The sequence below is a fragment of the Vipera berus genome (assembly GCF_964194415.1).
Source record: "Vipera berus genome assembly, chromosome: 3".
NCBI classification, from domain to species: Eukaryota; Metazoa; Chordata; class Lepidosauria; order Squamata; family Viperidae; genus Vipera; species Vipera berus.
This window is the reverse complement of record NC_138204.1, coordinates 217,994,809-218,098,540: the sequence shown is the minus strand read 5'-3', so window position 1 is coordinate 218,098,540 and position 103,732 is coordinate 217,994,809. Positions and strand designations below refer to the sequence as shown.

At 59.3% G+C, this 103,732-nt stretch overlaps 1 protein-coding gene across 15 annotated transcripts; it reads right to left on the bottom strand.

Moving 5' to 3' along the window:
• Positions 1 to 23,189: 23,189 nt before the first annotated feature.
• Positions 23,190 to 102,757, bottom strand: PLEC (plectin). Of its 15 annotated transcripts, none has more exons than XM_081323094.1 (35): positions 102,563 to 102,757; positions 100,764 to 100,962; positions 52,193 to 52,254; positions 50,962 to 51,051; positions 49,330 to 49,407; positions 49,146 to 49,238; positions 48,277 to 48,443; positions 47,228 to 47,343; positions 47,034 to 47,140; positions 46,810 to 46,929; positions 46,490 to 46,585; positions 46,227 to 46,354; positions 45,746 to 45,839; positions 45,487 to 45,641; positions 44,878 to 45,178; positions 44,671 to 44,748; positions 44,325 to 44,486; positions 44,131 to 44,235; positions 43,857 to 43,952; positions 43,593 to 43,718; positions 43,348 to 43,500; positions 43,112 to 43,266; positions 42,791 to 42,917; positions 41,661 to 41,844; positions 41,309 to 41,466; positions 40,868 to 41,046; positions 39,386 to 39,524; positions 38,902 to 39,258; positions 38,260 to 38,343; positions 38,046 to 38,150; positions 37,583 to 37,681; positions 33,131 to 36,511; positions 24,958 to 31,916; positions 24,313 to 24,441; positions 23,190 to 24,023 (listed from the first exon to the last, which is right to left on the bottom strand). In XM_081323094.1, the coding sequence occupies exons 2-33, from the start codon at positions 100,954 to 100,956 to the stop codon at positions 25,581 to 25,583; spliced, it is 13,824 nt and encodes a 4,607-aa protein (XP_081179220.1). In that variant the 5' UTR covers positions 100,957 to 100,962; positions 102,563 to 102,757; the 3' UTR covers positions 23,190 to 24,023; positions 24,313 to 24,441; positions 24,958 to 25,580. The 15 variants fall into 15 exon arrangements, with proteins under 15 accessions (XP_081179220.1, XP_081179213.1, XP_081179212.1 ...); XM_081323087.1 differs by lacking the exons at positions 100,764 to 100,962; positions 102,563 to 102,757 and adding exons at positions 51,373 to 51,387; positions 82,017 to 82,234; XM_081323086.1 differs by lacking the exons at positions 100,764 to 100,962; positions 102,563 to 102,757 and adding exons at positions 51,373 to 51,387; positions 70,819 to 71,426.
• Between the last annotated feature and the right edge of the window lie 975 nt (positions 102,758 to 103,732).

Here is a 103,732-nt window from a genome sequence, read left to right as displayed (position 1 = left end):
GCCATCTCCAGGGACCCTGAGCCCCGCAAGCCAGAGGAGGGTTCAAGGGGGCAACCCAAAATGACAGGGTGGCCTGGGAGGAAGGTCTAGGCCTGTCAGAATGAACAACTCACCGCAGCCACCTCACCGTGGCCAACGCCACAATAGCTCGCTGTGGGTCAACTCACCATGGGACAATTGCATGAAGAGGTGGACGTGATAAATGTTATCTACCACTGTTTCTTCGACATTATTTCCATTGACAAAAATGGAAGATGGCTGTGGCAAGTTGTCCTAGACTGCGGCAGGTGGGGCCAAGGTGGGTGGTGAGACTGCACTGGTGGAGACGGCCCAAAGGCATTGTGCTGTCCCACCCCACCGGACCCCCAGAATCCCCAAGTCCACTGGCCCCGGCCTCCTGGGTCTTCTCCACCTCCATGGCTTATTGACCGAAAAGAGGGGCCAGGGCACTATCCCCCCCTTCTATAGGAATCCTGAAGAGACCTGTCCGCTGTGAGGAGAGCAGTGTCTCCTCAGAAGGCTTGGGTGTGGTAGCTGCAGGACCTTCAGCCCATCCCCCAGGCATTGCTCCTGCCCTGCGGGGTGGGGAGCTTCCCCAGGATAGCAGCTGCTTGGGGCACTACAAGGAGGGCACAGCTTCCTCGGGGGGGGGAAACGCCATGATGGGTCTCCTGGTCCAGCCCATACCTGCATGGCCACCAGCTTGGTCTGGATATCCTTTGGACCAGAGGCCGTGGAGTCTTCCAGGTCCAACACCATCTGCTGATTGTTGCCGAGAGCCCCAGCCAGCTCAGCCAGGCCAGGCCAAAACCGCCCAGCCAGGGCCAGGAGTTTCTGCAGGGAGGCCTCGCGGTCTTCCTCCAGTTGCCACAGCAGCTGCCACTGACTCCGCAGCTCCTGCATGCGCTCCTGCATGGCTGCAGCAGCAGGAAGAGGGGCTGAAGCCCGGGGGTGCAGGGATCCCACTTCTGTTGCCCGGGTCAACCAAGCCAGCCACTGGGCTCCTCAGACAAGCTGGGACCAACCACACGTCAGAGAGCTGCGTTTCCACGCCTCTCCGAGTCACAAGTGGCCCAGCTCCATCTCAGCCTAGCATGGGGTGTTGTGAGAATCCAGCCCAAGTGTGAACTGTGGGGTCCCCAAGGAGATGGTGGCCCAGGAATGCAGCCCCTTCCTTCCCCCAGGCTGTGCGCGGAGCATTCCTGGGGGCTCTCCGGCCAGAGGAAAACGCTCTCAGGCCACAGACTGGCCAGCTGGGTAGCCACGAATCCTCTGGGAGTGGGAGCCCCCCTGAAAAAGTCTGGCTAGGAGCATACCTGGGTGTGTGGTGGTCTGCAGGGTGGCTTGAAACTCTGCCCCCTGCCCACGGAGGGTCTCGAGGGCCATGCCCAGCTTTCCTAACTCCGCCAGCCGTAAGCTGTTCTCCCAGAGCTCCTCCTGGAGCCAGATGGGGTCTCCCCGCAGCTCAGGTGGGTGCCGTGTGTGGTCCCGCACCCGCTGCAAATTCCTGGCCACCAGCTCCAGCCGCTCAGACAGCTGCCAGGGAGCACAGGAGGGGCAGGGTCAGCCCAGAGGGGCTTTTCAGCCTGGGCATCTGGTAGGGAGAGGCAAGCAGGCAGGCAGGGAAGGAATGGGGCCACAACGAGGTGAGGGGTGCCCTGAAGGCAGCGGGCAGAAGCCAGCTCCTCTCAAGCAAGGAAGGAGCCCCCATCGCTCCCCCAACTGTGCACAGGCGGGCTGGTGGGGCATCCTTCCCCTCTGCAGCACAGCCACTGGAGGGTGGTGAGCCTGGCTTACTTGGCTGTATCGTGGGAGGGCCTTCCCCAGCACAGCTGTGGCCTGTTGGGCCCGCTCTCGGAGGCTGCCATACTGCTCCTCGGTTGCCTGCAACTTCTGCCAGAGCGGCGCTGCCTCCTGTGGACACTGCTCAGCCAGCCACGTGGTGATGCGGCGCAGCTTCCCCACCAGGGGCTTGTGCTCAACAATGGCCTCCCGCAGACCCTGCGCAGGACAGAGGCGGGAGCAGGTGTGGGTCACACAGGGGTCCTTGACCCCATCCGAAGACCCCCGCCCCTGCCCTCACCTCCAGCACTTCCTGTTGCTCCCGGAAGACGTCACAGTGGGTGGTGATGCTGGCGGGAGAGAAGGCTGCGACTGCCTGCCGGGCCTCCTTCAGCCACTGGCTGAGCTCTGCCTGGACCTCGGTGTGCTGAGCCAGGAGCAGCTGCCCTTGTGCCAGCTGCAGGACACAGGCCGGGCTCTGGCAGCCGAGGGACTCCGTGCCCTGCTGTGGAGCCCCCAGCAAGGGTTGGGAGGACACAAGGGACAAAGCAGGAGGGTGAGCCACGTGCCATGAGGAGAAATGGGCCACGTGCTCCCCTCCCCCAAGGCTGACCCCATAGCACCCGAGAGGCATAACAGAGAAGCTGGGCAGGTCAAAGGACATGGCACCCGTGCCCAGCCGGTCTTTGGCAAGAGCTGTGAAGTGGAGCGTTTAGTCTCGAGAAAGATGCCAGGGAGGGGGGCACCAGGAGGGGCACAGAAGAAGGCCACCCCCTCTCTGCTTTCCTCCAAAGTGCTGGGCCTGGAGCAAGCGAGGCAGCTGCCGGGTGCAAGGCAGGGAAAGCTTCCTAACGACAACAGTTTGAAGGCAGAAACAAGGACCCAGAGTAGCATTGGGTGGCCTCAAGTGGGGACTGGACTCGCATGGGTTCCTGTCCTGAGTGGGGGGGGGCTGGGGGCCCTTCAGTCAGCCTAACCAAGTCAGCAGTCACCCTGGCCAGGTGCTGGTGAACTTACACCTGTCTCCTCCCAGGTGTACCCAGAGACCCCAATTTGCTCCCAAGACCCCCAAAATGGCTGCGTTTCCTGGAAGCTTCAATGGCTGCCACAGCCAGAGGCTGAGGAATGCAGCAGCCACGCGTCAAGCAGAAAGCTTCTCTTGGACAGGATGCTCTGCCAGTTGGGCAAGGCTGTCACTCTGGGCACGCTCCTCCCACGTCCACCATCCCGACTTTGTCCCCCTCACCTGCAGCTGCTCCTGCACATCTGTGGGGCAGAGCAGTGGGTTGGCTGGCTCCACCGGCCTTTCTACCTGGCTCTGATGGTGAAGGGTCTCTGCAGAAAGGCCCTGGGGACACAGGGAAGGCGGATCAGGAGAGGGGGCCAGGTAGCCCCCCACCCTCTTTTGCGACAGGCTGCAAGGGTGTGCTGGTTCTCAGGGTGGGGCATGCGAAGACCAGCCGCCGCCTGGGAAGCCTTTTCTGTCCTGCCAGGATGCTGCCTGGCCTTGCGGTTCTTGCCTGTTGTGCCTGACTGGCCAGCTCCTAGACTGTGCCCGCTAAGCAGAGGCTTTGCCTTCTGCTCTACAGCCCTCCCCGCCCTTAAAGCCCAGCCAGCGGAGGCCCCACGCTGGACACACAAGCCGAGGGAGCGAAGACGCAGCTACTCTCCCTCCCGCCAAACACCTCCATCCTCGGGGGGGGGGGTGCATCTCCTGCCACGCTGGACCGACTAGAGGGCATCTGCTCCCCGCTCTTGGGAGGTCACACTCCCTCACCAACCTTCTGCTCCGCAAGCGCCAGGTGGATGGCCTTGACATTCAGGTACACCTGGCTCAGCTCCTCCACACTTGTGCTTGGCTTGGGCAAAGTGGCCGGCTCAGACCTCAGGAGGCAGAGCCCAAATCATCGGCCTCACCCGTGCACAGGACAGAAGACCCCGGAAGATGCCAGGGGCCCCACAGGCACCCACAGGGAGGCTGGGAAGCCCCTGGTCCGAGGCTGGCACACCAGAAAGGGGGCGGCTGGCAGTGGCAGCAGCAGCGGTAGCACCCGGTTTCAGCTCTCTTGCCCTTGCCAGTCTCCGCTCCAGGAACCGATCCTTCCTCTCCAGCAGACGGGTAGGGATTGGACAGACCCTTTGCCCTTCCCTGCCCAAAGCCTCCACTGGGCAAGGGGGGCTGGAAGAGGTTGGCTTCCCCCCCGCCGCCCTACCCTCCACCTACCTTCCCTCTGTCTGCAGGGGCCGGGGGGCAGGACCCTTCCCCTGCCTGGCTGCCTGGCAAGCACTGCTCCTTCTCTGGGGGCTGCAGCACGAGGCCCAGGTCCTCTTGGGCAGGGCCCAAATGGGAAGAGGCCTCCAAGGCCTGCTCCACTCGCTGCAGGGCGTCGCTACTCCTCTGGTCCACCAGCAGCAGCCTCAGCCGCAGGGAGTCCATCTTGCCCTGGACAAGCTGGCCTTCTTCTCCTGCAAAGCAGAGCCCCACCTCAGCCCAGCAAGGGCGGAACCAAGAGACGGCAGCTGCCCAGAACAGTCCAGCGCCCATGCTGGGAGCCTCCCAGCTCCATAGGCTGCTAAGCTGTGCAGCAACTCACGGCAGGCCAACCTGTCCAGACCTGGACTCTTGGGGTCAGAGATCCTCTTAGCCCGCCAGATTCTTATCCCACCTAGCATCAATCCTGGAAGCTCAGGGCAGAAGAAGAAGAAGGGATGGAGAAATGCTTTTTTGAAAATGGGACAGGGACAAGGTGCACTCAATGCACGTGCTATTTGAGTCGACTTTTTGGTTTAATGTGAACACAGGTTATTGCTACCATCTTGCTACTGACAGGTGTTGTGCTGGAACCTGAGGGGTGTGGTTGTTTGGGCATAGCTATGGAATCATTTAAGGTCCCCGAGCCAATTTAACAAAGACTTGGAAGTCAGCATAAACCCTAAGGACCTTGTCTCACAAACACCCAATCCTGCCCCGTCTTCTCTCCAGCTTCCGACTTCAAAGCCTTGGCAGCTAAAGTCAGAGGCTGCTAACTCGGTGGGAGGAGAGAGGCTGACACGGTTAAGACTTTCCCAAATCTTCATTGCCTTCCTCAACTCAGCAAATGTGATCAGCAGCTAGGCGCTAGAGGGCAGAGGCATATAAAGTTAAAAGGTTAAGAAAAGTTTTATTTTCTTTACCTTTTATGAGATTGCTTTAACCCTCGGCCCAAACAATGCCCAGGCTAAAGAAGTGTTAACTCTCCATAAAACCCAGTGAGAGAGGAGCTCTAACTTTCTGTCTCCACCCGCAATGCCTGTGACGTTGAGCCTCCAGGAGAACCGGAGCCCCAAAGAGGGATTTCCCCACATGCTCCACTCCCAGCCGACCCTAATGCAAGGAGCCCAGGAGGGCAAGTGGGACAGGAAGAGGCCCCTTCAGGGCAACCTCTTCCGTGGCTCTGCCCTGGACGGATCCCAGCTGCTGATTGTAAGCAGCAGCCCTGAAGCCTCACAAGCACTTTGCCTGCAGTGCCAAGAACCAATGGATCGCGGGAGCCGGACCAGGTCTGGCACCTCCGAGCGTGTGTGACCAGTGCCTTCTGGGTCTGGAGCTGCTTTGGACTCCTGGGGAGTGGCTCTGCTGCAAAGAGGAAACTGCAGGCGTTTCTGCAACTTCCCGTCCCTCCCTTATCCCACCACGTCGCTCAAGGTCCCTGGCGAGGGGGCTGAACTCAACCTCCTACAGGTGCCTGGTGCTGCCACTTGCCTGGCACCATCTGCAAGAGCCGCTGCCCACGTTGCAGAGCCTCTTCCAGTTCTGCTGACTTGGACTGAACTTCCTTGCGCAGAGCCTGGAGGAAAGCAAGTGCCCAGGTGACTCCAGAGGGCCTCGTGGCTCTTTCTGCTCCCTTATCAGAGAGCAGAGCCTCCCACTGCCCAGGGCTCTGCGTCCCCTCCTCCCGGGGATTTGGGCCTCCTTGAAGCTTTCCCTGCACCGTGCCTGAATCTGCTGGTGGGCCTCTTGGCTTTGGGCCAGGCTCCCATGGGCTCCCCAGAGTTGGGCCAGTTTCTGCTCCGTCAAGCTCAGCCAGTCTTGGAAAGCATCAAACGACTCCTGGAAGACGTTGGCAGCGGGGATGATCTGCTGCAGGGAGCTGTGCCTGTGGAAGAGGACGGGGAGATGGAAAAAGCAGGGAGGCCCAGCAGGAGCCCAGCAAGGAGGGCCTCCCTCCTGCCCTCCAGGACACTCGGAGCCACCGGGAGGGACGTGTGGGTAAGAGGAACCGGAGGGGGCCTCACAGAAAGGCCAGGTGGGGCCCCACCCCTAGGCGTCCTCCCTCTCCCTTCTCTTCCTTTGCCTTCCCTCACCAGGAAGGCCCTGAAGAGGCCCAGGGAACGGCCCCTTGGCAGCGAGGGGCGCAAATTCCCTGGCAGCCTCTTGAACCAGGCTGGGAGAAGAGCAAAGAGGCAGATTTCTGGGCTCTGAAGGCTTTCGCTCCTTGGGTGGAAGACGCACAACCCGGGCGATGTCAGGCAACCTCCCCCACCCCCCTTTGCCCCTAAGGCTTGCACAGGTCTCGCACAAGCACTCGTAGCAGAGACCGCCACAAATCTTGGGCTGCTCCGGAAAGTTCGGGGTTTATTTTCAGATGGAGCAAAACATGGCCTCCTGCCCTTTGGCTGTTCTATGGCCGGGGAATTATCAGCCTCCTGGATTCTGATGCCCTGTGTGGAATGGGGCAGTGTATGAACTGAGGGTGGGCAAAAAAAAAACAACCCGCCCTTGCAGGCCCTGTGCCTGTGCGCACGACTCACTGGGTTACAGGCCCAAAGTTATGTTTGCTGGTGCTTGCTGCGTGAAGCAGAAAAAGGCCCACCGAGTTAAGGTGCTTTGCAAGGCTGGACACTAAGACCAGCAAGTGAATAGTGGGGGGAGGGGGGCAAAGGAGCACCTCCTTTTCCTCCCTCCCCCCCAGACAGGGTTGGCTTCCTCTACCTGGCTTCGGCCTCCTGGACCAGGATCGCCCACTTCTCCTGAAGGCTGGCCGGGCCCCCGGGCTGCTCCTCTCCCTCGGCAACACTGGCAGGCTGGCAAAGGCGGCCTAGGTGGGGGGTGCGCTCCCCCAGCAGACGCAGCAAAAGCTGTTGGGAGCAGAGCAGCCGGTGAGCCTCTCAACCCGCAGCCATGCGCCCCTTCCCCTTCTTAAGAACCAGCCGGGACCGGTGGGCGCCACTCGGTCTTGCGTTCAATGGGAGCTTCTCTGACTTCATGCAGCTTCCCAGCCTTGCCCCTTTATCCCACACATCCGCCCCCCCTCAGCGACCTGGACCTTTGCCAGGCCCTTCCCTCGCAGGCAGATGATGGGCGCAGGGGCTGCAACCCAACCGGGCTGGTGAAGTTGGGCCCTCCTGGGCAGCCCTGAGGCCTGTGCTTAGAGCACCTGACCGCCCAGCAGTCAAGGGAGGGCAGACTGAGCCTCTTCCCAGCCCCACCTCCTTTCCTGGAGCTGCAGGAAAGCTCCCGTCCTGGAACGGCTTCTCAGTATTCCCCTCTCCGTGGCTCTTTACAACATAGATACAAATCATACCGAGTGCAGTATTTTTATAATAAAAGTACGTATCATTTCAAAATGGTAAAAGGCTTCCAAGCTCTGCCATGTCCCACTTCTGGGATCGTAGCTTGCAAGACCTGGGTCATCTGGGGAGAACAACGATGATGGTGATCCTACCCCTAACCTACCCCAAGGTGCAGCTCTTTCCAAAGCTCCAGGTGTGTAAGCTACCTCTCCCTGCTCACCTTTTGTTCCTGCAGCTGTGCCTTCACGACCTTGGCTTCCCCCGAAGGGGGTTTCTGGTGGCCCATGAGGTCCTCCACTTCCCTGACCCAGGCACCCAGCTTCTCTGCGCTCTCCGGGGTCAGCCCAGCGCTCTGCATGCCTCCTGCGAGGGCAGCTGCCTGCAGGGAGGAGAGGCCTCACTCAGCAGAGCTCCCCCAAAGGAGGCTTCCAGCATCTCTTCTTGGGATGCCGGTGTGTGTGTGTGTGTTGCACTGGTGCTGGCCGGCCTCTTACAATCCTTTTGATTCCCAGCAGCGTCCCCTAAGGGAAGGCGGCTTCTACTCCTCAGCCCCAGCTGCTCCAACCACTATCGGGTATTCTCCCCTCTCCGGGTTTGCCAGTGTGGGGACTGGGGCAAAGGTGGCCAACGAGGCCTTACCTGGGCAGGTTAAACTTGTCGTGTGAATGTGATCCCTGGCTCTTTGCAGAACACTTCAAAGTGGTTGGGGATGGTGTCTGGTTCTCCCATCAGAGCTGAGGGGCTGGTTGGAGCCCAAAAGCCACGCCGGGGTTATTTAGGGCTACCCTATCCTCTTCTGACCAGCCTGTGGTCCAAACATGGCCACGGACACGATTCCCACAAGTGCCACTGACGGTGAATGAGAGACCACTCCAGGGTCCTAACTCCGAAGCATGTGGCAGAAGGGGTGGAGGCACAGAGGCAGTAGTGGCTGGACCCCCACAATGCACCCAAGGGCTGACTACACACAGACACACACACACTTCCGAAGGCAGGACCAGCACCAAGGTGGACAGCAACCTCCTTCTGGCACCACCTTAGCTGTCCCCCAGGCCAGCCCCCCACCTGGCAGCCGTTGGCACAGCCAACCCTGTGGGAGGAAGAAGAGGCATCCTTCCACACAGGTTAGCAAGAGGCCCCTACTCAGCCCGGAAGGCTCCAGCCCCCTCCATGAAGCCTGACTCAGGGACATCCTGGCCCGCTTCTCTGCTCCCAGTTCAAACTCTCCCTCTGCTTTGGGGAGGGGGGGCTTTTGTGGCCCTCTTGCTGGAACGAGAGGGGGCAGGGCAGAAACTTGGCCAGGGGAGGGGGTCACCGTCAGCAGCCTGCCGGCCCCCATCTTCCCGGAAGGGAGAGCAGATCCCTGGGTCTTGGGGGTCCCTTGCCGGGGGCTTCTTGCCCTGCTTCAGAGGCCTCTCTGAGCGAATGAGCCCCTTAGCAGCCATGCCCACCCCAGCTGTGCAAGAGCCATCTTATCTCGGCCGCAAATGGGGAGGGGCGGGCACAGGACGTAGGCAAAGCACTGCCCCACAGCTTCCTGCCCAGTGCCAGGGCTCTGCACAGAAGGGGTGAAGTTGGGGGCACGGTGCCTATTGACCTGGGCCAGGGCTCCTCTGACGTCAGCCAGCACCTCTCGGCTCTCGGCTCCACCGGGGTACTCTGTCACCTCCACGATCTCGGTCACCACCGTCTCCGTCACCTCCGTCACCTCCGTCACCTCTCTGCTGGCGCTTGGCTTCCAGCCCCAGGCAGCCCCCGAGCTCTTGGGCGAGGTCCAGGGGGCCACGGCTCCCTCCCGCTGAGGTGGGATAGGGGCCACGTTCCAGCCATTCTCCAACACCCGTGGGCTGAGGCGAGCCTTCTCGGAGGGCCCGGCGCCGTCCTCCTCCTCCTCGTTGTTCCGGGTGGCCGAACAGGGCTCCTTCAGGACGTCTTCCTCTCTGGGGCTTTTCTCCCCCAGGCAGCTGGGCCTGCTGACGGAGTTGCCCATGGCCGGCCGGCCGGCCGGCAGGGGCCCGGCTGCCTCTCAAAGCCCCCTCTGAACCAGAGTAGCAGCAGCGGCGGCCGCTGCCGCCCCCAGCCTCTCAGCGGCGAAACCGGGCAGGCTGGAGGCCGGCCGAAGCTTCCCTCGCCCCAGCCCACGGGGGCTCATGGCTGCTGCACCAGGGCAGCGCCCCGCGCGGCTTTCGCCTTCTGCTTTTCTCCGGAGGCTTCGACCCTGCAGGCTGGGCGAAAGGAGTTCTAGCTGAGCGCCTGGCTGGGCCGGCACCCGCTTAGGAAAAGCCGACTTGGTTAACGGGAAGCCCGGAGCCGGCTCGGGCAGGGATGCCGCCGGCTCGCAGCGCGGTCCAGCGACCACGCGGCACGTCCGCACAATAGGCTGAGCCCCGCACCCCCCACCCGGCCGCCAGAAGCTGCGCCGCCCGACCCCGCTCCGCCGCGCCTCCTTGCCGAGCGACCGCGGCTTCCAGACCCTCCGCCCCACGAGCGGAGCGGGCGGCGTGAACGAGACAATCGGCCGCGCCTCCCCGCCCGGCCTCCCTCGCAGCACCGGCGGCCCCGCCCCGCCTGCCGCCACTTGCCGCGAACCGCGAACTTCCCGGGCGGCGGGCGGCGGGCGGCGCGAGGGCCCGGCCGGCGCTCGGCTTACCTTCCGGGCGATTTGCGGAGATCGCCCGGCGCCCCCACCGCCCGGCTCGGGGTTCGCGGCTCAGCTGCCCCGCCCGCTCCGCAGTCTCAGCGGCACTTCAGGGCATCCGGCGGCGAGCCGGGCGGTCCGAGAGAGCCCAGTCCGGAGGGGCAGCGGCGCAGACCCGACTTGCAGCGGCAGCCCCGCACCTTGGGCGAGACTCCGGGCCGGGGCCGCGCAGGCTCGGCAGCAGCAGGTGGCGCGAAGGAGGGGCGCCGGGGGCGGGGGACTCCCTGATTTCCCCCCCCCCCGCGACCGACCTCCGCGCACGAAGACCAACCGCCGCCTGCCCTGGGCGCCTGGCCGCTCCCGAGCTAACGCCCCAGGCCGTCGCTGGGGAAACACGACGGGGCGTCCAAGCACGCCGGCGGAGGCCGAGGGGGGCGCCGGGCGCCTGGGCCACCAAGGCCGCGGCCACGACGGCTCTCCCGGCAGCGCCACCTCCCCCGGCCCCGCCGAGGCCCCCGCCAGCCCCGGAGCCCGAGGCCGGCGGAGCTCCGCAGGTGCGCGCCCCACCCTCCCCAGCCCGTGAAGGTCCCGGAGCCGAAGCCAGGGAGCCGAGCCGCGGGTCGTCCCTTTCCCCTCGCCCGGCGGCGGCGACCGCGACGGCTCAGCAGCTCCTCTCGGGGACCTGCGGCAACCCGGAGCTCAGCCGCCGACGGCTGCTATCCTTTGCTCCCCGGGACAGGTGAGCCGGAGCGCCCCGAAGCCTCACTGGACGGAGTCGAGGCTTGTGGCGAGCGGGGCAGGCTCGTCTGAGTCCAGCTTTGCCACTCAGCACTGAGCGGGCTGGGCAGAAAGAGCCGGCTGGGCCGTCTGCTGTCACTGGCAGGGAGGGAGGGGGCATCGCCAACTCCCCACCCCCAAGAGAGGCCCTCAGAAGGCAACAGGTGGTTTGCAATCTGAAGACCCCTCTCTGGAAGATGCTCCCTGGAAAGCCCCCAGAAATCAGCAGACTCCCCCAAACATTGGGAGCCTCTCCTGCCACACCCAGCCAAGCCTGTCCTTTTCCTTTTGCTGAACCCCCACAAAATACACAACTGTCTGGGGATCTGGAAACATTTTTCCACTCCTTGAGAATTTAAGACAAGGGCCAGGAACCAGACACCCAGCCACGGACTCCCTGACGTGTCCCAGGACAATGCCCAAGTAGAGGTCCCCCAACCCCCAAACTCATTAAAAACATTGTACAGACACCCACAAGTGTCTGTACAGTAACACTGAACTGGATCTCTCTGGGGCCTGGAGGCGAAAGCGCTGGATAGAGGGTGGTGAGAACTGGGTATCTACTTTAATGAAGAGAAAGGTGAGGGGTGACATGATAGCAGTGTTCCAATATCTCAGGGGCTGCCCCAAAGAAGAGGGGGTCAAGCTATTCTCCAAAGCACCTGAAGGCAGGACAAGAAGCAACGGATGGAAACCAATCAAGGAGGGAAGCAACCTGGAACTAAGGAGAAACTTCTTGACAGCAAGGACAATTAACCAGTGGAACAGAAGTTGCCACCAGAAGTTGTGGGTGCTTCATTGATGGAGTTTTTCGAGAAGAGACTGGACAACTATTTGTCAGAAATGGTCTAGGGCAGGGGTAGGCAACCTTGGCTCTTTTATGACTCATGGACTTCAACTCCCAGAATTCCTCAGTCAGCATAGCTTATTCAGGAATTCTGGGAGTTGAAGTCCATGAGTCATAAAAGAGCCAAGGTTGCCTACCCCTGGTCTAGGGTTTCCTGCTTGGGCAGGGGGTTAGACTAGATGATCTCCAAGTTCCCTTATTCTGTAATTCTAGGGTGCTTTTGCCCACAAGCTAAAGCTGCCATGATCAGCAAAACCTCCCCTACGGCAAAGGCCTGAGCAGGGCAGAAGGAGAGGCTGGGCAAGGCCGTGGGCATAGCAGAGGCCTCCCGCAGCAGACAGAAAGTTTCCCTTGTGAAGATGGTGGTGGGTGACATGGAGGGAGCAGAGAAGCTGCTCTTGGCCCCACATTCTTCCACAGTTTCTCCCCAGATTCCCCAGCAACCTATAGGACGCCATGCTCAGAAAGAATGGCCTCAGGCACCGAATCTTCCCCAGGAGCCCCAAGAGTATTGCCCACCCTCTTTCTAAGATGCACGAACCAGGGGAGGGGGGGAAGAGTCCCCAAGCAAGGCAAGGAGAAGGTCAGGTTTCATGGCCTCTCTGCAGGCCGGGCTGCAGGAAAGGGCCACCCTAAAAGCAGCGCCATCTGCCTCTCAGGAAAACACCTGGCCCATCGCCTTGCCTGCGGTGCCCGTCTCCTTCTGGAGCTTCTGTGCTCTTGAGGATTCTTGTGTGTGATCTTCCTAGGGACCACTGTCCGCTCGCGTGCCCACCTTCTTGGGAGGATGGCATGAGTGACCCAGTCTGTGCAGTCTTGTCCTTCTCAGCTCCACACTTGCAGACGGACCCCCACCCACTCCAAAGCAGATTCTTACAACCAACCAGAACAGGAGGACAATTAGCCCAGCATGGGAACTGGACCCTGCAATAAGCCTGGATGTCTAATTTGCCCCCTCAGCTCCAGCCACAGCTCCACCATGGGCCCCAGCCAGGCCACGCGCATGATTGGAGGGGACCTCACGTGCCCTTCCTCTCACATCCTGTGTGCCTTCCTCTGCCAGCAAAGCCTCCCTGGATTCTGCACAGGACAAACAGCAAACTTTGAGCGCACAAAACAGTGTGGCCATTTCTGTCTGATGTCACGTGACCCTCTCGCACGGCTCTCCTGTTTGGTGTATCCGAGCTGGAATCTTGAGCTGCAGAACCACAACTTTTGGATCTCCAGAGATATCCCAGTTGTGATTAGTGTATGGAATGTGCATCGACAATAGTTCCAGGTTTTGTACAGGTGAAACTCGAAAAATTAGAATATCGTGCAAAAGTTCATTTATGTCAGTAATGCAACTTAAGAGGGGAAACTAATATATGAGATAGACTCATTACATGCAAAGCAAGATAGTTCAAGCCGTGGTTTGTCATAATTGTGATGATTATGGCGTACAGCTCATGAAAACCCCAAATCCACAATCTCAGAAAATTGGAATATTACATGCAATCAATAAAACAAGGAGTGTACATAGAACAATATCGGACCTCTGAAAAGTATAAGCATGCGTATGTACTCAGTACTTCGTTTGGGCCCCTTTTGCAGCAATTACTGCCTCAATGCAGCGTGGCATGGAAGCTATCAGCCTGTGGAAGTGCTGAGGTGTTATGGAAGACCAGGATGCTTCAATTGTGGCCTTCAGCTCTTCTGCATTGTTCGGTCTCATGTCTCTCATCTTTCTCTTGGCAATGCCCCATAGATTCTCTATGGGGTTCAGGTCAGGCGAGTTTGCTGGCCAATCAAGCACAGTAATCCCACGGTCATTGAACCAGGTTTTGGTGCTTTTGGCAGTGTGGGCAGGTGCCAAGTCCTGCTGGAAAATGAAGTTAGCATCCCCATAAAGCTTGTCTGCAGAAGGAAGCATGAAGTGCTCCAAAATCTCCTGGTAGACAGCTGCGTTGACCCTGGACTTAATGAAGCACAGTGGACCAACACCAGCAGATGACATGGCTCCCCAAATCAACACAGACTGTGGGAAATTCACACTGGACTTCAAGCATCTTGCAGTGTGTGCCTCTCCATTCTTCCTCCAGACTCTGGGTCCTTGGTTTCCAAATGAGATGCAAAAGTTGCTCTCATCAGAAAAGAGGACTTTGGACCACTGAGCAACAGACCAGGTCTGTTTTTCTTTAGCCCAGGTAAGATGCTTCTGACGCTGTTTGTTGTTCAGGAGTGGCTTGACAAGAGGAATACGACATTTGAAGCCCATGTCCAGGATCCATCTGTGTGTGGTGGCTCTTGATGCACTGACTCCAGCCTCAGTCCACTCCTTGTGAAAGTCCCCAACACTTTTGAATGGCCTTTTCCTGACAATCCTCTCCAGGCTGTGGTCATCCCTGCTGCTTGTGCACCTTTTTCTTCCATGCTTTTCCCTTCCACATAACTTTCTATTAATGTGCTTTGATACAGCACTTTGGGAACATCCAACTTCTTTTGCAATTACCTTTTGAGGTTTTCCCTCCTTATGGAGGGTGTCCGTGATGTTTTTCTGCACAACTGTCAGGTCAGCAGTCTTCCCCATGATTATGATTCCTACTGAACCAGACTGAGAGACCATTTAAAGGCTCAGGAACCCTTTGCAGGTGTTATGGCTTAATTAGCTGATTAGAGTGGGACACTTTGAGCCTAGAATATTGCACCTTTTCACAATATTCTAAGTTTCTGAGATTGTGGATTTGGGGTTTTCATGAGCTGTACGCCATAATCATCACAATTATGACAAACCACGGCTTGAACTATCTTGCTTTGCATGTCATGAGTCTATCTCATATATTAGTTTCCCCTTTTAAGTTGCATTACTGAAATAAATGAACTTTTGCACGATATTCTAATTTTTCGAGTTTCACCTGTATGTTTCTCTCCTGTGGGCAGAGAGCAGGCACTGAAGGGTATACATTGCAGTTGTGTAAAAAGAGAAAAATTCTATAAAACCATAGGTGATAACTTACAAGTTATTTTTGTGATTAGCAGCCCCAAATCTATAAGATACACCCAAATGTGTTCAGGAAGCAAAATCTTTGTTTTCACAACAAAACTTGTTGAGGGAAGGCAGGGAGCTGGGTGACATATTAGGGTGAGAGCAGTTAAATTCTAAGCATCACCGCAAATGCAGCCCCAGGGCAGGTGTGACCACACAGGCTGAGTGAGCCAGGGAGGGACCGTGTTCCATCGACTCATTGTTTACTCCCAGCAACCATATAGACAGATTATTTCCCCCATAATTCTTTGAGGTCTTCCAACGCAGCGCCATCTCCAGTGCAACTGCACCCTTCTCCCTGGCTGCCCACCATCCTGTCCTTCCACCTTTCCAGAGGTTGGAGCCTTTTAGAGAGAGAGAGAGAGAGGAGAGAGAGAGAGAGAGAGAGAGAGAGAGAGAGAGAGAGAGAGAGAGAGAGAGAGAGAGAGAGAGAGAGGCCTTCACACAGCGTATCCAGAATGAAGCCTGGTCCTTGGTTCCCCCAGTGGCTTGGTCTGAAGATCCATCCGTTTGTTTTCCTGGCTGTTCGCCCTCTTCTCAAGAGTCTTCTCCAGTGCCTTCAAATTATATTATGAGGCTGCTGCTTTGTCAGCGATAAGCGACTGGTTCAATTTAACACAAGCGAGATTATTAAATCTTGAGGGTTATGATTTGTTATTTGGATGGCATGCATATTTATTGTATGATAAGAAGGTGGATAATGTGTTTAAGATACATATCTTAAGGTATGCTCTGTTGCGAGTCTGGAAAAAGTATAGACATAAGTTAAATTATAAGATACCTATTTGGGCAATACTTAAACACGCAATAGAAAATATAAATGTGGGATTTAAACATGATGTGACTACATATAAGGAAATTTTAAGTTTTGAGAGGAATGTATGGCAATTAAAGTCATATAATATTTTAAAAGAAGAAAAGATACTACAAACTTGGTTTCAGTATGGGCAATTACAGGCTAGATGGAAAGAGGACCAGAAAACTGGTTTTTCAATGATTGATGAAAATTTGGTAAAGCAAATTAAAGATCAAGGTCAAGCACATATAAAAAGGATATATATTGCATTGATAGAAATTGATTCAGAGACGGAACTTGTTAAAGATTATATGATAAAGTGGGCTCAGAATTTTCAAGAAGTTATTACAATGGATATTTGGGAAAAGATCTGGGTGAGAAATGTAAAATTTACACAGGCCCAAAATTTAAGAGAGAATTTTTATAAAATGTTTTATAGGTGGCATTTAGATCCTAAAAAATTAGCAAGTATGTATCCGAACTGCCAGCCCAAATGTTGGAGGTGTGGTTGTGAGGATGCAACGTATTTTCATATATGGTGGACTTGTAAAAAGGTTAAAGCTTTTTGGATTAAAATTTGGTGGAATATGCAAAAAATATTTAAGAAAAGGATAAAGTTCTCTCCGCAACTGTTTTTATTAGGTATTATTACAGATACCACTGCTGTAGATACTAAGTTGATGTTGAATTTAATTACGGCAGCGAGACTTTTAGTAGCGCAATATTGGAAAAAGGAAGAACTGCCGACTATAGAAGAATTGACTTTAAAAGTTTCTAACTTGGCGGAGATGGCAAAGATTTCAGCGTATTTGAAAGATCAATCGCAACAGAGATACACTGTGGAGTGGAAGAGATGGGTAGATTATATTCAGAATAAATATGGGACTAAAAAGTTTCACTTAGCATTTGAATAAGTAGCGGATTTATATGATGTATAATTAGCTTGTAGTTATTTTATTAAGAGTTAAAGTGCGATAGAATTTAATATTTTATTGCTGTTTGCATATTTTAGATTATGTTTGTTTGTATTTCTATACCCTGTATTTAGCTCTGGGAAGTCGGGGTGAGGGGAGGGGAGGGGAGGGTTGGGGAGAGTTGGGGAGAGGGGAGGGGGAGGGGGGGTTGTATTCAAAAATGTATTGTAAAACTTTTCAATAAAAAAAAAGAGTCTTCTCCAGTGCCAAAGTACAAGAGCTCCAGCATCTTCTGGTCCAGCTTCTGCTTCCATGCAGGGTCACAGGGAAGGCCAGGGTTGTGTGGCTTTGATCTTTGTAGGAGCAGGCCTGCCATTTAGCAAGAGAGCAGTCCCATAAAGCAGGTTGGGTTGCTGTAATTGGGCCTGCGCAGCACCTGGAGACTTCTGGGGGAAAGGGCCAAAGAGAAGGCGAAGTTCCTGGCCAGAGCAGGGGACCGAGGTCCTTGGGGCATCTCACCTGCTCGGGAGCCGGGCAGCCTCTCTCCTGCGATACCCACCCAGCAACGTAGCGTCGACACAACCTTCCTTCCGCTCCCCACTTGGCCCACCCCTGAGAGAAAATTTATGAACTGGCTCCCAGATGGGACCATCCTGGGTTGCAGGACTTGAGCCAGGCCAGCTGGAAGCCTCTTCCTAACACCGGCCCTGACTGAACTACAAGAGAGCTCTGTGGAGCAGGGGCACCCCGGTTTTGCCCTGGGGGAGGAAGGAGGCCGGCCACCCTGCCGTGGGTTTCCTCTGGCCCCCTCCCGCTCCTCTTTCAGGAACCAGCGACCCCCCCTTTGAGGAGCTGAGACCACGGTGGACAACGGGGAGGTGCCCCAAGTATCAGCAGGGCAGGAGCTTCCGTGAGTAAAAGCAGCCCAAATCTTCTGTGCCAGATCAGAGTCCAGCAGGTGGGGGGCAGGTGGGCAGACAGCCACAGCCTCTTTTCCTCCAGGGTGGGATTTTGGCTCCGCACCTGCTCTTTTGCCCACCTTTACCTGCTCTGGCTGGGTCCCTCTGCAGGGCTGGCCACAGCGCCCAGCCTCCGCTTTGCCAACAGGCGTGGCTGGCTGGACCCAGCCCAGGATCACAGTCCCCATGTTCTGACAACGGCCTGCCTCTCTCCACTGCTCTTCCTGGTGCTCCCATTCAAAAAACAAGATTCCTCTTGGATCAGGAGCCCGGCTCTTTTCCCGGCCTGAGCAAGGGAAGCCAGGCATAGTCCGGCTGCGGGTCCTCCGGTCCAGTGATGGGCCTGTCCTCCAAAGCCTCTCCACAAAGCCTGGCCCGCTGGGCTTGCAAGGGCCGTGCCTGTTGACCGCTGATTTCAGGGATGTGGGGGGAGGCTCTCTGCCTCCACTGCCCAGTGCAGACTTCAGATAGGGGGGTGGACCACATGCACCAACATTGCAGCCAGCACGTGGCCAGTGTCAGATGGAGGAAGGGGGTGCGACTGGATTGCTGGAGGCAGGCCCGCTAGGCCCAGAGCATGGGCCAGGGAGAAGGCCTCTCTCCTGGAGGAGGCGGCATTTCAGAATGCGAGCCCTAGACTGTCAAGGTAGCCCCATGTTGGCTGGGGAATTCTGGGAGTGGAAGTCCATATTGCCACAGTAGTTGAGAAGCATTGCTCTAATCCAGCCCTCTGGCCAAGCAGGAAACACCCCCCCACACACACAAACGCAGAATGCCAGGTCAGAAGGGAGTAGATTGTCTCAGCCATCCTGGTTTGATGCTGCCTGACCAATTGCTTCATCAGAGATACTCCAGCCTCCCCATAGCACAACTGGGAACCACATCACTCCCTTTCCAATAAAACAACCTCACTGCATGCTGTCTGCTCCGTTTAAAACCACCCGCGTTGGAAAGAGAGCTCCAGTCCGTTTGTAGGAACCTGAAGAATCTCAGCTGGTGGGAATAATAAGACACTCGCTGGACTTTGCTCGGCTGGCAAATGTTTCTCTTCAGAGACAGCAGGACTGAAGCCAAATCCTGAAGGAAAACTTTTCAGCACTTTGACTGCTGTTGCTGTGTTTGTAAGAGGTTTTTTGCAGATCAGGAGTTGCACTCGTGTAATGGAATCCAATGGAGAAGGTGGCTGCCCCTAGTTTGCATTGCTGGTTCTGGTTGCATTCACACCTGGCCGCCTCTCTCATCACTGCACATGAGAATGAGCGAGCCAGCAAGAGGAAAACCTGCAGGGCGAGGCTGCAAACCCAGCACTGCTCTGGCTACCTCAGCCCTAGGAAACCTCCTCCTTTATGCGTCCTCCTTTGCAGCGCCCTCCATCGACCTCATTCCTTGGCAGCACTCAGTACCACATGGCCCATGTGCTCCAGCCACCTCCCTTGCTGAATAAACAGGTGTCATTTGGCCAGGCTTCCCTTAGACCGAGGAGGAAAGCATCTCCCCCTCCAGACAGATGGGTGGAAGAGTCCATGCCCTTGTCCCCCAAAGGTGTCTGTCTCTATTCCTCACCCCACTTTGCCACTTCTTGCTTCTGCCTCCTCCCCAGGCGAGAGGCCCGTCGAGAGCAGGCCCTCCCTGAGTAAGGAGCCCTTGCAGGCTGCCGAGAGGAACGGTCTTGGCATCTCTTGGATAAAATTGCTCAACTTCTCTTGGACCTGGACTCTTGGAGGTGATGGGGGACCTGGTGGCTCTTGAGGAGGCGGGCAGGGTCCTTGTGATGGCGAGCTCGGTCCCTCCTGGTTGCTTTAGGGCTCCTGGGAGGTGGCCTTGATCAGGTCTGAGTGAGGATTAAGAGCCCATCCTTGGATCCCGCAGTATTGGACAACGTTCGTCCAGCCTCCCACCCCGATCCCTTTTTAGGGAAGAGAGGGTGGCCGGCGCACGGCTCCAGAGGGCCCCGCATGAAGCCAGGTGGCCGGACCCTTCTCGATCAGGGTTCAGGCCAGGGCACAGCACTGACAGGGCGCTGACCGCTGGAGGGTTGGGGATGGAGAAAGGCTGAGCCTTCTGGCCCTCTCGGTGGCTTTCCATACCATCCACCCTGGCGTCCTTCTGGGCCAGTGTCGGGGTTAGCAGGGGGAGGCCCGGAGGTTCTCCTCCTTCCTCCATGATCAGCTCTGGTTAGGGGCTAGTAGGAGGGCAGGGCCGGGCCCCGGGGCCCTGCACCTCTCCTTTCCAACGCAAGACCCCTGGGAAAGCAGCTGTCCGGCGGGGCCTGGTATCATCATAGGCCATGAATTTATATTTATGAGTCCTTCGGGAGATAGGGCGGGATATAAATCCCATTAATAAATAAATAAAATAAAATGAATTCCACTTGTGCGTCTCCTCGCTGGCTGTACAGGGGATGCCCTGGCGGTGATGGCCGAGGGCCTGGCGGTTGTGAGGCTCTGGCTGGGGAGGAACTGGCTCCCACTCAGTCCTGGCAAGACAGAGTGGCTGTGGGATTTTATCCCCTCCCCGTCCAGGCCCTGGTGATGCTTCATCTTTGGCTCTGGGCGGGTGGCGCTTCCCTGGGCTGGGCTGATGCGCAATTTGGGGGGGGGGTCCTCCTGGACTCAGGGCTCCTGCTGAAAGGGCAGCCCTGGCTGGAGAGGCCTTTGCATCGATCTGTCTGGGGGGCCACTTGCGACCAGGAGGCCTTGCTCATGGTCACTCATGCCTTGGTCTCACACACACACACACATCTGGATTACTGTGATGATTTCCACATGGTGCTGCCCTTGAAGACCACCTGGCCGAGATTGTGGCAGCTCATGCATGGATGAATGCCCCTCATTTTGTCTTTTCAAAATCACCTTTGGGACCACCACGACCTGGGCGATGGAGAATCTCCCTAGATGCTCTCTGCAGACCGCTTCTCGCTCATCGCCCCTCTTCCTTGATGAGGGATGCCCCACAAGGTGGTTTCTGAGCCCCTCCCTGTACCCTCCTCTTTGACAGCCCGCAGGAGTTGCTTGGCAAATGGGGTGAGGGCCCTTTGTTTAACACCCCCCACCCGGGCTCCCCTTGGCCAGGCACAGGATGGCAGCGTGTGCGGATGAGATGTTTCAGCCTCAAAGCCCCTAGGAACTACAGTGGTGCTTCTAGGTTTCTGACCCCTTTTGGACTTTCAGCATTTCTACACAGGTACAAGGTAAAATAGAATAAACAGAAGCAAGTTAAACAAATAAATCAAAAAAATTATACTGGTTCATTTAGTGAGAAAAATTATCCAAAGCTACATAATTGTGTGTGGCAAAAATATCTGAACCTCCAGGATGATCAGTTCATTGGAAGGGCAAATTAGACTCAGATTTCCCATCAATGGGAAGCTAATCAGGTGTGAGTGTGGGAGTTCCTGCTTTATTAAACCAGCAGAATTCTTTAAATTCCGGGCGTTCCTATGAAAAGTCTGATCCTCAGGATGAAAATATGTGGGAGTGGCTCTAACAGGAGATTTCTGAGGACTTCCAAAAGCATTTGTTGATCACCAGGGTGGAAAATGTTACCAAACTATTTCCAAAGAGTTTGGACTTCACCAGCTTGCTGTCAGGCAGATCATGTGCAAATGAGCCAATTCAGCACCAAGTGGTCAACCAAGCCGAGTCACCCCAAGAGCAATCCTCCAGATCTCAAGAACCTGAGTAGCCTCTAAGCCACTCAAGGTCTCTCTTGCATTGAATTGAATAGAATAGAGCTGGAAGGGACCTTGGAGGTCTTCTAGTCCAGCCCCCACTCAAGCAGGAGAACTTATACCATCCTACAACTTCTGGTGGCAAGCTGTTCCACTGGTTAATTGTCCTCACTGTTAGGAACTTTCTCAGTTCCAGGTTGCTTCTCTCTTTGATCAGTTTCCATCCGTTGTTTCTCGTCCTGCCCTCTGGTGCTTTGGGGAATAGGTGGACCCCCTCCTCTTCTTTGTGGCAGCCCCTCAGACACTGGAACTCTGCTATCATGTCTCCCCTATTTCTTCTTTTCCTTAGACTAGTCAAACCCAACTCCTGCAGCCAATCTTCGTATGTTTTACTCTCCAGGCCTTGGGTCCTCTTAGTTGCATTGGCGAATGTCAACGTTCACGAGACCCCCTCAGGGGACCCCTGAACAAGAATGCAAACAGAAAGCCAATAGCCTCCCAGCAGAACACGGCTGCCCACGTGCAGTTTGTGAAAGACATCTGGATAAGCCAGAAAGGAGAATGTTCTGAGGACAGAGGAGATCAAAATAGGACCTTCTGGAGCTGGACCTGAATGAAGAGCGTGACCCTTGGCGGAGGGCGAACGCTGCACTCAGCACAAGGACCTCATCTGTCTGTGGTGGCATCTGCTCTGCAGTCTCTCTTGCCACAGCTACGAATTCTGGGTTGTGCCAGCAAATGCTGGGGTCTCTGTCCATGAACTGAAGGTCAAGAGAAACTGGGCCACACAGTCAGACAGTCACCCACAGCATCCAATTCACACAACCAAGGAATGAGGTTAACCCAACAGAAGTGTTGCGGGAGGGCGCCTGACGCAGCAAGGTCGCGCACGGAAGGCCACCAATGTCCCCGAGTGGAGGAGGGGGCTACGAGCCATCTGGTCTTCTTGAGATGGGTGGCATAAAATTTTAATAAATAAATGTTTTTGACATATTTAATTGGGTTCTCTTTATCTTAAGACTTGTGTAGGGAACGGTTCACATTTTAGGTCACCTTTATGCAGAAATATTGAAAATTCAAAAGGGTTGACAAACTTTTAAGCACCGCCGTATGCATTTCCCACTCCCAGCACTGGAGCCAGGAATCTGGACATTCCCTCTCCCAGGTTTTAAAAACACCCTTCTTTTTGTTTTGTTTCCAGAAGTTCAGCTTTCTCTGGGCAGAGCCCAACCGAGAGCATCCACCTCGCTGGGAAAGAGGGGGTGCTGCATTCGCACGCAGGGCTCCCGGGAAAGAGGGACGCCCTTCCTTTCCTAAGACTGGCTGGATGCCACAGAGGTCACTGAACTGTGGATCCTGGTTCTCTGGATGTCAGCCATGAACCCACAAGCTGAGTTTGCCTAGCTGTTTGCTAAACCACACCCTGACACACACACACACACACACACACACACACACAGAGAGAGAGAGAGAGGCAGGGAGGCACAGAAGCTAACAACAACCAGGATGCGGTCCTGCACTAAGTTGCCTAAACACATCCCCAGCCCAAAGCTGCTGCCGCTAGCAGTCGGGGCCTTTGGCCCTTGTGCAGGCGAGAGGCAACAAGAGCATTTCTCAGAGCACCTTCCAGCAACCTGCGAGACTCTCAGTGCCTGGTAGCTAATTAAGCCCCCCCCCCCCGTCAAAACTGTGGCAAGAGTCACCCCCTCCCCCTCCAGCCTCCTGCGAAGAGATTAGTGCCTCCTCACTTGTGCGCACAGCACACAGAAACGGCCCATTCATGCTCGTCCACCCGAAGCCTTTTTTCTTCCTTGGGGCTCCCCCTCCCCCCCTTGCTGCCACCAACAGAGGCTTCTGAAAAGCCTGAGAGCCGTAAAAGGGGGGCCGGGGAGGGGTCTCCAGAGGGCTGGGAACGGCAAGGCACAAAGAGGCCGGATCCTGCTTTTCCCAGCAGCAGCGAGACCCCCAGGCGACCCTTTCCTTAGGAAGCAGCGCTCAGAAAGCCTCTGACAGCAGCCAACGGGCCCTTTGCAAAGGGGAGGGCGGGGGGGGCGGGGGCCTAGGTGAGACCGTTCTGCCTGGAAGGAGTGCAAACACAGCCACAGTCCCAGGTCAGGTTGCAGGAACTGGTCCTTTGCGTGACTTTGAGTGTTTCACCCTGTGCTGCTGGCTCAGGGCCAAGAGAGGGCCAGGAAGTGGGAGGGGAAGAAACCACACAAAGCCGCCGGTTCATTAAATCGCCTTTACTGCTCTCCCAGCCGAGGGGCCATACTGCAGGTTTTTACAAACACTTTAAGCTATTTACAAGTCGGGTGTAGTGTTTTCCTGCCCCCACCCAATAGAGAGGAGTCTGAAGAGTCTAATCTAGAACAAGGTGAGCTCTGGGCACAGGCTGCCCAGCAGGCCACCGGGTGGGGGTGGGGGAAGGGTGAGGAGGAGAAATGGACAGGGGCTCCCCCAAGTAAACACAGCATGCAAAAACAAAACAGCAGCTGGCAATGAGGACGAGAGACAAATGCCAGGGATGGGATGGCTGGATCCAGACGCAAATAAGAAGCTGTTGGAAGGGGGGGGGCTGATGGGGCTGGGGGGAGGGGCTGCTGCAGGACTGCCTTTTCCACCTGAAGGGGGGACCGGGGTGGGGAGATGTCTGTGCATGGAAGGCCCTGGCACTCGGTGAAAAGGCTCCCTCTCGGTTGGCAACAGCTCCGCCTCGAGAGGGACCGCTGGCTGCAGAGACCGGCAACGGGGGCTCCCTGAGATGGGGGGCAGAGACAGGCAGGGGCTGCTCTCAGCACGGCTGCTGCGGCATTTCCGGGCCAGCCTCCTGCCGACAGCGCAAGGATGGCAGGCAGACCTGGCCAGGACAGTCCCGGGACTCCAGGGCGGAGATCCGCCCCACCCGAGGCACAGAGGAGCGGCTGGCTGGCTGGTGTTGGGCGGAGGGGCAGTCTCAGGGAGCTGCCCTCTCCTGGCCACTGCAAAGGGAGGTGGTGGGAGGCTCAACCCGGGGCAGGAGTTCCACGGTAGCCGGGAAGGAGTTGGGAGGACATCCAGCAACACTAAAACAAAGTCAAGAAAGAAACAGGATGGGATGAGACCAGAGGAACCACAAATGAGATGATGCTAGATCACATCAGGGCAGTGGGGATGAGCCTAACCCATGCTGCGGACCCCCACCCGGCTGCTGCCCTTTCCCGGGAGGGAGGAAGCACAGGCCAGAGCCTGGCAGGTGGTGGGACAGTTGGCCTCCTTCCTAGCCTCACGGCTTTCAGAGTTTCACCTCCAGCTCACCAGAAACAGAATAGGAGAGGGGGAGGAGCCCAGGAGGGGCCCTGGGGCCACAGTTACCTCTTGAGGAGCAGACTGATGCGGGTCTCCCAGGGAGCCGACGACGTTAGACTTGCTAGCTGCGGAGAACCAACCGAGGCGTTCTCGCAGGGACAAGGAGTCTTCTTTGGCGGGCCTAGAAGAAACTGTCTGAGAGAAAGAGCAGGCATTATGAATGAGCAGCCAGGTGAGGGGGAGCAAAATCCGGGGGGTGGGTGGGGTGTCACTAGCCTCTTTCTTGTCAAAAGACCCACCCCAGATCAATGCCACCATGGCAGAATGCCACACAGGAGCATACTGCCTCCTGAAAGTAGAGAGGGGGGCACAGCCCCACCTCCTGGAGATCTTACAGGTTGCAGGGACAGCACCCGAGATGTGGGTCTGAAGGCTGCCCCCCAAACCGTGCTCCCAACCACCCGCAAAGCCAGTCTGGACCAAGGCGCTTCCCGGCCAAGACAGCCAGCTGCATGCAGTGCCCCCCACCCTGCCAAGCTTCCCAGCAAGAGGGGACAGAGCGGAGCCCAGAGGAGGGCCAGGGTCTGCGGAGCCAGGGAGCACCAGAGGCAGCCAGGGAGGAGAGCCGGGAGAGGAGCGGCAGCGGTGGGCAGGCGGGGTCTTCCGAGGGGCAGCAGATTTGCAGCAGTGTAGCAGGACCCCTGCACTTACGGTCCGAGCGCAGAGTCGCCTGGGTGTGGAGGTCGGCCAGCAAGGAGGTTGGTGGAGCAGCACCCAGGAGAGTCCTGTGCCCATGACGGAAGGCCAGAGGAGAGGGCAGCCCAGAGGGAGCCGGGAGGGCAGATGTGCGGGAGATGCTCCCGTCGGCCGGTCCTTGTGGAGGCACAGACATTCTTTGCATAGGCAGGTGATCTGGAGGCACCGCAGAAAGGAGAAGTGAAGAGGAGGAGGGTGGCTGAAAGGGTTGGCGCCAAACAGTGGCAAGGGCCTGGCATGGTCGAGGGCTGGTTGGGAAGGAAAGGAGCAGGCTCCAGGGGGCATGAAGCGGCGTGGGGAGCACTGATGCGCCCGCATTCTCTATCTCTGTCTCTCTCAATATACAAATACTGTCAGAACCATCATATATATTAATATATTAGTGTAGTCTTTTTGGTTAAAGTTTAGGCACTGCTTTGGAAGGAAACTCTGTGTTTTAAAAAAGAGCAACAGTAGTAGTAATAAAAATATTGGCAGAATTAGCCAGTAGCTTGATCACATGCAGAGCGAAAGGAAGGCCATGTCATCTCGGCTTGGGAAGGAGGGGGGGAGGGGGGGAGAGGGGCAGGGAGGGCCCTTCAGGCCACAGGCAGCTGTTTTCCGGGCAGTTCAAGCGGGGGACAGTTTCCTTTCCACCCACAGCTCCCCTTTGGGTATGCCAGGGTGCCACGGAGGTCAGCTGCGTCTGCGCTGTCGCTGCTGCTGTCGCTGGGATCTGGTGCGTATCTGCGGCCATAACTTGATGAACTGTAGGAGGAGGAAGCGAAGGAGACGGAGAAGCCGGAGCCGGTGGCATCAAAACTTCCTCGCCTGGAGCCCGATCTGGAACCTGTTCGTGAACCTGGCCGGGAGCCAGAGGTGGAACCGGAGCCACTGACGTTGTAAGGACTGTAATAGCCTTTGCTGGATTGTGAGGAGGCTTCCAGGAGACGGAGGCCTGTCCCTTCTTCAATCATGCTCCTGTCCATGGCGTCCTTGTAGGAGATTTTCAGCTTGGTTTTGGGACAGGTCAAGTACTTGGAGTAAGTGTTGACGTCCCGAAGCTTCTGGGCAGTGCGTGCATCAACAGTGTTCTTCTGCAAGGCCTCATCGAGCGAGACCCGTCCAGGCACCTCTGGCTCAATCAGCCCACCGGTCAGGTACTGGACTTCCAGGAACCGCTGGCCGGCCTCATAGTACAGCCAGCCCTTCTTTAAGGCTTGGGCAGCAGACATTTTGGTCTTGGTTCTTGGATCCTCAAAGCCATAGAAAGCCTTTTGAGCCAGGTTGATTCTATCTACCATGATCTTGTCGACCAGGCTCTTATTAACAGCATCTGCGACGGGGAACTTCTCCCCTGAACTCGGGTCAATGATCCCACCTGTGCAGGCCTGGGCCTCCAGTAGCCTTTGGCCTGTAATGTTATCTACCAGGTTGCGGCGCATGGCTTCCGTAATGGACACTTTTTCCAGGGTATCTGTATCCAAGATGCCGGCAATCGGGCCAGTCTCCTCAGCGGGATCACTCCAAGAGGTCAGCTGGGGCCTTGCATGAGCAGGACTCGCCGAATAGGAAGAGGAGGAGCCCACAGAGGAAGATCTGGATCGGAATCCACTTACATTGCCAGACAACATGTCTGCAAACTCAGTAATGGACAAGGTCCCTGAGCGATACTGGTCCAGGGCAGACTGGTCTATCAGGCCTTTGGCCAGGGCCTCATCTATGTCATACTGCCGTCCTGACCTCCGGTCAATGATCATGGACTTGACCACCCCATCAGAGGAGGAGATAGTGATTTCCTCCCATTCACACTCTTGCTCAGAGAGTTCCAGGTAGGTCTGGTGGTCAATGAGGCCTTTGCGGTAGGCTTCATACACCGACATTTCCTTCCCAGTCTCTGGATCCACAATCACCACCCTGCGCTTGCGGACAGAGGATTTGGACGAGGTCTTCCTTTCCCGCTTCTTCTCTTTCAGGGGCAGGAGGCACAGCCCAGTCTCAGGGTCAGTGATGCACCTTTCCATCAGTTGCAAGTAAGTCAGGTTTTCTTCAGTGTTTGGGTCAAAGAATCCCTTGGTGTCATCACTTGGATCCAGGAGGATTTCATTCATTTCCTCGTCAAAAAGGCCTCTCTTGTACGCTACTTCCACTGGCAAGCGATGGCTCTCCTCGGGATCAATAATACCTCCTGTAGCAATTTGAGCTTCTAACAAACGGATCCCATGATCTTTCAGGATCAGCCCTTTCTTCATGGCTTGGAAAAGGGATATTATCTTGCCAGAGTAAGGGTCCTTATAACCTATCACTGCCCGCTCAGCTGAAAGCAACTTATCTTTGAACTCCGGGCCTACGATGCCCATACGCACCGCTTCCTCCACAGTCAGCTTGAGGCCTTTGATGGGGTCAATAACATACCCTGTGGCTGCCTGGGCCTCCAGCAGCTCAAAAGCCGTCCCTGGCCGGAGAATGCCTTTCTTCATGGCTTGATATACAGACAACCTTTCCTTGGTTGAGTCCATGTAGACTCCAGCAATACAGCTGGTGCCCTCTAAGAATTGCTGCAACTTTTTAGAGACCTCCTCCACTGAGGTTAGGCCTTCCTGGAGTCGCTGGGCAGTGGCTTCATCCATGACTTTTGATCGTACCAACTCATCCACTGTGATTTGCTTCCTCAGCCCCCTGAAAGTCAGCTTCCGAGTGTCACAGAGGGGTAGGAGAAGGCAGCCTGTATTCTCATCCTTCTTACATCGCTTGAGGATCTGAGCATAGCTGAGCTTTTCATCTGTGGAGGGGTCTATGTAGCTGCGGATCTCACTGGGCTCAGAAAGTCTGTCAAAGGTCTCCAGATTGAAGTAGCCACGTTGGTAGGCAATTTCTAAGGGCAAGTGAAAACCCAGGTACGGGTCTATAATTCCTCCTGTGGCCAGCTGGGCATCTAGCAATCTGAGGGCTTCTTCAGATGGAATGAGATCCTTCTTCATGGCCTGGAAGAGAGAGATTTTCTGCTCGCTGTAAGGATCTCGGTAGCCTGTCACAGCTCTTTCAGCAGACAGGAGTCGATCGTGCATTTCTGGTCCCACCACCCCTTTCCTCACTGCCTCATCTACTGTAAGTCTGTCGTTCTTCATAGGATCAATAATAAAGCCAGTGGCAGCCTGGGCTTCCAGCAAGGTTCGAGCAACTTCAGGGCTAATCAGTCCTTTTTTGAGGGCCTGGTAGACACTGACCTTCTGCTTGCTAGATGGAATGTAGATGCCAGCAATACAGCCAGTACCATAAAGATATTTCCAAGTGGTCTCTATCTCCAGAATCTCTTGGATGGTCTTGGAGCCCTGCTTCAGGGCACTGAATATCTCCAGAGAGATTATCCTGGCCTCGTAGAGATCTTCAGCGGTGATGCGGCGCCTAATGTAATCATAGGAGGTGAAGTCTTGCTGGCGGACGATCTCCGTTTTCTCTATAATCTCAATGATGATGATGATCATGCGTTCCTTTGTCAGGCTGCCTAAACGGAACTCTTCCATCAATTTTTTACGTTGCTCTTCAGGGAGGAGATTAGAATTCATAATTTCCCAGAGGGACATGGAGGAGCCAGCATGGTCTCCTACTGGAATGTCAATTTGTGTTTCTTCAAACATCTTCTTGGTTTCTGCCTCAGTGTATACTTGGGTTCTTTCCACCATCGCTGGCCGTTCAGGCTGCTTCAAAGGCAGGAGATAAAGGCCGGTCTCGGGGTCCTCAATGCATCTCCCTTTCAGCTGCAAGTAGGTAAGATTCTCCTGGGTGTTGGGGTCAATGAAGCCCTGGGTATCATCTGAGGGATCTGAGAGAGTTTGGTTGATTTCTTCATCAAAGTAGCCGCGCTTGTAGGCCACTTCCACAGGAACACGGTGGCTGTGCACGGGGTCTATAATGCCCCCGGTGGCAATCTGAGCCTCCAGCAGGCGGATGGCATGCTCGCGGACAATCAGCCCCTTTCTCATAGCCTCAAAGAGAGAGATGGTGTTCCCAGAATAAGGGTCTCTGTAGCCGGTGACGGCCTTCTCAGCAGAGAGCAGCTTTTCGTGAAGCTCTGGTCCCACATGGCCGGCTTTCACTGCTTCATTGACGTGCAACCTCTGGTTCCTTATTGGGTCCACTATAAACCCGGTGGCTGCCTGGGCCTCCAGGAGGACAGTTGCTGTGCTGGGCAGGAGCAGGTTCTTCCTCAGTGCCTGGTAGATGCTCAGCTTCTCCTTGGTTTCTTCCACATAGATCCCGGCAATGCAGTCACTCCCCTTCAGGTACCTCTTCACCGCATCCACTTCAGCAATGTCCTTCACTGCCTTCTTCCCTTCTCTGAGCTGCTCGTACTGCTGCCTGCTGAGGACCTTGGACTCAAGCAGTTCACTAGCAGGCACTGGTGCTCGCAGGCCACTGAAGGTCAATTTTTCTTGTTTTTTGGCCTCGCTCTCTTCAATAATTGTAATAATTATCTTAATGACCTTCTCAATGGTGACTTTGCCAGTCTTGAACTGCCGTATCAGCTCTCTCCTCTGCTCTTCAGTCAAATATTCTGAGTGGATCAGCTCCCAGACCGTCACTGTCTTGCCCTTTTGGCTGCCGGCAGGAACTTCAACTGTTGACTTATCAAAGGATTCTTTGACGGCACTATCTGAGTAGAGCTCCTCCTGATGACGCTGTATGGCCTCATCTGAAAGGCGGAGCAGGTGGAGGCCTGTCTGCTTATCCACCTGGCACCTCTTCAGCAGCTGAGCATAAGTGAGGTTTTCTTGAGCATTGGGGTCGTAGTACAGCTTGACATCGTCAGCCGGATCAGAGAAGGCCTTCTTCATTTCTTCACTGAAGTAGCCCTGTTTGCAGGCAACTTCAAGTGGGAGGCGATGGCTGTGCACGGGATCAATGATGCCTCCAGTGGCAAGCTGAGCATCTAACAGCCGGAGCCCGGTGTCCTTAGGAATGAGATCTTTCTTCAGTGCTTGGAAAACGGGGACTACCTGCCCTGTATAGGGATCCTTATAGCCGGTTACAGCCCTCTCTGCAGAGAGCAGCTTCTCATGAAGCTCAGGCCCCACCATTCCTGCTCGGACCGCTTCATCCACAGGAAGCTTCTCGTTTCTCACAGGATCAACGATATGCCCAGTTCCAGCCTGGGCCTCCAGAAGGATCAGGGCTGCCTCAGGTTTCAACAGGTTTCTTTTCATTGCATCTGCAAGAAGTAACTTTTGGCCTGTTGACTCTACCAAGATGCCCGCAATGGTGCCAGTACCTTCCAGGTACGTTTTTATGGCATCCATATTGGCGACCTCCTTCACCGTCTTCTTGCCTTGGTGCAGCTGATTGTAGAGTTCTTTGCTGAGGATTTTGCTCTCCAGCAACTCAGCTGCCGGCACTGCAGCCCGGAGGCCTTCAAAGCAGAGTTGGTTCTTCTTCTCACTCTCTTCAACAACAGTAATTATGATCTTAATTATCTTCTCCACCGTGATCTTCCCAGTCTTGTACTGACGCAGGAGCTCCCGCTTCTGCTCCTCAGTGAAATACTCGGAGTTGATGATCTCCCAGATGGTGACGGTCTTTCCCTGGAATCTGCCAAAGGGAGCAGAGACAGTGGCTTTCCTGAACATGTCCTTGGCCTCTTGATCCGTGTAGACCAGCTCCTGTCCTCTGGCTACTTTGTCTGTCAGTGGCAGGAAGATTAGCCCGGTCTCGGGGTCAGTCATGCACCTTTCCATCAGCTGCAGGTAAGTAAGGTTCTCCTGGGTATTGGGGTCAAAGAAGCCCTTGGTGTCATCTGTGGGGTCTGAGAGGACCTGTTGCATCTCCTGATCAAAATAGCCTCGCTTGAATGCAATGTCCACAGGTAGGCGGTGGCTATTGACAGGGTCGATGATGCCCCCGGTGGCAATCTGGGCCTCCAGAAGCCGAATCCCATGGTCTTTAACAATGAGGTCTTTGGTCATTGCCTGGAAGAGGGAGATCTTTTCACCTGTGTAGGGATCCTTGTATCCAGTCACCGCCCTCTCTGCAGACAGCAATTTATTGTGCAGCTCAGGCCCAACCACACCTTCCTTTACTGCCTCACTGACAGAGATCCTCTTGTTCCTCAAGGGGTCTATCATGAAGCCAGAGGCCGCCTGAGCTTCCAGCAGGATGAGGGCCGTGCCTGGACTGAGGATTTGCTGCTTCATGGCCTGGTAGATGCTCATTTTCTCATTGGTGGGCTTGATCAGGAGCCCCGCAATGCTACTGTTGCTGCCCTGCAGGTACTTCCTGATCTCCTCCATCTGGGACACCTCCTGCACGGACACTCTCCCGTGTACCAGATTCTCCCAGGTTTCTGGGCTCAGGATGCCAGCCTCTGCCAGCTTCTTGGCAGGTACCTTCTGTCGAATGCCATCAAATGCCAACTCAGGTTCGCCATTTTGAGAGACACCGTCGAGCACGTCTTGACCATTGGGCAGAGCTGTTACTGCAGACACGACTGACTCCTGGGGAAGCTCATCGGTCTGGATCATGATTTCTCGGGTCTGAGCCAGAGCAGCCTGTTGCTCCTCCTGCAGCTGCCTCAGTTTCTCCCGGAGCTTTTGGTTTTCCTCAGCCAGAAGCTTCTCCTGCTGCCGACGCTGCTTCTCCAACTGCTGGAGCTCCTCCTGCTTGCGACGGACACTCTTCTCCGCTTCTGCCTGCTTTTCCCGGGCATCCCTCAAGGTGGCTTCCAGCTGCTCCTTCTCCTGCTCCATCTGCTTCTGCTGACGTTCCTGCTCAGCCTTCAGGCTTTCAGCTTTCTTGAGCTCCTGCTGAAAGAGGCTCTCCAGCTTGGCCTTCTCCTCCTCCACAAATCTCTCCTTCTGAAGGAGGGTGTCCTTCTCGGACAGGAAGGTCTGCTGGAGCAACTGTGTCTCCTGGCGGAGCTGTTCCTTCTGAGCAGTCTGCATCTGGATTGAGAAGAAAACAAAGTGTATCAGCCAGATGTTAAAGAAGGAGAGAGCAAGGGGGGGTGTCATCTAAAAGGCAACTGTCAGTGGTTGCGTGTCCAACAGGCATCCTGTCGGGCCACCACAAAAGGAAAGAAGCCATCAGGGAGGAACGTCCTGTCATACCAACATCAAGGAATCAGGATGGGGCCCTTTTCGTTTCATTTTACGAAAGACTACCCTGTTCCTTCTGAACGGGCCTTGATGTCAGAGGGACCCTCCACTGACTGAGCACAAAAGGTACTTTCCCAGAGGAGAAAATTAGTGAAAGGGGGAGTGGGTTGGGCGACTTGTTCCCAAACCCATCGCCAATTCATAGAACCCCTTCAGTTTAAAGCCTCTGAACAAAAAATCCCTTTGAACAACCACCCTTACTTGGCCAGCTGCTGCCACCTGTGTGGAGTCACTCCACCACTTTTGCCCACCACTTGTGGCAGAGATCGTTGGAAGTCCTCCCCAAGGAACCCTCCAAAGGGGCCTCCCCAGACCAGTTCCCAAGAGGGCATCGCCTGTTGATGGGTCAACACTCCCCTCCCCCAGCTGCCTTCCTTGCCCACCCTCTTCTCAGCTGTCATTGCCAGTTCTGCCAAAATTCAGAGAGACTTTGACAGAAACAGCAAGAAGTAGTTGTTGGAATCAAGAGACTCCAGAATATCCTCTGTGGTTTGCACACTCTATTTCAACGGTACACAAAATCCATGTGCCTCATGTTCTCCTTTGCTTCCTTGATGCAAAGAGAATTCGCAGCTGAAATGATCAGCCGTCTTGGCTGTGGGACTACATAACCAGCCACTTCCTAACGTGCAACTTACCACATCAACCATCTAACAGGCAGAGGGCACTTGGTCATCAGGACAGACCTGCAACCAGCAGGGAATCTCTTCTGAACCCTGCCAGGGAAGCAAGAACACCTCCTCCCACTGAGGCCATTGGGAGAGACCAGTCGATGCTCACACAAAGACACAGCCTGCATCCTGCAGCAGGCCAGGCTCTTGGGGGTGGGGGGGGAGACCTGGTCCACTGCACTGCATCCAACCCGTGGAGTGGCACCTCTCTCTCCTGCGTGAGGCCACCTCGGGGGGGGGGGGCTGTGGACTAACCGTCTGACTGGGGCTGACGGGCATTGCTCAGCCTGGGGGTGGGGTGGGGCGGGGAGTCCCAACCAGAGCAGCTACCTCTTCTGCCTTCTGCTGCAGCAGCTGGGCTTCCCGCTTCAGCTTCTCTTTCTCCACCTCCAGCTCAGCAATAGCCTTCCTCAGCCTGCCGGCGTCTTGATCGCTTTGCTGCCTCTGGATCTCCAGGGTCTGCACCAGGGTCACCTTCTCTTGAGTAGACAGCTCCATCTGGTGCAGCTTCCCGCTGATCTCTTCGGCCTGCTTCCTAAAGCGCCTGGCCTCTTCCTCTGCCTTTGCCTGGGCCAGGCTCATCTCCGTAGCTTGCAGCTTCAGCCGCTCAGCCTCGGCAGTGATCTCCAGCTGCCGCTTGCGCTCGGCCTCCAGCGTCTTCTGGAAGCCCTCCGTCTCCTCCTCCAGCTGCAGCCGGATCTGCTCCTTGTCCTCCTGCAGCCTCCGGGCGTGCTCCTGAGCCAGGTCCTTCTGCTTCTGCAGCAGCTCAGCCTCGGCCTTCAACTGAGTGGCTTCCTGGACGGCCTGCATCTTCTCCCTCAGGATCTTTTCCGCCAGAGCCTGCTGCTGGGCCAGATCCTCCTCTGCCAACTTGCGCATGCGGGCAGCCTCCTGGGCTTCCACGCTCAGCCGGGCAGCTTCCTCGGCCACCTGCTTCATCTTCTCGGCTTCCTCGGTGAGGATCTTCTGCACGTTGTCCTTGTCCTTTATGATGAGCAACTTGTTCTCCTCCTCAATGCGGATTTTCAACTTGATCAGCTCCTCCATTTGGACCTTCACTTTGAACAGCTCCTCCTCCACTTGGACCTTCTGCTTCATGGCTTCCGTCACCTCCTCCTTCAGCCGCTGCTGCTCCTCCTCCAAGAGGCTCTTCTGATGGTCTGTCTCCTCCAGCCGCAGCTTGACCTTGGTCAGCTCCTGCTCCACCTGGGCCTTTTGCCGCAGCGTCTGCTCTGCAAACTTTTTGTGCTTCTCCATCTCCACGTCGGCCAGATGCTTCTGCTTGAGGGCTGCCTGTTCTGCCTGGGCTCGCCTGGCCGCCTCCAGCTCTGCCTCTTTGCGAAGCTTCTCTGCGTCCTCCTGGTCCCTGGCTTTGAGCTGGGCCTCCTCCTCAGCTCGCTGCTTCAGGCGCTCGGCCTCGTCCACCAGCTGCCGGGATAAGGTGGCCTCTTGCTCTGCCTTGAGGCGGGCAAACTCTGCTTCCTCTGCTGCTCTCTTGGCTCTTTCGGCCTCCTCCTTCAGCCTGTCCAGGATGGACTTCTCCTGTTGTCTGCTCTGCAGCAACTCCTGCTCCTTCTGGTGCACCACGGCCAGGTGAGCAGCCTCTTCAGCCAGGATCTTCTTCTGGGCCAGCTCCTGGGCCAGCAGGATCTGCTTCTCTGACTCGCTTTCTGCCAGCTCCTTCTGCCTCTTGGCCTCCTCCACCTTGGCCTTCAGGCGCTCCACCTCCTCCAGAGCGGCTTTGCGCTGCCTGGCGGCTTCCTGCTCAGCAGCCAGAGTCTTCTGGAGCTTCGCTTCAGCCTCTTTGCGGCGGTTCTCCTCTTCCAGGGCTGCCTGCCGCAGCTTCTCACCCTCTTGCTCTGCTAGCTCTTTGCTCCGCTGAATCTCCTCTGCATTCTGCCTGATTTTGGCGAGCTCCAGCTCCAGATCTGCCTTGCCCACAGAGGCTTTCTCAAAGTTGATCTTGAGGATGCGAATTTCCTCCTCAATGATGCGCCGCTGCTTCAAGGTTTCATTGACAACGGTCTTCTGCCTCTCCAGCTCGGTCTCGGATGACGTCTTCAGCTGCGTTATCTTCTCCTCGATGTCCTGCTTGTGCTGGGCTGCCTGCTCCTCCAGGACCCTCCGCTGATAAGCCTCGTCCTCCGCTAGCCGCCTCAGCCGCTCGTTCTCGGCCTCTTTCTCCTTCAGGGAAATTTCTGCTTCCGCCTTGAGGCGTGACGCCTCGTTGATGGCTGCCAGCTTCTCTTTGAGTATCCGCTCGGCTTCTGCTCGCTGCCGGGCAGCCTCCTCCTCAGCCAGCTGCCGCTGCCTCTTGGCTTCCTCGGAGAGAGCACGCAGGCGACCCGCCTCCTCGGCCAGCTCCCGCAACTTGGCGGCCTCGTCCTCCAAGATCTGCTTGGACTTCTCACTGGCGGAACGCGACTCCTCCTCGGTCCTGGCCTTGCTTTCCAGCAGGAGTTCCATTTCAGCCCGCAGTTTGGCCAGCTCCTCCTCCAGCTCCCTCCGCTTGTGGACAGCCTCGCCGACCTCGCTCTTGAGGCGGAAGAGCTCCTCTTCCAGCAGCAGCCGCTGCTGCTCCCCGTTCTCCATCTCCGACTTCAGGCGGATCAGCTCCTGCTCAGCCAGGAACTTCTGCTGGGCTGTGCCCTCGGCCAGTTTGCGCTGCTTTTCTAGCTCCTCCTCAGCCAGCTCCTTCTGGCGCAGGGCTGATTCCTCTGCCTTGCTCCGCTTCCGGGCCTCACGCTCGGCATCCTCCTTCTGCTTCTCTGCCTCCTCCTGGGCCAGGGACTTCTTGTGTGCTATCTCCTCCGCCTGCAGCCGCAGCCGGAGCGCCTCATTGGCCTTCTGCTGCCACTTCTCCAGCTCCCTCTCGGCCTCCTCCTTGGCCCGCTCGGCTTCCAGCTGCTGTGTCCTCAGGTGCTCGGCCTCCTCCTGGAGATATGTGAGGGTGACATGCTCCTGCTTCAGGGTCAGTTCCAGCTGGGCCGTCTTCTCGGCGAAGGAGAGGCGCCGGCTCTGCAGGTCTGCCTCAGCGCTCTTCTGGGCTGCCTCCCGTGCGACCTGGATCTGCCGTTCCTTCTCTAGCTCTGCCTGTTTCATCCGGCGCTCAGCTTCCTCAGCCTGCGCACGGAGCTGCTGCAGGTCCTCCAAGGCCTTCTGCTTCTCCCGCGCCGCTCGCTGCTCTGCCTGCACCTTCTCCTGCAGCTGCTCCTCCGCCTCCCACTTCTTCTGGGCCTCATCCTTGACCTGCCTGCGCAGGCGCTCGGCCTCCTCCTGGGCGGCTTTCTTCTGGCGCTCGGCTTCCTCCGCCCGGGCCCTCAGGGCCTGCAGTTCCCCTTCCGCCCCGGCCTTCTGCTTCTGCGTGGCCTCCAACTGCAAGCGGATGATGTGGATCTCCTCTTCCACTTTCCTGTGGCTGATCTCCACCTCCTCGATCAACTTCTGCTTGGCCACAATCTGCCTATCAGAGCTGAGCTTCATCTGCAGCAGCTCCTCCTGGATGTTATGCTTCTGCTGCTCAGCATCTATGGCTGCCATTTGCCGCCGGCTGACTTCCTCCTGCATGCGCTGCTGCAGGTCCCGGGCCTCCTCCTCGGCCTGAGCCTTGGCCTTGGCATGGGCCTCGGCCAGCTGCCTCTGCTTCTGCAGCTGGGCCTCCACCTCCGCCAAGCGCTTCCGTTCTGCCTCCTTCAGCTGCACTGCTGCTTTCTATGGGGAGGGGGCAGAGAGGAGGGGAGTGGGAGAGAGAGAAATATCACAAGAGCAGATGGGAGGGCCAGGCTTCGGGGTGGGGGCAAGGGGCTCTGGCATAGGGCAGCAGGCAATGAAGCAGGCACACCCACAGAAAAGATGGAAGCACCAACGGATGGGCACCAGAGACAAGCAAATCCAAGACCAAAAAAGGCACAAGAGCACACCTCCACCATGCGCAATGTGCTGCCACCACGCAGCAGAATGTCCAGCAGACCAGGAGTCCAAAAGCTTAGGGGTCGGGGGAGATCCAGCCTGGGGGCATGTGAGGGCAGCAAGAGCGACAGTGGGGATTGTGCTGTCTCACAAGGCTCCTCTCCCCACCCCACCCCCCATTCTCAGCACACAAGGCCAGCATTTGTCTTCCAAGCCCTTCCTAGGAGACTGTAGGGGAGGCAGGTGATTGTTCACACACATCCAGGCCAGGCAGCACACCAAGCGGGGGAGACCTTGCAAGCTAGCAAATCAAGGTGACCTCCCCCTTTGCCCCCTCCTCCCAGACCCTCCCCTCTCACCCAGCGGCTCCTCCTCTCCCTCCCTCAGCTGTGTGATCAGTGCAGGACCACTGCGGGGAGAATGCAAAGGCGGGAGAACATGCAGAGCGAAGGAGTACCTGGTACAAAAGCTGCTGCAGCCACCTCCTCTGGAGGTCAACCCTTCCTTAGAGCCCCACCAACACCAACCAAGCAAGCCCAGGAGGCAAAGAAGCTAGGCTTCCGAAGGGCAGAAACCAAGAGTTAGAAAGGGGAGGAGACCACAGCAAATCTGAGGAAAAGAGGGGCAGGGAGGGGAGCCCCAGAAGCAGCCCCAGACAGAGCAGGAGGAGGAGCAGGCATAGCAGTCAACCTGGGAAGCACAGCTTCTTCCTGCAGGGCGATGGTGCCCATGCATGAGGCTTCCGCGTGGGGCCACGAACTGCCCAGGGGAGGGACAGGGAAGAGGAACAGCCAATTGGGAGGGAGCAGCCACCCCCCCCCCAGCCCATCCAGAGACAGCCAAGCCATGCTGGGCCCACTCTGGATCCCTTACCTCTTCCTCCTCCAGCCGTCGAAGAGTCTCTGTAATGAACCTGATGTACTGGCTGGTCAGCGTGGTCAGCTCGCTATATTGCGTCCGCAGGTCAACATACTGCAAGGCCAAAGGGGGGGAAGGGGGCTCAGATCAGCTCCGATGGCCTGTTCCTCCCAAGCAAAGGAACACCTTCCGAAGCCTTGGGCCAAGTCCCCAGGCAGGGACACCTGGAAGGAGCGCAGCAGCTCAGGCGCCCCCACTCTCTGCAGCAGCCTCCTCTCAAGGGAGGCTGCCGCTGCCACCCCAGAGGCAAGACCCCCAGCTCTGACCAAGAGCGCCCAGCGGGGCCCTTCTCCCTACCGGGCACCTCTTCCTTCTCATCAGGCTAGAATGCCAGGAAAATGCCAGGTTCCTTCTAGAACCTCTGTCCCCACTCCTGGCGCCCTCCCCCCACCAGCCCCGCCCAGGGACAACCCCTCACCTCCTGGATGGTGCTGTCTGAGACAGACTGCACTTTAGGCTTCTTGGCAGGAGAAGAGACAGGCTCCACCTGGGCTTTGTATGTGACCAGCTGAAGTTCATAATCCTTGAAAAGGAAAGAGGGGTTGGCCTGCTGCTGGAGCCTCCAGAGCCCAGGCAGGGGACCCCAGCCTGCAAAGCCGTCCCCTCAAGCAGGCCCACCTCTCTCCACGTACCTTGATGGCATCAATATACTGCTTGGCCAGGCGGTGGCACTCCTCCACCTTCTCCCAGTTCTGCTCACACTCTTCCAGGAGTTTCTGGGGAAGGAGAGGGGGAAGGATAAGCGTGCCACCCCTCGCTCCCCCCCCCCCGGCAAGGTCAACAGCACAGGGAGGCCCCACAGCTGCAGAAGAGGCCCCCTTGGACGGAGATTCGAGTCTCGGAGGAAGTGGCAGCACCCACCCCAACACAGCACCCTCTCTCCCCCCAAATAGCCCCCGAGCACTGAGGAAGGGTCTCAGGAAAGCTCTGGGGCTGGAGACAAGGCAGAGAGGCTTCACACTATCGGCCAAAGGGGTCTTTGAACTGGAACTCTGCCAGTGTCCAAGGAAACCTGATGGTTGGAAAGGCCCATTTGCTCCCCCTTCTAAAATCAGTGGCCTGAATTTTTCAGCTGTATACAATTACTAACATCTCTTTGTGGGTTGCATTCAAGAGGCCCCTCCCTTTGCAAATGCAAGTCAAACCCAGGCCTGATCTCATGGGACCAACTACCCCAACCCTGGGGCCTCCTCTCAGCCTTGCCAGCCCTCCCGCTACTGGGCTTCAAGGGGCCTTGCCCCAGCCAGGCCCAGTCTCCCCTCGACCAGCCTTACCTTCTCTTGCAGCAGCTGCTCCCGCACCTGCTGGCTGCTGGTGATGGGCACGGCCTGGAGGGCCTCCTGGCGCTGGCGGGCATCCTGGATCCACTCCATCAGCCAGCTGTAGCTGTTGCGGTAGTAGCGCAGCTGCCGCCCCAGCTGGTCCAGTTCCCGCTGCCGCAGATCAATCTGGGCCAGGACAGCCTGCCAGCGGTCGAGGAGCTGCTGCACGCGATCCCGGTAGCGATCCAAGTCCAGATCCCTCTCGCTGTGGCCTCTCACCATCCTCTCATTCACTTCACTGGCCTTGGCCAGTTCCGCTTCCAGGGCACTAAAGACTGGCTGGTGCCCCTCGACCTGCCCACGCAGCCTCTGCAGGACAAAGACATAGGGAGGGTGGGTGGGGTCAGGGTCGTACAAGCCTTTCCCAGCCACAGCCCTCCCTGATCGGGAGGCCCAATGGTCTCTCCCCCTGACAGTTGTGGGTCTGGCCGATCACCTTGAGCTCTGCCTTGGTAGCCTCAACAACCTTGAGGTCAGATGGCACAGCCTGGACATCTTTGAGCTGCTCTTCGTAGCTCTGGACCAGCTGCTCAGCCCCTTGGGTGCTACGGATGACCAGGTGGATAGTCTTCAGCCTGCGGGAGAGGTGGATCAGCTCAAACACAGCAGCTGGACAAGGTTGTCCATTCAACACAATGAAATTCAGTGTAGAGAAAAATAAGATTTTATACTTAGGCAGGAAAAAACAAATGTACAGGTACAGCTTAGATGTAACCTGGTTCACTCGCAGTAACTGGGAGAGGGATCTCAGAGTCCTAGTGGACAATCACCTAAACATGAGCCAGGAGTGTGCGGTTCCTGCCAAAAAAGCCGACACAGTGCTAGGCTGCATTAACAGAGGAATAGAATCACGTGAAGCGTTAATACTGCTTTACAAGCCCTTGATAAGGCCACACTTGGAATCCTGCATCCAATTTTGGTCACCACATTATAAAAAAGATGTTGAGACTCTGGAAAGACTGCAGAGAAGAGCAACAAAGATGATTAGGGGACTGGAGGCTAAAACATATGAAGAACGGTTGCAGGAATTGGGTAGGGCCAGTCTAGAGAAAAGGACTAGGGGGGGACATGATAACAGTGTTCCAATATTTGAGGGGCTGCCACAAAGATTGGGGGGGTCAACCTATTTTCCAAAGCATTGGAAGGCATGACAAGAATCAATGGATGGAAACTAATCGAGTGAAGCAATCCAGAACTAAGGAGAAATTTCCTGACAGAACAATTAATCAGTGGAACAACTTGCCTCCAGAAGTTGGGGATGGTCTAACACACACAGACTAGACAGCCACTTGTCTGAAATGGTATAGGGTTCCCTGCTTGAGCAGGGGGTTGGACTTGAAGACCTCCAAGATCCCTCCCAACTCTGCTATTCTGTTATCTAGGGTGCAAGTTACACCGGGTATTTGGAAGTTGCTATAAACCGAAGTTCTCTAAGCAACATTTAGTCTCCAAAGTATCTACGAATTATCCCACATCATCTTTAAAACAGAGCAGGGAGCAGAAGCATAAAAATAGCCATTTAAAAATCTTCAAAAACTGAAAACAAAGTTAGCTGGATGTCAAAGGGATGTTTTAGACTCAGAAAGAGCATCTCTAGCCTGGAGGACTGCAAAGCCCCTTAGCTGTGTGACACACAAAGAGCTGAAGGGAACAAGCTGCTGACACAACGATCGCACTGAGCAGAGGGCTGGGGTGGCCAATGGAGTCACCCCACAAGGACATGAAAGCTGAGGGTGCCTCTGGAAAGCGAGGAGTTGGAGCAGATCGTCTCCAGGATGACCTGATTCCCCAGCTAGGATTTCGCTGCTGCTGAGTTTATAATAAGAACAAGGGTGGCCAAACCCAATGCCCGTCCTCCTCCCCACCCCCTCTGTCCCCACAGCCGGGCAGGATTGGGCCGGAGCTAGGAGCCACCTACTTCTCCAAGTAAATGCTGGAGAGGCTGTACACCTGGCCCATCTTCTGCAGCGTGATTTCCAGCTCCGTGCGCAGCAGTGGGGCCGAACCGGCCTGCTCTGGCTGAGCCAGGACCTGCTCTGTCTGGGCGCTCACTTTGCCCAAGCTCTTCTGGAGGTTTTCCAGCTCCAGGTGGATCTCCTGAGGGAGGGGAGGGGAGTCACATCAGGGACCCAGGCCAGGAAGCCCCGAGTACAGACCTCAACCCTTCTCCCAGGCAAGGGAGAATGTCCCTGTCCCGGTTCAAGATGGGAAGGTAGGAAGCACCTCGGTGGCCAGAGCACTGGAGCCTCTCCAGCACCTCTCCCGGGCAGTCGGGTCCTTCCCCCTCCCCAGAGGAGACCCCAGGAAAGACAATCAGCTTCTGCAGCTGTGCTGATCGCTGGGCAAAGGGAAGTCATACCTGCTGGTCGCTGATGCGCTGCGCACATTCCTTAACAGGATCTTGCTCAAGCGGAGAACGAATTTTGTGTATGGTGCGGGACTCGCAGCCTTCGAGCTGCAGGCGGATATCCTTCAGCTGGGAGATGAAGTTCCTGCACAGCGACTCCTCCTGTTCCCCTGCACCCCCCCAAACCGAGCCTGGGATTAATGGACACCGGCACTGCTCCTGGCTGCGGTCAGTCAAGAGGGAGCAGGGATGGGCTGCCAAGGCCACCCAGGGAGCCCCTCTAAGGGAGAGGCCCAGCCTGAAATCAAAGCACAGACCCCAGCTTTGCCAGGGGCCACAGCCTGCAAAGAGCCCTGGGCCTTACCTTTCTCCAGCCCGCGCAGCAGCAGCTCGTACTTCTGGGTGCAGACGGTGTAATCGCGCTCGGCCTGCAGCCGGTCGTCCGGATGGAAGTTCTGGGAGTCCTGGCTGTTGCGGAGGAACTCCTGGTAGTGGGTCTCCAGGATGCGCAGCGTCTGCCGGTAATCCTCAGGGGGCATCGTCCGAAACTGCAAACGACACGCCTTGTCGGGGGAGCCCAAGACAACCCCAGCCGAGCCAGCTGAGGCTGGCCCCTCAAGGGCAACCTCTGAGCCTTGGCTGACCAGCCCCAGGGCCCCAAAAGGGGGTAGGGCCGAAATTGAACACAGCCCTCTCTGCAAGGGGCACCCCGGGCAGAGCTATATCCTCCCTGACAGATGGCTGGCGCTGCCTGGCAGTCCCTCGGCCCGCACCAAGCAATGAAGCTCAGGGGGCTCCAAGAGCTGGCAAGGATGCAGCTGCTGACCTGCCTGGAATCCTGAGCTCTACCTGGCTGCTTCGGAGATGCCCGGATGGGGCAGTGCACAGCCCCCCTCCCCCCGCAGGCCCATGGGACTGAGGCAGCTGGACCCTCTCCACTAACTGTACTGCCCCCAGCGTGATTCAGGAGTGGGTCCTCTGTGTAAAGCTCTCGGCTAAATTCTCTATGCCCCCCTTGCCTACAACCCACCCACCCTTCAGACTGAGTGCCCACTCTTCCCCTCTCCTGAGAAGCGCATCCCCACCCAGACCCCTCAATCTGCACATGGCCTCGCTGGTGGGGGTTCCATTGGTTGGGGATTGGGGTGGCCCTGGGGTCCCAGCCTCTTGGAGGGGCTTCCGCTTCCTTGGACACTGCTTGGATCAATAGTTAGGAAGGGCCCCTCAGAAGGACCACAAACAATGATAAAGAACCCTCAGGGCCCCGCCAGGCTTTTACCTTCTTCCCAAGAGGGGGCATCATGACCTACTGCCAGTTGTCCCCCCCCCCCCGAGTGACTCCCGCCCGTCCTCTCCAGCCAGCCCAGGGAACCCCGACCCACTAGGGGCCAGGGCGAGTCCTGCAGACTGTTCCTGGGGGTCTGCTGCTGGACTGGGCTTGCCAGGAAAGCTGGCATTGGGGAGAGGGGGAGGGGGAGAGGATCTGGATCTTACAATGAGGAGGGACCAGGACTGGATCTGCTGGATCTCCCGCTGCAGGTACTGCCAGGAGAGCAGGCTCTTCATGTTGATGTGCAGTTGGTGCCAAGTGCCGAGCAGCTTCTGGTGCACCGTCTCCAACCTAAAGAGACACCGGGGGGGGGGGGGGCGAATCAGGGCGGAGTCTGCCTCTCTTCAGGCCAGGGAGGGGGCAAGAGCCTGGCTTGCAGCTTCCACCTGGCCCCAGAGCCGGGGACCCAGGGTGGGCGCGATGGCCTGCTGAAGAAGGTGGGGAGCCTTTACTGCTGGCCCGGGGTCCAGGTGAGGAGCACGTACCTCCCAACAGCCTCCAGGGCCTCCTTGTTGGGTGGGGGGATCAGGAAACAGATGGAGGGGGTGAGGGACTCCTTCCCGGCTGCGTTCAAAACCTTCCACTTGTAGGGCTGGGCGTTGCTCAGGAGGGTGCAGTGATCTCCCTTGTGCACAGTGATCTGCGGGTGGAAAGGGGGGGCAGCTCAGCAGATGCAGCCCAGAGGCAGCCCCGCCCCTGCCGTGCCTCCCTCCTCACTCACCTCTACTTGCTTGTAGTCGCAGACCGCCTGGAGGGGCAGCCGTCCCCTGAGAGGGGGGCTTGCACTGCGGGGCTTCAGCTGGACAATGGTCTTGGCCCGGTTGGCCAGCCCAGCCAGGTGACTCTGGTACTGCGTGAGATGGTCCTTCTCCTCCTGAAGGGGGGTGGGGGGCAGGAGGTAGCCAGGGTAAGTGAAAGGGAAAGGAGGCGGCTGGGTCCAGGGGAGGGGGCCACTCCCACCCTCACCAGGGAGTCCTGCAGCAGGTCCTCTAGGCGAGTGACGGTGATGGACCGGTCGCAGGTGAATTTCTTCTTCATCGTCTCCTGAGTCTTGCGCAGAAACTCCTCGGCTTCCTTCACGTCAGAAAAGAACTGGGGGGAGGGGGAGGGTGGTGATCGAGGCAGAGTCCTCTGGGCTTCTGTCACCTCCCCAGCGGAGCCAGAGTTCTGCTTTTCTGCTTGGAGGCTGCACACCTCCCCCACCCACCCCCGGCCTTCCTGAAGGACTACCTGGAAGTAGCTGCTGTTCTCCTTCAGGTGAGCCTCGATGCAGCAGCACAGTTGCAGCAGCCAGCTCCACTGGGTCTGCAGGGCCGCCTGGAAGGCCTGCAGGGAGCAACAGAGCAGAGTGGGTGGGGAAGCCAGCGGAGGGATGCCAGGGAGCCCCTCCCACACCCCGGAGTGCCCGCTTGGGGGGGCAGTGGGTAAAGGCTGGGAGCGGTCATCTGACAAGGGTTCCTCGTGATGCAGGCATGACCGCTGGTGCTTCCCCCACCCCGCCCACCTCCACGGTCTGCCTGGCTGGATGATCCTCCCGCAGCAGCCGGTCGCCTGTGCTCTGGATCTCCTTGACTCGCCGTTCCCGCTGCTCCAGGTCTCTCATCAGGCCCTAGAGAGTGGCAGAGCACAGATCCAGGGGTCAGCCGGGGCCTGGCAGCCGGGCTCCTCGCTCAGGGCCAGAGGGAGGGCGGCTTTTACCGAGTAGCTCTCCTTCTTCGCAGCCATGTTGCTGTTGCGCTCGCTCCAGTCGTAGTTCACCTCCTCCTCCTCCTTCTCATTCAGCCACATCAGCTCTTTGGTGGCTGCGGCCACAAAGGCCTGGAGGCTCTCAAGGTGCCGCAGCCGGGCCTTGGACAAGCTCTGCAAGACACAGGCCACAGCAGCTCAGCCCCACACGGAGAGGAACCCTGTCTGCCAGCGAAGGGACAGTGACCAGGGCAAAGAGTGTCGGGGCACCCGATGCCACTGCATCCCCAAGGGAGAGAAGCAAGGTCTCTGCCTGTGCCCCCTCTGCTGCCCGACCGTCCACCGGCCATCTGCTCACCAGCAGCTTCTCGTACTGCACGTCCAGCTTGCTGAGGTAGTCCCGGTATGAGGTCTGTGAACCAGGAGAGAGCTGGGCCTGTGGTGGGCAAAGGAGAACTATGAAGCTACCACCATACAGACATGGGAGCCTCCTCCTCCGACAAGCCCTGCTAGGAGGCTGGCATTCTCGGACCCCCAGGCCCGACATCCCCTGCCCCCTATCTACCTCGTCCGCCCGGGCTCGCTCAATCTTGGGGCGGAACTCCTCGATGGAGCGGTGAAGTCCGCGGTGGCTGCCAAGCTGCGACTCCACCGTGGGCAGGTCCACGCCCCACTCAGCTGCACTGAGGCGGGCCTGGTTCTCTTCCACCCAGGCCAGCAGATCCTGCAGGTAGCGCAGTGTGACATCATCCATATCTGGCCGCGGGCGCTGTGTGACTGGCACGGACACTTGGATTATCCCAGATTTCAGGCGCAAGTTGTACTCAGTGCGGATGGCCACAAGGCGCTCGTGCAAGCGGTAAACCCTGCAGGGGAGAAGGGAATGCTGTGCTATAGATGGGGGTCCCTGCAGGGGGGACAGCAGCCAGAGCTCCCCCTTCCAGGCCCAATGAGGGAGGCTGCAACTGCTCTTGCAGAGGTTGCAAATTGCAGTGGGCAGCTACCACCACCAGAGGGCAGTGCACACAACACGGGCTGGTCAGTGGGGGGCAGAGGCTCCATTCCAGGTGGGTCCTAAGCCCCTAGCGGTGTTAGCTCCTTGGCCCCAGCGCCGCTCTCCCATGCAAAGACTGGCCCCCGTGTGGGGAAAGGGCAAGGGAGGAGCGTTACTTACCTGCGATACATCTGCTCGCCTTGGGGGTGGCGCCCATCCTTAAGGGCTTGCACGTCGTTGAAGAGCAAGCGGATCATGGCCTCGGCCTTGTCCAGGTCCCGCTCAATCTCCGCTAAGTGCTGCGACGCCTTGCCTACATTCAGCAGCCGGATGTCCTGCAAGAAGGGAACCACAGAGCCTGAGCCTGGTGGAGCACCAGGCCTCGCCCCTCCCCGCTCCTGGGTCCAGAGGGTCCAGCTGGATCAGGGCGGCCGCTCACCGACTGCAGCAGGGTGTCCGCCTGGTTGAGCTGCTCCTCGCAGAGGCCGGACTCCATCTGCAGTTTGCTGACGATGCGCTGCAGCCGTTCCAACCTAGGAAGGCAGGAGGGGAGCGAGAGGGAAATGAGGGTGGGTCCTGGCCAATTCCCTGCTGGTGCCCTCCACCCACTGGGGCTCAGCTCTCGCCCCTCCAGTGCCAGGGGAGGGCAGCCTAGCTGTCCCAGGCTGCCTTGGCTCTCTCTGCCCGCTCACCCAGATGCTTCCTGAGGAGTACAGCGGGGGGGGGGGGGGAGGCGGGTGGTGAGTCACCAGCCGTGTGTTTCCCATTAGGGCTGGGCTGGGCTGCCTGTGGTTGGGAGGGAGCCGCTGTCCGCCTGCCTGCTGGGCTCCCTGCTCCCTTCCCAGGAAGTGCCCGGCTCCAGCCCCTGCGCCCCCACCCCCAGCTCCCCTCTAGGCGCTCTGCCAGGCACTTCGGCTTGCCTCTCAAACTCCGAGCGCAGAAGCTTCTCCCTCTCCAGGATGGCCACGTGCAGCCTGCCCCACTCCTTCTCCACGTCCAGTGGGTGGTAGCCGGGAGGGATCTTCAGTTGCCCGCTTTGCACAGCGCCCTAGTGGAGCCGGAAGCAGATGGGAGCTGCTGACGACGGGCCCGGGAAGGCCACCACGCCCTTTAGCAGGCTGGCATGCCGGAGGCCCAAGGCCTCAGGTCCTGCCAGGGAACCAAGGGGGCAATCTGGGCTTACCTCCAGAGACTGGAAGATCACTTTGGAGCGGCTCTTGTCAGCCTCTTTGGCAGGCAGCTCCATCTCCTTGAACTTCAGGAACTGGTGCCACAGGATCTGTGGGAGAGCAAGGTGGGAAATGGTGTGTGTGGGGGGGGCAGGGAGAGGCCCCAGAAGGACATTCCCATGCCTGTTCAGGGAGTCCTTTCACACCCCCCACTCCAAACCACGGGATGCCTCCCCAACCCAGAAAGGAGGACCAGCCTGCCCCCAAAAGAAGGCTGCACCCCAGCCAGAGAGGGAGATGGCCCAGGCAGGAGTTGACCCAGGTGGACTCTCACCTCGATCTCCTCGTAGCTGGCAGGGAACTTCCTCTCCTCAAAGGTCACCGTGTGGTGCTGGATCCACTGCAGAAGCAGGCTGACCACCCCATAGTATTCCTGCCAGCGCAGCTGCAGCTCCTAAGCGGTGCGCGTATGTGAGAAAAGGTGGTGAGCGTTGAGGTGATGCCCTGAGCCCCCAGACTAGCCAGGCCTCCCCTCTCCGTCCCCCCCACAAGGCTCACGTTGGCTTTGATCCCATCCTGCACGTCTGGCACTCGTGGCATGGCATCGTAGAGGGAGGACACGTAGGTGATGATGGACTTCTCATCCGGCTGAGGCACATCCACATCTGGGGAAGAGAGAGGGGGAAGGGAGTGTTGTGCTGCCCCTGCCAAAGGGGCCCCCACCCTGCCCACAGAGCAGTCCTTCCCGCTACCTTCCGGGTCCAGGAGGCGCGTCACGCTCAGGTCGCGTTCAGCCACCGAGAAGGCCTGCTCCAGGTTCTCCACATTGCTCTGGTGGTAGACCTTGTTCATGTCGATCAGCATCGGCCTGCAGAGGGGGGAGGCGGAGACTGCGGTCAGAGGCCCCCCCAGCTCAGCCCGAGAAGAGGGTCCCAACTCTGCGCCTGACCTTCCCCTGGGCTGGACGGGCCCTGAAGTTGGTTGTGCCCATCAATGGGGAATTCATCTACTGATCAATGGGGCGCTCAGCCTGGCCTGGCACCAGCTGTGGCCACACCAGCCTTTGTGCCCCCAGTGGCGCTTCCATCGGTGTGGCCTGGAAGAGGCCACCCTGGGCCTCAAGGCCCTGCTCTTAAAATAGGGAGCATAGAAATAGCTGGAGCGATCAGCTTCCCAGCAATACAAAAAGCCCAAGGTTCCAGTCCTCAAGGCATGCTGCAGTCGCCCTCAGGCTCTCGGCAATCTGAATGACTGCTTTCAAGCCTCCCCCCCAGTCTGTGCCTGGTGTGAAAAAATCCAGAGCACAGGAGCCAAATGCACCCGAATCCAACGCTCCTTTTTTAGGAGGGGTCCCAGGGTGAGTCCACCGCTTGGAGCAGACCCACTAGTGACCCACTGAGACTCTGGCTTCCCAGAAGCAACTTGCTGGTCAGCAAAGGGTCTGATCCTAAGGAACTCCCTCCTTCATGGGGCATCACTAGCTGCTCCTCCCTGACCGCTGAGGGTCCACCTGTTGCCCTCTGGTCCAGCTTCCCATCCTTGACTCGGGAGTGGCTGCTGGGTACCAGCAGGTGTGCCAGACCCCTCCCGTCTGTCAGCTGGGAGGGGGAGGGGCCAGGCCAGAAGGGCACCAGTCCATCCCTCCCCCACCTGTCAAGGAAGGTGGAGGCAATCCCTTTCTCCCTTGGTTGGGGCCTTCATCGAACATGCGCGGCTTCCTCCTTGGTGAAGCCCTGGAGCCCTTTCCATCAGGGCCCCTTCAAAGGGCCCCTGCCCCTCCGCCCCGTCCCCCCTCCCTTACTTGTGCCTGTGGATGATGGCGTTGAAGAGGCGGCCATCGCGCCAGCTGGAGGTGAAGTTGTCGCATCGCATGCCCTGGTACCCCTCCACCATGCGCTGCGACCAGAGCAGCAGCTTCTCTTTGGCCGTCATGTCCTCCGACTGGCCAGTCACCTGGATGTCCGAGATCTTGGGGGAAGGAGGGACACGGGACCACCTGAATCTGGGAGCCTGACTGAAGTTCCTGCCTCTCTGGGCTGCAGAGGCCTGGACCGCCCCTCTGCCTCTTCAGGGCTGCCATGTGCGGCTCAAGAGAGGGCTTGATCCTCTGTGCGGCCCCCGGTGCCCCCGACATGGCCCTGGCCCTCCACTGAGTGCCTTGGAGGGCACCTTGGCAGCCAGAAATGAGCTGCCCTCAGTAGCTGCCTCTGCCCAACACACAAGACGCAGCGGCAGATGCCCTCCTAAGCCAGACCCATCCCTACATCTGGGGAACGCCAAGGCCTGCGTGTCCCCCCCCAGGCCAAGCACTCAGTGGAAAATCTTGTGTCCTGAAGTGACTGATGGGTGAGTCACCCCACAAGCCACAGCATCCTGTTCTCTCCCAGCCACAGCCCACATTCCTACCCTCTCCTCCTCCTCCTCGCTTACTCCCCCAGCCTTCCCCCCCCCGCCCCCTCTGCCCCCATGAGGCTTCTGAGCAGCACCCTCCCTGCCCAGCCTCCGAAGGGGAGGGCTAAGCAACCCCTGCAGAGGGGGGGAGATCCAGCCTGCCTCTTAAAAGAATCTGGCCCGCAGGCGAGGGAGGGGCGGGAGAGAGGCCTTGCCCGCCAGAGCGAGCAGAGCAGAGCAGAGCAGAGCAGGGAGGAAAGCTGGGGGAGCCCGCCTCACCTGGAAGTGGAGGATGATGGTCCAGATGAGGCCCAGGGTCAGCTTGGGGTTGCCATCGGCGATGTCATCATTCCGGATGTTGACCAGTTTCACCTGTGGGAGCACGCACAGAGTTACAGCGACCGAAGGACCCCCACTGCCTTTGCACCCCTTCCTCTCCAGGCTCCTCACCCCGGGGGCTCACCTGCCGGTGCTTCAGGTAGTCCAAGGCGATCTGCACATTTTGCAGCTTGTGGAAGCGCATCCTTCCCTTCTCCCGGGGCTGTGGGCAAAGGAGGCTCAGCTAAGGGCCCTGGAGAGACCAGGGTGTGCGTGTCTCTTCCCTCCCACCCTCGCTGAAAGGGAGCTCAGGCAGGAGCCTGAGAAGCGCCAAGAAGGCCCAGCCTGGCGGAAGGAGCCAGGAAACAATGCACGGGAGAAAAGACCTTCACCCCCACCTCTACACCTGCCCCCCCAACAGCAGTCCCCGCCTAGCCGAAGCGTCCTCATCCTGGGGCTATCCTAAGTTTGGCCGCTGCAAGAGAAGCTGACAAAGCCACCCTTAGCACGATGCTGGATTCCCATCCGGAAAAAAGAGAGATCGCCAGCAGCCGGCCACACAGCCCCCTCCCTGCCTGCCTGCCACCCTGGATCCCCTCCACAACGCCCGAGGCTCCGGGCAAGGGCACAGCTGCACTACCAAAGGGCCCACTTCGTGGGGTCCCGCCTGTGATGCACCCCCTCCCGTCAGCAGCTAGGGGTCAAGCAAAGCTTTCGGAGGGCATGGACGGGACGCGGCTTCTGCGAAGCGAGGAGGCGGTGGACATCAGCCGGCCTCCTCCCCGGTGGGTGCTGAGAGAAGCAGCAGGGGTGCCATGCAGAACGGGGCGGGACCACTCACCAGGCGCAAATTCCGGATCACGTCGCGCTCTCTGGGCTGAGCAGCAGGTGACAGCCGAGCGAGAGGGAAGCAGAGGTCAGAATCCCAGCAAAGAGAAGAGACAGACAAACAGCACAGGGAGCAGCGGACAGACAACCCAGAGGAAGTGAGAGAAAAACAGAGTCCGGAGCAGCTCCTGCATTAGAGTGTAGGGCAGGCTCGGCCTGCCGTAGGGGGGGGGTGAGGAGGAGGAGGAGGAGGCAGCAGGGGGGTGCCGGAGGGAGGCAGCATCCCAGGTGCTTGCTCTAAGAACCACACTTGGGTGGCAGCAGTGTTCGTGCACCTCATGCCTTCGTCCTTCTTCCGAAAAGCCTCTCTCTTAACTCAGGAGGCCACCGCGATGGCGTTCAGCCCCCACAGATCTCCTCTGAGTGTCCCAAAGGCTGGCTGCCATTCCTCTTCCTGAACAGCACCGGTGGGAGCACAGCCTGTATCTGCAACAGCTGTGCCCGGGCAGGTGGCTGAGATGGAGGCGGTAGAGGAGACGTCCCTCTCCCGCTGCTTCTTTGGCCACAGCACAGCTGGGGCTGGGCTCCATTGGGCCTAGATGTCCAGCCCCCGGGGAACCCAGCGCCAAGATGGAGGTGCTGGCAGAAGAGGACAGGAGCAGCTCCCGCCCCAAAGCCTCCGGCCGGCCATGCAAGGGGGGAGCAAGAGGGAAGCTGCTGCTCAGACTCCCGGCTCAGGCCAGGCGACACACGGTGCAGGCAGCGTGCAGCCGGGGAGGAGGTGCAGAGCGACCCACAAGCAGGAGGCAAGGGCGGCAGACGCTGGTGGGGCAGTGGCACGACGTTGGGCCCCCCGGTGCAGAGGCTTGAGCTGCTTCCTCGGTAGCGTGGGCGGGAAGAGTGGCACTGCCCACCGAGCCCCGAGGAGCAGGCGCGGGAGGCCACGTACCAGAGTGTCCCCCGAGAGCACTTCCAGCAACGAGATCAGGTTGTGTCCATCTCGCAGGTCCTCGTAGAGGTCATTCACGTGGCGCTGGGCCTGTGGAAGCAAACAGGGACTAAGAGGGGTATGGTGGGAGTGGGCTTGCTAGGCATGCCAGTCTGGCAGCCACGCCCATGTCAGTTCAGGGAGGTAATTCCACCCTAGGAATGTCCAGGCCCTGCCCTCCATCTGGCTTTGGGGTTGCCTCCAAGAGGCTCACTCTTCACCCACACCCCAGATGGCCTCTACTTCGGGCCTGCCCAGCAGCCATCGCTAGAGGAAGAGGCTGCCAGATTCCTGGGCAAGGAAGGAAGGAAGGAAGGAAGGAAGGGAGGGAGGGAGGCAGTGGGTCGAAGCCCGGCCTGCCTTGGCACATACCTCTGCTCGCCAGTGCTGTTGCCAAGGCAGGAGAGAAGAAAGAAGGAAAGAGAGACGCATCAGGGAGAGACACAGAGAAAAGTCAGGATGGAGAAAAGCCCACAGGAAGCGTCTCACAAACGGGGATCCTGCAGCCCCCAGGCTTCCCCCACCACCCCCACTGGTGCCATTCCCAACTGCTGTGCCAGGGCAGCAGAGGGCAGGGCTCCCAAAGAGGAGGGAAGCAGCCCGCGTGGGACGGCTGCCCTCCTGGGCTCCTGCTGCCGCTCCTCAGGACCAGCCCCCTCCCTCAGCAGGAGCCCCCCCTCAGAAATCCCACCCCGCCTGCCGGCAGAGCTCCAGGGCCTTCAGCCCCAGCTCAGATCCATGATGTGGGGAACACAAGTCTCTGGGCCTCCAGAAACTGGGGCAAGAAAGAGGGTCTCCTAGGAAAGGAAAGGAAAGGAAAGGAAAAGGAAAGGAAAAGGAAAGGAAAGGAAAGGAAAGGAAAGGAAAGGAAAGGAAAGGAAAGGAAAGGAAAGGAAAGGAAAGGAAGGGAAGGGAAGGGAAGGGAAGGGAAGGGAAGGGAAGGGAAGGGAAGGGAAGATGGAAAAGGCACCAAGGCCAGCTATATCGTCATCGGGGCCAAAACGGATGGCAGATCCACCATGTGTGGGCCTCCCGCACACAGTCCGCCCCTCACAGCCCCACTCCTGGGAAAGCCCCCCAGAACTGGCATCCATTCTGCCCGGGTCAGATCCAGGCAGGCAGGTTGGCACTTGTCCTCCCAGAAACTGCCCTGAGACCACCCAGCTCCTCCCGGGGAAAGGGGGGGGCTTACCTTGAAGAGGTGCTTGTTGACCCATTTGGTGAAGGTTTTCTTCTGGACCCGGTCCCGCTCATCTGCAAGAGAGGATGGGGGGGGGGGTAAGCGGGGCCCATGGAAGCAGGGAGGAAGCCAGGCAAAGGGGAGCCGGGAGGATGGGAAGGAAACCCACACTAGAACTTCCAGCTCTCCAGAGGCTGGGCAGGGACAGGGGAAGACCCCCCAGTGGGCCCACACGCTCTTGCCCAACCCTCCCTGGCTCCTCTGGAGGTCTGGGCAAGGAAGGGATTCTGCCATATCCCAGCACAGCCCCCCACCACCACCACAGGGCTTGGCCAGCAAAGCTCTCCAAGGGGCCCAGCCAGACGCCTCCTGCACCAGCAGCAAGGAGAGGCCTTGTGGAATGGGGGGGAGGGGGGAGAGAACAGCTCCCCCTTGCAGAACTCCCCGAAGGGTCCTTGGGCTAACTGGGCTGTCAGTCCCTTTGCATTTGTCGCTGGCTGAATGTGGGCTATTTTTCTAGTCCCCAGGCAGCCCTGGGGTGACAAAGGAAGCTCAGCAGGACACCAGGTGCTCCCTCCTCCTCCTCCTCTCACCCCTCTGCCCCAGCCACCCTCTCTTGCTTGCAACAGGCTCTCTTGGCAGGACCTGGTGCTCCTTGGACCCCCATTTATCACCCTCTCCTTGCCTCCATTGATCCGCCCCTTCCCTCAACCCCCAGGCCTCTTGTGCAGTTTGGTTCTCAGCTGCTCTGAAGCGAGACTATTTTGTCCTGGTCGCTCACTTTGGCACACTGCACACCCCTGTAAAGTCACATCCTTCCCCAGTGCCACCCACACATCAGCGAATCCCCCCCCCCCGTCACGGCTCTGGACTTTCAACCTAGGCTTGCCTGACACATGGATCCCAGATCACACCCTGGACAAAAGCAGATCTTCCTCCCGACCCGTGATCACTTCTTTCCCGACATTCCTTGCAATAAAGCACACTCTACCCGCTTTCTTTCTGCCAGCATTCAAACATCTCAACACCTTTTCTCCCAACACCCTTTTGACAGGTTAATTTTCAGATTTGTCTCACGCAACCCAGACAACTTCGGCTGTGAACGGCACAGACTGTCAGCCAGCAACAGCATCCTCTGCCTGTGGCATTCGGGTCCCACCCCAAGGATGCCTCCATCCATCCTCCAGGATTCCCCTGTTCGGATCCCAACATTCCGGTTATTCTCAAGATGCTAGGCTTCCATCAAACCTTCCTCTGACCGCGTTCAGCCGCCATCCTCCAACTCCAGACTTCCCAGAGCATTTCCCACCTCGGCCCTGTTCACTAAACCAACAAGAACACCGTCCCTTTCTTTCTGCATTCCTTCCTTCCTCAGGGGGCGGCTGAGCAGGAAAAAAAGTGTGGACAAAAAAAACCCTTCCTGCAGACAAAGCCACCCAGCTATTCCCAGCTTCTGGGCTCTTCCCGTCAGAATCTGCCTGCTGGTGGGGGGCGCTCACCAGTCTCCACACACAGAGCCCGCACAGCCCCTCCAAAGCCAGACCATCCGTTTCTCCTCTATGTGCCATCTCCACCTGGAGCCTGAGCAGTTTTCAAAATTCTCAGAGCACCGATAACCTCCTTCTTTATCTATTTGCTTGGATGTTGGTTTCAACTCCACACTTTAATATATTCCTATCATTTCAGTGCAAACCCTAGAATTCTTTCCAGCACTCCCTCTTCGATTTTCACCCCAAGTAATGTTCTTATTTGTAATTCCACTCAGTCTGCTGAAGCCTCGTTTAGTCCTCTTCATTTAATCCCCAAATATTTAATTTTCCATTAGAACTGTTCTGCATTTTCTATGGCTCTTTTAATCATCCTCTTGCACATCTTCCCTCACTCACGAGGTCCCTTATTTCACCATTTGTCAAGCATCCTTTTTATATTTCCTGTTACTGCAACTCCTGCGCTTCTGTGGGCCTCTGTGACAATCCTGCTAAGTGTTTACAAAGCAAATTCTGCCTCTTCTTTTTTCATACCAGCGTTTCATTCGTTCTCTTGGGAGCTTTTCCAGCAGCACATTCACTTTTCTTCCACTTTCCCTTGCAATTCTTCTCACATCTTGGCCCAGGATCCACTCCAGACTTCCAATTCACACGCAACATCAGGTCTACTTGCAACATCCTACATCACACCGTGTCACGTATTCTGGTTCCATCATTCATAACACAGCCAGCCAGCCCCTAGGAGTTTCTCTGCTTCCGTCAGATCTGCTCACCTGTCCTGCTTCGACAGGTGTTATGGACAAGGGGTATGTGTGTTTTTCTTTCTTCGTTAATTCATTCCGGCCCTTTGCCACTTACACACACACACACACACACACACTCCCCCTTACGCTATAAAACGTAATCTTCAATAGCCCGCCCTCTCCCCAGATGGGCTCATCTCTGCTGCACATCATGGCTTTGGGCTACGGAGGCTCTCACACGACAGACAGAACAGACAGACGCTTTTTAGTTAGATAGACCAGGCCAAACTCCCCTTCCCTGTGGACGGGTCCATTTCCGGCCAGGATGCCACCAGGTTTTACTCAAGAGTAAATCAAGCACCCCCTCATTTTCCTAGCCAAGCCTCTTTTGCGAAGGGCCAAAGTCTTGTCTGCATCCCAACAGCAGCAGCCCAGGATCCTGGCAGAACAGCCTTTCCTCACAAAGGTGCTGGCGGCTGTGTGCCCGAGGCTTTGGTCGGCTTTATTTATTATGGGATGTTCTGGCTTGTAGAAAAAGAAACGCCCCTCAATCCACCCGGTGTCTGCATGCAAAGAATCATTACCGAAATGACTGGCAGGGAAGGCACAGGAGGGGGAGGGGGAGCCGGGGGGAAAGGAGGCGGGAAAGGAGTCAGGTCGGATCAGGCCCGCACAAGCGCCCACGAGCCTCCCCGCAGGCGCTGCTCCCCTGCCCCTCAAGCCTCCGCCTCCTGCCACAGCCATCCAAACCCCCCCAGGCCCCTTCGAGGCAGGCCGAGCCCCGGCTTCGCTGCGGCAGCAGCCCTTCCCCAGGTGGGGGGCAGGACGAGCGCCCAGGCCCTCCCCGGCGCAGCAGCCCCCGAAGAGACCTTCGGGAGGGGCGGCTTCCCTTCCTCCGGCAGCCGCCGCTCTGCCCCCTCCAGGAGGGTCCACGCGTCTCGGGGAAAAGACCCTCCGCCCGCCCGCCCGCCCGCGGGAACGCTGGGCAGCGCCCGAGCCGCTCCCTCCGCCCGGCCTCCGCTCCCCACTGCGGCCGCCCGGTCTCTCGCCCGCGGCGCGCACCAGGAAGTGGCCCGGCGGCAGAGCGGGGAGGCTCCGCGGCGCCCTCCTCGGGGTCGGGGCAGGAGGGCGGCACCCCGCCCAGCGGCAGCCGGGGAAGGGGACCTTCGAGCGGGCCCGAGGCGGCGGGCTGCCCAGGGCCAGCCGCGGCGTGGCTCCGCGGTGCCGGAGAGGCGGCAGGGGCCGTCACCGCGCCCGCCTGCCGCGTACCTTTCTTGCCCTCGGAGGCGCGCAGGACGGCCTTGTACAGGTTCTCCTCGGAGCTGCTGGGCTGGATCAGCCCCCCCGGGGAGGGCCCCTCGCCCCCCGCCCGGCTGCGCCCCCTCTGCCGCGACATGGGCGCTCCGGACGCCGCTGGGACCCCTCGCCGCCTCCCGACAGACAGACGCTCGCCGAACCCACGCGGGCGCTCCCGGCCAAGGCTGTGCTGCTACTGCCGCCGCCGCCGCCGCCGCCGAGCGGAACAAGGTTGGCGCAAGCAGGCCAGGGCGCTCGGCCCTCCCCCCGCGGAGCCGCTGGGGGCTGGGCTGGGCGGGACCTGGGCTTCCCCTGCCCCCCCCCCGCCTCTTCCTCAGGCAGGAAACCGCTCCTGGGCCACTTAACCGCTTCCCGGCCGGCCGGCGTCTCATGGATGAGAAACAAGAGGGAAAGACCCAGAGGGGTCTGAGGAAGGGGGGGGGAACAAGCCTCTGAGGCCCAGTGCTCTTCACCTCCCCTCCAAGGCGGGGGGGGGGGGAGCTCCTAGGCAATCCCAGAGAAGAGGGGGAGGGCACCTTTCCCCTGGCACAGCAAGCAGAGCCTTTCCCACAAAGGAGGTCTCCCCCTTGTGGCCCTCGTCTCCCTTCAGCTTGCCCACCTCTCAAAGTGGGTCTCGGGCCATCACCAGAGCTGCTCTCAGCAGCTGTTCCCCCCAGGGCAGCCAGAAAGGGGACAAGGTGCACGGCCCACCCCCTCACCCAGGCTACTTGATTCTGAGCAGCAACCAGAGGCCCATGAGATCAGCTGCTCTGGGGACTCCCCCCCCATGCCACAAGGGAGGTGCACCTAGCCCCCTTCAGGCTGGACATAGGCAGAGCCAGGGCCCAAAGGTAGAGCTGACAGGGCCCGACAGAAGAGACATGTTCTGGGAGCAAAGGTTGCCAACTCTCAGGGCTGCACATCCCCAGGCAGCACATTCCAGGCTGGCAGGGCCCGGACCCACCCAGCTCCACTGAGGCAGACCTGGGCCGGGCCCAGACACAGGAATGCGCTGCAACACAAGGGCTTCAAAGCCTCCCAGCAGCCCTCACTGCCACCGCCCATGCATCTGGGGTGCCAAAGCGCGTCAGAAAGGTGGGGCTGGGCGCTCATCCTGCCAGGGAAGGCGCCTGGGGCCAAACTCCCCACCCGCCTGAGTCACATCCCATGGAGGAAGCCAGTGGCTGCAGGGCACCACTCTCTGAAAGCGGGAGGGGAGGGGAGGGGAGAAAGGAAGGGCTCCCTCATTCTCCCCACCGCAGGAGCCAGGCAGAAGAGATGTACGGGCCATGCCTTGCTTTCCAGCTGGAGACAATCTTATCCTGGCCCTCTGCTCACCAAACAGCAGCCAAAGGGGCCCCACCTGACCACAAAATAGCTGCCATCGAGCTGCGGGGTGCGTCCCTTCCCACTAGGACCCAGCTCTTGATGCAAGGCAGCCCACAGCCCTGGGAGGAGGGGATCCCTCCAAATCTAACCTTCTGCACAGCAGCAAGGGGGGGAGGGGTTTTTCCAGAAACTAGAAGTCATGAACGTCAAAGGATCTCATGCTCTACATGAATCAGCGGTGCAGACGGTCTGATAAAAAAATCAAATGCAATTCACAGCAGGAGTTTTCTGAATCAGAGGAAATAACATTCCAGCCGACCCCACCCAAGGCAGGACGGAAGGGCTGCTGCTGCTGCTCTGCTCTTTGGTTCAAAGGTCCTCCTCTGCCCCTCAACCTCCCTCAAAACTGCAGTGATGGCCCTGAGTGACGTCACCAGGGAGGTGGGAAGCCCTCAGTGGCCGTCCAGGACTAACCTCTTCCCCCCCCCCCCTCGCAACTCAGTTGCTTCCCAAGCAAAGCCTGCAACATCCTCTCTTCTTAACCTGCCCCCTCCCAGCATCAAACTCATGGCACAGTTCCCAAAAAGGTCCCTGAGGGCCAGGGACAAGATATCCTGAGGGGTGGGCACAGTAGGGGTCCTTCAAGCCCCCCTCGCCTTGTGTAAGGCCAGATATATTGCACAAGCCCTTTCAGGATGCCCTCGGAGGGCAGGTGTGGGGGAAGGACAACAAGGCATTTGCTAAAGTATGCCGGTGTGAACACAGATGGCTTTAAAGCTCACAAAATAGGCCACCTCCGGAGGCGGCCCTGCCTAGGACACACAGCCGCCTTCCAACCAGGGGCTGAAGCCTGACCAAGCCAAGCCACGGCCCTCACCTGCAGCTCAAGCAGGAACCAGGGGAGTCCTGCAGGGCCCTCAGCTGGCGGGGGAGTTTGGCTCCTCTTCAAGAGTTGCTGATTTGTAAAGGTAGAAAGTTCTAGAGACTGTGGTGGTCTTCTGCCCTTTCTGGCCTAGAGAGCCATTTAATTCTGGTGAGCTACGCATAGTTCTGGCAATGTGAAACTTGGGTGAAGACTCAACAAGAAGATGGCGGTGAGGGCTGGGGGTTGTCTATTTTTTCTGGAACTAAGGATCCACTCAGCTGACAGACTTAACATTTCAACAGGTGAGACTGGCTGCTAGGACAGCCCAGCTGAATCTGGCCTCACGGTTCTCCTAGTGGTCATCCAGAGGGTCATCTGCCACCATTGGTTCCCTGCAGACTGAATTTGGAGGTGGGGTCTTCCAGATCAATAGCCCTTGGGAGAGTTGCCCTGCTTGACCGTACTCAATCCTTTTCAAGCCATCCAAGCTAAGGATCATCGCCCCACTTATGTCAGGTGCACAGAAGTGCCTTCTCATCTGGGGGGTTGCTACTGCTCTGCTGGAGGATGTGAGCTCAGGTGAGGAGGTCAAGGAAGAAGTGAAGCAGCCCATTCCAGCAGCAGAAGTGAAGCAGCCCATTCACTTGCTGGATTGGCACTGGAGCCAGTGACGCACCAACCCCGGCCTCTGTAGGCCCAGCAAATTCCCAGGGCTGCTCACTCACGCACGCTGATAGTCCTTTACTTAGAGCAGGGGTGTCAAACTCAATTTCATTGAGGGCCGCATCAGCATTGCGGTTGCCCTCAAGGGGCCGGGTGGGTATGGCCAGGGTGGGCATGGCCTACTGGGTGGGCGCGGCTAGAGTGCATATGGCCTACTGGGTGGGCGTGGCCAGCTCTACATCATTTGCATCAAGGGTGCCTATGGGGGCCTGGGCAGGAGTGGGACAGATCTGAGGGTCTCTGGCAGAAGGAGGGTCTCTGGGCCAGGGCCAAGGCAGTGGAGGCCATTCCCTCACTGTTTCCAGGATGGCTTCGCGGGCCACATGAAACCACTTCGTGGGCCGGATCCGGCCCCCGGGCCTTGTGTTTGACATGTCTGACTTAGAGGTTTAGCCTAAAGGGCAGGAGAGCAGACTCTGCAGGTCCTGAGGACAAGGGGGAGGCGCTGCATGACTGAGAAGACTCTTCAAAAGTGACCTGGAAGTATGTGGCTTTGTTGTATATTGCACACAATTTGCTTCTCCTCCGGATTGTCTGTTTAACTGTCTCAGACCGAGCCCGACCTGTCTGACCAGCCTCAAGTTCTCAAGGAAGGGCTTCCTCAAAAGAGTTCTCACTAACTGGAACAACCTGAGCCCAGTTGCCTGTGGTTGTGACCGATGCACAAGTTTTTTTTACATTCTAGCAGCCCGCCTAGCCAGGACAGGAACTTGACCCCCCACCCGAAAGTGTCCCTGCTGCCTTTTTCCAAGCTGAAGACTCCCCAATGTTCCAGCCTTTCCTTCTGATCTTTGCGGAGCATTTCCCCCATCGCATCCCTCCAGAAATCTGGCAAGCAGAACTTTCCAGAGGCTCCCTAATTGCCAGTTTCCAGGGCCTCCTCCCTGGGCAGGGCGCAGGCTGCCAAGAGGATGGAGGAACGGCCTGCCCCTCCTTCCTCCCTTTGCACGCTCTGCCCCCCTCCGTGGGGGTTCTGCCTGCAGCCTAGGAAGGGGGGCAGCTTCCCTGGCTCCCCCAACGGAAGCCTAGGCCCAACCGAGACGGAAAGAAACCGGAGAAGCCCAAGAGCTGCAGCCAGACTCTCTCCAGGGCAGGGATGAGGTGGCCCAGCAGACAAGGAGGGACGCCCCCCCCCCCCAGGCAAGCAACTGCCTCCAGCCCCGTGAAAGGGGAGTCCGTCCACCCGCACGCCCGCCTTGCCCACTTTTGGGGTGTGGCGACCGCGCCATCCCAGCTCTGTACGGTAATCGCCCGAGGAGAAGGGGCCGCTTCTGGCCTTCCTGGAGGGTGGGGGCGCTCGGGGTCCTCCAGCCTCAGCCGCCGCCCCCTCCCTCCCTGCTCCGCCAGGCCCCGCCCCTCGCTTCCGAGGCGGAGCTCCGCAAGAGACGCGCCGCCGGGCCGAGCCCCTCTCTGGCTGGCGACCGGCCAGAGCGAAGGGCGCGCGGGGAGAAGCGGCGCCTCCAGGAAGCCCGCGCCGGCTGCCTCGGCTGCAGGTCCGCCCGGCGGCCGCGACTCCCGGACGCGGCGGGGGCGAAGGAGGGCCGGGCAGGCCGTTGCTCCGGAGACGGAGGAGGGCCGGCCAGGCTCCGCCCCGCGGCCAGCCCGGCGCTCCCGCCAGCCCCGCGCCGCGCGCCTCGGCCACTCACCCAGGCAGCAGAGCCGGCTGCGCAGGAGGCCCCGCCGGTGTCGCTCGGGCGCGCTCAGCCACTCTGAGCCGCCCAGTAGCACCGCCCGCTTGTAGGCGAAATACGCGGCCGCCGAGGGCTCGGCCATCGCGCCCCCGCCGACGCCAGCCATGGCAACCCTCCCGCTGCCGCCGCCGCCGCCGCTTCCTGCCGCCCGTCAAGCGGCAGCAGGCAGCTCCGCCCCGCCGCCTTGCGCCCGCCCTCGGCCGCGCCCGCCCCCCCTCCCGGGCAGCCTGCGCGGGAGCCACGCGCCCCCTTCGGCCTTTCTGCGGGTGGCCCGTCGAGGCGCCTTTCAACGGGAAGCGCCGCTGTCTCGCCACGGGGGGAACTGCCTCGCAGCCCTCGACCCGCCGGCGGAGCGCTCCCGAGGAAAGCGGACAGGTCGACGGGCCGCCCCCGAGGCCCCGTCCCGTAATTGCGCGGAGCTCCAGGCGAAGCCGCGCCAGACTCGACAGCTGCCCCGGTGGGGAGAGCGAGCTCTCCGAGCCTTGGTTCGCTCCCACCCCGCCGCCGGTTCCTTCTGCTTGCAGGGTCGAGGGAAGCCGCCTTTCTGCTCCGGAGCCGGCAAGGGAAGCCGGCTCCAACAGCGACGGCTGCGTCCGCACGACAAGCCGAGACATGCATTTTACGCACCACAGGCGCTTGTGGAAAGCGCGCTTATCTGACACCTCAAAAAATGGGAACTGGCGAACGATTCAGCCACCGTAGTCCCGGGAATCCAACGCAGCCTCCGCCTGCAATTACCGGCTGGGCCGATAGAGGCGCTCTGACTGCAGGCCCCGTGAGTCGTAAGGGGCGGAGGGGGGGGAAAGCAACCCTGCCCTCCCCCAAGTCCAGGCGCAGCCGGGAGGGAAGCCCCATCCAATATCTGCTCCTGCAGCTGCTGGGCTGGTTCTCGAGGGAAGGCACAACTGAGGGGACCCACCCGGACCCAAGGCCACGTATAGGGCCACATCCTTGTGATGTGGCAAGTGGCTGGCTGGGCAGGAGATGCCTCTCTGGCATGGAAAGGGGGAGGCACTGAGCAGGTCCAGAGCAGTTGGCAGCCCTGTCTGGACACCAAGCTATAGGCCAGCTACACCGGGTCTTCTCCCTAGAGCTCTGGTGGCGCAATGGTTAGAGCGCAGTATTGCAGTCTAACTCTCTGCCCACAGCCTTAAGTTCGATCTTGATGGGGCTCAAGATTGACTCAGCCTTCCATCCTTCTGAAGATCGGTAAAATGAGGACCCAGATTGTTGGGGGCAAGATGCAAATAATACTTTGACATTGTAATCCCCCCCCCAAAAAAGTGCTGTAAAGTACTATGGGATGGTATACAAGTCCAAGGGCTACTGCTAGTGCAGTTGCTTCCTCCACACACGGCTGCCTCCCACGTGCCAGCCTGCACAGCAAAGATAAGGTGGGGGAGGGGAGCGAAGGCAGCTGTCACATCAGCCAAAGCCTTTGCTGCAGAGGGGTCCTTGGAGGCCGAACCCACAGCTGGGTGCCCCAGAGGCTCTTTGGCCCCAGCTTCCCCGAGCCTCTTCCTGACCCCGGCAGCCGGAGAAGTGAAGTTGCAGGCGTGAGCCCAGGGTGAGCTGAGAAACAAGGGAGCCGCTTGGCACCGCTTCCAGGAAGACCAGGGCTGCCGCCCTCAGGCTAGCCAGGGTGGGGAGTGGAGGGTGGGGTGGGGGGTGTTACTGAAGCAAGGGAAGAATGAGTTTGAGTGACTTCCTGACTGGTCTCCACCCCATCAGCCATCGATGGCTACCCAAGTGGGAAGCTGTGGGGTTAAGGACTGGGGTGGTGGTTGTGACCCACGGAAATAGGGGCAGCATTTTCAGAATATGCCAAGGGGTGCCCTTTTCTTGGAGATTCACAACAAGCTCTGGATTAGTTAGCCCCCCCCCAAACTTCGGCCTCCAGGGAAGGACAGAGTGACAGCCCAGAGGATCAGTCCCTGAAAGTGGCCAGTGGAACTGGCGTTTTCCATAAGCAGGAAGGGCGAACGCCCCGCACCCCCCTACGCCTGGCTGGGCTGAGGGCTCTGGGGTTGCCAATTCTCACTGCTGCCACTGGGGGCACCAGCATCCCCTCCCCCCACAAGCAGAGAATCTAGGTCTGCAGCAGACAGCAGAGCCACCATCCAGCATCAGCCCTCCTCCAGCAGGGGGCAGGAGTCCCCTCACACACCTGGGATTCAGGAGGTCCAGGCACCCACCAGGGTTTCTGTGCTGCATGGGGGGGGGAGAGGGGAGGGAGGGGAGAGTGCCCGGCCTTTTGCTGGGGTATTTTCAACTTCCCCCTACTTGCTGCAGATCTGGATCACCCAGGGTTCCACAAAGAAGCATTCCCCAGGGAGCATTCACTGCTCCAGACTAGGGTTTACTGTAATGTTCCCAGTGCATGACCGATGCTGGACCCTCCGCGGGCATCAGCTGCCCTGCTGCCCCAGACGTGCTTCCTGCCAGCCCTGAGCAGAGCCTCTTCCGCAGGCACACTGCTCAGTCCCGCTCCCTTTGGTTGCCCCCCTCCCCACAACAAGAGGCAGCAGAAAGTGGCCCTGCCATTTGGATCCTCCCTTGAAACCAGAACCGGGCTAAATGGTGCCCGGCTGCTTCCTGGACAGGGAACACTGCAGGGTGGGCTCTGGACAGTGAGACCTGTGGCATACAAATTTAACAATGAAGAATAAATACATTAAATAAACAAAACGACTGGGAGGGGAGCCGGGGGGAGGGGAGGCCGGGGCCTTGTGCTGAGGACAGAGGTGACCCCCATGCCCGTCAACCATCCGGACGTGCCCTGATGCCGCTGAGCAGGTGTGACCTTGGAATGCAGCAACCCAGCCACAGCCAGACTGGCAGAGCACCAGGGTCAGTAGCTGACGGAGCTCCTTTTCCTGGGAACAGGCAGGAGTCCAACCGGATTAGCAGGGTGAGGACAGAGAACTGAAATTAGCCAAGGCCCCCTTTGCTCTTTTCCCACCCCCAGGTCCCTTCTTCCCACAGAGCTGCTGGGAGGCAGCAAGCAGAGGGCTGCCGGCGCCCCTCTGCCTGAGCTCTGCTCCAGCCTAGGCCTCCGACCTTGCTGGGGGACTCTTGCTCTGAGGCAAGGAGGCGGTAATGGCAGCTGTAACCCGAGAAGTATCTCCAGCTGCCCCCTCCCCACCCCCAACAGAAAGAGGCTAGCGCAAAACAGACTGGGGCCAAAGGAGGCCAGGCCCTCCCTCTGGCTGGGGTGGGGGGAGACAGGGACAGGAGTGAGCTACCTTGGCTGGAAGGGGGGCTGCGGAAAGGACCCTCTGAGTAGGACCTAGGGGGCAAATGTGGTTGAGTGGGAGGACTCCAAGGGCAGGGAGAAGCCCACCCCTCCCCTGATGGGGCTTGTGCTGGGCAAGTAACCAGCAAGGGCATCTTTGTGGCTTGCACACTTCAGCAGAGGGAAACCAGAAGGACTCCCCACTTCCCTCCCTGCAGCCTTCTTCAGCGGCACCAGAGCCAGAGGCTTCCCCAGCGTCATTGCCACCGGCCGGCTGGCCACCGGCTGGGTGGGGCACGGCAGCGTCTCTCCTCAGGGGAAGCCCCAACAGCCTGAGGCTGGGTGGGCGGCAGTGATTCAGAGAAACCAGTGGTGATTCAGAGAAAGCAAGCTGAGAAACCGCAACTGCCAAGCAGCAGCAGGAAGCTCCCTGGGCATCACGGCCCAGAGCCACCAGGGAGCTTCAGCTGCCCCTCCAGGCTGCACTCAGTTCAGCCACGGATGATGGAGCCTCACTAGCTGAAGGGGGGGGGCTTGCAGCACTCTGCTAGATGACTGGATGCAAATTTCGGGAGGTGACAGGCTACCCTCTGCACACGCTCAGGAACCCAGCCCAGCCGTCAGCCAGCAACAGCCCTCAGCCGAAGCCATTCTGGGCTGTCTTGAGGCCCAGCCGGGAGGCGGAAGCAGCAGAGAGCCAAGGGAAGAAGCCGCAGGGCTAAACCTCGGGAGCAGCTAGTAGGGAAAGGGGTGGGGCTCCCAGCATTGGTTCCTGGGTACCAGGCGGCTGCCACCAAGCTGGGAGAGAGGCAGGACTCTCCCACAGCCCAAGCAATGCTCTTCTGCTGCTTCAGCTGAGCCCCCTGCCCCAAACCACTCCAACATCCCCCAGCCTCAGGCCACAAGCTGCCCTCCCTCCTGCGGCTGGTAAAAGTCACCTGCAGGAAGCGCTAACTGAGCTTGGCACGCTCCCTCACAGCCGGCAGCCAGCCCTGCGATGGGCCCTGGAGCTCCCAAGGCCCATTGGGCGCACAGAGCCTTCCCGGGAGGGCAGAGTCCCCTCCCTCTGCAGAGAGGGAAGAAACCGGCAAAGAAGTGGCTCCAGACCAGGCAAACCGTCTCATCTTGAAACTGGAGGCCGCTCTTGCTAATGTGAAGCCCCCCAGGAAGCAGAATTTGGGGGTGGGCTAAGATGGTGGCCTGATCCCCAGCCGCAACCTCTCTGGGGGACCATTCCAACTTCCAGGCAATGCAGATATAAAGGTGCAGCTCCTCCGCCCAGAACGGCAGCCGAACGTGGCTCCGGCGGGGGCTCTCAATGCTGCATTATGTAGAAAAGGTCACCGGCGCAAAGGGAGGCGGGAGGATCCCCGCCCTGAAATCGGGGAATCTTAATGCCTGGGAAGCTCAGCACTTGGCCAGGAAGGAGGTGGCTCTTTCTCACGCGCAAGGAGGGAGGGGGGCTGGGAAGGAGGAGACAAGGGCCTGCAGGCAGAAAGTCCACCATCCACTCGAATAAAAGTGGGGGCTGCCACGTCCACAGCCGGGCTGGCCTCTTGCTCAGCCCCACAAAGGGTGGCCTCTCAGCGGGGGAAGCGCAAGAGGGGCGCCCATCTCTACATAACAAATAACCAGGCGAAGCACGGACCATCCTGGCCGGCCGCGTCACTAACGCATTTGACCGGCATCGCGGGCTAACTCGCTGGCGGCCCCGCCCCGCCTTTGGCGAACCGAGCCGCGAATTTGGAGCGGCATCCTTGCCGGGAGACTCGAGCCGGGCCCGGGCGGGAGCTCCGTCCCGGCTTGGGTGGCCCTCGGGGAAGCGGGCGGCTAGAAAGCAGAGGAGGACCCCCCTCCCCGCGCTGTTCCCCCCCGCAGCTCCGGAGACAGCCGGCCGAGCGCGAAAGCCTCCGGCCAAGGTCAACGAGCGAGAGACTTCAGGTGCCTGGCGAAAAAGCTGAGCTGCTGGGAAGCCCCGGAGACGGGCAGGAGGCGGCGGGGACTGGACCCCACCTCCCCCGCCGTGAGAGTCTCCCCGAAAAGCTCCGGCCAAGGCAGGCGCGCCGCGCACGGGTGTCCCGCCGCCGCCCCCACGTGCCTGTGTTTGCTACCGCTGGGGGGAGGGAGGGAGGGAGGGAGGGAGGGAGCGCCCCGCCCTCCCGCCCGCCCGCCCCGCGGGGCCCCAGCGCCTCCGCTCCGCTGGCTCTCACCGTCGTCGGCCGCGGGGCCGGGGCTCCCTCCTCGCCGCCAGTACCAGACCAGCGCCAGCGTCAGCGCGTGGCCGGCCGCCACCAGCGACGGGAAGAGGCTGCCCCCTCCGGGATCCATGGCGGCCGTGGCCGGGCAGGAGGAGGCGCTCCGAGGACGCAGCCGCTGGGCCGAGTGCCGGGGCCGAGTGAGCAGCGGCCCCTCCCGGCCGCGGCGGCTACCTCCGCCTCCTCCCGGGCTGTCCGCAAGTCCGGCCCCCTCGGCCCGCCGCCCGCAATGCGGAGCCGTCCAGGCCCAGCCCGAAGCAGCGCACCTTCCCGCAGCCCGGAGCCCCACTGGCCGGCGGCGCTCAAGGTTACCCGCCCCGCGCGCGCTCCTGCGGCGGCCGAGCCTGGCACCCGCCTCCGCCGCCGGAGGTCCGGTGCCTTGGGGGGGGGGAGGCCCAAGGGCGCGGCGGGCTCAGCTGCGCCCACGCCACAGGGGTCGGGTAGCGGCCCAGTAGCACGGAGCCGACGGTCCCCAGCCGGCCTTCCCGGGAAGGGAGTCGTCGCCTACCGGGCACAATCTTCATGGGGAGGCCTCGTCCCGGAGAGCAGCCCCCCCGGCCTCAGCAGCAGCCTGCGGCACTAGCAGCCCCCGACTGAGGGTCCGAAGCGTCTCTCGGCCGAACCCCGCCTGCCCCCCCCCCGGCGCGATACCCCGTGGCAGGAGAGATGGACTATAAATAGCTGTTTCGTCGCCGCCGGGCCGCGGCCCAGCGCGTCACCACTCCAAGTTAGAACATTAAACCGGAAGGGGGAGGGCGCCCCTTCCAGCACTGCACCTGCAACGCCCCCGCCACACCTGTTGCGGCTGCAGCTGCGCCCCCCCCCCACTCCGGCACCCGCGGGGTGAGGGTCAGGATGGGGAACCAGCAGCGGGGCATAAATCAGCTCTGGCCAGGCGCCATCCATGCCGTGGAGGGAGGGGGGGCAGTTGCAAGCCTTGCCATGGCGTATGCCCAAGGGGGGAGGCGGAGCCAATCCTGCTTTCAGTCTATCACCTAGGAAAGAAAGGGGGCTGCCCCACAACTAGATTGGGTGCATTGTCCTCTGAAGAAGCACTTGGGGTTTAACCCCAACCTCAAGTTGGGGAGCAGAGCGGGCCCCACTGCTTGCACCCCCAGCTATTGCCCCTGCTCTCTGATGCCAGGCAGCTCACTTCCCTGCAGGATCCTGAGGTGCCCCTTGAGCTATCTGCCAAGAGCTTCTGCCCCCAACCAGGGACCACTTGCTGTGTTAATGCATCCCCCAGTGACTTGCGCAGGAGACAGAAATGTGGGGATAGGTACACCTGCTCAGACATAAATCTGAAGGAATGTCAGGCTCCCAGTCAAGCAGGCAGGAGAGGCCCCGTGCTGGAGAAGGCCTCTGATGTCTTTGGGAGGAAGGTGGCTCTTCTCCACAGGGAACTCCCTCCAGGCCTGAAGGTCCAGGCGGATGAGGCACTGACCACAAAGAGCAGGTCCAAGCAGAGAGAGAAGCATCTGAAGGCTGGCAGCCAATCTCAGCAGAAGGATGGTCAGCCAGTGCGAAACCTACCCCAGGTGCAGGCAGGCCCTGGGGAAGCTGCCCTGCTGTGGCGCATTCTCCAGAAAGCCCAGCCCAGCCTGCCCCTCCGGCACCAAGGCCAGCCCAGCCCTTTGGGGCGCCCAAGGAAAGCCCACTGCAAAGGGGGGGGCGCCTTAATCCTTGCTGTAAGAGCCCTTTTCACCCCTCAAAGTTCCTGAACCGGACCCAGCCTCTCCATGGGCCACAGTGGGGCTCTGTGCTGCCTCCAGCCCCCAAAAGTGACCTTCGCTGCTCTGTTCCGGCATAATCACAGTGGAATAATTTGCCCAGCACACCCGGAGCCCTCTCTGGGCTCAGAGCACCCTCCAAAGGGCCGTGTGGGGGACATCCTGAGCTTCCACTGGGGCGGGGTTGGGGGGGTGGCTTTTAGCTCATCCAGCTAGCTCCCTCTCTGTCAGGGATTGGATTGGAGACAGACTGGACAGCCACAGAGAGGGCATCTCCTCAGCAGAGGCCAGCTGTTCCCTTGGCCTCAGCTCCTGCCGCTGCTCCAGCAGAAGGGACATCCAGGTGGGCGAGCAGAGAGTCCAGCTTAGCCTGATCAGCAGCAAGGCTGGAAAGGAGCTTAGCCTGGGGGAGGGGAGGGGAGCAAGATGGCAGCCATTGTGCCCCTGTGACCCCAAACTTCCCTGGCCAGATTGTCCCAGAGGCTCCATCTAGAGTCATCTCGGAGAGGGGGGTTCAGAGCTCCCGCCCTACACCGTCCTCCCAGGCCAGAGAAGACCCTCACATCTGGGCCATCCCGCATTAAACTCCAGACCGGGAGCAAACTCTCTCTAGTTGGAACCAAGAGAGCCCCCAGTCTCACTTCCAGTCCCCACCCCACAGCAGAATGCAGGCCTCCTGCTCAGGATACACGGAAGATCTGGCCAAACCCCACTCCTTGGGGGAGGGGGGGCTGGTACACCCCTCCTGCTTTGCTTGCTCTGTGCCAAGCACTGGAATGGAAGTGGGGGAGGGGGCAGGCTCCTCAGTTTCAGAGCCCCCTTTGGGGCTCAGTGTGACCACACAGTATGCTGCCTCTATGCCTCCCTCAAATCTCTTGGGGGGGTGAGGTTCCTGGGTGCGCCCACTCAGCATTTCCTAGGAGGGAAGGAAGGCCCAGCAATTCTCTGCCCATCTATTGCTTCCCCCCCCAACTGAATTAAAACTCCTAATTCACAAGGGAGGGGCTGGGGGAGCCCAACCGGGAGGAACTGCCTGGGGGCGACACTAAACAACTTCTGAAGATGACACCCAAAGAGCCGCCCTACGAGCAGAGACTGAACTCTGTGTCACTTAGTTGGGACAGGACTCATGACCTCAAGGAGCCCCTGGATTCTGCCTTCCCTTAAGGGACACCATGCCCGCGGGGGGGGGGGAGAAGGGGCCCTCCCTTAGGTTTCAGATCTGAACTTTCAGGTGGGGAAACGAGGGGCTTGCCAGGAGCTGGCAATGGGGTGCAGGACGCAGGCTGCCCTTTGCAGGGGCCAAAGGCATTGGGGGTAGAGCAAGGGGGAGTGGCCTGCCAAGACCCCCCCCTCGCCTTCAGATCCCACCACAACCGCTCAGCTCCGGCTGTCCTGACAGAGCTGCCCCTCCTCCCGCCTCTTCCGCGGGGTCTGAGCGCAGCCTCCCCGCGGGCGCTGTGCTTCCTGCCTGCCCTCCTGAGGGGAGGCGCCCTCCCACCCCGCGGTACCTTGCCCCTGCTGGATAAGGTCCTCCATGAAGTAGCGGCCGTCCTCCCAGTCGGAGGCTGCAGCAGCCGCCATTCTGGCCCTGGCGAGCGAGGAGGCGCAGGCGAGAGCAGCCGCCTTCCTCTCCCGCCAGATCGCACCCCGAGACTCCGCCAGCCAGACAAGCCTGTGCAGAGCGCGGAAGCCAGCCCCCCCCTCCAGCTGCTGCCGCTGCCACACCCAGAGACGGCCTCTGGGCTCCCCTCCCTCCCTCCCCCCCAGCCTCTGCCCCAACAGCCCCAAATTCGCTCCAGCTGCCATCTGGGTGCAGACGGGAGGCCTGCGGCGCTCTTCCCGCTCAAGTGCAAGAGAGAGTGCTTTCGGGAGGGGGGGGATGGGCAGGTTCTCTCCTGCACAGCCTCCCCTTGCAGGGATGTAGGGCCGGGCTCACCACCAAGAGCCCGTTCCCGGCCTACCGGAACGCCCGGCCAACCCCCCCCCCTCCCCCAGCCAGAGGGACACCCCACCCCGCAACGCTGCTGTCTTGCTTGAGTCATTCACACGGCTCCCCCAGCAGTGGCGATTCCCAGGCTGGCTCTCTGGCAGGGACAGGAGGAGACCCAGCCTGGAGGGCCCCTCGACCCTTGGCCCTCACATTCTCCAAGATCGCCCCCCCTCCCCGTCGGCAGTCGAGCCGCCCAACAGCAGCCCCGCTCAAAGGCGCCCGGAAAACAGCAGCTGGGGCAGAACAGGGTGTGGCCCACCAACTCCAGCAAGGCAGCCCTCCCCTCCCTGAAGAGGGGGGTCAGCCAGCTCATAGCAGGGGGAGGAGCCTTAGCTGACTCAGAGCCTGGGTCCCCCCCCTTCCTTTTCCATGTGACCAGCTGCCAGAGCAACCGACCAGCCTGTCCGGCCCCTCCTGTGCCCAGCTGGCCCTCCCACACCCAAACCCAGTCTGGCACTCGGGAAGGCGCCCTGACGGGGGCAGCAGGCAGAGAGAACGGCCACCACGCCAGCCCCTGCCCACCCCCATTAAGAGGGGTCCAGCGGGCCGGTTAAAGGGCCACACTTGAAGCATCCGGAGTCACTCCTCCACGGCCCGGCTCTCAACCAGCCCAGATGGCAGAGAGAAGCGCCCGGCAATCTTCCTGCCGACTGCAATCCGCCAGCTGCCCCCTCGCGCCCGCCTCCTTCGCCCAGGAGCAAAGAGAAGTGGCTGCGAGGAGCCCCCCAAGCCGAAGCTCCCCCAAGCCGAAGCTCCCCCAAGCCGAAGCTCCCCCAAGCAGGGGCGCGGGCAGCAAGCAACCTTCCCGGGTACCTTCACCCAGCTGGCCTCCCCTTCGCCTGTGCCGCCGCCGCCGCCGCTTCTGCGGCTCTCCCCCAGAGACAGCGGGCCCTCCGGCAGGCTCCATGGCACCAGCTGCCTCTGACCTTGGCAGGCGGCAGGAGCGGCGGGGCTGCCAGCGACGGGCAAGGAGCTGCTAAGGATAGCAGGACAGCAGCTGCTGCCCACCTGTCAGCAGCAGATTCCCCCCCAACCCCCGCATACCACCATCAGCACAGAGGCGCCTACAGGGCACAGCAGGCGGAGCACCAGCCCCCCCCATCCGAGCCGGCCCTCCCCCAGGATCTTCCCGGCGCAAATGAGATTTCCTGCCCTCCAGCCGGAGCAGCCCCAGCTGTCCTCAGCGTCAGAATGAAAGAGAAGGGTAAAAGCCTCGCAGGTCACGGCACCCCTTGACAGAAGTCCCCCCCCCCACGGCCAGCGCTCCCCCCCCCCAAAGGAGGTGTCTGACCTTCATCCGAGGAAGATGCCGGCGGCAGCCCCGCCCTCCTGCTGGCCGACTCGACAGGTCTGGCGGCGGCATCCTTCCGGCGGTACTCCTGCCGCCAGTCCTCCCGGGGTTTGGCGGGCTGGGAGAGCGGGCCCCGCACGGCTTGCACGCCGGGGGGGCGCGAGGCAGGCCGGGCCGCGGGGAGGGGGCGGCGGGCCCGCTGCAGGGTGGCGGGCACGATCTCTGGCGGCAAACGCAAGTGCTGACGGAGGTGGGCGATGCCCTCGTCCGTCAGGTACCAGTAGCAGTGGCGCCAGGCGAAGTTCTCGCGGACCAGCCCCCGGGAGCGCAGGGAGCCCATGGCCCGCCAGACCTGCAGGTGGCTGACCCCAGGCAGCTCTGGGTGGAAGCTATGCGGGCGGGGGTCTTTCTGCCCCACCAGCACGCCGTCCCGGAAGAGCAGCTCGTAGATGCTGCGCAGCTGCCCCAGCGGCATCAGCATGCCGGCTACCATGTTGCCAGAGGGCGGGGAGGGGGCGGCCGGCTTCTGGAAGGGAGCAGCGGAGCCTTCGCCGACGGGTAGCCTGGACAGGAAGGAAGGCTCCGCTGGGCTGGACCTCCCTCCCTCCTCCTGCCCAGCCTCAAGGAGCCCCCCTTCCCCTCCCGGCAGCAGGCAGAGGGAGGGGGAGGCCGGGGGGAGCACATGCTCCTCCACCCGCGGCTGTTGGGCCTGACTCAGCGGGGAGAGGAGGCGGGTCCCGCTCAGAGTTTCCTTCCACAAACTACTTCTGGGCAGCTGTGGGGAGAGAGGGGGAGGGCAGGGTGGAGAAATCTCTGGCGCACATCCTTGCCCAGAAGCTGGGCACGCTGCCAGAGACCTGGTCTGAGGGCACGCTTCAGTCCAGCCAGATGCTCCCTATCCCTTGCTGGGAAACTGAGGCACAGAAGGGGTGCTGCTGCCTGTAAAGCCAGGAATCACCTTCCAGATGTGGATGGCTACTGGAGAGGGTTGCGCCTCCCCCCCAAAAAACATGGAGGGCTCTGCTGGCCTTTTGCATGGCTTGTGCCAGGGGCTTCCCCAGGCATGGAGCCTCCAGGCAGGCAGCGAAGAAGGAGAGGCAAAGCAGCTGCCCTGCCCCCTTCCAAACGCCGCAGGCACCCCACCTCTCCCCTGCTCCAGGCTATTCCTGGTTGGAGGCTTTGCCAGGTATTTGGGGCCAGATGGGGCTGCTTGCTCCCCTCCAATTATAGTAGGGGGGGCTGATACTATAATTGGGGCTCTTAGGGGCCCAGCCCCCTCTCGTGTCTCTGTGAGAGGAATGCCTGGTTCCTTGCAAGCTTTTCCTGAGCTCAAACGGGCTGCCCTGGCGCCTGGGGGTGGGGGGGGAGAGACATGTAGGATTGGAAGGACAAGGACAGGTGGCAAGGCTGGTATCGCCCAGCGCCAGGCAGCATCGGGGCCTCCCTCCTTCCAGGCAGAGATGGGGAGGGGCCGGTCATTGCTCGAAAGCCCTGGCAGGGACGCTGCCCACCTGACAAGTCTCCTTCCACAGACCCATAGGGCAGCTATTGCCCAGGGTACAAACAGGAGCCCTAGCTGAGTCTTGCCTGAGGGTCGCTGGGCAGCCCTGGACCACCTCCACAGGCACTGCCAGCCAGCCAGCCTCTCTTGGGGCTCAGGACGCTGCACCTGCCAGCAGCCACTCCTCAGTCGCCAATGGGCACAGTGCCCACTTGGCAGGAAGAGACTCTTCAAACCAGCCGGGCAGTTTCCCCAGCGCTCAGCCAGAGTCAACAGGATTTGTGCAGGATTTGCCTTTGGGAGTTGCTCTGCTGGTCCAGCCCCACCCTAAGCACACATTGCCCCCCCTCCCCAGCCGCACTCAGAACAGGAGTTTTCCTAGGGAAAAGCCCCAGGCATTCTTGCCCAGGAAGGGTTGGCACATGCCCAGGGGACCCTGGAAGTCATCACTGCTGCCTCCTCGCCCCTCTCCTGTCCCCAAGAGAGGGCAGACCTTCAGTGCCACAGGGGGCCACGCAGCTAATGGGGAGACTGGCAGGCAACGGGGGCCTAAGGAGTGGCCCGTGCCTTCTCTAAAGCCCGCCCATGCTGCACAGCCTCTCCTACCTGGCCCCCATTGCCTTCCAGTCTGCCATGGCTGCTATCAAACCACCCTCAATTTCTACCCAGCCCCCCCCCCCCGTCTGCAGCAGGTGAGACGCAGGGCGACCCACAGCAATGGCAGCACCCATCAGCAAGAGCCCTGGCCGCTCAGCCTGGGTCCCGGGGAGGCCTCTGTGCCGCTCCTCCCTCTGGCTGGCACCTAGAAGGAAACGCCATTGTTCAGAGCAGCCAATCATTTGCCCCAAAACTCCGGGGCTGGTCTGGGACATACCCAGGTGGAGCAAACGAGGGGGCGAGAGGGAAGCAGAGACAGAGACTGCGCGCCTTGAAGCAGGGGCCAAAAGGAGGACACGGAGCAAAGGAAACCATGCCAATCTCCCGGGCAGGAGGCCTGGCACACCAGACAGGAGCGACCACACCCACAGCCTGCTGTATGCCAAGCAGATTCCCCCCTTCTGACAACCCTTTGGGAGGTTCACACAGCCCTGGGCGCCCCACATCAAGGGCCGAGGGGGGGGGAATTTCCTGGGACAGCTGAGAAACTCCAAGGCTCCAGGGAAACCTGCTCAGCTGGCAGCAGCCCCGGCACAAGCCACGCAAAAGGCGGGTGCAACCCCTCCACCTTTGACGGGGGGGGCTCAACCCCCTCTGGCAGCCATCCACATCTGGAAAGCGGGAGGGAGCACTTTGCCCGCCCCAACCTTTGACAGGGGCTGCCCCTTCCTTGCAGAGAGGCCCAGGCTGGCCAGGGCTGCAGCGGGGCCCTCCTGACGAGGCAGAGCCAGCTTGGCGGCTGCAGCTGCCCACCCCGGGACCAGGACAGAAGGCTGCTTCCATCCGCCCCCCCCCCCAGCCGCTCAGCTCTTGCAGAGTCTGCCTGCTCCCTAGGAAGAGAGGGCCCTTCGCAGCGGGCTCTCTGCGGGGGTCCCTTGGGTATGGGGGGGGGGGTGCTGGGTCTCTCCCGATGCCAGGAAGGGGTGAAAGCCCTTCTGCCAGGGCAGCCCATGGGGCAGAGAGGGAATCCCACTTCCTTCATCCACTCCAAAGAGCGCCTGGCTTCCAGTCTGATGCTGGACAGGCTCTCTTTACGTCTGCTGCCACATTATGCGCCCTTCCAAGCCCTTCCCCGGTCCTCCCCCAAGCCCTCCTCTACCCCAGAAGGAATCAAGCCTATCCCACCCCATGGAGGAGGGAAGGGGACTCCCCCAGGGAAGTTGAGGCATCCTTGTTCACACCAGAGGGGGAGGCAGGGGGTCTAGGATGGAGGCCTCAAGGCTGTGGCTGCCTGGAGTGGGAGATCCTGCCTGTGCCAGCTGGAATGAGCCAGGAGGCCCAGAGGGACCCAACCCCTTTTATAGGCCTCTGAAATTTGGGGGGTCCTCTTTCTGCTGACTTTCACCATGTAAGATACAGCCCCCCAGAAAAGCCCCTCTCCCCAAATTCACAGCTGGGTGGATGCAGTCTTCCCCCTCCCTCTTCGCCCATTTGCCCACAGGGGGCGACACCTCTAAATGCCCATTTGGACAGCAGGTTCCTTCACCCCCAGAAAGGCCTGGGGGGGGCTGCATGGATTTGCAGGGGGGAAAGGGCTGCCCAGCTTCAGGGCCTTGCCTGCCTCCCCACATTCTATGGGCCTAGCCCAACTGACCCCCCCCCAGACAACCTCCCCTCTCAGCAGTGACCGTTAGAGACTGAGTGGCCGGCCATCCTCGGTCCAAGGGTCTGGGCAGGAGAGCTTCTTTCCCCCCCCCCCAGACACACCCAGCCCTCCGCCCAACCAGACGCATCACGCACCAGAATCGGCCACTGCAGCAGACGCAGGGAAGTGCAGCGTCAGCGCGGCAGAGGAGCCGCGCTGTGACTGGCAGCCAAGCACCCGGGTTGGCGCCAGCTCTGCCAGCCAGCCAGGCACCGGGCACCTTGGTTGGCTGGAGAAGGGGGCCAGATGGGTAAGTGGGCACCGTCCCCCAGCCGCTGAGCCTGCCGAGCTCCCGTGCCTGCTTGCCAGACCTGCCCTCGTTCCCCAAACAAGGCAGCTCTACACCATTGCCTCTCTGGTCTCCTCCAGACCCAGACCCAGACACACACACACAGAGACACACACACACACAGATGCACTTGCGCAAACACACAGAGTCAGGGAGGCAGCCCTCTCTCTTACAGGCCCAGCTTGCCAACTGGCCAGGAGTCTTCAGGGCATGGCAGGAATGGGGGGGGGGGCTGCTGGCTGGAGAGTGACAGTGGTGCCTTTTGTGGGGGGCATAATGCAGAAGCTGCTGGCACTGCCTGCCTTGGCAGTGGGTTCTCGAACACCAGTTTGCACCACAGCCCTGCGAGGCCCTGCCATCAACCAGGCCGGCTTCCATTCAGCTGGATCCCAGGCTGGGTGGCCTGGGCAGTCCAGCCCTGGGCTGCCCCTCGGCTCTCTGGTCACTCAGTGGCCCTTTCAGCAGAAGCCGAGGCCGCGGGCCCCAAAGGCAAAGGCTGGCAGGGCCAATCCAGGCTGCCTGAAGGGGTCCCGGCTACCCAGGTCAGAGGGTGGGGGTGCCAGACCAACTCTCCTCTCCTGGTAAATCAGCCAAGCGCAAGAGCACGCCTGAAGTCAAAGCACACACTTATACACCCCACGCACAGACACTGCTCCGCAGCGCAAAACCCTGGGTAACCCCCCCCCCCGAATCCTTTGCAGGGTGTTTTCCTTCAAGGATATTCTAAACTTTTGCATCTTGGGGGCTGTGAATGAGGGGGGGAGGCAGAGGCCCAGGTTCTGCCCCTGGTTTGGTCAAAGTCCTGCATTCACACACACACACACAGCCCCAGTGAAGCCACCCCAGAGATGCAAAGAGGGCCAAAAGAGACTGTGTGTGTGTGTGTGTGTTTTCAGTCCAGCCAGTGTTCTTTCTCAGTTGCCTTAACTTGGATTCCTGCCACTGAGCAGGAGTTGGACTCACCAGCCACCATGCCCCCCTTGCCCTCTGGAGCCCTCTCAGCTCCCCCCCCCGCCAGCCAGAGTGGGCATCCTGGTCCCACTGAAGGCACCAGGCGGAGAAGGGATGTCTGTGGAGAGAACCAGCCTCCCTGACCAGCCCCCCCCCTTCGCTGAGGAGGCTCTACTGGAGCCAATAGGGAGGGAGGGAGAGGGCTGAGCATTTCAGACCCAGACAAGAGCAGGGTCCAGGGACAGCCAAGGGGGCTGCCCAGATTGGGGAGGGGAGAGGAGACAGAGGGCAGACTAGCAGGAGAAGAGCCACAGACACACACACACACAAACACCCTGTGCCTTCTGCCAGAGGCCTGTACAGGAATTAAGGCGCCCCCCCCCCAGCCCCAGGGCAGTGTGGATTGGCTAGAGGGGGGGGGCTCTCCCTTGCACTTCACTCTTTTCATTCAACACGCCCTTAGAGCTGCTCAGAAAGTTCTGTTTATTGGTGCATTGCAAATAAACCAAGGCTCTTGACCAGCCAATAGGGTGGAAGGAGGGACTGCCATTCCTGCCAGAGACCCTTTGCAGAGCAGGTGCTCCCCAGGCAGAGCTTGCGCCCCCCCCCCAGCCTCGAGCGGGGCTTCCAAACGCTGCAGTTCCTGGAGCATCCTCTGCACCCCTCCTCCTTTCCTGGCACAAGGACCCCCTCCCCCCTTTGCCATCAGCCACACCTGCAGCTAGCAAGCTCACTTAACTCCCCACCCTGAGATTCAGGACACTGGGGGGCAGCCTCCCCACAGCCAGCCTGACCCACCACCAGCACCGCCCGCCCCCACCACCAGCACCGTTTTACCGGATCAAGCACGGGAGAGGCTGCCAACTCCGCAGAGCCCAGAGCATCCTGCAAGGGGTGCAGCAGCAGCAAAGTCCCCCCCCCCAGCCATCCGCATCCGAACCCGGAGGGTCTGCCGAGGAATGCAGGTTTGGCCAAGCAAACGCGAACCTCCGCTCCTCTCCCGCCAAGGACCGTCCCGCGCAACCAGAGCCGGGATGCGCCCAGCCTCGTCTCTGCCCCCTTTGCCCCAAACACCAGCTCCCCCTGCGGCCGCCAACCCCCCATCCCCGCCCCGGGCTACCTTTCAGCGAGCTGATCTCGTGCTGGATGGAGCGCGTCAGGTCCATGGCGCCGGGATGCAGAGCTCTGCCTCCCCCGGCTCACCGCCTCTCCCGCCCTCTCGCGGTGGGCGGGGCGGGTGGGGCAGCTCCTCCCCCGGGCAGAGCCGCAGCCAATCAGCGCCAGGGGCTCCGACCGGCCTCGTTCCCCGGCCTGGACGCGGCTCGGCCACTGCGGCACTGCGCGTCGCCCGGGCGGGGCCCCCGCAGAGCCCCACGCGAGAGCCGCGGGGGGGGGGGAGACGCAGCGCGGCCCGCGTCTCAGCTGGGCTGCGGCGCCCTGGCGAACCGGGCTTAGCTGGCCGGGCCCCGCTCGCCGAAACCGGCTCCCGCGGGGATCCGAGCTGGCGGCGGGACCTGGGCAGTCCTGAGCCCGAGAGCGGTCGGGGAGGCGGGAGTCGTCCAGCGGGGACCGCCGCCAGCAGCGGCTACCAGGGGCCGATTACGCGCGACCCTCCGGCTGAGCCGAGCGCGGCCCTTCGCACCCGCCAGCGCGACCCGAGAGGGGCCAGGCGAGGCCGCAGGTCGAGCCCCCCGTTATGAACCCGCAAGTCAGTCAGCGGAGCAGCCGGCCCGGGGGCCCTGCGGCGGCCCGAGAGTCCCCTGTGCTCCGGGCTTGGGGCTGCCGCCCTCCCGCCACAAAAGTCCAGGATGCCCTCCGTAGAAACGCACCTCGGTGGTCCGCGGCCCCCACTCCGACAGGGCGCCCTCTTCCCGCCCAGGCGAGGAAAGAAGTCTTGGACCCAGATGCCGAAGCCCGGCAGAGTCTCCAGCGGAGCTCTCGGGGCAGCGGCTGGTTGGTGAGCCCACCCCCGCCTCCAGCTAAAGACCCTCCGCTTGTCCTCCACAACCACCCTCTTTGCCCTAAGTGGGACTCTTGCCGCGGAGGGGCCCTGTGGGCTGGACACAACACCAGCTGCCTCTCCGCAGCCCCCCCCTTGCCCTGCCTCCTCTTCAATGCCAGAGAGAGAGGAGGGCAAGGCGGCTAACACTGCAGGGGTGGAGCTGCTTGAGGGCCTTGCAGCTCCGGCCGTGGAAATGTGGGTCATCGGACTATCCGGGAAACCCAACTCAGATTCCAACGGCCTGTCAGTCACCATGGTTTAATTGTGGTTAATACAACCCTCCCAGCTACGCGAATGTATACCACCTGGGCTCCCTTCCGGGTGGGCGTGGCTGAAATGTGCCAGCCTGAACTGGAGCTGAGCAAGGAAAGGGACCCAAAGCAGGACCAAGGCCCCCTCCCCAGATAAGAGGACCCCAAAGGAGCCAAAAGCAGAGAGGGCTGAGGGAAGGGGGTCTCCACGTGATCTGGACCCCATGCAGGGCTGAGTCCCCCCAGTCCTCCCTTGCGTAGAAGGCCTGGGGAGCTGGCCTCACCACCCCACAGCCGGGGCCCTTCGCATCCTTTGTCCCCCCGGGCAGAACAGCTGGCTGCACCCCAGAGGCGCCACCTCTGCCAGGCCAGGGCCAGCGAAAGGCCCCACGGAGCCAGCTGCATGTCAGCAAAGGGTTCCTGCTGGGATGGCCCATGCCAAGCCCGAGAACTGGCCAGAATTGGGGCATCTGGGAACATGTGTGCATGGCCAGCAGTGGCCCGGATCGCCAGCTCTCCTGTCCCAGTGCAGCCTCACAAGGCGGGGAATAGAGCAGGACGGGGAAAGTTTTGCTGGGAGTGCAAAGGAAAGTTTTGACCCCTGCCCGAGGGCACGGCAGGGGCACCAGCTGGACCCCACCCTGCTGAAGCATCCATTCAAACAGGCCAATTGCTTGCACGGGAGGGCACCACAACCTGCACGACCTCGCCAGGCTGGCATTCTGTAGATCTTGGAAACAGAAGGTGCCAGGATCATTGCCCACAGGGGCTCCCCGAAGGGAGAGGGAGACTGTAGGGCAAGGGAGAGAAATGGGGCACAGGGGTCTTGTGGGAGTTGAGAGCATCACTAGCTAGAGCACCCCTACAAGAAGGGCCTGGAAGATGTGCTTCTCCGGGGGATGCCACCTAATCAAGCCCAGGAATGGGCAAGTGGCTGTGCCATCTAACCAGGCAAGGCGTTGTGTGACTTGGGGGGGGGGCAACCATAATCAATCAGTCTTCTAGTCCAGCCCCCTGTTCAAGCAGGAGATCCTATACCATTTCAGACAAGTGGCTGTCAAGTCTCTTCTTCAAAATCTCCAGTGATGAAGTACCCACAACTTCTGGTGGCAAGCTGTTCCACTGGTTACCAAGTCTCTCTCTTCCCCAAAGCCCCTCCCTCTTACTGGATCACTCAGACTCCTGGCAGGGAGGGGGATGACCTGCAGTTCTGCACAGCCAGTCTTTGGAACTGTTGCAGACTGGCGTCCCTCTCCCCTCATGCAGCCAAGGTAGATAGAGGGACCCTCACCCATCAGAGCCTCCAAATCAACTGCCCCCTCCTCAAAGAGCTGCAGTGGGACTCCTCCCCCTGCTGGAGATGGGTCACTGGGCAGGGGCCATCCTGACTGCCAGCCCCCTGGAGCAGGGCAGCAACTCACCCCGCCCACTTCTCGGGCCACAGAAACGGCCATCCATCCACAAACCACAAAGTGGGAACTGAGGCCACAAAGCCGAGCTAGATGGCAGCCGGATCAGCACCCACCTCCCTGCCCAGATTTTGCTTCAGGATAAGGAAGAGTCCCTGCCTGTCAGAGAAGAACCCTCTCCTCCGGGGGTGGGGTGTGTGTCTCCCCGTGGGAGGCTTTTAAGAAGACCCTCGGGGATAAATTGCAAAGGTGCCTGTCTGCACCTCCCAATGCCACGGTTCTGAGAGGCTGTGATCTGCAGCAACAGCTGCGTTTATGCAAAGCAACAGGACGACGAGTGGCTTTACCTCCAAGGTGCCCTCCCGATCTGCCACTGTCCTGAAACAAATCTCATTTTCCACCAGGGAGGACAACCGTCTCCCTAGCAACCCAGAAAATATGCCAGGAAGCTCTCTCATGATGCCACAGAAGCAGCACCAGTGCCAGGCAGCGATCTGCCTTTTGCTGCCCCCCCCCATTCCGGCCATGCCTGGCAGGTTTCCTCATAGGAAGCTCTCCAGAGGGAGTCATGCCACCCGTGCCCAGCGTGCTGTATGCAAAGGGGTCTGAAGTCACTCCATGCCAAGGGACCGCAGGCCACATTGCCTGCCCACCGGCTGCCCAAGAATTCTCCACTTGGACTCATATAGGCCGCCTGCCCCAGAGCCTCTGATGGCCACAACTCTGGTTAGTCACCTTTTCCCCGCACGGTGCCCACCCTGGCATCGCAGAACTAGATGGGCGTCTCCACTGAAGCTGGGGAAGGGGAGAACGGGGCCCCTTTGTCAGACTGCCCCTCTCTAACTTTCCCCCTCTGCCTTCTCACCCAGGTCAGCCATGGCACTCCTGCCAACCCAAGGGGCCCGGCGGACCAGCCTGCACCCAGACCTCAACCGCTGCCGGCTCCCACCTGGCCAGGAAGCCGATCTCTTCTCCGCCTGCCCTTCTAAGGGAGCTGAGAAAGATCCACTGCGGGAGCCCGGGGCCAGAGCATAAGCAGGCGGGCGCCAGCAGCAATGCCCAGCTAGGGCAGGGCAGGCAGGGGAGCCAGGCCTGGAGGAGGGCAGGGTGGGGAAGAGGCAGCTGAATCACTGCCTGTTGGCATCTACAGACCGTGTGCCCTGAGGCCAAGCGGCAGTGGCACCAAGCCCTTGGTAGCCAGAAATACTCACATTATTACAGATACTACTGTTATAGACACTAAGTTGATGTTGAATCTAATTACGGCAGCGAGACATTTAGTAGCGCAATATTGGAAGAAGGAGGAACTGCCGACTATAGAAGAATGGACTTTGAAAGTTTCTAACTTGGCGGAAATGGCAAAGATTTCAGCATATTTGAAAGAACAATCGCAACAGAGATATATTGTGGAATGGACAAGATGGACTGAATATATTCAGAACAAATATGGGACTAAAAAGTTTCATTTAGCATTTGAATAAGTATTAGTTTTATATGATGTATTATTAGTTATTTGTTATCTGTTAGTAATATAATTATGACTATGGGGAGTTAAAGTGCGATACAATTTATTGTCTTATTTTTGTTGTTAGCATATTCTAGCTTATGTTTGTATCACTATACCCTGTATTCAGCTCTGGGAAGTCGGGGAGGGGAGGGGAGGAGGGAGTTTTTTGTATTTAAAAATGTATTGTAAAACTTTTCAATAAAAAAAAAGAAATACTCACATGCACAGAACACCTTCCCAAAGGGGCTGCAACTCCCACCCTCCATACTCCGGTAGAGCAGGCGTGTCCCTCGCTCCAAGGTCCCCCTCTCATTCCCCAAGGCCAAAGCCCACCAATCCCTGCCCCTGGGCAGAGGTTAGGGCTTCTTCCCCCCAGCCGTGGGGCACGGGGGGGGGGGGAGGAAGGTGAGCTCAGCAATTGAAGCCCCAAATGGAGCAAGAAGGGGGGCTGGGCAATGGCGGAACCAGAGCAGAGGAGACTTCAAGGAATCACTAAACAGGCCATCCAGGACACCCCCCCCCAAGACTCCCAGCCCCCTGCCACGTCAAAATCCAAAGCAGACCATCCTCATCACCCCTCATGCGGACATTGCCCTCCCTCCCAACAAGATCTTGGGTTTGCCCTCACTACACCAGGCCCACCCGTCTAGCCCCCCTCCCTTCCAGGCTGGGGCTTTTCCCACCCCCCTCCGGAGGACCAAAAGGGAGGACCCTCGAGACAGGGGGCGCCTCTGCGGGGGGAGCGGGGGCATCTCCCGATCGGCAGCCCGACGTTGTCCTTGCCGGCCTCGCCTCCCAGCCCAGAAAGGCGCCCCGGCCTCAGGGCGCTTCGCTCCGGCCGAGCGCAGGGGCGGAAGGCGGCCCTCTCGCAGAGAGACTCGGGCGAGGCTCGAGGTAGCGAGGGCGGCTCGCCCCGCGCGGCCGCCTCCGTTTGCCCTATTAAGGGAAAGCGCGGCGCAGCAGCCCGCGCGGCCCCCCGTGCCCACCTTTGTACTTCTCCCGCACCTCCTCGTAGGCCTGCACGAAGTCCTTCTCCTCCGGGTTGGGGGGCAGCAGGCTGAGGTTGAAGGTGGCCATGGCGCGGCCCGGGCAGACTGGGCTGGGTCGGGGGCCGCGCCGGCGGAGGGGGGCGAGGCCAGGCGGCCCGGCCGGGCCAAACCCCGCGGCGGCATTCCGGCGGCGGGCCCGGCCCTACCCCTTAAAGGCACCGCCGCCCAGGGTCCCCTCCCCGGGCCGGCCCTCCCCTGCCCCTGCCGGGCTGAGTCGCCAGAGAGGGCCGGCTCGGGAGGGCGGGGAGCGCCGGCCAGGCCCGGCGCAGACCGGTCGGCTCCGGCAGCAGGTGCGCCCCGGGCTCCTCTCGCCCCGCCGGCGTCCCCACCGGGAGCCTCCCGCGCCGCTTCCCGCCGGCCGGGCACGAGGAGCACCGGCCTGAGATGCGCGAGCGGCAGCCCCTGCGCCCCCCGAGCGCCCGGCCAGGGACCCGAGGATGCCTGGCTCCGTGCCACCCCGGGCGGCTGGCTGAGCGAGCTTCGGCTGCGCCTCGGGCTGGGAAACCGGCGCCGACAGCCGCTCCGGGAGGCCGGAGCGCAGCTTCTGCTCCCAAATTGGTCCCTAGGAGAGCAGGAGGAAGCGAGCAAAGGGCCCAGCCCTGGGGTCTCTGCTTCCCCACCTGTCTAGAGGCCCCTTGGCGGGTGCCCGGAAGCGACCCTCTTGACCAGCATTGCTGTCCAAGAGGGAGGGAGGGAGCAGGTAGAGAAGTTCCTTCACCCAGCCTTTCTGAGGCCACAGCTGAGAGTGGGCACATTCGGGGGCTCGGACCCAACACCGGGGGGGGCTGGAGGGGCTCTTCTGCCCACAGGGGTCACACTCAAGAGACAAGCTCCCTCCTGCCACTTCTTGGTCTCCCGTGGGGCCCCCACCTCCCCTCTCCCAATCCAGCAGTGGGCTGGCCCTCCCCCATCCCCGCCAGCTGCTCAGCCCCAGTCAATTTAACAAGCGGAAGGGGGAGTGGCAGACCTCCCCTTCCCACAAGGATGACGCAGCCAGCGGCAGCCGTTCCCAGGAGGCGGAGGAGAGCCGGGAACTGTGGGGGGGATTTTACCGCCATCTTTGCAATGAAGAATGACAGCCGGCATTCACACAGGACACTTGCTCTCCATTTCCCACCCCTCTGGCTGGTATTGGGGGGGGAGGGATGATGCAAGGGCCACTGGGCCCTAAAGCTGTCTGGGGAGGGCCCCGCTAGAGTGTGGCCCCAAAGAAGTGCTCCTCCTGCCCATTGTCCTGGCCAGACCTGTGCTGCCCCCCACCCCTTCCTCTTTTGCCGCCCACCCTCCACAGAGGGGTCTGGCAATGCAGGGGGGGGGCTCCCAGAGCTAATGGGAGATGAGGCTCCAGAGGCAGAAAAGGGTGGGTGGGCAGGTTAGCCTCACACAGCAGCAGCTGGAGCTGCTGTGATTGTGATTGATGGAACTTCGGAATATGCTTCCTGCTGTGCCCCCTAGACACACACACACACACACACAGAGAGAGAGAGAGAGAGAGAGAGAGAGAGTTCACTCAGGGCTGGCCTTTCTGTGTCCTGCTCGATGGGACCCAAATAAGTTGCTGCCAGGGACAAGCTTTGGGTGAGCAGAGAGCCCCAACAAAGGCCTGTCTCAAGCCCCCCCCTCCCCCGCCAGACGGCGCCTCAGGCTTGGCTGCACCTTCAGAGTCACCCTTCTGGCTACAGGAGGGACCTGGGGGGGCAGCCCAGCCCTGCCCCTCACAAAAGGATGTTCTGTGTGGGATTTGGCAAACGTTGCGTGGTTTTGTTCTTCTACCCAGACTCCTTCCAGCAATGACTTGGTTTTTTTTAAAAGGTAAAGCAAAGCACTGGGGCAGATCCAGCCCGGTCCCTGCTGGAAGACCGGCATTGAGGCCCCCTGGCCGCCCGGCCTCCTTCCCTCCTCACTCAGGGCGGTGCTGTTTGGGGGTCTGGAGGAGCCCCGAGGCCTTTGCACAGCCACTCCAGGCCAGGCACACGCACCAGGGGCACACAGGGGCTCCCCAAGGAAGCTTCCGCCTCTCTCTGGACCTTCGGTTGGGCTTACAGGCCCCCACATTCCCAGCCAATGGAAGCCAATGGAAGTTTCAATCTGGCAGGTCTGGAGGGTGGGGGTGGAAGAATGGAGGAACGGAAGGAGAGATGGATAGAGAAAATGCACTGAATCTAGTGTGCCAGGACAGCTTACGGAGTACTGGAGACACCAAACTGGCTTACAAGAAAGATCAAAAGAAAAGAGGTGTGGCAAGGCTAAATATTCTATGGCCAGAGCATTAAAAAAAATTGCAGGCAAGGCAGATAACAAGACCTGGCAATGCCTGAGAACAAGAAAGTGGAAGAGCAACTCAGATGATTAAAGGCCTGGAGACAAAAGCCTATAAAGAACAGCTGCAGGGACTGGGTATGGATCCTCTGGTTTCATGCGGTCCATGAAGCCATCCTGGAAAGAGTGAGGGAACGGCCCCCGCTGCCTTGGCCCTGGCCCAGAGACCCTCCTCCTGCCAGAGACCCTCAGATCTGTCCCACTCCTGCCCAGGCCCCCATAGGCACCCTTGATGCCAACGATGGAGAGCTGGCTACGCCCACCCAGCAGGCCATACGCACTCTGGCCACGCCCACCCAGTAGGCCACGCCCACCCTGGCCACACCCACCCGGCCCCCTGAGGGCAACGGCAATGCTGATGCGGCCCTCAGTGAAATTGAGTTTGACACCCCTGGTCTAGAGCAGCTATGGAATTCTAGAGGAATTCTGGGAGCTGAAGTCCACGACTCTTAAAGTTGTTAAGGTTGCAGACCCCTGGTCTAGAAAAAAGAAGGACAGTGTGCGTGCGTGTGCGTGACATGATAGCAGTCTTCCAGTATTTGAGGAGCTGCCACAGAGAAGAGGGGGTCAACCTATTCTCCAAAGCACCAGAAGGCAGGACAAGAAGCAACAGAGGGAAACTAATCAAGGAGAGGAGCAACCTGAAACTAAGGAGAAATTTCCTGACAGTGAGGACAATTAACCAGTGGAACAGCTTTGCCACCAGAAATCGTGGGCGCTCCATCACTGGAGGCTTTTAAGAAGAGACTGGACAGTCACTTGTCTCAAATTGTGTAGGGTTTCCTGCCTGAGCAAGGGGTTGGACTAGATCAGAGTTTCCCAACCTTGGCAATGTTAAGACAACTGGACTTCAACCAGAATTCCCCAGCCAGCCATGCTGGCTGGGGAATTCTGGGAGATGAAGTCCAGCCGTCTAAACATTGCCAAGGTTGGAAAACCCTGGACTAGATGACCTCCAAGGTTTCTTCCAACATTATTATTATATCATTATCATCAATCATCATTATTATCATTATTATTACAGATGCAAACAAAGCCAGAATTGAGAAGGAAGAAAATGTTGCCTATGCGGAGAAGCTGAAGAAACAGTGGGCCACCTGGTCAGCTGCTGCAAGACGATCACACAAACTAACTACAAACAGCATCGTGATGAAGTAGCGACAATGGCGCATTGATTGGAAGATCTGCAAGAAATACCATTTGCCTGCAAGCAAGAACTGGTCAGACCCCCAAATAGACAAGATAACAGAAACGAAGAAGCTGCGGTGTTCTGGGGCTTTAGAATTCAAGCAAACAAGCTCTGGTGCATAAGACTCCAGACTTAACAAGTCTTCATCAGGAAGTCAGAGAAGTTTGAACGGCAGACGTGGGGATAACCGTAGACAGCAGAAGAAGAGAAGAGCTGCAAACAGAACAACGGTGGCAAGAGGAAGCAGAGGTGGTACCCATAGTAACAGGCATCTTGGGTGCAATCCCAAAACATCGGGAGAAGCCCTCGGCACTGACAAAATCTCCATCGGTCTATTGCAGAAGGCAGCTGTGCTCGGAACAGTTTGTGTCCTGCACCAACGCCGTCAAACAACACCCGCCCATCCCTTTAGGAAGGACTGGACAGGTGGGGAAAAGAATAGAACAGAACACAGTATTCTTAGTATTTTATTGGGCAGACAAGGAATTTGTCTCCGGTGCATAAGCTCTCAGTATACATCCAAGCAATAAAGCGATAAATTATAAATCATAAGATATAACCAACCAAGTGACCGTCACGGATTCCGAGAGGAGTCGGCAATAGGAAAGAAGTCCTGCTTCGTGGGGAGGTATCCTTACGCACAGACAGTGCGGTGGGAATTGGGTGTTTAGCAGAGTGATGGCACTTGGGAGGGGGGGGCAAGAGGGGAACCTTTTGTTCTTATATGCCCCCCCTTGTAGCAGCATCCTGAGGGGAGATGCTGAAACAATTTATGTCTGGGATGTGAGGGGTCTGCAGAAGAAAATGCCAAATCCAGCCTGAGCCCAGCGAGACATTTCTTAAGTGAGGTTTGCCTCATTTTGTGACTTTTCCTGCTACAGTTGTTAAGTGAATCACTGCAGTTCTTAAGTGAATCTGGCTTTCCCCTTGACTGGGCTTGTCAGAAAGTCACAAAAAGTTACCATGTGACCCCGGGACCCTGCAGCCGTCATAAATCGGAGTCAGTTGCCAAGCGTCTGAATGTTGATCATGTGATCACCAGGATGCTGCAATGGTCGTAAGTCTGAAAAATGGTCATAAGTCACTTTTTTCGTTGCTCTTGTCAGTTTAAACGTCACAAGCCAAGGGCCACCTGTAGGGCATCGCACATATGTGCTGCCTGGCTCTGGCAGCTGCTCTCAGCCCTTGGAAGGCAGCCTGCCCTCTCTGGGTGCCCGCTGCCAACGGGCAGACAGCAGAACCCCCCACCAGCACCCCTTTGCCTGAAGAGGGGGCAAAGGGGGGAGGGGCTTAGAACTTCTCAGCGCCTCCCCCCTTCCTGCACCGGCACAGGCAGCCGGAGAACCAGGGGACGGACGGGAGAACCGGGGGAGGGACGCCCAGCTGGCTGAATGGCCAAGTGATGGCCGAAGGAAGGGGGAAGCCAGGGCTAACTTTGGGACAATGCAGACGGCCCTGTAAGGCGGGTGAGGAGAGGGAGCGTCCCGCAGGGGGGATCCCGTCTCCTCTCCGCTCTGGCCTCTGCTATAAATAAGCAGCTTTGCAAGGCCAAGGGAGGCAGACGAAAGGGGAGACGGGGGTCCTCGGGCAGGCAGGCTCAAGGAGAGGAAGCGCCTGGCCACTGCTGCTGAGTGACAAGATGGCGGGCGCTCGGCCCACCAGCCCTCAAGCCACAGAGGAACGTCGCTCACTGCTTATAAATAATGCCTGATGAGGAAGACACACGGGAGGTGGCAGCTCTAAAGATAGAGGCCTCTTTGCCAGGGAACCCAGCCGGGGGTCTGGTGCCCGAAGAGGGAGTTGCAGAGCAGGCCACTTGCCCAGGGCGGAGAAGCACACCTCCTAACAGCCAGTGTTGGTGGCTCCGTGGAAGGGAAGGGGGTAACAACTGGGTCCGACCGTGGTCTTCTCCGCAGGGACCCAGGCCAGGGAGAACCAGCCTTGTTTCTTTCTCCAAAGCTCCGTGGGAAATCCCACGCCAAGACCCAGGCGGGTCGGATGGGAGGGCGGGGGAGAGAGCGGCTGAGAGGAGGGCAGGGTCCTACCAGGAACCGGAGGGGGGCAATAAGAGCAGAGCCCCTACCCACCGGAGCCCCCCTCCCCTGCCTTCGAGCAGCTTGAACCTTTGGCCCAGGGATTGGGGGCGGGATCTCCAGGTGGGACCTCCCCGGCTGATCAGGCACATTCCTCCGCCTGGCCAGGAGATTCCAGAGCCCTCCAGCTGATCCCCTAATCTCCACCCACTCTTGCTCCACCTTCGGGGCTGCTGCCCTTCAGCCAATCAGGCGAGGAGGCTCCCCCCCCACAAAAAAGCCAAAGGACGGACTCCGGAGAGGAGCTGGGGCCGCATTTGTGCTCTACCAGCCAAGCTGACCAGGCTTCCAAAGCCCCCAAAGCCAGCCCAGGGGTGCCTCTCGTGGTTATCCCCGGCCTGCTCCCGTCAGTGGAGGGAAAGCAGCCGCAGCCTTCACATCCTGCCTTAGGGGGAGCCCCCTCAAGGCTCCAGGATTGACCAGAACGGGGTGTGTGTCTCCCCAGGAGCTGGGATGGGCTGAAGAAGGCAAAGGAGGAGGGATTTTGCAAGAGGGGCAGCTGCAAGCATTGCAACAGGCTGTGTTTGTCCAGGATGCTACATAAGTAAGTCTCCCCCCCCCTTTATTTTTGGCTTATATACACTGGAGTCTGGAACCTCCCCCCCTCCCCTCCCCCTCACTTTGTCCTATTTTGAAAACTCTGCTCTCCATCAGCCGGAGGCTCTTCCTGGTGTGCAAAAGGCCCAGCCAGGCAAGCGGCAGAGAGCGCCGGCCTGGTAGACGGACTCACCAGACCCGGAGGGCCTGGGCTCCGGGCATCTGGGAGAAATGGGGGGTCTGGCCAGCGGCCTGCTTCTCCTGGTGAATAAGAGACCGTCTTGCGGGAGGCATCAGAGCTCCCAGGGACAGCCCCTTGGGAGGACTGAGGGAAGGGCTTCTCACTCAAAGAAGGGGAGTCCCGATCACTGTCATGGGGACTAGAACATGAAGGCGGTCGGCCTGATATGGGCTGAGCATGTTCCTGAATCCAATTATTGTGACTCGGAATCATGGCTCATAGTTTGACGTGTCACATGACCCTGGTCAGTTGCAGTTTATCCAATAAATCAATCATAATTGAGCAATGTACTTTTTGTAGCGCTCACTGTTTTGCCCACCAAGCCTGCTAAACTCTCATCACGGCGGGGATGATTTCAACCTGCCCAGGGTGCAGGGCCACCCAGGCTGGCCAGCCACAGAAGCAGGCACCTTTGTCAGACTGGAACGGCATAGAAGGTGCCGAAAGACCCCAAAGGAAGAGACACGCGAGGCGGCAGCTCTAAAGACAGAGGCCTCCTTCCCCGGGCACCCAGCCGGGGGTCTGGTGCCCAAAGAGGGCGTTGCAGAGCAGGCCACTTGCCCAGGGTGGACAGACAGAGATGAGAGGCAAGTGATGGATGGCAGAGGGCCAGATGGGGGCTCCCCAGGGTGGATGGCACACAACAGCTTCTGGGGAGGAGCCACGGGTCTCTGGGGACACGAAGGATGTTTCTACCATGGCTGGATTAAAGCCTTTCCATCCTCTAGTTGCAACCTCTGCCGTGCAGGAAAAAAGAAATCCGACACTAGCAGCCCAGGGAAAGATAAAATGCAAGAGTACAGCTCGCCATCTTCTTCTTCATCCGGCTGCTGAGGCTGCTGGCGAGCCCCCCCCCCCCCGCCTGCCCCACACGAGGCAGCTGAGGGCTGGGCCAGGCCTTCTTCCCCCATCGCCCCCCCTTCACCAAATAGCACATGCCGTTCCCGCCAGGCTTTGGAAGGCTTCCGAGGCCTTTAAAATGACAAAGCACTTGGGCATTGTTCTCGGGGCACTTAGGGACTTCTGAGGGCTTGTGAAACCCCGTGAGAAGCTGCGTCCGCCGTTCTCCAGATGCTCTGGAAAGTTTCTGGAAAGCCCCCGAGGCCTTCACAGCAGGGCGAGGACAGCACGTGTCTTTGGGAGAATGACGGCACGGCCTTCTCTTGCAAAGCACCCAGGAGCCGCCCAGGCTCTGCAGGGAACAGCACGAGGGGCCTCGGGAAGAAGGAGCGGTAGACAGTTTCCATTTTTTGGGCTCCAGGGTGGACAAAAAGGGACTTGGCAGTCGAGAAACACACCACATACCAGCACTGAGCAGGATAGCCATGCAAGTTCTGGAAAACATACCGGTACTTGAATATCATGATGCGCATTTGTAGTTATAAAGATTAGAATGGTGCAGGCCAGTGTTTCTCAACTTTAGCAACTTTAAGGTGGGTGGACTTCAACTCCCAGAATCCCCCACCCATCTTAAGGTTGCCAAGGCTGAGAAACCCTGGTGCAGGCAATGTGTCAGGGCTGCCTTCGATCAATCCCTAGGAGAGGAAACCCTGGACTCTGCAGATCTAAGCAAAGGTATTTCTACTAGGAAGGAACCGGTTGCAGCAAAAGTCAGGCAAGGTCGGAAGCAAAATGCTCACGAACGGACAAACTGAAACGAACCACGGAGCCCACCCAGCCCCGGTAGCCAGGCAACCAGGGTTCGATCATCAGCCAGGAAGGTGTTTTGGAACTCTTCCTGGTCCAGGTGCTCCCCCTTCCAGCCTGCCACTCCCAGGCCGAACACGTTGAACAACCCCAGCCGGCCTCTCTTGAGCCCAGACCTCCCCGTCCCTTCTCAGAAATTCCCCCCTCACCTCCTGCAGGCTTCCCCTCCCAAATAAATACCCACTGCCCCCACCCACCGTTTCCATGGCAGCTGGCAGCAAGCCTGAAAGAAAGCAAAGATGCAGGCTGACCCGGTGGTTTTCTGCGGGGCTGGGAAGAAGGCGGATGAAAAGGCCACAGATGCTCCTGAACTTTGGAATTGGGAGTCTCTGAATAATCAGGAAAACAAACATACGGGTCAGGAAACAGTTTAGTTCTCACTCGAAGCACAAAAGACCAGGCTGAAATTGCATTTCAGACAAATTACGGGAAGACCCAGGTTCCCCTAATGCCGGGAAAGGTGGAAGGGAAGGGAAGAGGGGGAGGGGAGGGGAGGGACTCGGTCCCAGCAGCAACCGCGGCATCATCGTAAGTTCCGAAGCATCAGGTTGGGCATGGCAGAAAATCGGCCACTGAGGATGGACATGGACCTATCGGATCAATCACTCCCGGATTAGGAGGGAAGATGTTTCCTGACTGCAGAAGCCCACAGGGGAGTTTTTGAGAAATAGATGGACAGCCTTTTGTCCCGGATGGCCTGAGCATTCCTGTCCTGGCCTGGAGGCCGGACCCCTTCCAACCCTGTGATCCTGAATCCCCTCCAGCCCCACCCAGAGACGGGGTCCTCAGGAGCCGTTTCCTGCCTGCTTTGGCCGCTGTTCCCAGCAGCTCCTCCCTGGCAACGGCTCCCTTGCAGGCCGACAAAGGCAGCAGCTGAAGCAGCAGAGCTGCCCGGGTTTCCTTCGTTCTCCACCTGGAAAGGCCCTCCTGTGGCTCCAGACCCCTCCCTCCAGCTCCCCAAGACTTCCCCCCCCATAGCTCCTCAGCTACAGACCACCAACGCAGAGTCCATGCTGGGAGAATTGGGAGCAGAAGTTAAGAGGTGTGTGTGTGTGGGGGGGGGGGGGGAAATGGAAGATGCCTGGAAGGAAGAATCCCCAGTTCCCTCTGGACTCTCCTTCCAGATGCAGCCCAGAGGTGGGGCTAGGGGGCTGGGAAGGCGGAGGGGCCAGAAAGGAAGCTTGGTCTGCCCCACGGAGAACTGCAGAAAAGCTCCAGAGCTGATCCGCAGGAGACACCCCACAGGCTGCTGCCCAAAGCGACCCTCTGCTTCCTCCCATCCGGTGGGCCAATCGATGGTCTGAGTATTGGCTGATGGTCCCAATGCCCCCCCCAGGCCCAGATGGCCCTTCTCTGCCCAACCTCCGGCAATTAGAGAAGGGAAGCTGAGCTCATTAGCCATGGGGGGATGCTGGGGCGGAGCACATGGCCTCTCTCAGCCCGAGGACCCCCAAGCAAGGCCCCAGTAGGAGAGGGCTTGGTGCCTCGTCCATTGCACAACTAGCAATCCTGGGAGGACTGGAGGGGGCAGCGGTTGCGTAGGGACCAAACAGACTGGCTGAAGGGGGAAGCCTGGCCAAGGCCCGGCTGGGCTGCAGGGGGCCCCCACGGGACCTTCCCAGAATGCGAACGGAGTAATGGCTAAGAGCAGGAATGACCACAGGTGGGGTCTTTGTGCTGCTCTCTGCGTTTAGTGGCTTTCTTGCCGACGTTTCATTATCTGACTAGGTTACATTTTCAGTACACCAAGGATGTGGCCTAGTCGGATACTGAAATGTCTGCAAGAAAAACACCCAGCTCAGAGAGGACCCCTCATTTCAGCCCTGAGCTGCTAAGATTGAAAGGAATGAAAGAAAAATGGGTGAGCTGCAGGCTGGCGAAATCAGGACACTGTATTGGAAGCCGAGGGGGTTGGGTTGAGCCGGGAAAGGAGCACAAGACTGCAAAATGCGCACAAATGGGGAAAACCAGAAGGGGGTGGTTTTGTGTTCCATGTTGCAATGCACTGAAGACGGAAGCAAAGAAAAAGGCACGGGAGCGGATTCTGCTGCTGCTGCTGCCGCCGCCAGGGAAAGGCTGGGCTGAAGGGGCAAGACGCAGCGGGAAGCCTCGGCCCCCTGCTGGATGCTTGGCTCACTGCAGAGGAGTCGCAGCCGCCCCCCCCCCCCCCGCCAGCCACTGTCAGATCACTGCCGGTTCAGTCTGGCAAGGGTGGGTCCAGCTTCTCCACTGGCATCCCCAGCAGCTTCCCACACCACCCGCCTGCTGGAGCCTTTGCACCGCAGGAGACGCGCCTGGCTGTCTCCCAGGGAAGCCTTAGCAGACGCAGCAGGAGACACAGCCCGAGGGGGAGCCCAGGGGGGAGAGGGGGGAGGGGGGGAGGAGAAGGAGGAATGCAACCCAGTTGCCCACCTGCCTGCCCTTCAGAGATCCATCCCCACCTTCCCAGCCCCTCAGCCCAGGAAGGCTGGTGGTGATGAAAAGGTGACATTCTCACCAAGTTCCTCACCTGTGTGCATAGGTAAAGGTAAAGGTAAAGGTTCCCCCGCACATGGGTGCTAGTCGTTTCCAACTCTAGGGGCCGGTGCTCATCTCCGTTTCAAAGCCGAAGAGCCAGCGCTTGTCCGAGGACATCTCCGTGGTCATGTGGCCGGCATGACTAGACACCAAAGGCGCACGGAACGCTGTTACCTTCCCACCAGAGTGGTTCCTATTTTTCTACTTGCATTTTTACGTGCTTTTGAACTGCTAGGTTGGCAGAAGCTGGGACGAGTAACAGGCGCTCACTCTGTTACGCGGCACTCGGGATTTGACCCGCCAAACTGCCGACCTTCTGATCGACAAGCTCAGCGTCCTAACCCACTGAGCCACCGCGTCCCTCTTTCTGTGTGCATACAAAGGCACAAAGAGGAAGGAGAAGAAGGGTCCTCTCAATATCTGTCCTGAGCCCCCCAAAGGGCGCCTGGTGCCCACTCCTAGGCCCCGCCTTTCCTAGCCAGGCTCTGCTTAACCCTGGGAGCAAAGGAAGGCTCGGCCCCAGACAAGCTACTCCATTTGCCAGGCATTCCCATGTTTTCGTCTCTCTCCCTCCAGCTGATCCTGCTCCAATTTCTTTTGCTAAATCTCAGCCTCCTTCCAGACTGACGCAGCCCAAGAGGGGGACGGGTTATTTTTAGCTACAGTATGTAAAACAGAGCGCATAAGGGTGCCATCCACGCAGATGCCCCGCCATAGTTCCTCTGACAGGTGCCTTGGGGGCCAAGCCCTGGCTACTTCAGAGGCCCCCCTCCCGGTGGGCAGTGAACTCCGAGACCCCAGCCAGTCCCCCCTCCCCCCATGGGCTCATCCTCTGAAATCCCAAGCCATCCTGGCACAGAAGCCCCTGCAGGGGTCTCTGCCTCAAAGACTTCAGAGGTCCCGCCTGCACCCATTATCTGCAGCAGGGTTTGCTGAGATGGGCCGATGGTTTTGGTTAGGAAATCCCTACGCAAAGCCCAAAAATGTGGCAGCAAGACCTGGCTCCGGCCGGGGCCCTGCTCAGCTGGCTGGTCTAGGCCTTGGACAGGCTCACGGCAACCGTATGGCTTCCTCAGAGTCGTCTGCGGCTCTGAGGTTTCCGCAAACATAAATCAGTGGGGCTCAACCTTGGCCACTTTAAGATGTGTAGACTTCAACTCCCAGAATTCCCTAGCCAGCTGTGTTGGCCGAGGAATTCTGGGAGCTGAAGTCCACGCGTCTTAAGAGTGGCCAAGGTTGAGCCACACTGCTCCTCCCTTCGCAGTAAGGAACATTCTGCAGAGGGCACCAAAGGGTGAGAAATGCTGAGCGCAGGAGGCAGAAACGTTGCCAAACTGGCTTTCTCCCCTTTCAAAGCCCCCCCATAGCTCTGCCCCAGAGGCAGCTGCCGGGGGGGGGCATTCCCCTCCGCTTTCTGCGCTGGTGCCTCTTTGCTTCCGGGTGCCCTTGGGGGGGGGGCGCTGGAGGTCAGCTTTAATCCCGGCAGGCTCAGGGCCAGGCAGGTCTGCAGGCCCCCCTTCCCCCCTCTCAGGAAGGGCTCCCATCCTCCCAGGTTCTCCTGCGGAGGTTCAAAGGTCTCTTTTTCAGCATTCAGCAGTCCTGTTGGGCCTCGGGGAGAGTCACAGCGTTGGCAGGGGGGGCAAGGGGGGGGAAGAAGGGATGCGTTTTCCCTGGCAGCAGAATTTAATTTTTAACTGCCTCTGGGCTCAGGGAGTTTTGTTCTCAGGTTTTATGGGTCTGGTTTTTGGTTTTTGTTTTTTTGCTCGCTTTGTATTTCGGTACTTCTTTTAATCTGAATGAAGGAGGTGGGGGAAGGGAGGGTTTTTTTCCCATTGCTCAGCTGGAAGAGTTGAAAGCTTTGGAAACAAGCAAGCAAAACCTTCGGCCTCTTTATCCACCACTATTTGTTCCTCAGCCTTTTTCGTCCGTCCCTCTTCCAGAGGCTCTCATCCAGGGCTGCCGGCACTTCTTAAATCTCCCTTCCAGCTGGCTCTGATCTCCCTCCAGGCCTCCGCAGCGCTGGCTTCCAAGGGGCCAAGTGGGCAGAAGCGCATTCTTACACGCAGGGCCCTTCGCCTCTTCTGAGAAACATCCGTTCCTCGGGACATTGTCCCCCGTTGTCTCCCGGCACTCACACCCACAGAGAAGGGCTCCCCTGCAGCTCCTCACGAGGAGCCCCCGGTCTTCTCTCTGGCTCCCAGGTCTTCGCCACAGTTGCTGGCTGCTCTCTCATCCACGGGCCTTCAATTCCCTGCCCCTCCCCTTCCCCCCCCAGTCCAAAACCGTGTTCTGAAGCTGAGCCCTTTCTCAGCAGATGCTCCCCCATCGCCATCCTGGGTCCCCTGGCTTTTCCTACCCGCCTGGCCCTCCTACTCCTGCTATTTAAGAGCAGGCACACAGTGGCCACGCGGTATTAACGAATTAGCCTCTTCTTTCCTTGCATCGCTGGCTTTCAGGGTGGGCTGTAGTTTCTGCCTCTCTGCTTCTTTCATGAAAGGCAGCAAGGATCACTAACGGATCAATTCCTTTTTTTTACAAGGATCCGCAACAGAGATGACAATCCTTCCACCTCTGTAACACAAGCACCAGCCATTTCATTCGTAATTCTTAATAATTCATAATTCTCTGCACAGTCTTCATTAGGATCTATTCTATTCTATCCTCGCAGCCTAAGTCACCCTCGAGCGCTTTGACCCCACTTCAATCAAGCTTGCGGTCTTCCTGCAGGAACTCAGCCTCGCTCCGGAAACCGTCAGTGTCCAGATCAACCGTGTCATGTTTGGGCTCCATCCCAGTCTGCCCTCAAAGCCTTCTGGGCCAAGACTGCTACCATAACGGCACCAAACTGGCAAGAGTAGCCAACAGAAGACAAACTCAGGATCCAAAAAGATCTTGACAAACTTGAACAATGGGTCCTGTCCAACAAAATGAGTTTAAATGTGGAGAAAAGCAAAGTCTTACATTTAGGCAGGAAAAATGAAAGGTACAAATACAGACTGGGTGAGACCTGGCTCAAAAACAGCCACTGTGAGAGGGACCTTGGAGTCCCAGTGGACCATCACTTGACTATGAGCCAGCAGTGTGCAGCAGCAGCCAAGAAAGCTAATACAATCCTGGGTCATATAAACAGGCATAGAATCAAGATCACGCAAAGTATTAGTACTGCTTTATAAAACCTTAGTGAGGCCACACCTGGAATACTGCAGCCAATTTTGGTCATCATATCACAAAAAAGACGTTGAGAGTTTGGAAAAAATCAGAGAAGAGCAACCAAGAGGATCAAAGGCCTGAGGACTAAAACATACGAAGAACGGCTGCAGGACTTGGGTTTGGCCAGCCTAAAGAAAAGAAGAAATAGGGGAGACATGATAGCAGTATTCCAGTATCTGAGGGGCTGCCACAAAGAAGAGGGAGTCGCGTTATTCACCAGAGCACCAGAGGGCAGGACAAGAAACAATGGTTGGAAACTGATCAAAGAGAGAAGCAACCTGGAATTAAGGAGAAACTTCCTGACAGTGAGGACAATCAACCAGGACAACAGCTTGCCTCCAGAAATGATGGGTGCTTCATCACTGGAGGTTGTTAAGAAGAGACTGGACAGTCACTTGTCTGAGTTGGTATAGGTTCTCCTGCTTGAGCAGGGGGCTGTACTAGAAGACCCCCAAGGTCCCTTCAAGTTACTCTACTCTACTCTACTCTACTCTACTCTATTCCAAACTGGGTGTGGTGAGGATTGGGATGAAGGACCCCGATGCCACAAATCCAGATGCTTCCTCCCAGGGTCTCCAGGCAGAGAAGGGACCTGGCGGGGGAGGTGGAAGAAGGGAGGAGGGGGATATACGGGAGGAGGCCAGCATTGGTGAGGCACAGATGACACGTGGACATTCTGTCTGGACTAGAATAAAAGCCAATTTCTTCTTTTGTTCCTGTGTTCATCAAGCACTTACGCTGTCCTACAGCACGCCATGTTGCTCCAATGGAAACCTTGTAAGTACCGATAGAAGAGAGTTTTCATAGCTCAGGGCCGAACCGTCCCTCCGTTATGCCAGGGCAAAGGCTCCGGAGCACCCCAGGAAAAGAGAACTAAGGGGAGGGGGGTTCTGCACTGGCGACCCTTCGCTTATTAAAATAAGTTGACCATTGCTTTGGTCAACTTATTCTCCAAACCACCTGAAGGCAGGACAAGAAGCAACAGATGGAAACTAATGGAGAGAAGCAACCAAGAATTGAGGAGAATTTTCCTAACTTTGAAAACGATTAACCAGCGGAACAGAAGTTGCCTCCAGAAGTTGTGGGTGCTCCAACACTGAAGGCTTTTAAGAAGAGGCTGGATAGTGACTTGTCCGGAATGGTGTAGGTTCTCCTGCTCGAGCAGGGGTTGGACTAGAAGACCTCCAAGGTCCCTTCCAGCTCTATTCTGATTATGGGGAGGTGGGAGGAAGCATTGAAAGGGACATTTTGCACCCTGGCAGGAAGGTGAACAGAGGCCTTGACTGAAGGACCATGTAGGAATTCTTTATTTATCAATTTAAAAGGCTGCCCACCTCCTTATACTGTACACAGCTCTGGGTGGCTGTCAATTAAAACAATAAAAACAGTGTTGTGAATTATAAACATAAACAACATTGAAACAGCAACCGAGAAACTCAGTGACTTTGCCTTTAGATTGCTGGGCAGGCAGAAAGGAGCCCATCCCACTCAGGAAAAGATCCACGCTTAAAAGTAGATGCGATTTAAGCAGCGTTCCCGTTGAGGCAAAACCCCGCAGGACACGCCTGGCTATGAAATGGTGAAAAGGTTGATCTTGTTGACCCCTCTCCATATCCACTCTGGCCCAGGAATGAAGACCTTAACCTTTGACCTCTGGGCCAGTTTGGGGAGCAAATGTCACCCTCCAGCTGTTATTGCTGCACTGTCTACAAAGGCAGGCATCTGCCCTGCCTCTCCAAGCCCAGCCCCAGCCCCCCCCCAATCTTGTTTGTCCCTAATCTAGCTGGTGGATAAGCAGCGTGGCCAGCAATTTCCTGTGGACAGAGAAGGCCCACCCACACGGCCACAAGTACATCGATCTGGTACGTAGATGACACATTGGCCATAACAGAGAAGGAATAACCGGGACAGATACGCATGAAATCACCGTCTTCCAAAGGATAAAAGTGACAAGGGAAGAAGGAAACCGCATCACACGCCCGTCCCAGGAATCTCATCAGCAGAGGAAATGACAGCAAATTAGGAGCACAAGTCTATGGAAAAAACTACCCACACCAACCCAGTGCTCCACTACAAAAAAACAACCCATCCTCCCTGTGTGGAAGCAGTATTTAGAAGAGCACAAATGCAGCAACCTTGAACACCAGAAAATGGAAACAGATCCCCTAAATCAGAGGTCCCCAACCTGTGGGCCACGTTCCATTACCGGGTCATGGGCTGTTGGCCACTGGGCCACCTGAGTGGCTGGCCAGTGCACGCATGTGTGCGTACACGGACGCCCCACTCACGCTAGCATTGCGGTGTCGCGTGGGCACTAGCGATATTGTGAGGATCCTACAGGTGCTAGCTAGCATCACCATGAGCGCGCTCCCCACTCGCGCCAGCAGTAAAGTGGCGTGCAGATGCTATTGTCACCACAAGCACACACTCGCACTAGCATTGCGGTGGCACGCGGGCACTATCGTCACCCGAGCATTGCATGGGTGCTCGTGGCCCTGTTTCCATCGCACACACAATCGTGGCCCCCTTCGTGCACGTAAAGGCCTCTCCACTAGCCTCTGCATCAGGCCGCCAATGAAGAAAGGGTGGGGACCCCTGACCTAAACCACAACTTTCTACAAATGGATATCCACGCAAGTTCATCAAAAAATGCCCGACCACTCAGTCTACCACAGCACAGCTAACACAACCAGCGAAAACAATAACACTATCATATAACAAAAACCTTTCAAAGTATTACGACCCCACAGCATCACCGTAGCAGCAACAACAACTAAGGCCCTCCAAAACCTCCTAAGTAAATCAAAAGACCCATCAGCCCCAGAAGAAATAAACGGGGGTCGTCTGCAGCACACAGTGTGAGGACTGCAACAGCCGCTGTCTAGGAGAGACAGGCAGAGGAGCAGGGAAGCGCGTCGGTGAGCACCAACAAGCAGTCAGAAGACATCGTGGAAACTATTTCACAACACATGGACAGACTGAACCATCACTACAGCTGGGAAACTTTGAGCATCCTAAACCAAGCAATCCAAACCGCCAGGGAATTCCTGGAAGCCTGGCACTCAGACAAATCAACAACCAACATCATATAAACATTTACACAACATTCAAAAGAAACAATAAAATGGCTAAAACGGAAACAGAAACAGCCAAACACCTCCTCTCCAGCAGCCAACGCCCAGAGAAGCAGGAATGAACACCAGGATTGACGCTCAACAATCAATCAAGGAGTACACAACAGCCTAATGAAGGAACTTCCAAAGGGAAAGCTACACACTCCCACCAACATAGCAAAACGCTGCATGTAAACAGAGAACAAACGCCACTCCCTTCTAGGCTGATGATGTTACCTAGTTGGGTAACGAAACTTCTATCGGAAAACAACCAAGCTCAGAGAGCCCACAGGAATCTACAGAGAACAATCACAAAATCACTTAGAATTACAATGATGAGAATTACATTAAAGTGGCAGGCAGAGTCTGCGTTTACAATCAACTATCTACAGCTGGGTTCCTCAACCTCGGCAGCTTTAAGATGCGTGAACTCCCATGAGGGCTGAGGAATTCTGGGAGTTGAAGTCCACACATCTTAAAGCTGCCCGAGGTTGAAGAACACTGTTCTACAGTAAAGGCACCGGCGGTCAAGAAATACGTTGCAGACGAGCCCTTGGTTCAATGCCAAGAAAAGTAGTGAAATCTTGGGTCACTGGAGGATACTCCACCCTAGCAGCCGTGGCCACATCATCATGGGAGGCCCACAGGTGACAGATCCCATTGGAGAGGGTCCATTGCAGTGTCTGCCAAGAGCCACCAGCAATTAGCCAATCAAATTCAGAGAAGGGAGTCTCCTAATTAACGCTAGCACGCGAGCCCTCCTCGGACCAAAGCTCTGGGAGGCCAACTGAAGCCAAGAGGCTGCGGGGGAGGGTTGGGGGGGAACTCTTCACCTGTCCTTCAGGAACAAGCCACTTGAGGCCGGCTGCGCTCTGGCCCTCCCAGATCAGCAGGTAAGAGAACAGCAACGTCCCCCTTAGCAAGGGGAGGGTCACAAAGCCCACCAGGGCCCAGCTCCAGCAAAGTCCCACCAACTTCCAGGGTGTCACAAGGGCATGGGAAGGGGTCTCCCCAGAAACTCAAGACAGCACTTGAGACAGCACCTGGGGGGGGAAGAGTCCGGCATGAGGCTCGGAAGGTCTTTCACTCAGCAGCAACTCAGCTGGCTCCCCCAGGCCTTAACCCAGCCGCCTGGGCCAATGGGCTTTCCCCACAGCCCCCTATTTTGATAGCAATCCTCCACGCTTTGCTCTCAGCCACGATCCTTCTGGCTCAGATGGGAAGCCTCTGAGTAGGACTCAGGTCCAGAACACAGAAAAGCTCAGAAGGTCATCCGAGAACGTGGCTGTAATATCCAGGACTTGCACCAGAGCAGCCAAGAACCACCAAACCTGGGCACTGCCAATCCTCCAGCCTGTGCCATGGAGGAAGCTCCTCTGCAGGCCAGAGCAAGGAGCCATTGGCATCCGGCTTAGAGTCGCAACCGGCCACCCGACTTGGCCAAACACCAATCTCCAGATGCTGCTGCCCAGTGGGGCCTCCAGAGAACGAGGGCAAAGATCTCTGCCAAGAACGCCCTGGGAAACTAAGGCTTCCCTGCCCGCACCATCCTCACCTGGTAGGGCAGGGCATTGGCACTGCAGTAGACAGCACCCAGTCCATGCCCACGTCGACAAGGCATCCTGGGCCTACGGACCCCAAAGGCTGAGCCCAGCCAGCAAGGCCAACGCGCAAGGTGTGGCAAGGGCGAGCAGATGCCACCAGAGTCGGCATCCCGACCCCACGTCCCCCTCGGCGCTTGCCAGCCCCCTCGCCTACCTGCGATGCGGAGGACCGCCCTCTCTGTAGGGTCTAGCACCGACCCATTGCCGCCCGCAGTTGCCTTGGTCCGCTTGGTGCGCTGGTGCTTGGGCAGGTTCCAGGGCAGGGTGTCTCCCGGGGTGGGGGAGCCGCTGCTGCCGCTGGAGTTATCCTCAGCCATGGGCGGCTTCTCTTTCCATCGGGCAGACATCACCTCCTGCAATTGGGGAGGGGGGAGAGTGTCAGAGTTGGGGACACCCAGCCTCCCCAGGAATCTTTCCTCTCTCTGCAGAGAGGGGTCTGGTCACCGCTGCCCATCAGCCACCGCCAGCCCTCACTTCGCCCTGGGCATTCTGAGTGGTCGGAGCAGCCGCCTCCCATTCCGGGGTGTGTGTGTGTGTAGATATGGGGGGAGGCTGGCTGCCCCCAGACTGGTCCACCTCCAGCCATCCTCCTCGTTTGTCTGGCACCTGTTTATGTGAGGCCAACACTGCTGGAAGATGCCAAGGCTTCAAAGGGGGGAGACCCCCTCCGGGACTCCCACCCGGCTCTGGGTAGGAGAGGCCCTCCCCAAGAGGTCCTCCGGGGTGAGGACCGGGGTCCCAGAAGAGCGGCAGGTCTCTTGCGGGCAAGCCTGGCCCTTCTCCGTTGCCATGGTTGCCGCTTCCCGGGCGCCAGTGGGAGGAAGGGAGGCACGTGCGCGCCGCCCTCTGCCCTCCCCCGACGAGCCCCCGCCCGCCCCCTCCGCCCAGCGCGGCGACGTCTCCCGCTGCCCCGCTCCGGACGGCTCCTCCGGCGAGCGAGGACGGCGCCGGGGCTGCCTGGGGACCGGGCGCTCCCGGAGTAGTTAAGGCAGCAGCAGCCCAGCCGGAGGCGCTCGTGCCAGCCGCGCCCGTCGCTCTCGGGACGCTTCTCCTCCGCCGGGGGCCCCCGCCGCCCGCCAGCCCCCCCCCGCCCTCTGCCGCCGATCAGGCCGGGAGGGGCGCCCGAGGCCCAGCGGCACCTGCAGCACCTGCGGAGAGCCGGAGTCCCGCCGGGCGACCAACCGGGCCCGGAGCTCGCCCGCCGGGCAGCCTTCCCGGCCCCGCCACGGAGGGGGCGGCCTCGCCCGTCGTCCACTCACCGAGGGCGGGGGCCGCGGGGCGCCGGGCCGCTCTCCGGCGCGGGCAGCATGCTGGCGGGGCCGGCCGAGCTGGCGGAGGGCGCTCAGCCGGGCAGCATCATGGCCGAGCGGGGCGACCTGCCGCGGCGTTTGGCAGAGGCCCCGCCCGGCGCGGCTCCCGCAGGGCGTGTGCGCGAGTGCTGGTGCGCGACAGCCGCGCGGCCCTATCTCGCTCCTCCACGCGCGCCGTCCCAGGCGGCCGGCCGGATTAGGCGCCGCGCTCCGGAGGGCGGCGGGAGGCAGCGCGGCGGCGGCGGCGGCGGCGGCCTGGCCGGCTTTTGGTCTCGCCCGCCGGAGGAGCCGCTGCCCCGGGCCGGGGGTCCCAATGGGGGCGGCGGCCGGAGGCATCCCCGAGGATGAACGCCCGCCGGGAAGCGCCTCCCCGCCGGGCAGGAGGGGGCGCCTCGGGGCGGGAGGGCAGCCGACGGGAACGGCCGAGGGCGATTCGTCCGCCAGGGACGCCGGAGTCCGTCCCGCCCCCGCTTCGACCGCGGAGACCCCGAACGTCGCTGCCGGTGAGCGGGAGCAAAGCCCGGGACTTTGCGGGACTTCGGGGGCTTCAGTCGCCTCCTGGGACGTGCAAGCCCCGCCGCTCCCGAGGAGGTTGGTCGTCGGGGGCCGGCGGGACGTGGCGGGTCCAGATGCACCGCCTTACCGTGCTCGGCCCCTCGCCGCCCCCCGCCTCCGAAGACCGCGACAGCTGCTCCTTGAGACGGGGGCAGCGCGAGCCGCTTCCCGGGAAAGGGCGTGGGGGGTCTTCAACCGGCTGCTTGCACCGCAGCCGAGCTCTCTCCGGACCCCGTCGGGGCTGCGCCGTGCGCCTCCGTTCCCCGAGCGCCTTCTGCCTTCGCTGCCCGGGGGACGGTGAGGCTGGACTCTGCCCTCCCAGGATCTGCCTGAAGCCCACGGAGCAGGCGGGACGGGGCTCGGCGCCTGCCTGCCTGCCTGCCTGCCTGCCTGCCAGCTGTTCCTCGTTCCTTTGGGCCGCCTCCGGGACCTGCCCGCGCCCCCGCTGGTGGAGGTGCTCACGCGGGGCCTGACCTGGGCGCCCCTCCCCCGCTGGCCCCGCCCCCTCCCCCGCCTGCGGGAGCCCAGGCCCCGCCCCGGACCTCGGCTCGCCGTTGGCCGGCGTGCGTGGCTGCCCGACCTGCTTCGGCCGCTGCAGGTACCGGCCGGCCGCGGCCTTCCAGCGCCGGCATCAGGAGGGCGGAGAGGGAGGGCGACGGAGCTACCGTCTCCTTCCCTCCCCCCCCCGCGCGCCGGCCAAACCTACCGGCCTCCTGAAGCAGCAGCCGCGGCAGAGCGGCAGAGCGAAGCGCCGACGGGGCGGCTCCATCGGGGCAAACTCGGAGGCCGTCGAGAGCCGGTGAAGCGGGTCGATGCAGGCGGAGGACTGGGTGGCGCGGGCGCCGGGCTGGCTAAGACGGCGGGCGGGAGGGGCGGAGGAGGGTCCAGGCGGCCGAGAACAAGGCTCCTCTGTCAGGCCGGCGTCCCGCAGCCCCACCCAGGCCCCAAGGCAGGCGCTTGGCGAGGGCTCCGGCCCTGGCTCTGCCAGGGCCCAGCAGCCTAGGCTAAAGGGAGCTGAGAGGCCCAGCCGAAGTAGTGAGGCTCATGGGATGGGGCAGGCCAGGGGTGGGTGGGGAAGACCCCTGCCCTCCTGAGCTTCTGCCTGAGAATCTCCAGGTTAACCGAGGAGGCCAGAGATGCAATGACAGGTGAGGCCGCGCGCGTCTAGCTTTGAAGGCCCCTCTGTGGGCAAGGGGGCTGTGCCCACCATCCCTTCCGGCTCTGCAACTGACCTGCAGGGATTAGCCCAGAATGGAGC

Coding starts and splice junctions, on each gene's coding strand:
- PLEC (XM_081323086.1), bottom strand. CDS start 71,311: ATGGTAGCCGGCATGCTGATGCCGCTGGGGCAGCTGCGCAGCATCTAC. Junction 47,344..48,276: donor GCCATCATCCACAGGCACAA/GTAAGGGAGGGG, acceptor CCCCCTCTGCAG/GCCGATGCTGATCGACATGA. Junction 44,487..44,670: donor TGCAGTACGAGAAGCTGCTG/GTGAGCAGATGG, acceptor TGTGTCTTGCAG/AGCTTGTCCAAGGCCCGGCT.